Source organism: Dipodomys spectabilis, unplaced genomic scaffold (assembly GCF_019054845.1).
Source record: "Dipodomys spectabilis isolate Male_0828 unplaced genomic scaffold, ASM1905484v1 ptg000092l, whole genome shotgun sequence".
NCBI classification, from domain to species: Eukaryota; Metazoa; Chordata; class Mammalia; order Rodentia; family Heteromyidae; genus Dipodomys; species Dipodomys spectabilis.
This window is the reverse complement of record NW_024870769.1, coordinates 8,861,021-9,005,199: the sequence shown is the minus strand read 5'-3', so window position 1 is coordinate 9,005,199 and position 144,179 is coordinate 8,861,021.

Here is a 144,179-nt window from a genome sequence, read left to right as displayed (position 1 = left end):
TAGGATTATCTCTTGAGTGGTAGACAAAACTCCAAGCTAGTTCTAACTAAACAGACGTACCTGTGCAGTGGAACCTTTGCATCTCTAGCCTGCCCTTTCCACTAAATGCTTCATGCATATGCTTTGTATTTCATCCATACTCTTAAAATCTGTGCATATGCACAGATTGCTTGCAAACATCTGCCAAGTCATGATCCCTCATTTCCCTATGATCACTGTCATTACCATGAGCACCTCCCATGCCCTCCAAAGCCTAGAAAACTGAACACTTTAAATAAGTGTTTCTCTTGAGCCATCTAAGGCCTAGCAAAGGCCTGTCATTTCCTTTAGTGGTGTGCTTTCTCTTTATTAAACTCCTTGCTTTGCCATTTTACCTTGTATAGTGTGTGTATGTGTGTGTGTGTGCGTGTGTGTGTGTGTGTGCGCGTGTGTGTGTGTGTGTTCACTGAGTTGTTTGTTAGAGATGCCAAGACTCTAGGACCTTCACCTTCCCGGCCACCTATGAATAACAAGGCCACAGTAGATAAATGATCATCTATTCTCCATCAATGTTATGAGAGAAGTTGATGTTTGCACTGAAATTTGAGGGATGTATGTAAAATCATACAATTAATAATTGGGATATACATTCCATAGGTAAAAATAGTACTGTATGTGTATCAAAAGAGAACATAGATGATTAATTTTTTCAAAGAAGCTAACATAAATGATGTCCTACATTTAAAAGGAAGTGGGGAATAATTACCTTTAAATTCATAGGTCCAATGGTTTCCCTTATTTGCAATATCTAGTATATGTCTGAGTCAAGCAGAAAAGGTCAGATAAGGTGATGTTAGGGAAATGAACCGTAAGATATGTATTCAAATGTTTTTTTTCTTTCATGCGATTGTTTCTAATGCATTTATAAGATTATTTCTTTGTTGCTTTGTATGTCCCTTCCCCACAGTATAACCCCTGCTTTCACTGTATTTGATGTCGGTATAGTTTGTGGAGGGGAAGGGGAAAAACAAATCGTTTAAATAGGGATACAGGTGGACCCATTGCAACAAAGAGATGTACAAGTCGTTATGTCGAAAACGAACTTTACAACTTTGGTGCGGGGGGGGGGGGGGGGGGGGGGGGAGTGGAGAGGATTGGGTGGGGGGCGGGGGGGGGGAGGATGGGAAAGGAAGGGAAGGGGAAACAAAGGAGGAGACTACAATGCTTGATAAGAAATGTACTCATTATCTTGCCCATGTAATTTTAACCCCTCTGTACAGTATTTTCACAATAAAAAAATAAAAAAAATTTATTCCATGATAAAATGAAAGAATAGCACCTATGTGGTAAAGTTATTTAGAAATCCTTGGCATGAAAATGACTGCTGTGGACTTAGGTGTAAGTTGGATATAAGTGTAAGGCTGAGCAATGGGAAAATAATAGCATTTATGAAAGCCATGGTGGAACAGATAGACATAAAGCCAACTCAAAGAGGAATATGGTCATATAGTCAGGCCAAGGTCCATCAGGTGGTACCAGAGAGTCAGCAAGGTTATCTGTAAGAATTCCTTTCTTTCTAGCAACTCACCAAATGTAATCGTTTCTTTGAGAGGCCACTGTGATGTGACATGTATCGTGTTCATAAATTATAAAGAAAATAGTTTACCAGCAATGGAATTTGGAGTGATGAGCAGAGCCCACGCACTTGTGCTCTCCTTCCATGCCATGAAATAAGCAAGAAGATAGTTTAAGGCAACAGCTTTGCTAGAGAGTACTTCCGGGTTTGGTGCTCAAGTCAATCAGTGGCAGGCTGGTGAGATCAATAGTAAGAACAAACTGTCCTCTGTTGAGTTTTCATTGTTACCATTATTTGTTTTGGGTGGCGCTGTCTAGACTGTGATCCTCCATCCTGTGTCCAGGCTCACAGTCTTGGTTGAAATGGGGTCTTACTCACTAAGTTTTTGTGTGTGCTGGCTTTGCACCATGGTCTTCTTAGTTACTGTCTCTTGATGTAAGTGTGAGGCACATATAGTCAGTCCGTTCTGACCATTCTAATAGCATCTTAGGAGCTAAATTCAGGACATCACTTTTGAAGACCTGCCTTTATAACATGTGTGCATTTGCACATGTGTGCATGTACATGCATGTGCACACACACAAACATTCTATTTTACTTTTTAATTAAATTAATTTATTTATTGAAAAGGTGATGACTTGTGGGGTTACAGTTACATAGGTATGGCAGTAAGTATATTTGTTTTTAATCATTGTTACCCTATCCTTCTCTATCTCCCACTTAGCCTTCCCAACCCCCCCCCAAGTTTTAATGTTCCTATCCAACATAGTGTCAAATGAGTATCAATGTTGCCGTGGTTCATCCATTGTTCTGCTGTTTCTGTTATTCCCTTTCCCTTTTACATATTGCATTGTCTATTATGCAAGACCTGAGGTACAAAAAACTAAGAGAAATGAAGAAAGAAAGAAAAAAAACAACAGTAGAATAAAAAGAATGCACTATGTACAGGGTCTAATGAGAACCTCTAGTATCCATAACTTGTAGTTCATGTTAATATGCTTCATTATATATATCCTTTGTACTAAGCACTTGGGTTGTTGACATCCCTGTTAAGAATATCATATTCATATTCTAGCTCTTACAAATGAGGGAAATCTTACAACCTGCTTTCCTTTGGCTCTGGCTTACTTAACTAAATATATTTTTTTTCTAAGTCTTTTCATTTCCTTATGAATGGGACAATGTTACTCTTTCTGATGGAAGCATAGAATTCCATCATGTATATGTACCACATTTTATTGATCCATTCATCTACTAAGGGGCATTTGGGTTGGTTCCATATCTTGGCTATGGTAAATAATGTTGCAATGAACATCATTGTACTGGTGGCTTTAGTGTGGCCTTATTTGTGGTCATTTGGATACATTCCCAGAAATGGGATTGCTGGGTCATAGAGGAGTTCTATGTGTAGTCTTTTGAGGAACCTCCATACTGCTTTCGAGAGCTGGTGAACAAATTTGCACTCCCACCAACAGTGTAGTAACATTCCCCTTTAGTCACATCCTCACCAGCATCTGTTGTTAGATTTCTTGATTATGGCCATTCTAACTGGTGTAAGGTGGAATCTCAATGTTGTTTGATTTGCATTTCTTGTATAGTCAAAGATATTGAGCAATTTTTCATGTGTCTCTTGGGTATTCATATTTCCTTTTCAGAGAGGTCTCTCATAAAGTCTTTAGCCCATTTTTAATGAGGTGTGGTTATTTATTTGGGGGTTTGTTCAGGGGGAATTTAATTTCTTGAGCTGTTGGTATATTTTAGCTATGAGACCCTTGTCTGTTGTATGGGTGGTGAAGATCTTCTCCCAGTCTGTGCGGTTTTGATATATTTTGCTAGCTATGTCCTTTGCCATGCAGAAACTCTGCAGTTTAATGCAGTCCTATTTATTCAGCCTTTCTTTGATTTGATATGTTTCTAAATCTTTATTAAGAAAGTTTCATCCTGTCCCAAGGAGCCCTAGAGTTACTCTTATTTCTTCTTGTAATATTTTCAAGGTACCTGTTATCATCTCAAGGTCTTTGATCCCTTTGGAGTTGATTCTGGTGCAGGGTGATATATAGGGATCTAACTTTAGTTTTCTACATATGATCAGCCAATTCTGCCAGCACCATTTATTGAAGAGGTTGTCTTTCTTCCATCCTACTTTTTTTGGCTCCCTTTTCAAAGATTAGGTGGCCATAGGTCTGCGGGCTCATTTCTGAGTTTTTGAATCTATTCCATTGGTCATCAAGTCTGTTCTTGTGCCAGTACCAAGCTGTTTGAGTACTATGGCTTTGTAATAGAGTTTGAGGTTCCGTAATGAAATTCCTCCAGCATTATTCTGCCTGCTAAGGATTGTTTTTGCTCTTTTGTTATTCCATATGAATTTTTCAACTGCTGATTCTGTTTCATTAAGAAAAGCGTTTGAGATATTGATGGGTATTGTATTGAATTCATAGATAGCCTTTGGCAATATTGATTACCATTTTCACAATTTTAATCCTCCCAATCCAGGAACATCAAAGGTTATTCCACTTCCTGAGGTCTGCTTTAATTTCTTTTTTCAGATTTTTGAAGTTTTCGTTGTAGAGGTCCTTTACTTCTTTCTTTACATTGATCCCTAGGAATTTTTTGAAGATATTGCAAATGGAGTCGCTTTCCTAATTTCAGCCTCTCTGTTCTCATTGTTGTTGTAGAGAATAGCTACTGATTTTTGTGGATTGATTTTATGCCCTGCTACTTTACCAACATTTTCGATCAGCTTGAGTAACTTGGGAGTGGAGTCTATGGGATTCTGTAGATATAGAACCATGTTATCTGCAAAGAGGGTGGGTTTTACTTCTTTTTTTTTTCCTATTTGGATCCCTATTTGTTTGCCTCTTGCCTTATTACTCTAGCTAGGAATTCTAATACATAGACAAGAGGAGAGAGTGGACATCCTTGTCTCATACTGAACTTAGAGGAAATGGCTTTAACTTTTCATCATTGAATATGGTTGTAGGTGTGTGATATATATGGTCGTAGGCTTGTCCTATGTGGCCTTGATTATATTAAGGAATACTTTATGGACTCCTAGTTTCTCCAGAGCTTTCATCATAAAGAGGTGTTGGATCTTGTCAAATTCTTTTTCTGCATCTATGGAGATAATGATGTGGTTCTTGTCCTTGCTTCTTGATCATACACATATTTTAATGTAGATATACTTTTTTTCTTTAACCTCTCTGTATTGGAGCTTGAACACAGGGCTTGCTAGGCAAGCATGCTACTACGTGATGCACACTCCTTCTAGCCCTTTCTCTTGAAGTTATTTTTCAGATACTATCTTTGTTTTTGTTTCTAATCAATTCATTTATCTCCAGATATTAAAACTTCAAATTCATAGCCAAAATCAAGTGAGGTTTTTACTGCCACGTAAAATAAAAGTCAGTCTGCAGTAAATGAGAATAAAGCTAATGACCATAAAGAAGAAGTAAAAATCATTGTTCTTGGGCATCATTTCTTAGTCACAGCTGCATCCCTGTGCTTTTATCTATAGTTTAGTTGTTTTACTCTTTTTTGGATTCTGTCAGGAAACAAATTTTGCATTTTCCAAAACACATTCAAGTTAACTTTCTGTCATTTGACTTTAAATAAACAATGAAGGAGAGTGATCATCTCTACTTGCAAGCAATTTCTTTGGTATTTTATTATTGTAGTTTCCCTTTATCTCCTTTTTTAAAAAATATTTTATTGTAGAGATGCTGTATAGAGAGTTACATGAGTAAGGCAATGAGTACATTTCTTGTTGAGCATTATTATCCCCTCCCTTGTTGTTCTCCAACTATCCCTTCCCTCTCCCAACTCCCTTACTCCACCCCCACCCCGAAGTTGTAAAGTTCATTTCCAATATACTGCCTTGTGGGTATCATTGTTTCAATGGGTCATCCTGTGTCCTTGTTTCAGAGTTTTGTTATTCCCCTTCCCCTCCCCAAATTAGACAAAAGTGTATATACAAGAGGCAGGGTACCAAAATCAAGTACAGTGACAACAGAGAATATACCATAAGGGAAAGAACAACAAAGGAAACAAAAAAAAATCTCAGAGTACATTAAAAACAACAACCAAGAAAGACCTCTTGGGTCCATATCTTGGGGCTTATTTCACTTAGCATCATCTTGTATGGTCATATGTACATAACTTTTGAATTTTTCTGCTGATAAAAGTATCCTTGACATATACTAATTAGTGCAAATGAGGGAAACCATAGGACCTATATTTCTTTGGGTCTGGCTTACTTCACTTAATATGATTTTTTCCAATTCTTTCCATTTCCTAACAAATGGAGCAGTGTCATTCTTTCTGATGGAGGCATAGAATTCTATATATATATATCACATTTTCTTGTGTCCTGTGCTTTATACTCAGTGTGGCCTCACAGTGAAATCCTTCCTACATATGCCTCAAACATCACAATGATTACATGCATATACAACTATGCACAATATATTTTTGTGTAGCATCTTACTCTTTCTTTTTTTAAGTCTTGGCTGGCTCAACTCACAATACAGCCATATCTACCTTCCAAGAAACTGGCATTACAGGTGTGATTCACTTTTCTCAGTCCATAGAACATTTTGTTAAATATTTCCTTTAGTTTCTCCAATTTCTCCAAGAAATTCTTCTACTATTCATGTTCTAAATTAACTATGATTTCCTTTTTCCTTATCTCATGAATTACCTAATCATGCATCTGGTGAAATGAGGACTTGTAACCACAGTGGCAGCTGGAAGTCTAGTTTTTATCTGTGTCATCTTACTCCAGCCTAAGGAAGATAAAACAGCCATCCCCTGGGGGGGGGGGGGGGATGGAAATGAGAAAAATGTGTGTATTTGGAATACTTTAGTTTTAGTTTTTCCATTTCTTAGTTTAAAAATATTATCTTTCTTAACCTGTGTGGCTAGATGTTGAAATAAAAATGTGATCTTTTATGTACAATAAGAGTATTTTGTCTCGTATATTAATGATATTTTTCTAGAAAGAAAAAGTAAAGACTTAAAATAGGCTTTACATTCTTGTGAAGAAACAAACAGCTTACTTTTCAGATAACTCAGGAATACTTTTTCCTTCCCTCCACCTTCACCCTGTCTCCCCAGAGATCACCTTTATGGCAGGGGATTCAAAGAGTGAAATCTTGCCCTTTGTGTCACAAATGTCTTTTGGGCATACATCATTCATATATACAGTTGTGCATTATCATCTGCCTCTTTGGCTTCAGTGCCATGACATCCAGAGTCTACTGATCACTTTCCCGATTTATTTTGAAACACGATAAATCATTCCTGTCTATGTATGAATTCTTCCCAGGTAACAAGATAGTTGCTCCCCATTTTCTCACTACTCTCCTTCAAAGCACAAGCTTCATTGTACCATATTGATTGATTGATTGATTGATTGAGTCATTTATTTATTTTTGCTGGTCATGGGACTTGAACTCAGTGCCTGAGCACTGTCTCTGAGCTCTTTTTACTCAAAGCTAGCACAGCATTATTTTGAGCCAGAGCTCTATTTCTGCTTTTCTGGTAATTAATCAGAAGTAGGAGCGTCAAGACTTTCTTGCCTAGGCTAGCTTTGAACAGTGATCCTCAGCTCTCAGTCTCCTAAGTAGCTAAGATTATAGGTGTGAGCCACCAGTGCTCAGCTCCTTTGTACTTTTTTTTCAAATACAGGAGCTAAGTCTTGGACAAAATGAGGTGCCAGATGCAGCTCAGGAAGTGGCACAGACAGGGACCCTCAAAATGAATCTTTTCATTTCTCAATTCCCAGTCATCTGAGTAGCACTGACAGAGATTTACAACCAGATTTACAACCAGAAAACAAGGAGATTTGAAGATAGATCCTCTGGGGGTGAGTTATACATCTTTTCTGTTGGAAAAAAATCATAATTCAATATGTCAATCTTTTTCCTGTTTTATTGTGCTTTTGTTTTTGTAAAGGGATAGTAATACCTTTTCCTCAGGGAGTAAGAATTTAATGAGATTTAAATAATAACATTGAATGATGAATATCTAGCACAGCATGTATTACATTAAAAAATGTAAAAAAAAAAGCAGGTCACTAATCCTAACTACTTATCAGATAGAGAGCTGCAGAGCAAAGCCAGCCCAGGCTGGCTGAGGTATGTAATCCATGACTAATTGATGTTGGTAAATTATATGAGGTTTGCAGGACTTGGATGACAAAGTGAACAATCAGTTCTTTCCAGCTGCATCTAAAACCACTGGATGGTTAGAAGGGATAGAATACATGCCTTGAAGAAGTGAGTGTTGTGGAATTTTCTAGAGAGGCTGTGTGTGGCTCCTTTCAGTGATAACCATTAATGAAAGGAAAACAAACAATTAAATGAGATGACGATGTGTTGTGTCTTCACTGCTGTGACATTGATACACATATCCATTATTTGCAGGTGTTTACCTATTTGCATATGTTATTTCCTTCCACAGATGAGATGCATGACTTTCAGAAGAAACCACACAATAAGATAGCTCAAGAAAAGAAGCCAAAATAGAAAAAGAAGGGAATCTAAACAATTTCTTCTTTTGAAAAACTGGTTCAAAATGTCTCCCAATTTAATACATAATTTTATGCCATTAGTTAACAGTCTTTCTGCTGCTATAAAGTGTGTTGAACATTTTCTGCTTTAATATCACCTTTGATTTTCTAGACATGGTTTGTTTTCTTCTGTCTTCAAGTTACTTTTGACATCTATCATCATGCTGTGAGAACCTGTGAGACTAACTCACCTAAGCATGACTTCAAAATTCAGCTTTCAAATGTCTCTGCTTCTATTCTCCTTGTTGAGTACCAATGGTATCAGGATGGGTCTATTATTTATTTTTTCAAAGTACTGCAGTTCCTTTATTTGAGACAACAAATCAAACTTTTCTCCATCTTGTACCACGCAGGATTCCAGAAAATTGTTTTCATAGTGGAAGGAGAATAGTTTATAACACCATGCAATGTCATAAAATTTCATCTCTGAAATGTCTGCCAAATGCTAGACAAGAGTATTGGGTACCACAATGATTTTTGGAGCAATGGCACAGAAGATAATACAGTCTTTCTAAATTCTTGCCTTTGGGTGATCTGTCTTTATAAGGACCTACAGGAGGGTGGGAATAGTTAAAAATGTAATAGTTGTGGCTGATCATCACAAATGACAAAATTAATTCAACAACTGTGGAGAAACAGAGGTAAAGGCTACTTTTGATGGCCATCAAAATATAATTTGCTTCTTATTCTTGCATAACGTTACCATCCTACAAAGAGTGTAGTTGTCTTATGATCCAAAGCAATGATCACTTGTTTCTTGGTGCTAATAATGAAAGTTTCAATGGAGCCTAAGCCAACAGTGATTCCTGGCTTTTTCTGAATTTCTTCATGCTAATTTCTGTGTTACTTGAGATTGCATTTATGCTAATAATATTCTAAATCTAATAACCATATGTTTATAGAGTAGCAAGAATGAATACAATGTGAGTTAATAGCATAAAACAATCCCCTAGAAAATTGCTGACACAATATAAAATAACAGCTTAGCATAATTTCCCCAAACTTCCCTCGACTACATTAAGGATCCAGATGCTGTCATGAGCAAAGCTATCTCAGAGCTGCATCTTGAAGGTCAAATGATTATTCATTGCCTCTTTGTGTCTCAGATTCTTCCTCTTAAACCTTGATAATAATCCTTACATTAACCTTCACTGAAATTTTTGCAGTAGGATGTTGAGTTGAAAGTGGTTTTGAGAATGGACATCACATGTGTGTGAATTTGCCAGGGCATAAACTTGGATTTCTCTCTTTGGAAAATTCCATAGAATTGGCTTAGTGAAGCCACTGAAGGTAAATAAATATCCTGTGTGACCTCTTTATGACGTGATCCAAAGCCAATAAAGAATTATTCCTCATCATAAGGCTAGAGTCAGAATCCTTAGTTACTTGTGGAGACCTTAATTGAAAAAAAAACTAAACAAGCACCACCTCTTTCCAGATCCCTAAATTATGGGCAAACTGGGAGGCAGGTAAGCAATCATCAAAGCAGCCAATGGTTGCTTAAGAATGGTGAACATGGGTCCTATGGTTTCCCTTATTTGCAATAACTAATATAGTCTGGGACAAGCAGAAAAGGTCAAAAGCTATGTACATATGACCAGATAAGATGATAAGTGAAATGAACCCCAAGATAGGGAGACAAGTGGTTTTTCCTTTCTTGCTATTGTTCCTAATGTATTTATAATGTACTATGTGATTTTTTTTTGTTTCTTTGTATGTTCTTCCTCCATGCTATAACTCCTGTTTTTACTGTATTTGATATTGGTGCCCTGCATCTTGTATATACACTTCTCTAGCTTGGGGAGGGGAAGGGAAAGTAGGGATACAGGTTGACCTGTATAACACACTGTTGAAAAACGAACTTTACAATTTAGGTGGGGGGGAGGGTAGTTGTGGAGGTGGGAGGGAAGAGAGGATAGTGGAAAAACAAAGGAGGAGGTAACAATGCTTGATAGGAAATGTACTCCTTACCTTGCTCATGTAACTGTAACCCCTCTGTACAGTATTTTTACAATAAAAAACGTATTTTTAAAAATAAAGAAAGAAAAAAGAAAAAAAGAATAGCTACATGGAAAACAAAATTTAGGGGATGAGGAGATCAAAGACTTTTCTGAAGAGGAAGGAAAGAAAACTGTGATTATCATATATTTAAATAATGGCTGAGTGAAGCTTGCATTTGATCATGAAGAGGAGATATTCCAGGCTGTTTAAGGCACCCACCCTCTTCTTAGACCTTAGGGCTAAGAGAGGATGGCTTTGTAGGAGACCACAGATCTAACAAAGACAAGATTCTGTTGGGTTCTACTGTGCTCACAATTTACTTCAGATGTTACTGAAAGCAATACATAGAGATGCTAGTGGCTCAGACCTGTAATCCTAGCTACTCAGGAGGTTTACATCTAAGTATCACAACTGGAAGCCAGCCTTGACTGGAAAGTCTATGAGACTTCTATCTCTAATTATCTATCAACAGGCCACAAATGGAGCTGTGGCTCAAGTGACAGAATGCCAGCCTTGAGTTAAGAAAACAAGTTCAACAAGAAATGTACTCAGTACCTTACATATGTAACTGTAACCCCTCTGTATATCACCTTGACAACAAAATTAAATTAAAAACAGGAAGAAAAGAAAAAAAAAGAAAGTTAAAGCACAGAGTTTACAATCTAAGGGACAGAGTCTAAACCCTGAATTCATGCCCTATTACCAGCACATACACATACACAAAATCTGTACTTGGATATATTGAGCTGAGGAATGATACAAAAGATCTATAAACTTCACAATTATAGGAGCCAAAGGTAAGTATAGAGTAAATATAGTAGCCATGCCAGGGCTAGAGAAGGAGATGAGTTCAATATTGGTTCTTCTCTTTAATTAGAATATACAGTCAGATAGAGCAAAGACAAGGAGATAATACATATGGTAGTCTCATAGTTAAGAAAATGCTTTTCCAGGTGCCAGGGCTCATGCCTGTAATGAGCTACTCAGGAGGCTAAGATCTAAAGATCCTGGATAGAAGCCATCCAACTCAGGAAAGTCCAAGTGACGCTATCTCCAAATAACCATGGAAAGGCCAATGGTGGAGTTGTGACTCTAATGGTAGAGGACTAGCCTTGAGCAAAAAATGCTTAGAGACAGTATGCCTGAGTTCAAACCCCAGGACCAGGAGGCTGAGTTCTGTGGATTGAGGTTTATAGCCAGCTCAGGAATACTAAAGCCAGAGGTGGAGGTATGGCTCAGAACACCAGCCTTGAGCTAAAAAGCCAAGCAAGAGAGCAAGGCTCTAAGTTCAAACTCCAATGCTTGCAGGAAGGAAAAAAAAGAACCAAAACAATAATATGCTTTGCTCCAAAAGTGAATAATGAGACATTTTCAATGTAGAACAATAAACTAATTTAACTTGTAACTTCACACACTATGAGAAAGACTCACAGAACTGTACCCAGTATCTATAGATATGTATTCAAACTACTGTGTAAAAATTATAAATTACTACCTCCAAGCACTCTTGGCCTCTGTGTGCATTTGTGCACACAGCAATGCATTCTGTGCATGTGTTTTATAATGAAAGTAAATACTGGTTGGCAGCTTGGTGAAGGAAATCTTCTGGGACCATGTGCTCATTGTGTGTGTAAAGTACAGATAAAATGTACTGTTGGGCATAAACATTTTATAATTTGAAAATTCTTCCAAGGTAACAGCTGGACAGTGGAACTGAATATTTTATAATCATAATAGTTTGGGTTTCCTAGAAGGTAGTGGGACAAAGATGTATAAACAAAGTCTGGAAAATGTGTCTTAATCTGGAGAAAGAAAAAGAAGGCATGTGAGCTTATTCTGGCTTCCTGGAAAGAGCTGTTGTATATAACTGTGATTTTGTGGTCATTATTCAGTTTTCATTTGGGGACATTTTGTATCCATTATACCTTAACATTCCTTCTTCACAGTTGGTTGGAAATTGTTTCCCTTTCGGTTACCTCAGTGCTCAATCATTTTATAATAAGAGCATTACAATCCAATTCATGAAATGTATCTTTTTTATTAAAAGAAAACCATGTTCATTTTTCTGTTAAAAAAAGAGCATGCACTATAATGAGGATTTTTAACCTTATTAAACATGTCTTTAAAGTTCTCTTAAACTCTTTTCAAAACACTGTTTAGTACAACTTCTGATTCTCTTCTCTCTGATCAGCCTGAGGACTGCTGAGGATGGAGACTTTAGCTTGCAGGGAAGGGTCCCTTGGATCTTAGGGTACCCAAATGGATAAGTTGGGAGTTCTATTTCTGTCCCCCTTCCCTCTTTTACCATTTCTTTTTAGTTTTTTGGGCTTTTTAAATCTTTAAGTAGTTGTAGAAAAGAGTTTTAATTCAATGTGTCCATTTATAAACACAATTTCTCTTGATCAATGTTATGCCTTGCAACAATCTCCCATCTACTGACTGATTTCTTCAGGGCATTTAGAGCTGGCATTGACTTCTGAACCAAAGACAAGTTGTGAACACCTACGGGACACAGTGAAGTGACTTCCACTCCTCCTTAGCCCCCCATCTCTTTTGTGTATGTTTCAGTGCAGGGACTTGAACTCCGGGCTTCACATTATCAGCTTGCTTTGTTCACAGCTGGCCCTCTACCAGTTGATCCATGACTCCATCCCTTCTTTCTGCCGATTAATTGGAGAGGAAGTCTTGAGGACTTTTCTGCCTGAGCTGGCTTCAAACCTTTGGGTCTCAGCCACCTGAATGGCTACGATGACTGATATGCCCACACAGGGCTTGGCTATGGCCTTCTGATTTCCATCTCTGACACACATTTTCTTGATCCCTTTCTGACTGTGGGAATATGGGAAGGAACAATTCTGGGAAGGTTTCTATCCATTCACTCCCACATGATCTTTTCTCAAGTCTATAGCACTTCTTCACCCTTCTTGCCTCTGTCTGGCTCCTTTCATTAACATAAACCTCTGTCGGCTGGCAAAATGCCCTGGGATCAATATTCAACAATACCATCAGTTAAATAATACCAGTATAGGCTGTGACCCATGCACACATGTAAGAAAGGGCTGACTTGACCCATCCATGTACTGAGGGGCATTTAGTTTGTGTGGTATGTATGCATAAAGGAATTCTATGTGTCCATCCGAAAGAATGATACCATTCATAAGGAAATGGAAAGACTTAGAAAACAAATAATAGTAAGTGAAACAAACCAGACCCAGAGCAACACAGGTTGCATAATTTCCCTCATTTGTAGTAACTAGAAAGTGCCTATAAATCTACAATAAGCACACTGGATCATAAAAGAAAAAATATGCTGGGGCATGGTAAATTATACAGATCCCTAGGCATTTACACAGAGTGAGACCAAAGGAGGATATTCCTAGGAGAAGTTCAATAAGTGCAATAGCTATGTGCATCTGATCATATAAAATAATATTTTTTGAAATGAACTCCAGAAAATGGAATTAAGAGGTTTCTATTTTTTTTCTTCGTTGCTGTTTTTTTAATTTTCTTTTGTCTTGTTTATCTGTCTTTGACAGCGTACCGAGGGCACAGAAATGGAGGGACAAAGGGGGAACAAATGCAGCAATGATACTTGACACTATGTTGAAAATGAACTACAGGACTTGTGGGTGGGGACCGGAAGGAAAAACTGGGAGAGAGTGAGGGAAGGGGTGCCATTATTCAAAAGGAAATGCACTCTTTATCTGACTTATGTAACCACAGCATCACCTTTACAATAAGAATAAATATAATTTTTTTAAAAAGAGAGGGCTGACTGACATCACATGTTTTTGTTGCTTATTTTCTGCACATGTGAAAAGAAAAGCCTGACTCAGGACAGACCCTTGACTGGCTCCTTGGAGACACACTGGATTCTTGGGATATGCCTAATAAGAATTTATCTTTACACTTAAGGCAAAGGACCCCAGTACAGAAATGTGGCTACATAAGTTCAACTTAGTGATCAAATTTGTGGAACATGCTTATTTTTACTTTGGATGAATAGTTGAGGCCAATCATAAGAATGATGCAAGCCTAGAAGTAATTAGAGTACCATTAAAAACCTGATCGGTTAGTTCCTCAGTCACTTTCCCTCATTAGCAACACTTTGAATGCTTTATCACACATCATAGGAAAATTAATTACAGTCCATGCAGTGCCACTTGGAAAATAATACTTGGTTTCTCCTGGATTTTTTTCCTTTCCCTTTGGCTTATTTGTTTATTTTTGGCTGGTCCTAGGACTTGAATTCAAGGCCTGAGTGTTCTCTCTGAGTTATTTTGCTCAAGGCTAGTACTCTACCACTTGAGCCACAGCTCCACTTCCAGCTTTTTGGTGATTATTTGGAGATATGTATACCATTACATTTTTCCCATTTTAACTATAAACAGAATTCTCAGATCTCAGTCTCCTCAATAGCTAGAATTATAGGCCTTTTGGGTTATAGGATTAAAGGCAATCCATTGCTACTTTTAACCTTGAACCTTTGAATGTCATAAACTATAACCAACCAATATCATTTAAAAAAAAACTTTCTTTTTCTCAGTGTTTTTCTGTCTTAGCCAATCATCAAGTCAAGGGTAGGTGGACATCTGCAGGACTTAGAACTACTATTGGCTTGCAAATTGTCTCAGGAGCCACTGTCTCTGCCTGTCTCCCACTTGAAAGCATCCAGTCTCCTAGAGGCTTGTACTGCTAGACACAGCGATGGCATCCATGTGGGAACAACATAAGCAAGAATTTATAGCCTTGTCTTCCGAGATGTAGAAAATGCACAGTTATAACTATCCACGTGCGGTATAATGTCCTCTATCTTTACAATGGTTAAGGCTAGAATTTGCGATATGACAAGCGGACTTGGCTCATGTCATTTTAAGTTCCCCCAATTCTGTCCTCACATTTGCCAGAAAAGGCCTTTCATTTTTCTACTTAAGTTCTACCAAGAATCCCAGGGATATTTCTGCTGAGCTTCAACTCTGACTTGCTTGCTCCTAATCATTTTGCATTATTCAAGGTAATAGAGTAGCAGGCAAATAACAGAGAATTTAGCTAGTAGAAGTAATTGACCAAGATTATCATTGAAAACTTGTGAAGTGATGTAGGTTCATAGGTGACAATGGAATCATATATTAGCAACCAATAGTTGAAAGTACAAGATAATAAGGTCCTAATGTCTTCCTCAAGCAAGATTGAAGGAAAATAATTTTGGCCCACTGAAATGTTAATTAAGGATGATGACAAATTAGATTAAAGGGTGAAGGAAGTATGTAATAATTAATAGTTATCACAAGAATATTTTGGTATATATAATATATAAATATAATGTGTGTATGAGTGTGTGTATGCATGGCCAGTACTGAGGCTTTTTCCAACTCCAGGCTGGTGCTTTACCACTTTCACCATATTTTGAGTGCCACTTCCAGCTTTTTGGTGGCTAATTGGATATAAGAATCTTAGGGACTCAAAACCTGGGCTGGCTTTGAACTGAGATCCTCATATTTCAGTCTTCAATGTAGTTAGGACTGTAGGGGAGATCTGCCAGCAGCCAGCATGTAGCCTACAGCTAGCTACTGTCTGATATTTAGTTAGTAGGGTAGACTTGTTTTATATCATGTGATGGTCTTCTATCAGATTATGTGAGGATCTATAAATATGTTCATTGGTCATAGATAAGCTCACTGCTTACATATCACACATCTATCTCACATATATATTGTATAACTGTTAAAGGAATATATGAACACACCACGTAATGATATCTTAGCTAATACAATTCATTTAGCAATTTAAAAATTTCCACAAGGAAACAAAGATTATTTTTATACAGCATCAATTTTGAATTATTGCTGTGTCACTTGGTAAGTGTAAAATTGAAACTAAAGAAATTACTAGGAAAAGCTAACAAAATATGCTAATATAAAATGTAGTTTGCATTTTTCACTATGTAAAGATTCATGGTGATTAAAGTCCAAAATCTAGTGTGTAATGCTAAGTAGCAAAATAACTTACAAAGTAAGCAAGATTTGTTTATAAGGCTCTATCAAATAATTATGGGGTTCAGAAGAAATTTCTCCAAGAACAGCAAAGATCACTTAGTAATTAAAGCAGCAATATATTACTCAAATAATGCATATTTAAAAAATAATAATATATATTGCTTATGATGTGCTTAAATATGCTAGTTTACTGAAGTTTGTTATTTTTAGAGCTTTCACTTATAATTAAATTAAGAGATATTTTAAAATAGTATATCCAAAGTTAAAATAATTGAACATGATAGCAGTGAGATTCTCAAAAATTAAATCTATCAACAGGTTAGTTTACTCAAATAGAATATTTAATGTATTATGTAGGGTAGAATCCCTAGTATAGCATGGCAAACCCAAAAACACATCACTTCTTATACCCACATGTTGTACCACAACCAATGCATGCTAGTGGATTCATTTGTGGACATATGTTCAACTTTCTTTCTATGATGTACTTTATTACTACTGATATTATGTCTGAAGCCTCCATAATATAACAAAATTCCTAAGTCTCAACCCAGAGGTAAGGAAGAAATAAAAAAAAAGTACAATCTGTTGTTGGATGTACCTTGATACATGACCAAAAGCTGCAATGTTGGGAGCCCTTGGAAATAAGATTTAGTTCAAGTACTTCTTGCTCTACCAGATGTAATATTAGCTTTATTTCAGGTCTTTGTTTTGTTTATTAATGTTTGTCTTATAACAGAAAATGTAAATAGAGTTCAGCTCCCATTGCACTGTAAATTTAACAGCAGAAAATTGCTTCATAAAACTTGGTGATTTATCCAATTAAGGAAAGAATACTTTCAGAGTTGTGCAAAGATTTATTGACTTTTGCTATTTGAGATATTCATGCAAACAACCTTCAAAAATACCTATGTGTAAACATTTTAATCAAAAGATCTGTGCTATCACTCAGTGGTGAACCATAGGAGGAATATTAAGTTACTAGACACTAAATCATCCTTAATGGCTAAACACCATATTTAGCTTTATATCTTCAGAGGCAATTTCCTTGCATTACATTTGTAGGAAGAGAGCAATAGAAGGAAATGCTGAGAATTTATAGCATGAACTAATTTAACCTTACAGAAGTGTTTTAATGGTTCCAAAGTTATAAAGTATAATCTACAAAAAATATGGCAAAATTCAATTAACTACTTATTGCTGTTTCTTTCCCCATTTTACAATTCTGGAGACATCAGCCAAAGAATCTGAAGAAATGTTTTAATGAGGAATATGGTAAAAGCAACAGAATGATTGTGTGTTTCCTTAAGTGGTCGTGTAATTGACTAATGAGCAAAGCAAAAATGTTTAATGTTCCTTAAGGAAAATAATAGTGAATAAATTAAGCATACAAAGAGCATTTTAAATAAAAATAAAAAGAGAGCTAGGCAATGGTGGTTTAGTCTATAAACCCAGTTACTCAAGAGCCTGAGATCTGTGGATCATTGTTCGAAGTAAGTCCAGACAGAAAAGTCCAATAAGACTCGCACCTTCCATTAAGCACCAGAAATCCAGAAGTGAAGCTGTGGCTCAAGTGGTAGAGTACTATCCATGAACAACAAAGCTCAGGACAGTGCACAGGCCCTGAGAGCAAACCCGAGCACTGGGAGAAAAGAAAGAATATATAGAAGTGTCATACTGAAGGGAAGGCAAAATTTAAGACTTCATGATGAAATATGTTTCTATTTTGTTTTGAGGAACAAAACATATTTTAATATATATTTTATTGTAAAGATACTGTACAGAGGGGTTACACTTACATGAGCAAGGTAATGGGTATATTTCCTATGGAGCATTATTACCCCCTCCATTGTTTTTCCCCTATCATCCCTTCACACCCCACCTCCCAACTCCTCCCTCCCCATCACCTAAGTTGTAAAGTTCATTTTTAACATAGTGCCTTGTACATCTCACTGTTACAGTGGGTCAACCTGTATCCTTGTTTCAGCATTTTGTATTTCCCTTCCCCTCCCCAAATTAGAAAAATGTATATATAAGATGCAAGACACCGAAATAAAATACAGTGAAAACAGGGGTTATACCATGGGGAAAGAACATACAAAGAAACAAAATAATCACATAGTACATTACAACAAGTACATTAAAAAGAACAGCAAGAAAAAAGACTCAATTAAAAAGAACAGCAAGAAAGATAAAACCTCTTGTGTTCCTATCTTGGGGTTCATTTCACTTAACATCACCTTATATCATCATATATTCATAGCTTTTGACCTCTTCTGCTTGTCCTAGACATATACTAGTTATTGAAGATAAGGGAAACTGTGGGACCTTTGTTTCCTTTGGGTTTGGATTACTTCACTTAATATAATTTTTTTCCAAGTCTTTCCTTTTCCTAACAACTGGGGTGGAGTCATTCTTTCTGATGAAGGCAGAGAATTCCATTATACAATGGAATACACACACACACACACACACACACACACACACCATTTATACCACATTTTCTTGATCCAGTAATCAACGAAGGGGCATCTGGGTTGGTTCCATATCTTAGTTATGGTGAATAATGCTGTGATAAATATAGTTGTGTGGGCAGCTTTAGTATGGCCTTGTTTGTGATCAGTTGGGTAAATGCCTAAAAGTGGGATTGCTGGGTCATAGGGGAGCTCTATGTGGAGTCTTTTGAGGAACCTCCATACTGCTTTCCAAAGTGGTTGAACAAGTTTACACTCCCACCAACAATGCAAAAGGGTTCCCTTTTGACCACATCCCCTCCAGCATCTATTGTTATTAGATTTCTTGAATATAGCCATTCTAACTGGGGTGAGGTGGAATTTCAATGTTGTCTTGATTTGCATTTCTTTTATGGCTAGAGAGGCTGAGCATTTCTTCATGTGTCTACTGGCCATCTTATTTCCTCTTCAGAGAAGACCCTCTTTAAGTCTTTTAGCCCACTTATTAATTGGGCGGTTGTTTCCTTAAGGATTTGTTGATAGGGGATTTAATACTTTGAGTTCTAAGTATATTTTAGATATGAGACCCTTGTCTGTTGTATGACTAGTGAAGATCTCCCAATCCATGGGCTTTCTATTAATCTTGCTTGCTATTAGCCATGCAGAAGCTCTGCTGCTTCATACAATCCCATTTGTCCAAGCTTAATTTGATTTGTTGTGTTTCTGGGTCTTTAAAATTACAGCCTGTGCCAAGCAGCCCTATAGTTTCTCCTATTCCTTCCTGTAATGTTTTCAGAGTGTCTGCTTTGACTTTGAGGTCTTTGATCTATTTGCAGTTGATTCTGGTGCAGGGTGATATATGGGGTATCATGCTTTATTTTTCTACAGGTGTTTAGCCAGTTTTAGCAGCACCAGTTACTGAAGAGGCTGTCTTTCTTCCATTCTATTTTTTTTAGCTCCCTTGTTGATTAGGTGGCTATAGGTCTGTGGATTCATTTCTGGGTCTTCAGTTCAATTCCATTGGTCCTCAGGTCTGTTCTTATGCCTGTATCAAGCTGTTTTGATTACTATGTCTTTTTAGTAGAGTTTGAAATTTGGTATTGTTATTTCTCCAGTGCTGTTCTTTCTGCTAAGGATTGTTTTTGGTATTCAGGGTCTTTTATTGTTCCATATAAATTTTTGGATTGCTTCTTCTATTTCTTTAAAGAATGAGGTTGGGAAATTTATAGGTATCACATTGAATTTGTAGATAGCCTTTGGGAATACTGCCATTTTCACCATTTTAATCCTCCTGATCCAGGAGTTTAGGCGTTTTTCCGACTTTCTAAGTTCTGCTTTAATTTCCTTTTTCAGGTTTTTTTTTTTTGTTTGTTTGTTTTGTTTTTTAGGGTCTGGTCGTGGGGCCTGAACTCTGGGCCTGGGCGCTGTCCCTCAGCTCTTCAGCTCAAGGCTAGCACTCTACCACTTGAGCCACAGCGCCACTTCCAGCTTTGTTTTTTTTTTTGCTTATGTGGTGCTGAGGAATCGAACCCAGAGCCTCAGGCATGCAAGGCAAGCGCTCTACCACTGAGCCACCTTCTCAGCCCCTTTTTCAGGTTTTTAAAGTCATCATAGAGATTCTTCACTTTTTTAGTTAACTCCTCGGCATTTTAATTTTTGTGGAGCTATTACAAAAGGAGTTGCTTTCCTGATTTCAGCTGCCCTCTTCTCATTATTGACATACAGAAAAGCAATTGATTTTTGAGAGTTAATTTTATACCCTTCTACTTTGCCAAAGATTCAATTTAGCTCCAGTGACTTGGAAGTGGATTCCATGTGGTGCTTTAAATATAAGACCATGCCATCTGCAAAGAAGGAGAGTTTTACTTCATCTTTTCCTATTTGGATCCCCCTAATGTTTGCATCTTGTTTTATTGTTCTTGCTAGGCATTGTAACACTAAATTGTCTCATTCCTGAATTTATGGCTTTAGCTTTTCACCATTAAGTATAATGCTTGCTGTAGTTTTATCGTACATAGCATGTATTATATTGAGGAATGTTCCATGGATTGCTAGTTTTTCCAGACCTTTCATCATAAAGGGGTGTTGGATCTTGTCAAATGCTTTTTCTTGCATCTATTGAGATAATCATATGGTTTTTATCTTTGCTCTTATCGATGTGATGAAATGTATTAATTGATTTCTGTATATTGAACCATCTTTGCATCCCTGAAATCAATCCCATCTGATCATGGTGTATGCTCGTTTTGATGAGTTGTTGCAGTCGATTGGCCAAAATTTTGTTGAGAAGTTTTGCATGGATATTCATCAAATAAATGGGTTTATAGTTCTCTTTCTTTGATGAATCCCTGCTTGTTTTTTTGATGAGGCTTATGATGGCATCATAGAAAGAGTTTGTTAGTAAACTTTCATTTTCAATTTCATTGAAGGGTTGTAGGAGTATTGATGTGAGCTTTGCTTTGAAGGCCTTGTAAAATTCTGCTGAAAATCCATCCGGTTCTGGGCTTTTCTTGGGTGGGAGGTCTTTTATTGCTTTTTCTAGTTTGATGCTTGATATAGGTCTGTTAAGTTGGTTTAAATCATCTTGGTTTAATTTGGGCATGTCAATATTTGCTAGAAATTAGTCCATTTCTTCCAGATTCTCAAGTTTATTAGCATAAAGGATTGAGAAATATTCCCTTAATATGCTCTGAATCTTGGCTGTTTCTGTGGTGATGTTACCATTCTCATCTCTGAGTTTGTTTATTTGGGTGTGTTCTCTTCTTTTTCTAATAAGATTTGCTAAGTATCAGTCAATTTTGTTAATTTTTTTGGAAGAACCAACTGTTTGTTTTATTGATTTTTTCTATATTTTTTTACTCTAATTCATTTAATTCTGATTTAATTTTAATTATTTGTTTCTGTCTAGTTGATTGGGGCTTAGCTTGTTGCTCTTTTTCATGGAGCTTCAGGTGCCTAGTGAAATTACTGGATTCAGATCTCTCCAATTTGTTTATGTAGGAACTCAGAGATATAAACTTGCCTCGGTGTACTGACTTTGATGTGTTCCAAAAATGCTGGTGATTTGTGTGTTCCTTTAAACATTTCAATTTCCTTTCTAATCTAGTCTATGACCCATGGTGGTTCAACAGTGTGTTTTTCAGCCTCCTTTTGTTACAGGATTTTCTTTGGTGGCTTTTGTTCTTAAATTTTAATTTTCTTCCCTTGTGGTCTGAGAGAATACTGGGCATAATTTCAGTGTTTCTGAATTTGGACAAGTTTGCTTTGTGACCTAAAATATGGTCTAATTTGGAGAATGTTCCATGTGCTGCTGAGCAGAATGTGTATTCTGATGCTGCTGGGTAAAATATTCATTAGATGTCTGTGAAGTCTAGTTGAACTATGCAATTGTTTAGGTCTGAGTTTTCTCTGTTGAGTTTTTGCCAGGTTGATCTATCTAGTGGGGATAGTGGTGTGATTAAAGTTCCCAACAAGTAATGTCTTTGGATCTATGTGAGATTTTTAGGGAAAGTTGTGTTTCTTGAATAAATATGGTTGCTCCATTATTTGGTGAATAGATATTTAGAATTTTAATAGCCTTCTCAAGGAGAGATCCCTTAATTAGTATGTAATGACCTTCTTCATCCCTTCTTGTTAATTTTAATTTGAAGTCTATTTTATCTGATATTGGGATTGCAACTCCTATTTATAGGGGCCGTTTGCTTCGTGTATTTTATTCCAGCCTTTCTCTTTCAGAATGTGTTGGTTTTTATGGGCAAGATGTGTCTCTTGAAGGCAGTAGATAGAAGGATCTTGCTTTTTGATCCAACTAGACAGTCTATGTGGCTTAATTGGGGAGTTAAGTTCATTAATATTGACAGGAGTGAGAGTTGTTACTTCTTGCCATGTTATTCTCCTTCTTAGGGGCTGTGACAACTAGGTTCTTCCTATGATTCTTGGATTCTCTATTTGGGGGCTATTTCTTGGTCATTATTGTGCTCTTGTTGGTTTTCTGTGTAAGACATCTTTATGTATTTTTTGTAGAGATGATTTGGTGGAGATATATTGTTTCAGTTTTTATTTGCTTTGGAAGGTTTTTATTTGACCTTCCACTATGAAGTAGAGTTTAGATGGATACAGTATTCTTGGTTGATTGTTGTTTAAGGTGTGACATCATTCCATTATCTCTTTCATTATCTCTGCTGAGAAATCTGAAGTTATTCTGATTGATTTCCCTTTATAGGTGATTGATCTTTTCTCCTTGACAGCTTTAAGGATCTTTTCCTTGGTCTGAATTGATCCTGTGTGGATTATAGTGTGATGGTGGGATGTCCTGTTATGGTCTGGTCTATTTGGGGTTCTATAGGCTTTTTGTACCTGAAGAGACCTATATTTTTGCATTTTGGGAAAGTTCTCTGCTAGGTTCTTGTTAAATAAATTTCCTAGTCCATTAACTTCTGTCTCTAGTTGCTCCTCTACACCCATTATCCTAAATTAGGCCTTCTGATTGTGTCTCCCAAATGTTGAATAGATCTAGCATATTTCTTGGATTTGTCTTCAATAGTCTGCACTTTTTCTATAATATCTAGGCTGTCTTCAATCCCAGAGATTTGATCTTCTGCCTGTTTTATCTTATTGTTTCTATTTTGGTTTTTATTTCCTTTCCTTCTAATTGGTTAGATTTGATGGCTTTAAATTCTTTGTTGGAGCTTTGTTTAGATCTTGTATGGACTTCTTTACTTCCTTAATTTGGTTTTCAGTGTTCCTTCTCAAATCTGTTAGTTGATTGCTATGGTTTTATTGCACTCCATTTGCTTATGTTGGGCTTCATTCAGCATTCCATTTGTGGCCCCCCTGTATTCCTTCAGCTGTCTGTTTATGGATTCCATGATAGCCTCCATTGATCTTTGTGTATTCTCATCCCACTCACACAATTCCTGTATTAATCTTTGATTAGCTTCCTCATGCTCATGCAATTCCTGTATTAATCTTTGGTTAACCTCATCATGCTCACACTTTTCCCTATCGCACTCACACAGAAACTTTTGCAGGCTTTCAATCTTTTCATTCAGCAAGTTTACCAGTAGTGTTTTAGAGCATTTTGGATCTCTCCTCTGGATTATTCATTGACTACCCTGTCACCTGATTATCATGAGTGGGAGTTGAGATACCTGGACTTGCCATTTTTCTTGTGTTTCTCTGGCTTGTTCTGCCCATTTTGTATGAAAGCAAATCCAATTTTGCACTACAATATTATTTTAAGTTGCAGAGCTTGAATGCTGCAGACAAAATGAGTACAGATACAATTTAGTTCAACACATACAATCTAGTTCAACAGCAAACAACTATGGAATGTCAAGGAGAGAGTCAGCAAACCAGAAATAAATAGGTTTAGTAAGAATTGTGGGTAGAAAATAATATGAGAGGAGTGTGGAGAGGGAAAAGGAGAGAGGAAATTTAACCAAGCCCTAATTTCAGAGAGAAAACAGAAGTAAATGGGGAGAGAGATAAAATACAAAGAAAAATGAAACAAAATTAATCAATTAAAAATTAAAACTGAAAGACTTAAAAGTTCTATAAGTATTAAGAAATAATACTGAGAGAGGAAAAGAATAGAAGGAAAGGAAGAGAGTGATAAAGAAAAAAGGAAAAATTTAAAAAATTTAAAATTTATGAATTAAAAATGAAACACTTAAAAATATATAAGTATAAAGAATACTACTATTAAAGGTGTTAAGGCTCAGAATTTGTAAATTGAGTAAGCAATTTCTGAATTAAGTATCCATGAAAGATAAGGTCCATTAATCAATGATGGGTATATATCTGGACATGAGTACAATAGAAATTATATCCTGCAAAGAAAAAAGACCAAAAGGGAAAAGATAAAAGTTTAACACACACACACACACACACACACACACACACAATCACACACACACACACACACACACACACACACACACACACACACAGCTAAAATAAAGCAAAAAGAAAACCCTTTAAATTTTTTTAAAAAATTAGGTAGAAAAAAAGTTCTTTATTTGGGGGAGAAGGGGAATCTCTTTTTTTTATTTATGGTGGAAATACCATACAGAGGTGTTCATAACCAATCTCTTGGTGGAGTCTCTTGTTTGCTTGTGGTTTTGGTTTTCCTGTGTCTTAATTGGTTTCTTAAGTCAGTTTGTTTGAGCAGGCAGAAAGAAGCTCTGCCTTACCTGGGACTTTATGACCGCCCTCCCAGGCTAATTCTGTTTGAAGGAGATCTACTTTGAGTATCACAAAAGAAGGAACTGGGTGTTTCCTCTAGCTTGGAGTTGCTATGATGAGTCTAGGTTGTGGGTAAGGCTGAAGCCTGTCAGCAATCACTAGCTTTTCCCTGAGTGGCTAGCTCCTGAGACACTCACAGAGCCCAGCCTGGAGCCATTCTCAGGATTTATGTTTACTGAGTTTCAATTGTTTTTCTTTTACTGCTTCCTCTGGTTCTGCTGCTTAGGCTACAATGGGGAGGGGCAGTCTCTGTTTACCAAGTGAAGAAAATCACTCCTCCATGGGCAGAATATTCTCTATCTAGGAAAGGCAACTTTCCCTCTGGGTTTAGCTGAGCCAGGCTGGTCAAGTTCCTGTGACCTCTTGAATGGTTCCTATTGTCTTCTTCCAAGGCCTGCATTACACGCTACCTGCTCTGGCTGGGTCTTTGTCATTATCAATGATGGAGTTCTTGTCCAGTGGTGGGGGAGGGACTACCTTCCCACTGCTGCTCCGAGAGAAGGAGTGAGGATCTTGAGGTACTCATGCCTATCTCTTGGTTTCTGGGCCATCCAGGTCCATTGTCTGCAGCTGTCTGTGGTCAGCAAGATGAACATTTCCTCTCCTTATCAGTTCTTGCTGGAGGTGAGTAGAATCCAGTTCCATAACACCTCTGGTGCCTTTATCCTGGACTCTCTCCATTGATACGGCAGTCATCAATGGAGAGAGAGGCTGTAGCCTCTGCTGCAAACACTGGCAAGTGCTCAAATCTGCCTCCTTAACCAAGCTGCCTGGATTTTTCCTCTCTGGCCAAACTCTTTGACCTATGATGGCACACTTGGTGTCCCTCATTGGCCTGGGACTTTTCACTGGAACACTAAAACTGCTTTCTATGAGAGAGCTTCTTTAGCTCCCAGCTTCTTCTTTGCCATCTTCATCCAGACTCACTGGGAACATTTATATTGTGACATACTGAACAATTTTATATTAAGCCAGCATAAGTCAGAGACTGTCCATATATAGAAATGAGATAGATTAGCCTGGCAGCCATAGCTCAAGCCTGTAATCCTAGCTAGTCAGGAGGCTGAGACCTGAGGATCACAGTTTGAAGCCAGTTCAGGCAGCATAGACAGTGTGACTCTTATCTGCAATGAACTACTCAAAAAGAGCTAGAAGTGTGGCTCTTCCTCAGGTGGTATAGTGAAAAGATCCAGCATCAGAGTTTAAGCCTCAGGACCAAGAAAATTAAAAAATAAAGAATAAAAGGAAGGAAGGAAGAAAGGAAGGGAGGGAGGAAGGGAAGGAGGGACAAAAAAAGAAAGAAAAAGAATGAGATAGATTATCACATGGCTTACTAAATTCACCTATTGGGCTTAGTTTGTTTTTGTTAGTTGCTTGAGATATTTCATATTCTGAAAGGAGACTATTTTATTTCTTTTCTTCTGAACTACATGTTTTTTATTTCTTGCTGGTTTATTAAAGTGACCAGGATTTAAGGTACTATGTTAAACAAGGATAGAAACAGCGTTTCTCTACTTCTGGTCCTTCAGAGAAAAGACTCAGTCTTTTGCAATTAAGTGCAAACAAAGTTAATAATATGATTTTATAGATATTTTTTATGAAGGTAAGAAAGTTCTAGACTACAAATTAGTGAATTTTGTGAAATGCTTTCTCTGCTTCAATTTATATAATGTAAACCAATACAGCAGAGTTTAATATAATAAAATCATTTTCTTCAGTTTCTTACTGACATTGTGAATAGTAGTGATTCAGGCTCTAAATAATAAAATAGCTTTGGATAATTGAAAAAAACCTTCACAATTAATTGTGCTGTACCTCTTTATACAACGTTGAACTGTGTTTGCTAGAATAAAAATATTTTATATTGTTTGTGTGAATGATCTTTCTCATAACAACTTTTACTATCTGAATAATTTTTTATTGTAAAAATATTGTACACAGGGGTTACAGTTACATTAGTAGGGTAATGAGTACATTTCATAGCGAGCATTGTTACCTCCTCCTTTATTTGCCCCCTACCATCACTTCCCTCCCCACCTCCCCAACTTGTCCCACCCCCCCCAACATTGTAATGTTCATTTTCAATATAGTGTCGTGTACATCTCATTGTCACAATGGGTCAGCCTGCATCCACATTTAAGTGTACTGCAATATCCCTTCCCCTCTCCAAATTACAAAAATGTAACAAAACCGACAAAAAAATCCCCAAAACGAAAAACAAAAATGTATATACAGATACAGAACACCAGCATCAAATCCAGTGAAAACAGGGGGTTTACCATGGAGAAGAACATACAATAGAAACAAAAGAATCACATAGTGCATTGTAAGTACATTAAAAACACTAGCAAGAAAGAAAAACAAAAACTCTTGTGTCCCTGACTTGGGGTACATTTTGCTTAACATTATCTCATGTGGTTGTATGTACATAGCCTTTGACCTACTCTGCTTGTCCTAGACATGTACTAGTCATTGCAAACAAAGGAAACCATGGGACTTGTATTTCTTTGGGCCTGGCTTACTTCACTTAATATAATTTTTTCCAAGTCTTTCCATTTCCTAACGAATAGGGCAATGCCATTCTTTCTGACAGAGGCATAGAATTCCATTGTGTATATATATATATATATATATATATATATACACATATATATGTATATATACACATATACATATATATATGTATATATATATATATATATATATATATATATATATATATATATATATATATATACAACATTTTCTTGATCCATTCATCTACCAAGGGACATCTGGGTTGATTCCATATCTTAGCTATGGTAAATAATGCTGCGATAAACATGATTGTTCTGGTAGCTTTGATATGACCTTGTTTGTGATCGTTTGGCTAAATGCCCAAAAGTGGGATTGCTAGGTTATAAGGGAGCTCTACGTGGAATCTTTTGAGGAACTTCCATACTGCTTTCCAAAGTGGTTGAACAAGTTTACACTCCCACCAACAATGCAGTAGGGTTCCCTTTTAGCCACATCCCCTCCAGCATCTGTTGTTACTAGATTTCTTGATTACAGCCATTCTAACTGGGATGAGGTGGAATCTCAGCGTTGTTTTGAGTTGCATTTCTTTTTTCTTCTTTTTTATTGTGAAAATACCTTACAGAGGGGTTACAATTACATGAGCAAGATAATGAGTACATTTCTTATCAAGCATTGTTGCCTCCCCCTTGTTTCCCCTTCCCATCCCTTCCTATTCCCCCTCCACGCCCGTGCCCCCTCCCCCAGTGCCAAAGTTGTAAAGTTTGTTTTTCAACATAACATCTTGTACATCTCATTGTTGCAATGGGTCCACCTGCATCCCTATTTAAACATTTTTTTCCCTTCCCCTCCACAAATTATACCAACATCAAATACAGTGAAAACAGGGGTCATACCATGGGGGAGGTACAAAGCAACAAAAAAATCATCTTATAAATATGTTAGAAACAATAGCAAGAAAGAAAAAAAAAACATTAAGTCCTTTTATAGCTAGAGAAGCTGAGCATTTCTTCATGTGTCTATTGGCCATTTTTATTTCCTCTTCAGAAAAGTCTCTCTCTAAGACTTTAGCCCATTTATTAATCAGGCAGTTATTTCCTTGAGGATTTGTTGTTGGGGGATTTAATTTAAATTTTAAATAAGTTTTTTTGAATACAGATGAATCATGGTTGTAATATTAGAATTTCAGGAGCCTGATATCTGATGATTATGGTTTAATGTCAGCCCAAGAAATGTCTGTAAGCTTCTTGTCTCCAATCTACTAGCAAAATCTGGAAGTGGAGAAGTGGTAAAATAATAGAGGACCTGTCTAAGCAGTAAAGAAGATGAGAGTGTGAGACCCTGAGTTCAACTCCTACTATGGCACACAAAAATAAGCAATCTATTAAACAATTTATATATATTAAAATAATTGATTGATTTTTATTAAAATTATGTGAAAGTTGTACTTTTAGTGATTGTTCTAACAGTTGTTTCTTTGTTTCATTGATTTTTTTCTCCTGTTTTACCATTTTTAATTTCATTAGTTTTATTTTTCTCTTTCTTTCCTTCCTCTATCACTTGGTATTTTCTTAGATCTTCATTCTATGAAATAGTAGGCTATGTTAACTGATATTAAATAGTTTCTTATTTGAAATGTTTGTACTTGTTGCTATGAAATTCCTCAGCACTGGGTTAAGCTGAATCTCACACACTTTAGTTAAACGTTTGACTGGGATCTGAAGTGGGTTTTGGCCTTGCTTTGGCTGTTTATAGTCTTCCAGTGCCTAATTTCCCTATGTGAATGTGGCCAGGGTAGCCCTTGTTGCTCCCTTCACCAACTTCAAATGTACTGAACAAACCCCTCCCAGGGGCAGAGGTGTGTGTGTGTGTGTGTGTGTGTGTGTGTGTGTGTGTGTGTGTGTGTGTGTGTGTGTGTGTGTGTGTGTGTGTGTGTGTGTGTGTCTTGTGCATGAAAGTGAAATGTCAAACCACTTGCAGTTTACACAAACAGAGCTCATGAGAAACAAGTCTACACTTTTTTCCCCTATTGATTCAATAAAACAATCCCAATAAAACAATACCTGATTGGTATACTTTTATATTTTCAGATATGGAACCTGGTGTTTAAGCTTCAGTTAATTTCTGTCACAGTGTTCTGCATGGGTGATATTACAATGATGTGATTTGTTGTGATGTCCATTTTCTTATTTTCATTGAGTTCAGTGTATATTCTTTAATACCTTTCCATGATATGTGAGCTGACATGATTCTGACCATTGAAGACATTATGTGGAAAGTTCCCTGTTTAACACATGGATAAGTTAACATGGATTGGTGATCATTAATTATCAGATTTAATAAACTACTGTCTTTGCCCTCTCTTCTTGAGATAGCCAGAGTATTTAGAATTCGTGCTAAATAGTTTAGACAACAAATGAGGTTTCGTGTGTGTTCGTGTGTGTGTGTGTGTGTGTGTGTGTGTGTGTGTGTGTGTGTGTGTGTGTATCTTTGCATTATAGCAGGAAGCTAATATGGAATGAGCCACAATTTATTGCCAAAAGTCTTCCTCAGAGACAACCAGTAAAAAAGAGGGATATTAGAGCTCTAATGAAGTAAGGCATGCTGTAGCCAGTGGGTGAGGTTCAGATGACACAGATAGAAGTAATGGATGGTGTCATGACAGAACACTGAAGAGGCTTCCTGCCAGAAGTTGAACAATAATGAATATTTAATTCAAAGCCTAAAAGTTTTCCTCTTTTTTCATAGTAGATATATGATTTTCTTGTTTTCAGCTGGCAATGGACAGGTTCTATGCTGGTTGCTTTCTGAAAAGGTAATGGCTTTGAGATAAGCTGAAAGGCTATGAAAATTCATTCCATTACCACAGCTGCCCAGGCAGGGCTAAGAGCCAGCCTCCCTCCAAGGAATACTCATTTTTCTGCTCAAAGAAAACCTAACACTTTAAATAGAAGAACAGGTCTCTGTTCCCACATTGGAACTCGGGTACCCAGGTAAAGATTGATTTCAAATTAGACAGGAAAAACAGGAGCCAAGTTGCTGTCAAGGTTGGGTGGTCCTTGCTGGCAGGTTCTGGAAGCACAGTGCCTGGTGACTTCCCTGCATGAGAACGCAGAACACAAGCATGGCCCCTTAGCTCTCATGAACACTTTGTGACTGTCTCTACTCACAGCCTTCTTCTGTGGTGTGTATGAATGCTTTTGCAAACTGTTCAAAACATGATATTGCATCTCTTTCAAGCTTCACGAATATGTGCATATTTGACATTAATTTATAATAAAATATGCAATGTATCTAGAACAATATCAAAACATTACATTAAAGAGACTCCCTGGAACTGATGGGTTCTGTGAGTGACATAAAGACTTGCATGTCAATCAATGTGGGAATTCCCACCCACCACCCCCTCAAAGTGAGCTCTTGTTTGCATTTGGGAAGTTACTATATTGTATGATAGAGCGATTATATTTGAAGCACTTCTGTTTTTAGCATATAATTATCTGAAAATAATCAGTTCAACATATGCAAAGCAAATGTAGTAGGAAAATACAATGCAATCCACTAATCAAGAAACAAACAGGTTCAGACACTAGTGGCTCATATCTGAATTCTAACTACTCAGGAAGTTGAGATCTGAGGATTACATTTCAAAGCCAACTCAGCCAGAAAAGTCTGTAAGACTCTTATTTTTAATTTAACACAGAAATATGGAAGTGGAGCTTACTGTCCAAGAGCAAAAAAGCTAAGAGGCCATGCTCAGGCCCTGAGATTAAGCCCCAGTTCTGGCACAAAAAAACAAAAATTTTTAAAAGAAACAAATATATTGTTAACATAATTCTTAGAATATTGTCATGAAATATAAACATAAGTTTGTAGTAATGTGTAAGTTACTATAACTATCTAGAACATGAGTGTGTTTCTTTATTATACACAATTAAGGATATTCTTCAGCTTTAAATTTTACATAGATAAACAATGTGAATAACTGAAGAATGTTTTTATTTAAATGTACAGAGCTAAATTTTATTTTCAGAAGTATAAATCAACTTGATAATTAATCTAGAAATACACTTTACCATGCCATTGCAATAAACTTCTGGATCTTCAATTTGCAATTCTAATTCTACCTAATTTTAAAAATTGTTAGTACATTAATAAGTATAAAATTGACATATGACATGGTATTTAACTGTTCTTTAAGTGATACAAGGGACTGTAGTTTTTAAATTATAATGACTGAGTATGAATATGCTGATACTAATGTCAATTATCATGATTATCTATATAAACATTTAACACTAATATATAGTTTCATATTAGTGATACTCTCCCTCAGATATAATTGTTTGTGAATTGATTGCTAAGGTATTTTGCTGATCCCTTTCTATTGAGGTGACTGGTTTTAAACAATATGGCAAGTCAACATCATCAGGATTATGATGTTTATTTTCATTTTTTCTTTTCTTGTTTGCTTGTTTGTTTTTGTCTGTTGTGAGGCCTGAACACTGGCCCTAGATGCTGTCCCTAGCTCTTTAGCTCAAGGCTAGTACTCTACCACTTGAGCCACAGCACCACTTCTGGCTTTTTCTGCTTATGTGGTGCTGAGGAATGGAAACCAGGGCCTCATGCATGCAAGGCAAGCACTCTGCCACTGAGCCACCTTCCCAGCCCCTTTTTCTTTGCTTTTTTGCTTCTTTTGTAGATTTTGAGACTTCAACTCAGGGCCTGGGCTGAACTCTCTTCAACTCTCTTTTAACTCTCCCAGAGCTGCTTTGTTTAACTAGAACTCTACCACTTTGAGCATGGCTTCACTTCTGGTTTTCTGGTGGTTTATTGAGATAAGAGTCTCGTGTACTTTCCTGCCCAAGCTAGCTTTAAACTTGGATCTTCAGATGTCAGCCTCCTGAGTACAGATGTGAGCCATCAGTGCCTAGCTGCTTTCCATTTTAAAATTGTGCTTGATGATTTTTATAGCTGGGTTGGTTTTTTTTTGAGATTTAAAATATTTATTTGGTTCACTCTGTCACTTTTACATTTTAACTTTAGCTTTTGCAAGCATTTCAATAAAGTTTTCTCAAATCACATTTTCATTTAATTTATAACATGCTAGCATTCAGAGTCCTCATCCAGAATTAATTTTGGAATTAAAGATGTGAGTAGTAAGCATAGTCTTTCACCAATGAATTCTCTTGATAAAATGTTTATATAGTAATGCACTATTTTATCCTTTTGCTGGAAATGTTAAAATTATCACATGGGTGTTCTTCATATACATCTCTTCTTAATTTCTACTGCAAGAAATATTTGAGTGATGTCTCTAAGTATTATATTTCTAATCCTTTTTAAAAGGAATTTTTCTTTGGGACAATTTGGTTTTTGAGCCTTCCAAGACTTTGTCACCTATTTATTCCTCCAGGGAAAGTATATAAGCAGAGAACAAGGAGATGATGTTGCAATTCATGTCTTCAGGGCTGAGATTCCCTGCTCAGTCCACAGTTGATTACTGTAGACAGACTGTAGAAAGGGAAACAGCCACAGATTCTTCCTGAAAGAATTCAGAGGGCACTACCCTTCCTTCCACTTTAATTTTTAGATCCATAATCCCCATTTCAGACCTTTGTTTACTGTCAAGGTGATATACAGAAGGGTTATAGTTTCATAAGTAATAAGTATATTTTTGTCAAACTTGTGACCCCTCATTTTTCTCATACTTTCCCTCCCCATCCCCACCCCCAAGTTGCACAGATCATGTCCAACATACTGTCTTGTGTATATCGCTGTTGCATTGGTTCTCCCTTGTCCTTTGTCTCACCATTCTGTTGTTCCCCTTCCCTTCCCTAATTCAAATAAACATATATATGTATATATTTATGTATGTATCAGGATACCAGAATCAAATACAGTGGCAACAAGGGATTTACCTTTGGGGGAAGAACATATGATAGATATATATATATATATATATCATATGATATATATATATATCATATGATATATCATATATATATATATCATATGATATATATATGTATATATATATGTATACACACACATATATATATGCATATAGGAATTATATGCTTCCATGAGAAAGAATGATACCACCCCATTTGTAAGGAAATGGAAAGACTTGGAAAAAAATCATATTAAATGAAGTAAGCCAGGCCCAAAGAAACTCAGATCCTAAGGTTTCCCTTATTGGCAATAATTAGTATACATCTAGGATAATCTTAGCAGATGAACAGAATAGCTCAAGAGCTATGTATATCTGACCATATAAGATAACACTAAGCAAAATGAACTTCATTTCAGACCTTTGACTGCCAGAACTCTAAGATAATAAATCTGAGTTAGTCTCTTGGGTGTTCATAAGTTTACTGGAACAGCAAAAAAGAAATGAATGAAATCACATGGCTTTTCCATGAAAAGACACTGCTAAAAGAATAAATTCTTTGCAAGACTTAGGAAGAAAGAAATAGTAAAGACATAGGGAGAAATATACATTTTCAATATCAGGAATAAAAAATGATGATAAATATAGTTCAAGAAAGTATAAAGTGCCATGAATGAACTTCTGTCAATCAGTAAGATAGAAAGGACATCACCTTATAAAAACCCAGCATTCCAGAAATGAATCAAAATGGCAAATCATAGTATTTCTATTCCTAATACAAAAATTCAAACTTTTTAATTGCAAACTATACTACATGTTGAGGAGATGCCACAGGAATGATGGAGTGAGCCCTTCCGAACATTTGCCCTTTGATACAACCAATTGAAAATTGTCAGAATTACCTTTTACACATCTCTGGAAATTAATCAAAGGCTTGCAGCAAACAGGAGAGCATTTAATCAAGAAAAATGGCTGATTCTTGGTAAGTACATTGACCTTTCTGCTGTTGTGGTTCCCTGATCCTGAGCTTCACAGAAAGGCTATTGAATAATAGGCTACAGTACTCTTACCAAGAGGAGCAGGAGGGGAGCTGGAGCTATTGAAAACTGCCTTGGCTAGGGATTATTATTTGACCTGCCTGGTGGTTTCAAACAGCATTCACTTGAAAGATTTATTTCAAATCACTCAAATCATCCAGGTGCAAAAAAAAAGCCTTCATGGGCCTTTGTGAAATGTTTTAATGCCACAGCAACCTAAGCAATTAGCAAAAGTAATCATCTACCTAAAAATTTCAAATAGAAAAGCTAAGAAATAAGATAACTTTAACAACTCTGAAAGATGCACAGCTTTTCATGGGTTCAGGAAACAACTGAGGAGGAACTTGCTAGTTGACTGTCATGCCCGCTAACAACTTTCTTCAGTTTCCATTGGTAAGAGTATTGTAGTTGACAGAGCCTAACTAAACTGTGTCTCTGTTGTTTGGGATATTTTTATTATCTTTAAGGAGTTGTGCAAAGGAGTTGCCATCCAACAAAGCATTTTATGAACACAGTGCATCTTGATCAACGTACCCTTTCAACGTTCTCAGCCACCACCTCAACCCATCCTTTCCCTTACTTAGTTATGTATTGAATTTTCTACCATGTAACAAAACAATTTATGTGTACAATGCATCATGATTTGTGTATCACCATTCCAACACTACCCCTCTCTGGCTCACCCCTTCCCTTGTATTTCTCAATTCTGTGGATAGATACAATGAGTTTTTGCCTGCATTCTTCCCCTCTTCCCATTTCATCCTGCTATCCCTCCCCCCTTTGCCCTACCTTACCCTCTTGCAAGTACCCATTTCCTGGTATTTTGTTGGGCTTTGACTTAATCTTTTTAAAGAATTATACTATTTGTACTCTACATAGAGTCTATTAAGTTGTTAATTCATTTATAACCCCTTGCTTATCATAAATTGTGTCTCTTAAGATGGGGTTTAGCAAAAATGCACCATATACCGGCGTCTTCTTATCCTCTACAACTTAATCAGACACCAGAACTATTTCAAATACCTATGTCTATATTGTTGTCTGGAGGAATAATTTGACTTCTTTGGTGATAAGGTTAGTACTTGTTTTGAGAATGTGAAATAATCACATTATTATCAAAATCAATATTTCCTGAACTTTAAGCCATGTGGTGATGGCTCAAGCCTACAATTCTAATTAGTCAGAAGACAGACATGAGTATCATGGTTCAAAGCCAGTCATTGCAGAAATGTCTGATTTTTTTTTTTTGGTTGTGGGGCTTGAACTCTGGGATTTTGGGTGCTGTCCCTCAGCTATTCAGCTCAAGGCTACCACTTGAATCATAGCACCACTTCTGGTTTTCTGGTGGATAATTGGAGATAATAATAATAAATGCTGATACTTTAATGCTTTCATATAAGGTAATTAGTTCAGTCACTAGAAGACTCTACAGCCATTGGTCTCCCCAATCACCCTTCAGGTCCCAGTCAAACATTTAACTAAAATGTGTAAGATGCAACTAAGCCAGTGCTGAAGGAATTTCAACAAGTGCAAACACATCAAATAAGTAACAACTGACATTCAGTAACATAACCTCCAAGTTCACAGACTAAAGAACCTAATAAATACCAAGGTACAAATTGCTAATATTGAGAATGAAACAATGGGCATTAGAAACTACTCATCCTGAGAATATCAATGTGATAAAAATAGTAAAGATACCCAGGAGGCTAAGATCTGAGGATCATGGTTCAAAACCAAGCTGGGCAGGAAACACCATGAGACTTTTATCTCAGACTAACCACCAGAAAACTGGAAGTGGAACAGTGGCTCAAGTGGTAGAGTGCTAGCCATAAACAATAAGAATCCCTCAGGAACAGTGCCCATGTCCTGAGTTCAAGCACCAGGACCAGTACACACACACACACACACACACACACACACACACACACACACACACACACACACACACACACAGAACCACCTTTGAAGAAAAAAATTAAGATACGAGAAATGGAAGCCACCTCTAATTCTGTCAAGCCAGAATTAGTATCAGGAAAATTACCAGAAGGCCAAATTCAAAGAAGTACCTATCAAAACATCATTGTTACTCTTCTTAGACTAGAGAAACAATCCTTAAATTCTAGAAGCTGAGGTGCAGGGAAGAGTCACCCACCACTGAGCCCAGGCTGGAACCAGGCATGGTTAACATCTGATGCCCACCTTGACTTTGTTTAGCATTTTGGCCACAACAATATCTTGTATCTGTTATACATTTATTTGTTTTCATATGTTTTTTAAGGTCCCATAAGCATCTGAAAGCTTCCCTTCTTTTCCTTTTCCTGAAGAATTTCTCTTTCATACTTGGTGTCTTGGTGAAATAGGTCCTCCATTTTGGCCAACAATCCCAGACCCTTTGTTGAATTACTCAGAAGGGGCCTGAAGTGGTAGCTCTAATGTCATAGTACATTTCTTTTGTTTGTACCAGTAGTGGGGCTTAAACTCAGGGTCTTGTGCTTTCTTGGCTTCTGTTGTTCAAGACTGATATTCATCATTTGAGCCTCATCCTCACTTACAGGCTTTCTGCAGAATAATTGGAGTGTCACAAACTTTTCTACCTGGCCTGACTTTGAACCACAGTCACCAGATTTATAGGCATGAGCCATCAGTACCTGTCTGTAAAGTGGTTTCCTACCTTGCATGAAGCTGTAGCTCTGACTGCTAGTACTGTTCCATTTCCTGGAGCTCTAAGGGCTTTCTTGAGTTCCTGCTTATGTAATATTTGTTGCTGGTCAACAAAGCAGTGAAATTAGAGTTGTGAGGGTATTTATGTATGTGTTCCTGTTTCTTGACTTTACCATGGTATTACAGACTCTAGGGAAAAGTTAAGATACTTGTGTCCACCTAGTAGACTGTTTATTCTTCTAAAAATAATAAATATAGCTGGGTGTCTGTGGCTTACACCTGTAATCCTAGCTACTCAGGAGGCTTAGATCTGAGGATCACAGTTCAAAACTAGCCCAGGCAGAAAATTCTGTGACACTCAATTAACCACTAAAAAAGCCAGAGGTAGAGCTGTGGCTCAGGTAGTAAAGCTCTAGCCTTGAGTAAAAGAGTTTAGGGACAGCATAAAAGGTCTGAGTTCAAGCTATAAGGTTGGCACATTAAAAACCAGATAAGATGATGTTAAGTGAAATGAACCTCAAGATAGGGACACAAGTGGTTTTTTTTCTCTCTTGCTATTGTTCCTAACTTATTTATAATGTACCGTGTGATTTTTTTTGTTTGTTTGTATGTTCCTCCCCCATGGTATAACCCATTTTTCATTGTATTTGATGTCTGTGCCCTGCATCTTGTATATACACTTCTCTAGGTTGGGGAAGGGAAGGGAGCAAACAAAATGCTTAAATAGGTATACAAGTTGGCCTGCTGTAACAATGAGATGTACAAGACACTATGCTGAAAAACAAAGTTTACAATTTAGTGGGGAAAGAGGGAAAGAGGAGGGAGTGTAGTTGTGGAGGTGAGCAGGAAGAGAGGTTAGGGGAAAAACAGAGGAGGAGGTAACAATGCTTGATAGGAAATGTACTCATTTCCTTGCTCATGTAATTGTAACCTTTCTGTACAGTATTTTTACAATAGAAAACACATTTTTTTTTTAAAAAGCGAAACATACCAGAAGGGCTTTCTCTGTGTGTGTGTGTGTGTGTGTGTGTGTGTGTGTGTGTGTGTGTGTGTGTGTGTGTGTGTGTTGTACCTGAGCCTTTTTGCTCAAGGATGCCACTCTAGCACTTGAGCACATCTCCATTTACAGCTTTTTGGTGGTCGATTGGAGATAAAAGTCTCAAGGACACTCCTGCCTGGGCTGGCTTTGAACTTTTGATCCTCAGATCTCAGCTTCCTGAGTAGCTAGGATCACGGGTTTGTGATCCACCAGTGCCTGTCCAGATCTTTGTCTCTTGAAAATCATGTTTAATTACTTGCTGCTGATGGGACTCAAGTTACTTTGTCCCCTTTTTTATTTTGGTCGGTCATGGGGCTTGAACTCTGGGCCTGGGCACTGTCCCTCAGCTCTTCAGCTCAAGGGCAGCACTCTAACACGTGAGCCACAGCGCCACTTCGAGATTTCTGAGTGGTTCATTGGAAATGAGAGTCTCACAGACTTTCCTGCCCCTGCTGGCTTTGAATGACCATCCTCAGATCTCAGCCTCCTGAGTAGCTACAGGCATGATTACAGGCATGAGCTACCAATGCCCGGCTACCTGATCCTTTCTTTTATTGTGGTTTGAACTCAAGACCTTGAAGTTTAATCAGCTTACCAACTCCTGCCTGAGCTACTCCTGCAGCCCTCCTGTGGGCTGAAAATATTTGAGGCAGGATTTCTGTGCTGGTTCACTTTGAACTCCAATCCTCCAAGGTTTCAGTCTTCTGAATACCTAGGACTATAGATAGGCAGGAGCCACACACTTGTGCTCCATTAGGCTTTTGAACTAACTCCCAGGCTTTTGAACTAACTCCCAGGCCAACATTTGTTCTCATGGGGAAAACAACATTCAGAGTACATGTGATCATCACTCAGGCTTATTAAGTTTGCTGAAAAAATGTAATAGGAACTTTATTAGAAACCATAGATAATGTCCTCAACTCCCCAAAACATAATATCTGTGATGCTTGCTCCAAGTAGGAGCAGAGGGACCCTTCTCTCCAGGCATCCTAAGGCTGCACAGGACACCTTCCAGGTCAGTATTGTTTGTGGTGATATCTACTTCTCTCCTTCTCCACTTCCTTGTTAGGAAAAAAGGAAACTCAGAGACTGAACTTCTCAGGACAACGTCTGTTACTATGTTACCCAGCTGACATGACCTGTTATAATTCCTTCCTTCTGCATCTCTGTCCCTTTGGACACCCTTCCATCCTCCCACCCCACCCCCACAGTAACCATATAAAAGAGTTAATCAGCCGAAAATAACGTCATTAAAGCAAGATTAAACACAGCTCCATGCTTTCTTCCTAGGCTATTGATGCTGCTCTATTCTCTAGGAGGACTCACGTTATTGGAGATTTGATTCCTGCAGCAGCAGCAGCAGCAGCAGGAACTGAGGAATTTGGTGATCCTTCTGGATCCAGGGAAGGAGGCTTGCTGCCCTTTGTCTGCACCTCTGTGCCTCTCTGCAGAGGGCAGATGCAGACCAGGCGTGGTGGTCCATTTCCTGCCACCCTCCTGCCTCCCATGCTAGGCGAGGGGCAGGCAGGTGGCAGGATGACAAGCAGGAGCACTTCCTGTCTTCAGTGAAGCAGTGTAGAAGGACGGATCTGCAGAAGAGGGGCAATGGGGAGGCCCAGGAAGCAGGTGCCTCGCCTTCCGGGTGAGGGGATGCCCCAGGTCCCTCTGGGGCCGCAGGCATTCAAAGTCCTGCCTGACAGGACTGCCCGCACCTCCCCTGGGTTGTAGTCCAGGTGGCACCTTATGTCCAGGGTGATGGGGTCCGTCTGTTTTGGGGGACTTGTGCCAGGACTTGGTGATGCTGGCTCAGTTGGCCTGGGCTGGGGGTGCCCGGGCACTTACCCCAGCGAGGGCCTCTGCTCAGGAGCAGCAATCATGAAGTAAGCAGAGAAGCTTCCTATCTCTTCGGAGAAGGGTTTCCCAATCCTGCGCCTGTGGCTCAGGACCTGCCTCGTCAAAGGGTCCCCGCTGGCTCTCCCCTCTATTGGCCCCTCATCCACCCACCCTACAGCGCAGCACCACGCCCAGGCTCCAAATGCCCACCTGGGCGCCATCATATGTTTGGTGCTGAAGAAGATCTGGGGCCCCAAGGGCTAAAGCGCCGCACTCACGGTCCGGCTCCTCCCGGGTGTGAACCTCGCGCTGAGCCTGAGTTGCAGGCTGGGCGTCGCCCCTGGTACCCAGCAGGATGGTCTCCGGCCTCAGGCCCCGTGGCGATGGCACTCTCGTGGCAGGAGCGCTCACCATGGGCCTCGAGAGAGGCCGGCCTCCCCCCATCCCACTCTGCCTCCCTCATGAATTGTCCACCAGGTCTCCCCCACCTGGCCTCTCCCTCTCCTGTGGCCACGCCCCTCTTTCCATCACCTGAAACAGTGCTCCACGGACTCCATATGTCCACTTCACTGGTGAAGAAGGGCTCGTCTCTTTTCTCTAGGACTTCCACAGCCACCACGGTGTCCGTGTGGAGGTGCTCTGCCAATGCGACCTGGCCAAAGCCCCCCACACCGATGGTCCTCAGGACGCTGTACTGAGCCATGGGTACCTCCTCCTCTAGGAAGTGGCCCCAAGGCCAATACAAGGCCCTCTCCTGACTTTGACTAACCATTGTAGGAAGCCTCACTAACGATGCTAAGAAAAATTAATTAATTAATTAACTATAAAATATAATGTCTAATAATATACCAATATATGCTGAAAACAAATATATAAATATAAAATAGTATATAAATATAATAAAGAGCATAATGATATATATATAAGAAAGTAATATAAAATATATAAATATGAAATATAAATATATAAACTAATAAAGAAGCCATCAAGATAAAAAAAAGTAAAAGCAGGAAGAAAAGAAAAACTTAGAAAAAACAATAAGTAAAACAAAAAAGCAGGGTAAATAAGCTAAGGTGAAGAAAACTCAAATGCCAAATTGATTAACCAAAATCACAACCCTCCAACCAAATCTGAAATCCTGACAATATATATGGATCCAACAGGTTACCAACCAAGAGCTTCCTTCTACTCTTATTGTTTGTGATTCCATCATGGTGGCTTTTATGAAGTCACAGCCACAAAGGGCTCGATTCTAGCCAGGTGTCACCTGCTTATCTTATTTCCTTTGTGTGCCTGTAACTGGGGCTTGAACTCAGGGCCTGGGCACTGTTCCTTAGCCTTTTCACTTGAAGTTGACACTCTACCAGTTCAACCACAGTTTCACTCCTATCTTTTAGGTGATTAATTAGAAGGAAAGTCACAAGGTCTTTTCTGCCTGGGCTGGCTTCATACCACCAATCGTCAGCTCTCAGCTCTCTGACTACTTAAGATTATAGGCATGAACCACCAGCCACACCTAAAGCACAATTTTAACAATTAAAAAATTATTCATATGTTCCTTAGTTCTGTCATGTAGCATAAATTCAGTATTTTTATTGATTACAGTTTGATCTGGGTGCCATTGCTCCTATGGAGTTCTAGCTGATTGGCAAGACATTTGATGTTTATGAAGCTTGAAGGTTGACCTAAACTAGGCAAGGAGGTCGCAAGCCTTGGAGCTATTTCATGCAGAATCTGTCAGTAATTGGCTCTCTCTGAGGATGGGTGCTGTGCACAATACCAGGTTCCTTAACAATACCCTTGTGATAACTCTCTTGCATGATATAGGGGACTTGATATGGAGCATCGTCATCCAGTACTTACAGTGATCCTATACTAAGTTTTATTCACATTTCCTCCTCTCTCCTTGCCCTGAAAAATCTCTCCAGAGCATGCTAGAGCTGTAAGTTCCTTTGTTAAGACTGGGTCCTGGGAGGCCTAAGTGAGCTGCTGTCATACTTCATGGGTATGAGGATGCTCATATTGGACATGGAGGATGTTTCTGATCAGGGGAACAAATGGGCTCAGCACTATGGAAGTTGTTTTTAGAGTAGACTATATTGAGATAGCTCAAAGCCCCCCTGAGTGCTCTGTAGACTGAAAGGCCCATGGTCCCTATGCCTATCGGATACAGACATGGACTAGAAAGAAGCATCAAATATCTCTGAAGATCTATTTGAGTGAAGCTGAAGGAGAAAAGGCACAGTGCAGGACTTCTCCTGCATACTGATCTTTGCTAGAGCACTGAGAGACCCCCTGCCCTCTGCCATACTGAAGGTCCCAAAGCCCCAGAATCAGTTCCCAACCTCCTTCCACAACAATGACCTGGGCAAATAAGGCCTTCCTGAAAGCAGTCAGGTTGATCATGTCACCATGAAGCATTTAGAAATACTTAAGGCTCTTTGATGTAAGGTTTTCCCACCTCAGTCCTTAGGAAACAGGGCTAGGGCATGAATCTCATTATGTGTTGGTCAAGGGATTGAGGCTGTACACCAGAGAAGATGTCAGACCTGGAAGGCCTTCATTACAAATGCAGAGTGCTCAAAGGAGTGGAAGGAAGGCTGGGCAGCCACCCAGGACCACACAGTTGCAAGCGCCAACCCTCAAGCTGACCACCATTCTCCAGGGTTTATTCTCTCTTACCAAGAACTCTGATTTTGAAACTGGAGCTACAGGCTCCCAGGAATCTCTCTGGACCAAACCACATGCTCCTATCCTGTTACCTGTTCTTACAGGTTTCTTCTCAGTCAGTCCCTACTGCACCATGACAGAAGAGCTTGTATCAACGTCTGCCTTAGATGGGGTCTAAATTGGATTATATCACTACCTGGGGGTTCTTTTCAGTTAACCGGCTGCCTTCATAGACATTCTGAGATCCCTTGGTTGGGTGTGGCTTTCAGAGGAACAGAGGAGCAGAGGACTTCAGCCATGTATCCTTGGATTTGGATTCAAGGTCCTCATCTTCAAGATAGTGTCAGTCACTTGCTCTCCCTTCTCACATGGAGTGTGAAATCCTGGGGAGTGAGGGGAGAAAGAGAGGTATGGTAGAAGGAAGAAGGGAAGGAAGGAAGGAAGGAAGGAAGGAAGGAGGGAGGGAGGGAGGAAGGGAGGAAGGAAGGAAGGAAGGAAGGAAGGAAGGAAGGAAGGAAGGAAGGAAGGAAGGAAGGAAGCTATCCTCTTTACTACACTTGTCTAAAGCTCTTGGATTCCCTGGTTTTATAACCCCTAGCAAGCTTAACTATGGTTTGCCCTGCCACATCTGCTGGCTTTTGAAAGTCTGTGATAAATGTGTAAGAAGTAGTTATCAGGCTGTAGGTATTTTATTTGTTCTCATAGTTTGTGACTATCACTTTGGAGTGTGTTATTTTGATAGTTAACACCACCTTATTCACCAAATAATAGAGAAGAGATAAGCTTCTAAAAATTCTAGCAGTCAAAAAATACCACAAAAAGCCACTTCTTTGCTGATTGTTGAAAATGTTTCCTGAGTGTTGGACATCATATGTTCTATCTGAAAAGCTATATCATTCTCCCCTACTTTCCACAAGTACTTTTAAAGGATGAACTTTAGCTGTCAATCTTGCCATTTCTTGTCTCTCCACTTTGGTATAACTGAGGACAGTTTAGTTATACAAGACGACAGCAATCACAATAGAAGCTGTGATTGATCTTTGAACATACATCAATTTGCTTTAAAAAAAGAATTGTTCACTTTTTAGGGAGGGGCTTACATTAAGATGAATTAAATTTAGCAAAATGTGATACCATTGTCAAATTCAGACATTAAAACAACACATTATTTTCCTGCTTCAAGGTTGAGATGGTTAGCCTCTCTGCCACTTCCAGAGATAGAATGACTTCACAAAGTTCCCTAATGGGAATAAGTCTAAACATCTATTTCTCTTTCATATAATGTCACTGTACTATATTAGAACATACTATTCTGAGCCTAAAGCAGACAGAGGATAATAAAAAGCCCTGAATATGTAAGTAGGAGAAACAAGATTTATTTCCATTTCAATAACAAAGAAACTATTTCATTGATTGTTTACATCAGTGTGATTCAGGATTGTAGACCTGAAGTTAAAAATGTGATTCTCTTCACCGTTCCTCAGCCTCATTGCCATGGGGCCATGAAATAATATTAAAAAGAGAACAAACCTTTCATGGTACAACTGACACCTGGAACAGTTCTTCCAACCAAGGACTCAAGAGTACCTAGCTGAAGAGTGAGGTAAAGGACAGCAAAGTATTCTCCCAGGTAGCTTGTGCCATTTTGTCAGCATTGTATTGTATATGCAAATAGTCCTCACTCAGCTTTAGTTTTGAGAAATACAAGGACTTGCTGTTAAATCTGGTTTGTAGTTGGTGCTTTGCTGAATTTCTGGATTGCACAAAAATAAATGAGCAGAGTTTGGGTGCATAACATAGGAGGAGTGATTTGAAACATGTTCATTTATTTAACCCACCGCTTTGGGGAATAGATAAAATCACTTATTACATTCATACTAATTTATATTGTACAGTATTCTTCATGCTAAATTAACCTGATAAAAATACAGAGGGAGTTTTTTTTCTCTCTACCAGATAGAATCAGTCTCAATTTACCAGCAAATGGCAACAGTGAAAATGTAAGCACATTTGTCTGCTGATCCTTCATGTTAAGATCAAAGGATGTAGATAAATGCCAGATATTCTAAATGTCTGATAACATGTGGGAAGCAAACACTAACCTCTTAGAGTAAGTTTGATGCTCTATAGAACAGATGCTGGCTGACAGGGAAATCCTGGCACCTCCATACCTATGAGGCTGTCCCAATCCAAGCAGGAGTAGACCAACACCTGACTCACCACAGGAAGTTCTGCATCCACCCAGACCCACCTAAAGATGAATATAGAAAAACAAATATACATCTTCCACTTAATTGGAGAACAGTCTAAACTCAGAATGTACAAGAAGATGATGTTAAGAAAAAATGGAAATAAGGACGGTAATAAATGATTGCACAATATTGAAGAAAGTGAAATGCCATGTGAGTCAACGATAAACACTCTAGTAAGGGAACATCTTAATATTCACAGTTGGTTATTTAAGTTGAAAATAGAATGGAATAAATGTTATTTATATGAGATCAAAGTTCAGGTATCTTTTGTGTAGGTGTGTACCAGTATTGGGTCTTGAACTCATGGCCTTACACTCTTCCTTGGTTGTTTTATCTCATGATTGGCATTCTACCTTTTCAGATATAGCTCCATTTCTCACTTTCATTGGTTAATTGGAGATGAGTCTCCTCAATTTGTGTTCTCAGACTGGCTTCAAACTATGATCCTCAGATCTTAGCCTGTTGAGTTGCTATGATTATAGGTATGACCCTCCTATGCACTGATGATTATTTTACCATGCCTCCTAAGCCCATTTCCTACCATTATTTATATTTGTGAAATTCAATGCATTTTCCCTGTCCCTTCCACTGCAGCACTCATGGGACGTTGGTATTCATACTGTCACCTTCTTTATGCTGCCCTGGAAAGTCTGACTTCAGCAGCCTCCTCCCCTGAGCTGTACAAACACACCTTTCCCTCAAATTACCACTTTTATGAGGTCTTCCTCAATTTCCAAGGCAATAAATTCCACTGCATGAGGTACCACTGTGGCTCGCAGCTTGTCACATCTTTGAGGGGGAAAAAAAAGATGGTGATATTTTGCTTCATAATATCGTGATTTGTACCTTTCCTATTTCATGGACTAGCAAGCAGTCATTTAACAGCAAGAACTTGTTCGTACTTCTGTGAATAGTCTCTTCTATTAGTGAACACAGCAATAAGAAATTTATGCCCTATGTAATATTCTAAGAAAAGGCATGCAAAATTGAACTAGGAAAATTGAAAACTCCAACTCTTATCTATTATTTAATAGTCAAATTCTAGTTTTCAGGGGGTAATTGCCTTCTCTTTTTCATTTCTTATTTTCCTCTCCTTGTTTTCTCCTTAAAAACTTGCAGGTCATTTATCTGTTTGAATGCAGGTCATTTATCTGTTTGAATAAGACAGACTTTTAGCTTGCATCTCTGGTTTCCATGGTTGATTTCACACATCCAATAATAAAATTAGGCATTCTTTGAAAGTAGTAGTGTTTAATAAACTTCATTTCTCATCTTATTTTTCATCTTCATAGTTCAAAATTAGTAAATGAGGTTAACTTTAGTTTTCATAAAATCTAGATCACATGACAAAGTAATATGGTTTCTCTCTTGGTTTTTGGCAGTACTAGGATTTGAACCCTGAGCCTGGAAGTTGCTATGCAGGGTGCTGTACCACTTGAGCTATGCCCTAGCCCTTATTTCCTTTTATAGGTATTTTTCAGGTATGGTCTTAGGTTGTGTTCAAAGGTTAGACTCCAATCCTATTTGCCTCCCATGTATCTGTCTGGAACCACCATACTGTTTTATGTGGCTTATTGAATGAGACAGGGTCTCAGTTGGTAATCTTACCATACAATTATTCTCAAATAAATCTAAGCAGTGTCAATACTAGTGATAAGAAAGAATTGGCATAAATACTTTCCTTAAGTACATGCATATATGTATAAACATACAGAGAATACATACATACATACATATGGATAGATATGCATAGTATATATGCTAGGATATATCACATATATAACATAGATACCATAATATATATGGCATCATATCATGCACACTGATTTTAAACTATATATTGCATACTATTTTATGATATTCTACAATTTGTATGTTTTATTTTAATATAATACATCTTATGAAACTCTACCTAAAATAATACTTTTATTTGCATTTAAGTTTATATGTTTATATATGCATACATAAACATATACATATCAGTAGATATGTGTGTGAATATATATTTAATATATTAATGTATGTATGTGTCTATATATTTGCATGTTTGTTGGTTTATTTGTTTACTTATCTAGTTGCATGAGTAAAAGTGTTTTCTTAAGAGCACTGCACCCTCATTCCACTCTTGAAGTAAGTTTAGCCTTCGAGGAGTTGCTGTGCACTCTACGGTTGTTGTATTTGGAGTTATTATCCCACTCTGAATTCTTCATTTGGGTTTGAAATTAGTTCCAGAAATACTCTCAGGCTCTGGAGATTCACCTGACAGTAGGGCGGGTAGTGGTAGCTCATAGCAAGTTTTGATAAAGGGGTGATGCTATGGTTTTGTTTAGAGTCCTCCCCAAAGTGTGTGTGTTAAGGCCCTGGTCCCCATTTCATGGTAAGATAAGTTGGTAGAACCTTTAGTGGGTGGAGTGTGGAAGAAGAAAGATATCTCCTTGAGTGTGTGCCCTTGAAGTTAATATTGTGTTCCCACCCTTTTCTCTGACTCTTTTAGATTCATGTCCACCATAGAATAAGCAGGCTTTCTTCTTTAGGTACCATGATGTCCTGTGACACCGTAGGCCCAAGGAAACAGAGCCAAGCAACCATGAAACAAACCATGTGCCAAAAAAGAAAACATTTCATCTTTGTAAGTAAATTGTCTCAGGCATTTCAGTAGAGTAAGCAGTGCTAACAAAGACAGAAAACTGGTTTTTGAAAAGTATTGATGCTAATTCGAAGAGTTCCCTTCATGGGTCAGAAATCTTATTCAAAACAGGTTTGACAGAGGTTTTTTCTAAAGTCTCACTAAACTTTACCAATAGACATGTGGTGAAAAATTAAAGCAGTTTCAACCCATAGAAAAGAGTTTGAACAACCATTTTAGAACAGAAATATTACCTGGTTTTTAATCTGGAAATAATATTTCAAAATAATTGCATATGAGGAAAGGGTATGTTATTAAAAGAGAAAAATATCAATTGAGTAGTTTATTAGTAGAAATGTTAGGATATTTATCTGGATTTTTTTGTTTCACTCATTCATGGACATGCAATGCAACAGTATTTTTTTGCCTCTTCAAAACTGTCAATGGTTTTGATCATGACATTTTTATATGTGTATATTCACTTCCAATTACCCTCTCTTATTCCCACTCTTCCCCAACAGCACCATGAAACATGACTCAAATCATGTGGCATTAAATTTTTGAGTCTGCATTTTTTCACTTAACATTATACTCTTCAGTTCCATCCATTTGCTAGAAAAGGACATCATTTTTTTCTTCTTTACCCATGAATACAACTCCATTGTGTAAATGCTACATGTTCATCAAGTGCCAGTAACTCACACCTGAAATCCTAGCTACACAGGAAGCTGAGATCTGAGGATCATGATTTAAAAACAGCCCAAGTAGACAAATCTGTGAGACTCTTATCTCCAAATAATCATCAAAAAGCTACAAAAGTGTGGTCTGTATACATATGTATATTTACATATATATAATGGAATTCTAGTCTATACTATTCTATTCTCCATCAGGAAGAATGATATCGCCCCATCTGTTAGGAAATAGAAAGACTTGGAAAAAATATATTAAGTGACGCAAGCCAGGCCCAGGGAAACATAGGTCCCATGGTTTCTCTTATTTTCAATAACTATTATATGTCTAGGACAAGCAGAAGATGTCAAAAGCTATGTACATATGACCATATAAGATGATGTTAAGCAAAATGAGCCCCAAGATAGGGACACAAGTGTTTTTTTTTTTTTCTTGCTATTGTTTTTAGCATATTTATAAGTGTACTATGTGATTTTTTTTGTTTCTTTGGTATGTTCTTCCCTCACAGTATAACCCCTATTTTCACTGTATTTGATTCTGGTGTCCTGAATCTTGTATATACATTTTTCTAATTTAGGGATGGGAAGGGAAATAACAAAATGCTGAAATAAGGATATAGGTTCACCCATTGTTACAATGAGATGTACAAGATACGATGTTGAAAATGAACTTTACAACTTTGGCAGGCGGTGGGGAGGGAGAAGGGAGTTTGGGAGGTGGAGAGGGAAGGGATGGTAGGGGAAAAACAAAGGAGGAGGCAACAATGCTCAATAAGAAATGTACTCATTACCTTACTCATGTAACTGTAACCCGTCTGTACAGTATTTTTACAATAAAAACATATATAAAAATTTTTTTAAGAAAAAGCTACAAGCGGAAATGAGGCTCAGGTAGTAACAGAAAAAGACAAGCAAGAGTTCAGGCCTCAGAACCAGTATATACATAACACACAGACATACACACATACAGACAGACAGACAGACATGCATACATACATATATATCATGTTTTTATTACCCATATTTATTTGGATGGACCCATAGTCTGATTCCCTAGCTTGGCTCTCGTGAATAGTGCTGCCGTATGTCTGGATAAGCAGGTGTCTCTAGTGTTTGAGATCTAACTAATTTATCAATAGTTTCTTTAGGGTATATACCTGAGTGTCATAGCTGGATTACATGGAAGTTTTATTTTTAGTATTTTGAGCATGCCTATACTAATTTCCATAATGCTTGTACTAATTTACACAGATTTTGTTAACTTTGAAGCAGTCGTCATATTTTGTGATATTCTTTCTCAGTCTACATTCATATTTTTTCTGCCAGTATTGAGGTTTGAACTCATGGCCTGGGCACTGTCCCTTAGTTTTTTTTTCATTCAATGCTGTCTCTGTACTAGTTGAGCCACAACTCCACTTCTAGCATTTTGCTGGTAAATTGGAGCTAATGATTATGGGAGAACTCCGTAAAGTTGCCCAAGATGCCATATGAATGATGAGTGGATTTTCAGTTAAGGGAGTAGAAATAGGAACACTCTTTCCTCACCATAGTGGGCAGAGATGTAGATCTCAAATAATGCATGCTGTCATCCATAGGGCAAATTAACACAGAGAGTGTGGGAGCTGGGCATCCTGGGAACGAAGAAGTGAGGGGAAGGTGCTGTCATCTAGTAAGAGAGAGAATAAATGATGATCAAGATTTAACATAGTCTTGAATACTCTGAGAAAATAAAGAAGGACTTTGCATGCTCACAATAAGATGTCTTCAAACAATTTGTTTGCTTGTTTTTGGTTTTTGCTGGTCTTGTGGCTTGAACTCAGGACCTAAGCATTGTCCCTGAGCCTCTTTGTACTCAAGGCTAGTACTCTACCAGTTGGGCCACAGGACTGCTTCCAGCTTTTGCTGAGTATTATTGGAGATAATACGGGTCTCATGGACTTCCCTGCAGGGCTGGTTTCAAACACAATCCTCAGATCTCAGCCTCTTGCATAGCTAGAATTACAGGCCTGACCCAACAGCACCCAGCTGCCTTCAAACATTTTTGAGGGAGCTATGAGGTTACCTGACCTCTGGAATAAATCAAATGTGCTCTGCAGTGCTACTCATTATATTTTAAACATTTATGCTTGCTCATTCCACTGCACGTGAGTAAATTCTAAAGGAGTTATATCAGTTTAAAAAGTAAGAAAATCCAACAGCTTTAAAACTTACATGTTGAGTTGAAAATGCTTTATAAAGCTACTACATAAAAAAATATGAAGTTAAACGGAAACCAGACACACTGAAGATTATTTTCCAGCTTCTTCCATAAATTCTAAAAAAGATTATTACCTCTAACTAACTAGACCTCTACTGCATTTAACAAGTTGAGATGGAGAATGAACTCTTTCTCTTCTACATTTTTTTGCTTTTGGCTCCAGCTTAACTGAGTTCATTCCCAATGTTTATTTCCTTGGATGTTCTCAATAATAAATGTCACTTGGGTCTCTCAGGTATTATTTGTACAAACAAAACTTGACATAGCTTTCATAAAACAATGTCAGGACTGTATCAGATTTCTCCCAATGTAAGTGAATGAGAGAGTGAGAAAAAATCTACCATCAACCATAATTTATAAAATAAAAAACAGAGGGTAATGCTCTCCTTAAAAACATCCTGGATGTCTTATAAACAAGATGAGTATTGCATTGGATTTGGAGCTAGCCTTTGGCAGTATTGCCATTTTCGTGATGATAATCTTCCCAATCCAGGAGCACGGAAGGTTTTCCCACTTCCTTAGTTCTACTTTAATTTCACTTTACAGGTTTTTAAAGTTTTCATCATAGAGGTCCTTTACTTCTTTGGTTACATTAAAACCTAGGTATTTTATTTTGGGGGCTATTACAAAAGAAATTGCTTTCTTAATTTCAGCTGCATTCTCATTATTGACATATAGAAAAGCCATTAATTTTTTTTGTTTCAATTTTATTGTCAAGGTGATGTACAGAGGGGTTACAATTACGTAAGTAAGGTAGTGATTACATTTCTTGTCTAGCTTGTTACCCACTCCCTCATTTTTCTCCCTCTCTTCCTCCCCCCCCCCAAGTTGTACAGATTATTTCCAACATATTGTCTTATGAGTATCACTGTTGCATAGGTTCCCACTTTTTCCTTTGTCTCACCTGGCTTAGTGTTAGAGTGCTTGTCTAGCGTGCATGATGCCCTGGGTTCAATTCCTTAGTACTACATAAACTGAAAAAGCTGGAAGTGGCACTGGGGCTCAAGGGGTAGAGTGATACCTTGAACAAAAAGCAGCTCAGGGACAGTGCCCAGGACCTCAGTTCAAGACATTGATTTTTGAGGGTTAATTTTATACCCTGCTACTTTGCCAGGGTTTCAAATCAACTGAAGCAACTTGGGCGTGGAAGTCTATGGGATTCTTTAAATACAAGATCATGTCATCTGCAAAGAGGGAGAGTTCATGGCTGGGAAGGTGGCTCATTGGTAGGTTCCCACTTTTTCCTTTGTCTTACCTGGCTTAGTGTTAGAGTGCTTGCCTCGCATGCATGGGGCCCTGGATTTGATTCCTCATTACCACATAAGCAGAAAAAGCCAGAAGTGGCGCTGTGGCTCAAGTGGTAGAGTGCTAGCCTTGAGCTGAAGAGCTGAGGGACAGCGTCCAGGCCCAGAGTTCAGGCCTCATGACCAACAAAAAAAGAGGGAGAGTTTTACTTCATCTTTCTTATTTGGATCCCCTTTGTGTTTGCATCTTGCCTTAATGCTCTAGCTAGTCATTCTAATACTATATTGAAGAGGAGTGGAGAGATCAGACATCCTTGTTTCATTTCTGAATTTGAAGGAAAAGGCTTCAGCTTTTCAGCATAATGCCTGCTGTAGGTTTGTCATACACAGCCTTTATTGAGGAATGTTCCATGGATTCCTAGTTTTCCAGAGCTTTCATCATAAAAGGGTGTTGGCTCTTGCCAAATGTTTTTTCTGCATCTATTGAGATAAAGAAAGGTTGGACAAATGGGATTGCATGAAACTGCAGAGCTTCTGCATGGTAAAGGATATAGCTACAAGATCAATAGAGCCTACATATTTGGAGATGAACTTCACTAGCCATACAACAGACAAGGGACTCATATCTAAAATATACTTAGAACTCAAAAAAATTAAACCCTCCAAAACAAATCCTCAAAGAAACAACTACCACATTAACAAGTGGGCTAAAGACTTAAAGAGAAACTTTTCTGAAGAGGAAATAAGAATGGCCAATAGACACATGAAGAAATGCTCAACATCTTGACCATAAAAGAAATGTAAATCAAAGCAACATTGAGATTCTACCTCACCCAGTTAGAATGGCTATAATCAAGAAATCTAATGACAACAGATGCTGGAGGGGATGTGGACATAAGGGAACCTTATACTACATTGTTTGTGGGAATGTAAGCTTGTTCAACCACTTTGGAAAGCAGTATGGAAGCTCCTCAAAAGACTCCACATAGAGCTCCCCTATGACCCAGCAATATCCCACTTCTGGTCATCTACCCAAATGACCACAAACAAGGCCACAGTAAAACTACCAGCACAACTATGTTTATTGCAGCCTTATTTACCATAGCTAAGATAGGGAACCAACCCAGATTCTCCTTTGTAGATGAATGGATCAAAAATATGATACACACACGTATGTGTGTGTGTGTGTGTGTATATACACACACACACACACACACACACACACACACACACACACACACATATATACACACACATATATGTATATATACATATATACACATATATATAAACACACACACACACACACACACACACACACACACACACACACACACACACATATATATATATATATATATATAAAATGGAATTCTATGCTTCTATCAGAAAGAATGACACTGCCCCAATGGAAGGACTTGGAAAAATCATACTAAGTGAAGTAAGCCAGACCCAAAGAAACATAGGTCCCATGGTTTCCCTTATTTGTAATAATTAGTATGCATTTAGGATAATCTTAGCAGATGAGTAAACTAGCTCAATAGCTATATACTTATGACCATATAAGATGATGCTAAACAAAATGAACTCTAAGACATGGACAAAGAGGTTTTCCTTTGTTGTTGTTGTTCTCAATGTACTATGTGATTTCTTTGTTCTTCGGTGTTTTTCCCCTTATGGTTTAATCCCCTGTTGTCACTGTATTCTATTTTGGTACCCTGGGTATTGCATATGTTTATCTGAACTAGGGAAAGGAAGGGGAACAACAAAATGGTGAGACAAAGGACAAAGGTGAAAACTATGCAACAGTGATAATCACATGACAATAGAAATGATCTGTACAACTTGGGGAGGGATTGGAGGGAAGGAAAGAGAGAAAAATGAGGGAAGGGGTAACAAGTTAGACAAGAAACATAATCACTACCTTAGTTATATAACTGTAACCCTTCTGTATACCACCTTTAGAATAAAATTAAAATTCAAAAAAAAAAATGAGCCACTGGTGCATTCTAACCCTTACTGTCAGTATGACAACATGATGAGAAATGAATACACATCTTAAAATACGAACTTGTTTGTCAGAACCGACATTAAAGGATATGGAGAAGTAGATTTAAGCCTAAGTTAACCCCATTTAGGAGTTGGAATGCACCAGAGAATTAGCCACTTCAGAATAGCAAGTTCAAGAAGTTGTCCAGTAATTTACTTGCTAGAACACTGCTCTTCTTTTCTGATAACTTTACTATAGAAACAAAAGTAGAAAATGTTGGATAGAACAAGTTAAACAAGATTTCCTTCTGCAAGAAAATATCAGTGTCTTTAATACATTAGTAGGCTTTCTGACTTTCCAAATTAACATACAATTTGCACAAGGCTCTTTGACTACAGAGCTCCCCACACAAACACACACACACACACACACACACACACACACACACACACACACACACACACACATACTCTTCTACACCAATCCTGAGGCTTGAATTCAGGGCCTACCCTGAATTATTTTGCTCAAGGCTAGTGCTCTATCACTAGAAGCACAGCAACACTTCTGGATTTTTTGTGGTTAATTGGAAATAAAAGTCTCATGAATTTTCCTGCCCAGGCTAGCTTTTAACCATGATCCTCAAATCTCAACCTCCTGAGTAGTTAGGATTATAGGGATGAGCCACTGGAGCCTGCTACAGAGCCACTTTTTACAAATATGTCAGAAAACCTTCTAGAACTATCAGTCCATAACATATAATTTGAAAAAATCTGGGCTTATGGGTCTATAATAGGTCCCAATTATTATAGGGCTTATGGAAGAATTTTGAAAAAGGAAAGCAAATTGAGCTACAGTAGAAACTGTAAAGTAGAACTAAGTGAAACCCCATAAAGACCCTCAGGTAAAAGATTGTTGTGACCAGCCTACTGGAAATATATTTTCTTTTCAAGGGACAGAATTTGTCTGAAAGTTAAGAGTTGCTAAGGAAAGGTCAATCTCAACTTGAGAACTAAATTAAAAGTGGAATAACTCTAATTATTAAGGGTCTCATCCAAGATGAACAGTATTCCTGGCAGATTGACAACCTAAGGAGATGGCTCCTGATTTCTTTAAGTGCCAACATAAAGCCACACATGTAATATTAACTACTCAGGAGGCTGCATTGTGTGGTTTGAGGCTAGTTGGAGCAGGAAAGTCTATGAGACTCTTATCTCCAATTAACCACCAGAAAACTGTGAGCGGAGCTGTGATTCAAATGCAAAGCACTGACCTTGAGCAAAAAAACTCAGGGACAAGTGTCCAGACCCTGAGCTCAAGCCTCATGATACACCAAAAAAAAAAAATAACAGAGTAAGGGATGAAGAAAGGGAAGATATATAGAAAGAGGCACCTGAAAGGTTCCAAGGTCTTCAGAGGTTGTGATTTTAGTGGATTTTAATGGGTTTTTCTGTCTGTGTCATTATGACAGTGAGCAAGAATGACTCTTGGCCTGGCTGCTTGAAGAGAAATGGGATGGGGAAAAAGGGCAATGACAGAAAGTTAAGATTTAGAAAAAGTCATTTAATGTCTTCATGTGTACCTTCTTCTGTACCTAGTTCAGCGCTAGCAACAATGATATGATTTTTATAAACACCTTCTTATAAATAATGCAACATTTATGCTTGGCAGAATAATAGCATTATCTCATTGTTTCTGGAATACTAATGAATGTAAATACCTTAGCACTAATTTGTATGCTGACTCACAGGTTTATGCTATGTCTCCTTCCTTTAACTTTTTAAAAATATTTTTGTAATTACCATTCTCTTCATTAAGCAGTCTTACTACTAAGAAGACAAGTCTTATCTTAGTAAAATGTAGGAGCTGAATCCTTCCTTATGGTGGTCTAAGAAGCTGAGTCTTCGTTAATAAAATGCACCAACAATACGTCCAAAAGAGTCAACTTTTTAATTGGGTTTGGAATATAGATAGTAATAATGACACTAACTCTGGAATATAACAATAAAAAAAATTAATGATGGCAAAGGCTACCAAATAATGGTGTTTGTGAATCTTAAAGCTTAAGTATTGTGAAGCAGAAAAATACTGTTGGAGTTGTTTGTCTGGAGTTTCATTTTCAGCTCATAGATCTGTCAAAGAAAGAGAATGTGAGAAAATACAAAGAAAGAATGTGAAAATGATTCAGCTCAGTGGCCTAGCCTGCAAGGCGAAGTCAGAATTTGATGCAAGGTTTAGGAACATGATGTATGCAAGACTTTATTGTCTCTAAATGTCATCAACTATATGTAATATAATTATGGATAATATAATTCATTAAATTACTTCAAGGAGAAGTACAATACAAAGATAGGATTACCTAGTTTTGCAGGTCTTAATTATGATTCCAGGCATCAATCTTGACCCAAGTTATTTCATATTATTCCATTTCCATCATTTGGTCAAGTGGTATTTTAGTCATAGCAAGAAAGAAAGGATATCATGTACAGAAAATTGAAATGAGGCATGGAGACATCCTGATGGGTCATAGCTCACATCTGTCTGTTTTGAGTCATAACAATTTGCTACTTGTGATTGGCTGAGACTTAGCTACTTGATATCCGGGTAGGTTACAATCTGCACAGTGGAGTTGTGACACTATCTAATGAGAAACCATTAAGTCAAATTTAAAAGATGGTAAGGCACCATTAGACCAAAGGTAATAGCACAAAATGTTCCCTCCGTTTTTCCAAATATTTTTTATGAACATTTTTAATTTGAAGGAAATAAACCCAAAGTTCACATGGGGCATTATTTTTGGGTCTGTGTCCTGAAGTATTTTTCAAATGACTAATGTTTAGCCCATCTGGAAGGTTTGATAGCTTTGGGATCACAGGCTGCCTTTGAATATCAAATATTTAGTACTGAGATTGGCACTAGTAGGTAAGATTGTAATTCTAGCTACAGGAGGCTGAAATATGAGGATTGGAAGCGGAAACCAGCTATGACAGAAAAATCCCACAAGACGCACATGCAACTCTGTGTTGAATGTGACAGGCCAGCTACTCTCCAAGGTAGGGGTGAGGAGCGCATGCTCTCTAGGGCTACATAGAAACTTACCTAGCCGCCAAAAGACACTGGTGTAGAGATGCTCTGGAACAAGTAGGTTCTTCCTCCACTAAAGTTTGGACTTACACAGGTAGCAAGTCATAGTGATGCTTCTCTGCAAGGTAGTTCCTTGGGCCATGTTCCTATAGGATGAATTCAAAAGCAAAGTTTTCCTTCAGGTCTCTACTGCATAGGATTTGCTCATTTTTCCATTGGCTCACATAGCCATGCCCTGTCAGGGAGGGAGGGAGAAGGGCTATCATGTGGGCATGTCCCTGCAATACTATGAGGAAATCTTTGTAGGTATTTCTCCAACGAGGAAAACAAGACTTTATGACCCCTGGCCCCTCTCCTGCCACTCACACTAGCTTCTCTGGGATTACATGAGTACAGGATCATTTGCTGCATGTCAAGGACCCTAGAGAGAGGCCTGAGTGGTTTTTGTCACATGGATGACAGGTAACCCCCCTCTTTGGCCTTACTCTGTGTGTCCATTCAAGTTTACCTTCACCAAGTCTTTAAACATGGATTGCACAAGCTTTGCTAATGAAATATGCTTTACTTCCTATAGTCTTCATTTTTGTGGTGAGAAGCATTTAGTGTCATAGCATTTTCAAGAATATAATATAGTAACTATGCTGAAATATATATATATGTGTATATATTTATGAAATATATATGTGTATGTATACTAAGAAAATAGCAGGCATTGCCAGTTACATATATATACGCATATTTTCTACTTCTAAATATAATATTATGTATGCTTCTGAGTGACAATGAGGATATATTCTGATATATATACAATAATATGATTCTAAATATTATATATAAATGCTTCTAACATGACCATAAGATATCCTTATAAACCCACTGTAAGTCATCACAAGGCAAAAAAACATTTTATGAACATAACTTACTGAACATCCTAGCTGTGTAATTTGGCGCAGTGTAGCGTATTAACACAGCTCTGTGGGTGACTCGGCTGGGGCTCACTGCAAATGACCTGCATCACAAGAGAGCATACTGTAGCATCATGTACTATAGCCTGGGGGAGATTGAGATGTCAGTCAGTCTTCTCACTAAGAAATAATGGGAATAGATATAGGATATAAAATATAAGGGGAGAAAGAAAGTGTTCTCAAGTATTGTGCGTGTGTGTGTGTGTGTGTGTGTGTGTGTGTGTGTGTGTGTGCATGTTATGTGTCTTACCTATATATTGTGTATGTGTTGGTACTGGAGCTTAAACTCTGGGCCCAGAACTAACTCATAGCTTTTTCAATCATAGCTAGCACTCTTACTTGAGCCACAACTCTACTTAGGACTTTTGCTGGTTAATTGGATACAAGAGTCTTAAGGTCTTTTCTGCTTGGGCTGGCTTTGATCCACAATCCACAGCTCTCAGGCTTCTGAGTAACTAGGATTCCTGGCATGAGCCACCAGTACCCAGAAGATATTTTATTTGCAAATGCAAATCTTGAAGCCCAAGGAATTTGTAAATGTTTTCCCTATACAAGACTTAAACAAGATCAAAATGAATAGGATAAAGCTCCAAGTCAAGTCTTTATTGCTAAACACTTTTCTATATTTCTTTCTCTGTGTGTAGGTTGCATACATCATATGGTGGGTGGGTGGGTGAAGTGTGGTTTTAATGCAAGTACATTTTCCGATGTGCATTTGACCATTACTGTTTTTAATTGGCAGTGCCTGTTATTTCTTTCTAATTAACATGCCTCATTTATAAGAGTACATTTTCCTTCACTGTAATAATTTTATGAATGCTCAGTTCCTTCTCTTTTTAAAAAAGGTGATTGGCATTATGCATATATTTATAGTCACCAAGTTTTCTGAACTATGAAATTACAAAAAATGTGCTAAAGTGCTTGCATATTTCAAATATCAATACCTATTAAGAATTTTCTGCCGAATGGTTTCACTATTCTCTGTTCTTCTGAAAGTGGATTGTATCTTGTATCTTGTTGTTCTCATCCTCACCACTGCTCTGCCCTTTCCACTATGAAGTCAACAAAAGCTGTTGGAGAGAGAGACTCAGTGCCAAATTGTAAACCCCACTCAGAGTTTAATTTTCTCTCAGATTGTTGAGTATATGATACTTTGGTAGTCTTCTCAGAAGTAATTTCTAAGTATATCTGATCTAGTTTATATATTTGCTGTCAGAAGATTAGTACAAAGCAAATAATCAACTGTAGTCAGAAGTAGATACTTTATAAAACAAGAAAGAAAAGAAATCCTATAAGCCTTCCTATACTAAATCTGTGAAAGAAGCGACATATATTGTAAATATATGTATATATAAATATATGTATATATAATTATGTACATATAAATATATACATAATATATAAAATATAAACATGAATAGATTTTATATATATATGTATATATATATATATATATAAATTAGCCAACTACATATACTATAATACCAGGAAAAATGTAATACACATCCAATCCTTAATCTCCTCTGTGATATCCTGTGTAATATGTGGTTATGAAATCATGGGGGAAATGACATGAATAAAAGAAAATTGTTTAGAAAAAAAGGTTCTGTTAATTGATAAAGAACTGTTATAAAACTATAGACATATCTTCTCTTAAGTATGCAGGAGTGTGTGAAGTAAGTTTAATAGAGATGTTTCACTTATATCTTTTGAGACTGGAGGACAGAATTTTCACAGGCCCAAAAGGGATGTCTGATAAAAATAAAGAAATCATTGGTTTGAAGTCAGTGGAGAGTTGTGGAAGAAATCAGAATTGGACAGCTAATTCCCTGGAGAGGAGAGGAGAAGTTGAGCAGGATGAAACAATGAAATGACTTCTGAGTTGTCCTTACCCTGGGGCCTCTGTTGATCCTGAGCAACAGGCAGTTTGGCTGAAAGGTCTTACACAGGCTGTAGGGAGATATTACATTCGGAAGAGATTTAGATATTTGTGAGTAGGCTGCAGGGCCTGAGGAGATGATTTCTTTAATTTAAAATTTTTTATCTCTGGGATCCTATAACATGGAGAGATTAAAACCCAGCGTAAAGTCACTGAGAAAAAGAATATACCTATCAGAAATAATGTGAAACAGATATTGAAGTTCCTGACCTACCAGGAGCAGCAAGAAGGTTGTATTTTAGACATATGTGACAGAATCTAACAATGGTTCAATGTAAAAACTCTTAGCAAAAGAAATTAGATGGTACTTTCTGCAGGCTGGTCACTTTGTGGGAAAATAGAGACTGCCAGGACAACAGTGATGATCCTGCCATCATGGGATACAGCAATGGTCCCAGCCATTGTCAGAGTAGGGAGAGATGATGGAAAGATTACATAAGGAGAAACAGCCAGGTGCTAGTCTCTCATGCCTGTAACCCTAGCTGTTGAGGAACCAGAGACCTGAGGTCGGAGGATGATAGTTAAAAGTCAGCCTAAGGCAGAAAAATCCACAAGAATCTTATCTCCAATTAAACACCAAAAAACCCCAGAAGTGATAGAGTGCCAGCCTTGAGCAAAAAAAGCAAAAGGACAGCACCCAGGCACTGAATTCAAACCAATTAATGTAACAAAGGAAAAAAGAAAGAAAGAAAATTATTATTTACAGATAACTTGGCTACACATGAAGAAGATGCAGAAGATCCCATGAATTAATCATTATGAAAACTCAAGGATCTGACTTCAGCACAATATCAGTACGGCAAAATCTAGCTTTATAATCAACGAATACAAAATGGAATTTACAAAGTATTGTTTCATATAACTAAAGATGATTTCAGATCTAGAGGTTGATTAAGAAATATGTAAAAAAAACTATGAATTGAAAAAACCCACAAAACATAATGTAGGGCAATTAAAACTTGATAAAGGAAATGTCACATTGAAACTCCAAGAGCTTTTCAACTTTAAGAATATTAAATTTTTGGAGCTCCAGTGGCGCAATCGGTTAGCACGTGGTACTTATAAGAATATTAAATTTTAGTGCTGGGCGCTGGTGGCTCACGCCTGTAATCCTAGCTACTCAGGAGGCTGAGATCTGAGGATCGCGGTTCAAAGCCAGCCCAGGCAGGAAAGACTGTGAGACTCCTATCTCCAATAAAACCACCAGAAAACCGGAAGTGGCACTGTAGCTCAAGTAGTAGAGCACTCACCTTGAGCTGAAGAGCTGAGGGACAGCGCCCAGGCCCAGAGTTCAAGCCCTACGACCGACAAAAAAAAAAAAAAGAATATTAAATTTTTATGTTTTTTTTTTTTGCTTCTTTTATATGTGCTTCACCCATAGTATATCCCCTGTTTTTACTGTATTTGATGTAGGTGCCCTGCATCTTGTATATACATTTTACTAATTTGGGGAGGAGAAGGGAGATAATAAAATACTGAAATAAGGATACAGGTTGACCCATTGTAACAATGAGATATACAAGACACTATGTTGAAAATGAACTTTACAACTTGGGGTGGGGGGAGGGAAGGAATTGGGGAGGTGGGAAGGTAAGGGACCATAGGGGATAAACAAAGGAGGAGGTAAGACATTTGATAGGAAATGTACTCATTACCTTATTCACGTAACTGCTCTGTATACTTTTTTTTTTTACAATAAAAACATTAAAAGAAGAAAAAAAAATGACAGATACAAAGAAACTCCACTTAACATCTACTAGCTGTTGTTGTTTGTGTGCTTGTTTGCTTATGCAATGCTGCAGCTGGAATCCATGCCCTTGTGTGCGAAGCACAGGCTCTACCACTGAACTAGGTCCCCAATCCAAAGTGTATTTAATTTTAATCTGAGGTTTATTTGATATGTAATGAAATGTATTTCATTGTATTGATATGTATTTAAGCTAATGAAAAATTGCAAAACCTGTCCAGAGCAATTGTGTACAAGGATAAACAAAATAGTAGGAGTAGGAGTTTGGAGGCAAAACAGGGTACAATAAGAAATGAAGAGAGAAAATATTTCAGGATTCACAAAATCAGATATTAAATGTTATATATGCACAGTTACTAAAAGCACAGCATTAATACACGGATTGATATGTTGTACACTGCATACAGTATAATCCAAAACAAAGTCTCAACTGTACATAAAGTCAACAGATTAATGACTATAATGATACAATTACCATTGTGTAAAGGTTGCCACTAGGTGAATTTCACTGGGCTAGTTGGATGTCTGTACAGTGACAGAAAATGATCCTGAACCTTCTCCATGCACACTACCTGTAAAAATCAATTTCAGGGCACTATAAATCTATGTTCAAAAGAAAAAAACTTTATAAAATGTAAGAGAATATAGTTATGACTTTCATATATATTTTCTCCCTACATATATGTATATTAGATAGAAAATAAAATACATTTTAGTAGGCTACAAATAACATTCTCCATAAAAGTTTTAAAAAATATGTTTCTCTTAGTAAAAATTCTCTTAATCAAAAGATCTTATTAAGAAAGTAAAAATCCAAACAGATTGTGGGACTATTTCAGAAGAAGACTCACTTCTAATTAAGCAAAGTATTCATGCTGTATAAAGCCACTACAAACACACACACACACACACACACACACACACACACAATTAGCTAATCCCAAAGCTAAACTCCAACTAGCAAGTACCACTTCATTTTATGTAGTAGAATGTGAGGTTCAGAAGTATTATGTGACTTTGTTGAAGTAACTTCTCTAGTAGTAGTCATAATAAAGATTCTAGCCGGGTGCCGGTGGCTCACGCCTGTAATCCTAGCTACTGAGGAGGCTGAGATCTGAGGATCATGGTTCAAAGCCAGCCGGGGCAGAAAGGTCCGTGAGACTCTTATCTCCAATTAACCACCAGAAAACCGGAAGTGGTGCTGTGGCTCAAGTGGTAGAGCTCTTGCCTTAAGCTGAAGAGTTCTGGGATAGCGCCCAAGCCCAGAGTTCAAGCCCTATGACCGACATAAATAAATAAAGATTCTGTCAAACTCATCCTTGTCAAAAGCTGCTTCCACAATGTTTCACCTGCTCTCCTTCCAGTGTGAGGCTGAGACAAGAAATCAGAATACAGTTTTTCAAATTCCTCTGTGAATATATCAGAGAACTATTGAGCTTTTCACCACTGGATAAATATACATATATGTATATATACTCACAAAAGTACTATACATGTTGACTATTGAGCTATCAAATAAGCATTAGGAATTAACTGGATATACAAATATCAAATCTATGAATAGTAATAAAAAAACTGAATTTATGCCCTATATAGTAATCATCCAAAGTACATGAAGATCTCCTCCACATCAGAAAGGAAAATAATTTAACCCTGTTATACAAAACATTAGGTGACATGGTGGCATTGTTGGACTTCCAAGTAACAAAGATCAAACCAAAGTTCATAGATTCAAATCTCACCAGAATTGGCTATCGGGATATGATTGTATATACCAGTAATCCCAGAAATTATGAGGCTGAGGAAAGAGGATCTTAAGTTCAAGTTCATCCTGTGCTAGGTAATAAGATGTCTCATAATATAGCAATAATACAAAGACTAAAACAAATAAGGTCATTATTGTTTATACCAGTATTTCACTACAGCAATTCCAGAGTTTCTAGTAAGCACAATTTTCAGTTTTATCAGGCCTTAGGAAAATGCAAGCCAGAACCACAAAGAATAGATGGTATAATTTTTGAACAGTGGGAATCACACATGAACAACATTCCAGGAATGTGAACTAGCACAAATACATGGATATTGTGTCAGTGTCTACTCCTTTTGAATTCATTCATATTCTCTAGCTCAAATTTTCCTTGCCTATGCAGGATTTGTCAACCCAAAGTATCATACAGACATTTGCAGTGACGTGGCTAGAAATAGCCAAAATGTAAAAGAAAACAGATGCCAACCATAGAATGATCAATAGTCTATGGTATATTTATGTTGTGCAATGCTATAAACTAACAAGAATGAAAAAAAATGCAACTACTGATTTAGCTGATTTAACTACTTATTTAACATGTTTAAGAGTATGGATCTTTAGGAGTAGGATAGAAGCTATTTAAGAGTAGGATAAAATCTTAATCCAGTCTGACTGGTGTCTCCTGATAAGAGAGGGGACCCAGAAAAACATACACATGCAGGAACAGTGCCAGTCATGGTAGAAGCATGGCCTTGCTCAGGGCCAATGGCAAGGAACTATAAGAATTGTTAGCAAAACAGCAGTAGAGAACTAGGTGAAGGTGGTTGATTTTTCCCCCTATAGGTCTCAGAGGAAACACAGTCCCCTCCACACCTTGAATATGGACTATTAGTGCCCCAATCCATAAGAAAATATATGACCATTAACAGAAAAGTCTTTCGTACTGTAAGTTGCTCTGTGTGAACAATCAGAGAGATATAACTACAAGTTGCTTTTAAGAATCTACACCAAGAATGTCACCCCTAAATACTAATAAAGTGATGTAAACTATTGTTAAGTTTTAGGTACAGTTTCAATTAATAGAAACTTCTGTGGCCCTGACACTAGATAGCTTTGTCTAGCATTTTCTCCAGAAGCAGCATGTTAAATGTAGCTCATTTCATACCCATTGTTCACTGGCTGTCAAATCCACAGGAGTTCATCTAAGAAACAGCCCACTGAGTGAGGATATGGAAATCATCTAATAAATTTATTATTTTCTTTTCAAAATGACCATCATAGGAAGTAAAGATTTTACAGAATTTTAAGAAGCAACTTCGTACCAATAAACATCTCTATTACAAAAGAAAAATTCATATAAAGAACCCAGTGTTATACCTCAGGGAACTAAGAAACAAGAGCAAACCAAACCCTGAAAGAAAGAATAAAAACCTGTGAAGAAATGCATAGAATCTAAAAAGCAATTCTAATAGCCAAACAAAGAGCTGCTGTTTTGAGCTTGGTGCTGGTGGGTCACATCTGTAATCCTAGATACTCAGGGACTGAGATCTGAGGATTATGAGGATTATGGTTTGAATTCAGCCTGGTGAGGAAAGTTTGTGAGACTGATCTCCAATTAACCACCAAAAAGCCTGAAGTATAGCGGTGACTCAAGAAGTAGAGTGCTAGCCTGGAGCAAAAAATCTCAGAGGTAGTGTCTAGTCCCTGAACGCAAGCCCCAAGACCAGCACAAAATTGAAAAGAAGGTGAAAGAACTTGTTTTTAAAAGATATACAATTATCTGCCAGATGAATTAAGAAAAAAACTGAACGAAGTCAGAAAAATTAAATATCTCAGCTATTCTGATGAAGTATAAATGATTATAATAGGTCATTATGGGCAATTGCATATTACAAAATCAGAAAAGCTAAAAGACATGAATAAAATCCTTGACTATACAAAATACCAAGAATAAATTATGAAAAAATAGAAAGGGATTCCTACTGTCATTGCTTTTATCAACATAGCTTGGCAAGCTTTAGCATAAGAAACTGAACGAAAGTAGGAAAGGAAAGGCATTTACATGTATGCTTTGTAGTACATAAAAATTTAAACTCTCCTTTCTTGAATATAGTATGATCTTAAATAGAGTGAAGCCTAGATCTGCCCCCCCCCTCTCTCTCTCTCTCTCTCTCTCACACACACACACACACACACACACAGAAGCAAAACAAAACTGTTAGGACTAACAAATTCAGTGAAGTTTCAAAATACAAAATCATGAAAGACATGATTATACGCTATCAGTTTACTATCTGGAAGAGAAATTAAGAAAAAGTTATGCAGGAGGAATATACTTAAAAAATCTACTATACAGCAAGGTAACTACAGTTTATGGCCTGATATTATAGTTAGGAAAAATGAACCTAGGGTAAATAAGGAATAATAATAATAGCATCACAAAATGATAACTATGTGATGTAGTACTTCACAGCACCATAAAATAATAATTCTGTGCTATAACAAACATATTAATTAGCTTTTGTTTAAATATTTTATGTGTATGCATACGCATCTATAGTTCCACAAGATGAAAACATATGATAATATTTGTCATTTTAAAACTGAAGCATTTTTTGTAAATTCAATTATCCTGACTCTGGATCACTTCTTTCTAGAAAATCTCTCGAGAGGAACAGAGCTCTAGCTCATTTGTTACCTGTTGTCCTCGAGTTCTCAATCAACAGGTGAACAGTCAGAGAAAGATGATCCATGGAAATTATCTAAAAGCTCCATTTTTTCTCAAGCACATCAGCTTCATCTGTAAGTTTATTAATTTTAGATTTTCTGGCTCCAAATTAAATAATAGTCAGATCCCATAGTGTGTTAGACAGTTTCAATGTTAATGTGTATTCTCATCTTCATATAGAAAAAAAACCTCACTCCATCTAACACCAAAACTCTAGTACCTCTTCTGTTTCAAAGCTCTGCCTCTTCCCTAAACTCAAGTCGCACAAAGCCTTGAAACTTCCAACTGAAGGTGTAGCTGTTTGTCTTTTCAGTCTCTCACACCCCAACAGTAAGATGAATATTATATAGTTTGCAGTAACTATTTGAGGTCTACAGTCTTTAAGGAAAATATATGTATATTTAAACCTCTGACAATGAACTAACAGAGATAACCACTGACATGTTTGGTCCAATAAAAATCAAAAAAACAAACAAAGAAGAAGAAGAAGGAAGAAAGAAAAGAAAGAGAAAGAAAGAAAGAAAAAATAATCAAAATAAAAAGCAATTAAATTAAAACAAATACATGAATTAAGGGCTGATTCTATCAGCCACCTCCATCTGTATAAAAACATTGCTTGGGAGCTCTGAAAAGTATTTATAGGCATATTAGGAAGCAAGAAAAAACCTGTGTGTGTAACATGTTGTACGCAATGGAACCTGTTAGAAAACTAATCAAGATGCATTGTACTCACAAACTGACATGTTAAATTAAAACCCCTTTGTACAACTATTTAAGGATAATTAAAACCAACTTAAAATAACTAAATAAATGGATCTGTATTCTAGCAGAAATATTGTTATATCAATTATATAAAACCAGGTGCCGGCGGCTCACGCCTGTAATCCTAGCTACTCAGGAGACTGAGATCTGACAATCGTCATTCAAAACCAGTCTGGGCAGGAAAGTCGGTGAGACTCTCATCTCTAATAAACCACTCAGAAAACCGGAAGTGGCACTGTGGCTCAAGTGGAAAAGTACTCACCTTGAGCTGATGAAGTGAGGGACAGTGCTCAGGCCCAGAGTTCAAGCCCCACAACCAACAAAACAAAAACAAAACAAAAAACTAAATGAATTTAATACACAAACAAGTCAAATAACAACAAAAGCGGAAACTTAAGAAAACATGAAGTATAAGAAAATATAGGCAGGGACAATTTACTCTGATGAGGGAGTAATGAGAAAAGAAGTAAGATAAAGCAAAAAGATATGGATAAGAAATTATATTACAATTAATTAAAAATGATATATAGTGCTCAAAAATGATGCCTCATGAAAGAAGTCAAAATGAAAATGCTCACCAAATTATGGAGCTAAAGGATAATATCCATAAAAACTACTGCAAAAATAAAGTCAATGAAACAAACTTTAATTGATACTTGACACCTTTTAGATAAACAAATGAGTGTCTATGTCTTAAAGTTTTTTTTGTATTTTGAGTTTATTGTTTAATTATCCAAAGCACCCTGAAATAAAGGGATATAAATAAAATTTATTTTCAAATGAGAGGAGAAAATATATGTTGTGTCAAAATTATCATCAGCTAATCTATTTTTTAAATATTTTTATTGTAAAGATACTGTACTGAGGGGTTAACGTTACATGAGTAAGGAAATGAGTAGCATTCTTATCCCCTCCTTTGTTTTCCCCCTACTATCCCTTCCCTCCCCATCTCCCCAACTCTTCTCTCCCCCCACCACCCGACCCCCACCCCACCCTGAAGTTGTAAAGTACATTTTCTTATCTATCTATCTATATATGACATATATAAGATATGTATCATATATATATTCTTGTAAAGATAGTGTACTAGGGGTTACAGTTAAACGGGAAATGGCGCTGTGGCTCAAGCGGTAGAGCGCTTGCCTTGAGCTGAAGAGTGCAGGGAAAACGCCAAAGTCCAGAGTTCAAACCCCACTACCAACAACAACAACAAAAAAGAAATTACTATAAAGTTTATGACAAAATCCATTCATCTACTGAGGGACATCTGGGTTGCTTCCATATCACCATAGCTATGGTAAATAATGATGCAATAAACATGGTTGTGCTGATAGCTTTGGAATGACCTTGTTTGTGATCGTTTGGCTAAATGCCCAAAAGTGGGATTGCTATGTCATAGGGGAGCTCTATGTGGAGCCGTTTGAGGGACCTCCCTACTGCTTTCCAAAGTGGTTGAACAAGTTTACACTCCCACCAACAATGCAGTAGGGCTCCCTTTTTGCCATATCCCCTCCAGCATCTGTTGTTACTAGATTTCTTGATTACAGTCATTCTAACTGGGATGAGGTGGAATCTCAACATTGTTGTTTTTTTTTTTTTTAATTGTGAAAATACTGTACGGAGAGAGGGGTTACAATTACATGGGCAAGATAGTGAGTACATTTTTTATCAAACATTGTAGCCTCATCCTTTGTTTACCTTTCCCATCCCTTCACAGCCTCTCCCCCCTCCCCCACTCAATCCTCCCTGCCCCCACCAAAGTTGTAAAGTTCGTTTTCGACATGACAACTTGTACTTCTCATTGTTGCAACGGGTCCACTTGTATCCTTATTTAAACGATTTGTTTTTCCCCTTTTCCTCCACAAATTATACCGACATCAAATACAGTGAAAGCAGGGGTTATACTGTGGGGGAGGGACATACAAAGCAACAAAGAAATAATCTTATAAATGCGTTAGAAACAAATGCATGAAAGAAAAAAAAACATTTAAATACATATCTTAACGTTCATTTTTCCTAACTTCACCTTATCTGACCTTTTCTGGTTGACTCATACATATACTAGATATTGCAAGTAAGGGAAACCATGGGACCTATGTTTCTTTGGGCTTGGCTTACTTCACTTAATATAATTGTTCAACCACTTTGGAAAGTAGTATAGAGGTTCCTCAAAAGACTCCACATAGAGCTCCCCTATGACTCATCAATCCCACTTTTGGGCATTTACCCAAATGTTTACAAACAAGACCACACTAAAGCTACCAGCACAATTATGTTTATTGCAGCATTATTTACCATAGCTAAGATATGGAACCAACCCTGATGCTCCTCAGTAGATGAATGGATCAAGAAAATGTGGTATATATACACAATGGAATTCTATGCCTCCTTCAGAAAGAATGACATTGCCCCATTTGTTAGGAAATGGAAAGACTTGGAAAAAATTATGTTAAGTAAGTCAACATTGTTTTGATTTGCACTTCTTTTATGGTTAGAGAAGTTGAGCTTTTCTTCATGTGTCTAATGCTCATTCTTATTTCTTCTTCAGAGAAGTTTCTCTTTAAGTCTTTAGCCCATTTATTTATGGGGCAGTTGTTTCTTTGAGGATTTGTTGTAGGGGGATTTAATTTTTTGAGTTCTAAGTATATTTTAGCTATGACGCCCTTGTCTGTTGTATGGCTAGTGAAGATCTCCAAGTCCATTGGCTTTCTATTGATCTTGCTAGCTATGTCCTTTGCCATGAAGAAGCTCTGCACTTTCATTCAATCCCATTTGTCCACCTTTTCTTTGATTTGTTGTGTTTCTGCATTCTATTAAAATTTTCGCCTGTGCTAAGGAATCTTAGAGTTTCTGCTATTCCTTCCTGTAATGTTCTCAGGGTGTCTGCTTTTATTTTGAGGTCTTTGATCCATTCGGAGTTGATTCTGGTGCAGGGTGATATATAAGGATCTAGCTTTAGTTTTCCACAAGTGTTAACCATAGGATCTAGCTTTAGTTTTCTACAAGTGTTTAACCAATTTTGCCAGCACCATTTACTGAAAAGCCTGTCTTTCTTCCATTCTATTTTTTAGCTCTCTTGTCAAAGATTAGGTGGCTATCGGTCTGTGGGTTCATTTCTGGGTCTTCAGTCCTATTCCATTGGTCCTCAGGTCTTTTCATGTGGCAGTATTAAGTTGTTTTTATTACTATGGTTTGTTGTATAATAGACATAGTCTTATCAGTGATCTCATACTGTAGTGACAAAGAAATGATTAATTCATTATTTACTATCATTTCTGCATTTCTTGAGAAAATTGCAAGGTGTGACAATCTTACACAATACTTTTACTTATAGTTTATCACTTGAAGTAAATATTTTATCTTCATATTGTATAAAGCCACACTTTGTTTGCTAATGTTACAAATAGATTTTTGATAATTGTTGCTGTCATTCCTTTAAGGAACGTATTAATTCACTTGGATCTTTGATGATAGTATTTATACTTTTCAGTACTTGACAAAGAAGCATTTTATCTTAAATGTGCAGAGCAAAAATGTTTTCATAACATCATGGTTATAATTTATTTGAAGTAGAAATGCAGAAACATCACAAAGTTTAATTTAAAAAACTAATTGGAATTGGGTACTTTGTTTATAAGCATGATACAAAATATTTCTTAGAAATCAATAAAGGTTCATCATAAGGATACTCATAAAGAAATACTGAGCAATTAATTGCATTGAAGTAAGTAGAAAAATAGGACTTGCATCCTATTAAGTATCTAGAACTGTATCAAAATTAGGTCTCAAATATTATAATAGAGTCTCTGTTTTTTAACTACTGAAGTATTTGCCAAACTGAGTAATGCATGTATATTTGAAGAATTGTGTCTTGAAATGTCACTTCATATTTTATTTCATTGGGAACTTTAAGATCCTACAAAGTAGGTTTTTATCTTTGATACTAATCTGTGTGATTTTGTTATCTATTAAGTGTTTTAGGACTAGTCTATCACTAGTAGAGCATGTATTGTCTCAAATCCTGTTATGCAATATTTTGTCTGTCATATTTTGATAGCTAGAATGAAAACGATAAATTTTGGTAATGTTACAAGTTGAGAGCAGAAATTTGTTGGACATCTATTTGATGAAGATGGTGGAAATAAATCTTTTCAATCAAATACATTTGGCTTTAAACAAGTTTATATATTGGAGTCATAGGTTTGATTTAAAGATACTATAATCTAGTTTTTATTTAAAGACACTATAATCTAGTAACCCAACACAGAAGACTTAAACAATTGAGTCTTAACCAATCCCAGCAGCCTAAAACCATCAAATCACATGCTGAAAGCTGCCTACACATGGCCATATTATCTAACTGGATTGTTTCTGCATGTCACATCCTTTATTTTATTATAAAATATAACTTAAACACATTGTAAAGATGGATAATGTAAGCTATCTAAAATTTGGAATGGTGCCTAGTTCTTGCTCAAGAAAATGTAAAATTTAACTAGTCTAACAGGAAACTAGTTGGGTTTATTATCATTGTGCATTCTTTAGTGTGTGTACTCTGGTTCTAGGGCTTGAACTCAGGAACTGGGTGCTGCCCCTTAGCTTTTTCATTCAAAGTTGGTGTTTTACTGCTTAAGCCACAGCTCTATTCCTGGCTTTTTAGGGGCTAATTGGAGATGAGTCTCACAGACATTTTTGCTTGGGCTTGTCTAAAGCCAGGATCCTCAGATCTCATCCTGCTGGGTAGCTAGGAACACAAGCATGAGCAACCATCACTTGATTTGTATTTTGTTTTGTTCATTCACTTCATAGCAAACTTATTTGGAAAACGGATGCAAAATACTGCGTTTGGCAAGATTTATTATCAACTATGGTATCAAATTGACTATCACCAGAAAATGAATAAAGAAGATGTGGTATATATACACAATGGAGCATTAAACATAAGAATGAAATTTTGTTGTTTGTAAGGTAATGAGTTTAAATGGAGATCCTCAGGTCAATAAGCCAAACTCAGAAAGACAGATATGACATGTTTTCTTCTGAATACACAATCTCATGTATGTGCATGTAATGAAACTTGTTAACATTACATAAAAATATAGAAAAAGTAAAGTAAAAATAAAATAAATAGCAAAGGAAATGGACTTGAATTCAGATCTTGCAGAGTTTTCACTTTTATGGGTTTGTTATCTCCACACATGTCCAAGCATTAGTGAATTTGATGTGGTGCCAGGTAGTGGCCCAGGGCTCTGTTATGAATCCAGGATAGTGTGAGGGAGGTGAACTTGTAGTAGTGTTCCTGAAAATTTCTGTGTAATTATAAATAAATCCATTTTCTTTCTGTTCCAACTGACAAGTCAGGACAATATTGATGTTTACTTCATTAGTTAGGATGGATTTAGAACTTAATCCTCACAAAGTGCTCTTGTTATTTTAATTTTAATTTATTGATCTTCCAAATTTACTAAGTCATGTATAGAAAGAGCAAACACAGCAACAATATTGCTTATCACCAACATCAGTAGCTGCTGTATTTCCCAGAAAAATTAAAAACATTTGCTGTCTGCACATCAATTGTACCATAATGCTTTTGTAACAATTGTAGAGACTGATGCCCACTCATGAGAAACTGGGCTCTTTGTATCAAATATGGTCAAGTTATACAAGCCAGCTGTGTTTCTAAAGGAGGGCAATAGTTCAGTCAATAGACAGGCTACCTCAAATGTGAATTATGACTTTTTTATATTATGACATGAGCAGTAATGAAATCATCACTGTGAGGGGGGGAAAGGTGAAGAGTACGTATTTACTGCTTAGCTTACTCTGTTCAGCTCATGACATAATTGTCTGTGTGGAGGGGAAGCACAAACTAGTGGAGGGTTTTCTCTAAGTGGAAGCACCAGAGTCTACCAAGCAAGAATTGCAAAAGCCAGTGGCTCACACTTGTAATACTTGTTACTCAGAAGGCTGAGATCTGAGGATCTTGGTGTAAGGCATGTAAATCCAAGAGATTAAGCAGCAAAGATCTGTAAGTAGAGGTGTGGTTCAAGTGGTAGAGCACCAGCTATGAGGGGCAACGTTAAGCAAAGGCACGAGTCCTTGGGTTCAAACCTCATACTGACATAAACAGAAAATTATATTTCAGATTGTTCTTACTATTATGGCTCCGCTGAGTGTCTTCAATATTGTGGCAAGTGGTTTTTTCTTTCGTGCTATTGTTTCTAACGTACTTATAAGGTACCATGTGATTTTTTTTTTGTTGCTTTGTGTGTCCCTCCCCCCACGGTATAACCCCTGTTTTCACTGTATTTGATGTCGGTATAATTTGAGGAGGGGGAAGGGAAGAAACAAATTGTTTAAATAGGAATATGGGTTGACCCATTGCAACAATGAGATGTACAAGACAATATGGTGGAAATGAACTTTACAAGTTTGGCAGGGGGTAGGGGGGTCGAGGGGAAGTAGTTGTGGAGGTGGGAGGGAAGGGATGGTAGGGGAAAAACAAAGGAGGAGGCAACAATGCTTCATAAGAAATACACTCACTACCTTGTTCATGTAACTGTAAGCCCTCTGTACAGTAATTTCATAATAAAAAACTTATTTAAAATATTGTGGCTGTGGGCTGGGAAGGTGGCTCAGTAGTAGAGCGCTTGCCTTGCATGCCTGAGGCCCTGGGTTCGATTCCTCAGCACCACATAAGCAAAAAGAAAAAAGCTGGAAGTGGCGCTGTAGCTCAAGTGGTAGAGCACTAGCCTTGAGCTGAAGAGCTGAGGGCCAGCGCCCAGGCCCAGAGTTCAGGCCCCATGACCAGACCCCCCCCAAAAAAAAATTGTGGCTGTTTAGTTTGTGGTTTGCATGCATTTGAGGCAGAAGGAAAACCACAGGATATCACTGGAGGTTAGTGGAGATAAGAATCTGTCTTATTATTGCATTCATTTTGTAAAGCTATTTTAATATTCAGTTGAAGAATTCATTACTAGGACTGTGATAAATGAGAACAATGAAGTCTTAGGTTCTGAATAGTGGCTGAGGCTTTTTATCACATTTGATGAATAGGAAGCACTCTTCTTGTGCTTCTGCTCAGCTCTGTGATATCCTGGATAGAGAATTGTTTGGAAAAGATGTAATCTCAAGTATTGACTAGGTGTCTTCTACCACTATTCATAATTAGATAGAATTATTTATCCCAGGACTGAGGTTTTCTTATCTACCTATATTTAACATAAGCTTTGGTGATATACCTCTTTATGTGGGTTTTACTTGGTTTTCTTAACCTTGCTATAGAGAAGGAGGGAGTAGTAAGAAAAGAGACAAGGACAGATGTATGATTTTAGTCACTTCTTTTTTCTTTGGCATTTATTAAATTTAATTTTTTAAATTTTCTTTAAATATTTGTGCAAAATGGCCCCATTTGATGTGTTATTGGAACAACACATCCTGATCAGGACTGGCATTTTTCCACTATCTCTCCCAGACCCATCCATCCCATCAAGTTATTCAGTCCATTTTCCCCTATGTACATTGAGTACTATGATTGCATTCTAAAGAGCGTATTTCAATACAGCGATCAATAGAGATAAAACTGCTCTATGAATGCAGATGTAAATTAGTTGGTATGATGCTTACCTAGCATGTATATGGCTTTGCGTGCAATCCCTACGTAAGAACTAAGAAAAAAAGTAAATAAACTGGTGTATATAAGGGGTCTTCTGAACAGTTGTCAAAGAAAACTTTAAGCACAGGATTTTCTTTCAGATAAAAACAAGAATAAAAGTAATTATTTTAATACTAGCTACTCAGAAGGCTGAGATCTGAGGATCAAGGTTCAAAGCCAGCCCAGGCGGAAAAAGTCCATGAGACTCTTATCTCCAATAAACTACTCAGAAAACTGGAAGTGCCACCGAGGTTCAAGTGGTAGGGCGCTAGCCTTGAGCTGAAGAGCTGAGAGACAGCACCCAGGCCCAGAGTTCAATCCCTATGACTTACAAAAAAAAAAAAAAGTATTTTAGTTGACTTTATTGTGTGTGTGTGTGTGTGTGTGTGCACATACACACAAATGTCAGTATTGGGCCTCTCACGCTTTCTTGGCTTTTTCACTTCAAATTGACACCATCATTTGAGCCATACCTCCATTTCTGACTTTTTGCAGCTTAATTGGAGATAAGGGTCTCAAGAATATGTCTGCCCAGGCTGGCTTTGAAACTTGATCCTCAGATCTCAGCCTCCTGAGTAGCTAGGATTATAAACATTAGTGCTACCACCACCTGGTAGTTGGCTGATGGTATTAATTTGAATTTAGTTAGAAATTGATACTTATCTATAAACACTAATGTCTTGTCATAGCCTCCCACATATAGGAAGGAAATTCTTTTGGGAAAAGTGAGTGGAAAACAGAGATGATGGGAATTTCCACTCAGTATATTTCACTGAAAATATTGAAATGTTAGTGCAAATCTAATACCTCATTTAAAATAATGCCATGCAAACAGCATCCAGAAATACAATGTGGCTCTTACTTCATGACATACACTAAAACAGATAAAAGTTTTAATGAAAAATACCATGAAATATGGTCCCTATTTTACTATACGTTTTACATGTGGATATAAGTGAGATGTTTGTTTTAATAAAGAGTAGCACAAGAAACTATTTACTTGTTCAGAAGCTGAGAAGTGCCAACTTTAAAGGCCATGGCTTGAGTCTCTACATTGCAAATATTCAAGTTAAGCAAACTTCTCAGAGGAGAAAAAAATAACAAGATTAGGGCCATGGAGCTAAAAAATGAAAACTAGAAGGAGCAGTAACCTATAGTGTTGCAGAAAGAATCATTAGTTTTACTTTTAAAGGAAACAGAAAGTATCCAACTCAAAATACTTGCCATTATTACCTTACAATAGCCTACCATACATAGTACTTACTGTGTTAGTGAAAACCAAGGTAGTTATTTTGTTGCTCTAAATGCCAAAGCAAAGCTGAGTATATGGTAAAATACTTGCCATGTAGAATGACAGAAAACACTGCCAGTTGAATTTCTCACTTTTGCTCTTTTGATCTTTTTGTGAGTTTAAGCACCAATTATAGCTTGGGATGCAAAGATCTTTTCAGTAATGACACAAAATGTACTAACTCTTAAAGGCAGGGTGGTAAATGGAACTTCAAAATTAAAATAATGTGCTCTCAAGTACACTATTAAGAAAATGGAAAGCTCAGACACTGACTAGAAGAAAACATTTGCAATACATAACAAATATATAAAGCTTACAATTAAGGAGTAAGGAAAATAATTCACTTAGGAAAAGATAAATAAATCTTTCAAGGACATTTTTAAAAAAGATTTGAAAAGATCCAACATACACATGGAAAAACACTGTCATTGAACATCAGATATATTTAATTAGAATTAGTACATTAGGACATATTGACTAGAAGAGGCGAAGTTGAAAAAATTGACAGTATAAACTTCATAAGAATGTAGAGTCCAGACGCCCCTCAGTAGATGAATGGATCAGAATATGTGGTATATAGACACAATGGAATTCAGTGCTCCATCAGAAAGAATGACATTGCCCCATTTGTTAGGAAATGTTAAGACTTGGAAAAAATTATATTAAGTGAAGTAAGCCAGACCCAAAGAAACATAGGTCCCATGGTTTCCCTTAATTGCAATTACTAGTATATGTCTGAGACAAGCAGAAAAGGTCAGATAAGGTAATGTTAGGGAAATGAACCCGAAGATAAGTATTCAAATGTTTTTTTCTTTCTTGTGATTGTTTCTAACATATTTATAAGATGATTTCTTTGTTGCTTTGTATGTCCCTCCCCCAAGGTATAACCCCTGCTTTCACTGTATTTGATGTTGGTATAATTTGTTGAAGGGAAGGGAAAAAACAAACCGTTTAAATAGGGATACAGGTGGACCCATTGCAACAATGGGATGTACAAGTTGTTATGTTGAAAAACGAACTTTACAACTTTGGACCGGGGCACTAACGGGGGAGGGGGGGAGAGGGGCGGGGGGAGGGGTGGGGGGAGGAGCGGGGGGAGGGGTGGGGATGGGAAGGGATGGGAAGGGTAAACAAAGGAGGAGGCAGCAATGCTTGATAAGAAATGTACTCATTACCTTGCCCATGTAATTGTAACCCCTCTGTAGGGTATTTTCACAATAAAAAATTTAAAAAAAAAAGAATGTAGTGTCCATTAAACTTTATTGTTACCTTGGTAATATAGACTAATACAATCATCTGAGGAAATGATTTAGAAATTTCTGAAACACACCTTTAACACAAGAACAAACAATTCCACTTCTAGATAGATTTTTCCAAGAAAAGATTTTGTCATCAAAGAAATATCTATCTCTCTCAAAAAGAGTGGTACATGGATTTTTATTTCAGACTCATTGATAATAGCCAAAAGCTGGAAACAAATATGTCCAGAAACCATTAAATGAATAAAAATCCACTGATAAGTTCATACAGTATTTTAATAAGAATTATAACTGGATTTAATTACAAATTCACCAAACTACATGAACTGACTGAAAATGAATAGTAGAAATGAAAGCCGCTAGTCATAAAATATGTCAATAATATATGATTTTTTATTGTTACTGTAAAGGTGATATACAGAGGATATACAGAGGAGTTACAGTTACATAAGTCAGGTAAACAGCCCATTTCTTTTTGAACTATGTCATCCTTCTGTTAGCCTCTCTCAGTTCTTCCATTCTGTCCCCACCTAGGAGTTCATAGGTCATTTTTAACATAGTGCTTAGTATCACTTCTGCATTTGTTCACCCTTTGTGCAACCATTTTTTTTTGGGGGGGGGGGGGGTCCAGTCGTGAGGCCTGAACTCTGGGCCTGGGCTCTGTCCCTCAGCTCTTCAGTTCAAGGCGAGCGCTCTACCACTTGAGCTGCAGCGCCACTTCCGGATTTTTTCTTTTTGCTTATGTGGTGCTGAGGAATTGAACCCAGGGCCTCATGCATTCAAGGCAAGCGCTCTACCACTGAGCCACCTTCCCAGCCCTGTGCAACCATTTTTGTGCCCCCACTTGCCTTCCCAAAAGGAGATAAACATACAAACAAGACAAAAGGAAAAGAAAATAAAAACAGCAACAAAGAAACAAAAACCTCACGTGAATATGTGATTTTTAAAGTGAACTTTAGCCAATGGGAAACAAAGGGAGGGAGGAAAGAGAAGAACAATTTCTCTTTTTTTAAATATATGTTTTTATTGCAAAGATACTGTCCAGAGGAGTTACAGTTACATGAGTAAGGTAATGAGTACATTTCCTATCCAGCATTGTTACCCCTCCTTTGTTTTTCCCCTACTATCCCTTCCCTCCCCACCTCCCCAACACCTCCCTCACCACCCCCAAGTTATAAAGTTTGTCTTGTGCATAGTGTCTTGTGCATCTTATTGTTACAATGGGTCAACCTGGATCCTTGCTTCAGCATTTTGTTATTTCCCTTCCCCTCCCCAAATTAGAAAATTGTATTACAAGATGAAGGCCACCAAAATCAAATACAGTGAAAATGGGTTATACCATGGGGGAAGAACATACAAAAGAAACAAAAAATCATATAGTACATTATAAGTACATTAAAAACAACAGCAAGAAAGATAAACCTCTTGTGTCCCTATCTTGAGGTTCATTTCACTTAGCAGCATCATATATGGTCATATGTATATAGCTTTTGACCTTTTCTGCTTGTCATATACTAACTAGTTTTGGCAAATAAGGGAAACCATGGGACCTATCTTTCTTTGGGCCTGGCTTACTTCACTTAATATAATTTTTTCCAAGGCTTTCCATTTCCTAACAAATTTCTTGACTGGCTCTTTCTTCAATGGAATGGTTGCAAGCACAGTTTCTGCTTTAACTTGCCTGAAGACATACGTAGGCCTAATCAAGAGTCCGGCTGTGTTATTGCACACATCACTGTGAAGCAGTGCAAGCAAAGAAGTATATTAATTTGTATTGATTCATATCTTTACATTTCAAAGCCGTATGCTCACTGTCATGTTCAAAGATTGTATCTTCCGAATACTAATTAGCATATAATCTTTGGTATAGTTCTTTCTTAGGTAAACCAGACAACAAAGGAATAGTATAGTGTTACAAAGGATTGTGGATTGAGTTTGCAGACCTGCCTCAGAGCAATTAAAAGCCTTTAACTGAAAATAGGCAGAGTAGTAATAAACCCCGGCATGCAGTTAGTTGTTATACAAGTATTCAAATTTTATTCTGTGGATAATTGAAATTCAGTACAAGTGGAAGGCAAAGGATTGGAAGATGAGTAGTTACCTCTCTTTTTCAGCAATTACAATGCTAGCATCTTGAAAAGATAAAAATTGTCTTAACAGCACTACAATTTTAGAGATCTAAATTAATTGACAACTTAAGGCCTGCTATCAGAGCCAAACACATTTAAGACAGCTACAAAGAAACTTATTCTTTGTGTCTGTGCTGAGATCAGATCAAACATGTGCAGGTAGGAATATCAAAAAGCAGACACATAGTCTTCTGTGCTTAAAAAAGGCCCGTTATTAGAAATGAATGGGCCCCAGGGTCCTCTCTGGGTGAATGACCCTAAAAAGCTGCTGCCCACACATATTCATGGTCCTTCTTGGACAGCAGAAGCGATCCCTTTTGCCTTGAAAGAGAATGTCTTCCCACTATTTGGAGAGAGTCTGCTCCTGAACAGATAGCTTGTAAGACACAGCTTGTGCTCTTGCGGTAAGGTCTGACCTTCAACAGAGCAAAGAATCAGCAGGGCTTGAGTCCCCCAATGATCCTCTAGAAAAATGAACTTTAAGACTTGGCTATTCTGTACCAGAAAGAAATAGGCCTTATATGATAGAGTACTTCTGAAGCTGTTTTTTGGGAGAAAGGCAAAATATATTAGTTCAGAATGAAAATCAGGCAAAACATATTGACATTAGAGGTTTATTCAGTAACACTAGGATATTTGTTGTGTCATTTGCTGAGATGGCTCAGGTACAAACACAAAATAGGGTACTGTGAATTAAGTTGTGATACCAAAACTTCCCCTGACCTGTAGAGAGTAAAATGTTAACATAGGTGAGTATATTACATTTATCTGTGTATGTGCATATATGGCTGTGATGTATAACAAATGTTATAATGCATATATCTACATCTGTATGTTATATATATGTCATATACATGTGTATATTTTTATATGTATATATGTCATACATGTGCATATATTTATATGTGTGTATATGTATATATGTATATGTGTGCATATGTGTATATATATATGTCTATATGATGGATGATCTACTATGTTTTGCTCAATGTGTACCATAGTAAGAATCTGAGAGATGACAAGGAAAGACTTCAGTTGCCACAACAGAACTTTTGGGCCATTGTGTAATTTCCAAATAGAAATGATGTCGTGTAATATTTACAAATTCACTGATTCAAACATAGTTGAGACTCTCTCTACTAAGAGCTTAATGCCACCATGACAAGTTTGTGCTATTATAACTCCTCTAATATTTCCTATGCCCTAACTAAATGTAAATGCTTCCACATTTCCAAAAGAAATTAACTATGTAACTGAAGTTGAAATTTATATCAGATGATATGAAAGCCCATTGTAGTCTTCTTGTTAGTTAATAGAGGTCCTTTGCTAAATGGATTGCCTTTGTTTTGTTTTGTTGAGGTTACTCTTTCATAATCCATCTTAATATGTTAATGATACAATATTAACTTGGAGGTTGGCCCAAATCTTGCACATTTTCTATTCTGATTAGAAGCCTCTATCTCATTAGGTGTTTGTTTCTAAGACATGGTTTGCTCTGTAGTTCAGGTTGGCTTGGCACTTGCTATGTTGATCCAAACTAATGATCCTCCTAACTCAACCTTCTGAATTCTGGGATTTTAGGCATGTTCCACTAGACCTAGCTTTTTATTACTAATTAGAATTATTAGCACAAAAGAGTGCTATTCAATTAACAGTTTGAAAAAGTCCCACAGATCTATTTCAAATTTTAAATCAATCCTTCTTGCCTGCCTTCCTGCCTTCCTCCCTCCCTCCCTCGCTCCTTCTCTCCCTCCCTCCCTTCCTTCTTTTGTTCCTTCGTTCCTTCGTTCCTTCGTTCCTTCGTTCCTTTGTTCCTTCCTTCCTTCCTTCCTTCCTTCCTTTCTTCTTATTGTTTGGGCATGAAAACAGGGGCCTTATCCTTGCTGAATCCTTATCCAGCTTCAGCCATGATATCTTTACAATCCTGTCAGTTACACTTCTGTCTATGGGTTCTATTTGCTTCTCTTTTACATGTTCTTATTTTCCCTCACATAGTTTTAGAACTCATGTCTACTGAAGAACAGAATGAACAGAGATAGATGCTGATCCTGCTGATAGCTTAATAGATTTCTTCTCTGTACCATCACTCTGCGTTCCGTTCCTGATGTTCCTCCTGCAAGTATTTTATACCACATCTTCATGTTCAACAGCCACAGTAACATTGTTGCTTTTGAAAGTTTTATAGATGTAAAAGATGGTATCTGTATGTTTACAGCTGGCTTTCTTTCATTCCCTCAATATTTTTGGAGTGTATCTTCCTACCATGTACACCTATAAATCATTCACTGTCATTTTATGAACTTGATCACAGTTTATATATGCATATTGGCATACAGGTTTTCGACATGCGTATGAGATGTATATGATTGGGCTTTACCAGGTATAACTCTTCCAAGAAAGGTTATACCTGTCATTATTATAGGTCTTGTTTATAAATGGAGATTCTTTTGGCCTACATAGGATCAGAAGAACTTCTACTTTAGATTATTTCCCTCCACTGCTGATATACTTTCTTTCTAAATACTCAGCAAATAATGTTTAAGTTGGGATAATTTCCACCTGGGCTGCCTGGAACACAAATTATTTCAGATTCTACATAGTTTCAGTGTTATTCTTTATAATAATTGAAGGTGTTTCTTTCCCTGGCCTCCATTTTCAGTTCTGCCTATGCTGAGGATGGTTATACTAGTTGAATACTAAAAGGATGGCCTTGTTCATCTCCAGTGCTCTCACACGGTGCTCTATTTGCAGACCACAACCATCTCAGCATCATCAGACTTCAGCTCCACTCTGCATGTCAAAACTTCCATACTTCTTCTGGGCTCCCTTGCCCTGTTCTGTAGCCTGACAAGCTGAGGCTTTGGCAATGCTGAGTCTCACCTTGATTTTCCTCTGTCAATGAACACTGTCCTCCATTGGCTAATGACCAGTGCCCAAGAGGAAAAAAATCTTAGATTATTTTCAGTCTAACAAAAGAGGTTCGATCTGGACCCACCTGCTCCCTCTTTGACAGTAATAGCAGTAGATATTAGTTTATTTTTCAAATACTTATTTATTATGGATGAATTACATTTATAAGCAAAATATTTTATATTGTGGATTAGAATTTCTAAAGGATCAGTAGAACCTTTTGGAATATACTTTAAATAATTTCCTACAAAGCCAGGTACAGTGGCTTATGCCTGTAACCCTAGCTACTCAGGAGGCTGAGATCTGGGGATCCCTGTTCAGTGCTAGCCCGGGCAAGAAAATCCATGAGACTCTGTCTCCAGTTCATCACAGAAAAAGACCAAAGTAGTGCTGTGACTCAGGTGGTATTGGGCTAACCTTGAGCAAAAGGAGCCCAGGAACAGTGCCCATACCCAAAGTTCAAGTCCCAGGACTGACAGAAAGGAAAAAAATCATATAAAAATGATCTTATTTATTTTTCTAACACACTGGCTAAGATTTTCAGAATATTATAGAAAATATTACAAGTAACAATTTGTTAGTATATATCTCCGTCAATTTTTCATACTGAATTTTGTGTTTGCTGTGGAATATTCTATATCTAGCCATCTTCAATAAATGGCATTTTTCTGCTCACAATTTGCCATTTACTTCTCTTAATTTGAATTATTATTGAGATTCTCAAATGCCTGTAGTATGGTGAATTGTGTTATTATATTTTTTTAATGCCTAGTCATGTCCTTAAGACATTCAGTATTATAGTTTTCCATGATTTAAAACTATCAAGTTATTTTCTTGTCTGTGTCTTTATTCTAATCATCTTAATATTTTTAATTTTAGGTAAATAGAGCACATTTGAGGTTTCTCACTGTATTTACTATCACACAGATTCACTTTAGCTCTTCAATGTAAGAACAATTTTTATTATTTTATTTTTTATTATTTATTTTTACTCTGGTAGCTCCACTAAACATACTATTTTACACAATTTTCTTTAAGTCTTTGTATCCAAATAGATATATTTCAGACTTTTACCTACTATCATTGCTATATCTAGCATGAATACATTTAATTTTTAAATTTAAAAATAAATATAAATAATATGTAGTATGAGATTTGTGTGTATGTGCTCAAGGCTAGCACCCTACCGCTTAGAGCCATAGCTCCACTTCCAACTCTTTGGTGGTTGGAGATAAGGGTTTCTGGGACTTTTTGCCCAGGTTGGCTTCAAATCACACTCACCAGACCTGTCTTCTGTATAGTAAGGATTACAGACATGAGTCCCCAGAGCTAGTTGTTGTGCTTTTTAAAAAGATTAATCTATGACCTGATCTCTATAATTTTCTTTCTTCTGAATTTTACTCATCACCAATCTTTACCTTGTCATTTTTTCCCCTTCTTTTTAGTGCATGTTTCAGAACTGGGGCTTGACTTTTCCATTCAAAGCTGGTGCTCCACCACATGAGCCATACCTCCACTTCTCATCTATTTTCTTTTCAATTTAGCTATCATTCTTTGCTAACTCACTTTCAGTGGAGTGTGTGTGTGTGTGTGTGTGTGTGTGTGTGTGTGTGTGTGTGTGTGTGTGTGAAAGACAGATCTAGAGAAAGAGAGATACCTTAGACTAAGTGTGGGAAATTCTCCTTTGGGAAATCTTAGTTTTGTCTCTCTCATGTCAGTAATTTTTATATCCAAATAAACTCACCTCTTCTAGATCATTCTGCGATGTAATATAAGTTTAAAGTGCTCATATATGGCTGGAGTGATTTTCACGATTTTATTTTCTGCTTGACATTTTTTTTCTTGTTCCTATTCTTAAAACAGAGAGAGAGAGAGAGAGAGAGAGAGATTTGATGTCTACCTATAATTAATAGTAGAAATCATTATTTAATGTTTGTTTTTCTTTTGCAAATGGCATAAAGGCAAAGGGAAATTTGAAATTTTGCTTAAGGTATGTTTATGAATAAATAGTGGACAAAAATCACTAGTACTTTTATAAAGCAATCAATTGTGCTGCTTGATTAAGAAAAACCCTGAAAGCCACATCCACTTTGTGCAGAAAGACTCTTAAGAACAGACTAGCATACTTCAAGACAGCTCACTCCCATTATTTTTATTTCAAATCATTTGTCTATTTTAAGTAAATCAGAAAATTCTGAGAAAAATAAGAAAGCTAAGTGACTTTAACTTCAAATTTCCCCAATACCATCAGTATATATTTTCTGGCTGCAGATCTATCAGGTTTAAAACTTCCATCTGTAATCAAAATAAACTATAATAGAAAGTTACATAAATTCTGCCTGAAGAATGAAAAAGATTTCATTAACCAAGATGTGTTAAGGGAATTACAAAAAAAGTTGTGTTCATAAGTAAAATACAGTTAAAATGAATTTTCTTGACAAAAAGAATAAATTGTATTATTTGCATGAATGCCATGAGTGATATCATCTCATTAGTTAAGAAGACATTCCATGTATGCAAATTGCATTTTCATAATTTACAAGCCAGATGCTGCTGAATTTGTGCTGCTTTAATTTATATTTTTAATAGTTGTATACAGGGGCTTCAATTCCATGAGTCAGATTATTAATACAATGCATCTTGATCAACATCACACCTTACATCATTCTATCTCATCTTACCTTATCAATAAAAGTATCAAATAGCCACGTATGGTGGGGTATGCTTATAATACTAGCTTAGGAAGTAGAGATAGGAGGACCTCGGTTTGAGGTCAATCTTGGATAAAATTAGTGAGACCCAATGAAGCAGAAACAAAATGAAGCAGAAACAAAAGGACTGAGGACATGGCTTATACTAGCATGGGGGAGATGCTCAATGAACAGTACTGCAAAACAGAAACAACTAAGCCAAACTACAAAACAAGTGTTTCATTCCTCAATCTTTAGCCATACAAAGAAACATTTCATTCAGTCCTGAGACCATAGAGATCCATATAATGCACCAGAAATTTGCCCAATCAGGATTAATCACTTTAGTACAATCCACTCCAAGAAGTACTTGTTCAAATTCAGTTGACCAATATGAAGCAAGGTGCGTATGTTTATAAAACAGAGCCACATACATTTTATAGAGATTATACTGTTCTCAGTAAAACAGAACTCACTTTCCCAATGACAATAGTGTTAATGTGTAGTTGAGAGTTTAAATAATTTCTTTTTCTAATTTGCCTCTTTAAAATTGGATCAAATGGGGCTGGGAAGGTGGCTCAGTGGTAGAATGCTTGCCTTGCATGCCTGAGGCCCTGGGTTCGATTCCTCAGCACCATATAAGCAAAAAGAAAAAAAGCCAGAAGTGGCGCTGTGGCTCAAGTGGTAGAGCACTAGCCTTGAGCTAAAGAGCTGAGGAATAGTACCCAGGACCAGAGTTTAGGCCCCACGACTGGACCCCTCCAAAAAAAAATTGGATCAAAATATTTCTCTGATGCTAGTTTCCAGTTAGATTTCACTGGGGTTTCTGTAATTGGTAATTAGTCATTGGCATCTACTGATAGAAGGTAATAATATGTCCAATAATGTAGATAAACAAATCAGTTGGTAGACAAACTACAATCATCAGTAAGTACTAGGTACTATGCCTCACTGGAAAAATAAGTGTGCCAATATGAGGGGTTTTATTTTTTTGCAATTTTTCTTTTTTCTTTTTTCTTTTTTTTCCAGTCATGGGGCTTGAACTCTGGGCCTGGGCGCTGTCCCTCAGCTCTTCAGCTCAAGGCTATCACTCTACCACTTGAGCCACAGCGCCACTTCTAGCTTTTTTTGCTTATGTGGTGCTGAGGAATAGAACCCACGGCCTCATGCATGCAAGGCAGGCTCTTTGTCACTGAGCCACCTTCCCAGCCCCTACAATTTTTCTTACTGTAAAAATGATGTACAGAGGAGTTAGTTACATTTGTCAGATAAAGAGTACATTTCCTTTTGAACAGTGTCACTCCTTTCCTCAATCTCTCCCAGTGTTTCCCTCCCATTGCCACCCACAAGTTGTATAGTTCACTTTTCACAGTGTCTACTGAGTACCATTGCTGTATTTGCTCACTCTTTGACCTACCATTTTTGTGTCCCCCCCCTTATCGTCCAAAAGACAGATAAGAAAATACACAAGACAAAAGAAAAAGACAAACAACAACAAAGGAAAAACTTCTTGTTTCCATCTCTTGCAGTTCATTTAGAAAACTATTATTTCATATGATCAGAGGCACGTAGATTTCGTGCCTTTGTGACCCTCTCCTAAGAATAATCTCCTTAGGTCTTAACTCTGTGTGAATGCCTAGAGACCTGTATAGTTTATCATGTCCCAGTATATTATTTTTTTTTACCATCCAATGTGTTTACTTGTATATTTATAGAAATATTCTAGTAACCACAAATGAGGGAAACCATGCAACATATGTTTCTTTGGGTGTTTTGCTTAATATAATTTTTCAAAGTCTTTCCATTTCATTATGAATGGTATGATATCATTCTTTCTGATGGATGAGTGGAATTCCATTGTGTATAGGAAGCCAGAGGAAACTCTCATTAATGCACACATGATGACAGTTTGTTCTGCATTTCTGTAAATTTCTGATACAGCACCTTGAGTTTTATTTATTGAAGATGAAAAAGACTCAGAAATTTTAGCTAATTACATCCTGTAGTAAAATGTAACTAAGTCATAAATTGGTTGTAAGGATGACATTATTTTCCCCTTTAAATATTGTTTCCTGGAGATACCCAAATAAAATAATAATTTCTCAAAAGTGTACATTTCCTTCTGAATAAATAGCATAGATGATGCATGTGCCACTCACCAATTTCCTTTTAAAAACCAATGATTGAAAGTGTAGCAATAAGAGCTAGCATTTTTTTGGCTGTTTGTAAATGCTCACTGCATAACAAATCTTCTTTGAGTTGTATTGCACCAGGTAAGTCTTGGAATCAGCAGTGCCATCCTGTGAGTTTGACACTAATACTATGCCTTGTTGGATAAAGTAACAATCTGGAATTATCTATAAGGCAGAGATTGAGACATGAACTCAAGAGTTTTGATGTGGCTTCCATTGTTTTATTTATATAATGCTCCATAAAGAGATTTAACATATAAATTGGTTATCAGGTGATTTCTGAGAAATTCTGAATGGCTGCCTGCAGATCTGCTCAGGTATGATGACTCCATCTTTCCTACTAACTTGTGGCTGTGATTAGAAACCAGGATGAACAACAGTGAGAGATGGCTCCATGTCTACCTGAAGATAAGGGAGTCAGAATAAATTCATATCTCTATAATAAGAGAAAAAACTGAGAGAGAATACAGTTATAAGCATGACATTCTCTAATAGTTGATATAATTGGTAGATAATGTTTGCATAATGTTTTAATTTTTGTGCTTGAAAAAATTAAATCCTTTGAAGCTTGCTCGTGCACAAGCAGGTGTAAACAATACAGGTCCCAGTCAACTCAGGAAGGTTGAGCTTTATATGGTTTCTCAGTCTTGTCATTGAATTGCTTCCCTATAAGCAAACAGGAAGAGCTTGGGGGAAATCCAGTAGTTGATTGAAGAGGGATAAGGGAGGTGGATGAGAAGAATGAGAACATAAATAATAGATTAAAGTTTTCTGAACTGAGAAAGATTTACCTTCATATTAAAAGTTCTAATCATTGTTTATAACAACAAAAGCTAATATGTGGAACATATAAATCTTTTGCAGAAAGTTTGATCTCTGAGGAGGGAGAAAAATAATTAAAATTTTAAGAGTGAAAAAGGTAATGTATCACTTTCCTTCAAATAAAATTATCAGGCTGAACAGAAGTCATGGAGAAAACATTGATCTTGTGAGCATTAAAAATGCAAAATACTTGCCTAAAATTGAAATATGTTCCTGGTTTTCATGTTTAATAAATCCTTACATTTTTTAATAACTTGACTACAAATGTTTGTTTCCCTAGAATGTGGTGCATGGTGTGAATTTTTTTTTAACATTACACAGATGGAATCATTCCTTGAGGAATTCTTTATAAGTTAATTTTTTAATTCAAAATACACTTAGGAAACTAGTTATATTTATGTTCTGGAGTGAACATACATTAAATTTTCCTCCTTTGAACATAATTGCCTTTTGTGACTATGAGACAGTTTGTTATTGAGCAAGGTTTGGCTCACTCCCTGAGCTGCAGAGAAGCCAGTATTGCTGTTGCTGAGCGTTGCAAAACATTAGGTTTTGGCTTAAGGTAAAAGATTTAGCCAACTGTGATGAGTGGCAACACCCTTGTATTCTCAGCATTTAGGAGTCTTAAATTAGGAGTATCATGAATTCAAGGCCAGACAGGAATTCACAAAGAGAGATTATGACTTTAAAACAACAACAACAACAACAACAACAACAACACACACACACACACACGCACACCAACCAACCAACCAACCAACAAAAATCAGGTAATATGTGCTCAACTGGTTATCAGTCCAGAAAGTATATGCGCATGAAATGTTGGGTTCAAATCATAATAATTATTAGCAAAGGTAAGTATAGTGACTCATTTCTGCCTTTAATCCCAGCACTCAGAAAACACAGACACGGTTATATAAGACCCTGGAATAAAAAAGAGAGAGGAAGGGGAGAGGAAAGAGAGGAGGGAGGAGAAACAAAGAGGGGAGAGAGGAGGGGGGAGGAGGCAGAGAGGAAGTAAGAGAGGAAAAGGGGAAAAGGAGGGACCTGGAAGTTTTTCCTGAAAGACAACATAAATACTCTTATTTAAAGAATGTAAACCATGTATGGTGGTTCAAGCTTGCTATCCTACCCAATCAGGAATCCATTAGGTCATAGTTCAGGATCAGCTAGAGCTGGAGAGAAGTTTGTGAGAGTCTGTATCAAGCCAATGGCTGGGTGTTGTCATCTCAGGTGACAAACGGAGGCCTTGGAGCACTGGCAGGTATAGACTTACATGACATATTGGAGGTATGGCTTAAGTTGTAGAGTGTCTGCCTGGCAAGAACAAGGTCCTGAGTTCAGTTCGTACTTTTATATGTATATGTATATTTATTTATATATTATATTGTGTATATAATGTAAAATGGACTGACCTGAGTATGTATAGTAATTATTATACATATGCTTTACTTGGCTTTAATCAGAGTCTATATCTTAGCTGGCTTTAGATTGACCTACCAATTCATCATTGACTTATGGATTCAAATTGAGTTACCAAGTCTCCATTTCAGGAAATATTAATGTCATTACTCCAGTTCTCTTTTGGTAATCATTTACGTGGTATATGTGTCTAAGTTTAGTCTTAATTCTTATGTGTTTTGTTTATTATCTGTAGTTTGTAGAAAATTGCCTTTTCCTTTTTAATCCAGATCAACCATCTCTGCCTCTGCCTTTTGTGGAAATTTTAGCCCACACTTGAATGAAAATTTTGATGCATCTGACTTTTTTTTTGTAGGTCCTGAGGCTTGAACTCTGGGCCTGAGTGCTGTTCCTGAGCTCTGCAGCTCAAGGTCAGCCACAGCTGGTTAATTGAAGATAAAGAGTCTCATGGACTTTCCTGCCTGGGCTGGCTTTGAACCACAATCCTCAGATCTCAGTCTCTTGACCACCTAGGATTATAGGTGTGAGCCATCAGTGCCAGGCCCATTTGACTTTTTGTCTTTCTACATCACCAGGTCTTGGTTGCTCTGATTTTTCTTTGCTCTCTAGATTTGCAAATACTTGTAATAGATTGTTTTATTTCCTGTGTTGCTATTTTAGTTATATTTTTAGTCAAATTTAGTGATTTCGTTAGGGAGCATATTGAGCATCTTTGACTTAAAACAAGTAACTATTTTTTTAAATATTTATGATTGTATTATTTATTAGTTATTTAATCATACTGAGAATTGAACTCAAGGCCTACGGTTACTAGGAAAATTTTCCTTGTAAGGCTTAACATAAGACTTTAACTTGGTACTTAAAATTTTGTTTTGTCTTATGGTGTTATTATAATGTGTATTTTAATTATATATAATGGGAATCCAGATTTGCTTCATTGTAGGTATGTAAGTATGTAACATGAGTATGTAATCAAAATTTTCTTCAATTTTTGTTTATAGAGAAATATCTTGTTAAAGATATTCTGAAGAGAGCTTCATTGAATATGAAATTCTTAGTTACAGATTCAAAAAATCTGCACTTAACATTTTACTCCATATCCTCTAGTCTGGGGAGCTTCCAGTGGAAAACCACCTACATAAATATTATTTCTTCCTGTATTTCAGGTAAGTATACATTTGCTGCTTTTAGAATGTTCTTTGTCATTTGCTTTTTAGCATTTTGTCTATAATAGGTTGGGGCTTGTTTCTCTTGGTATTTATTGTGTTTGAAGTTTATTCAACTTCTGTGTCTATTTAAATATTCAATTAAATGTGGGACATTTTCTGCCTTTATATTTTCTATCCATTTTTCTATTCATTTTTCTTTCTACTTTACTTTAAAATTTTCCTATTATATGTATGTAGAAACATTTGACTTTGTCTCATAGGTCTCCACAGCTCTGTTCATTTTCATTCAGTTTTTCTCTTTATTCAAATTAGTAGAGTTTTAGCCTGATTTTTTTTTACTATCTATCTATACACACACACACACACACACAGACACACACACACACACACACACATACACACACACACACATATATATACATACATATATATATGTGTGTGTGTGTGTGCATATATATATATTTGCCAGTCCTGTGGCTTGAACTCAAGGCCTGGGCTTTGTCCCTGATCTTCTTTGTGCTCAAGGGTAGCACTCTACCACTTGAGCCACAACACCACTTCTAGCTTTTATCTGTTTATGTGGTACTGAGTAATCAAACCCAGGGCTTCACTGCATGCTAGGCAAGCACTCTACCACTAAGCCTATATGAATATATTCAGTCCTATTTGTATGTAATTTTACAAGCTTATTTAGGGGAACTGTGTTGAAGTCTTTGTTGAATTCTACACATGAACACACTCAGATACACATCCTATGGGAAAATATTTTCTTGTGTATACATTGAACTTTCTTGTTTCTTCACAGTTGAGTATTTTTGGAGGAATAAGTGAATATTGTAGATAAAATATCATAACAACTACTGCTCCATTTCTTTTTCCCGAGAGATGGTTTTTATGTTGTTATTCATGTTATTTGTTTACTTAAATAATGTGCTTTGCTTATGCTTTTAAACATGTGTATTGTGGTTATTGAGATTTTTTTCCCTTACATTTTAGCTCATCTTTCCTGGGAAGTTGACTCTGGATATGAATAGTCCAGTGGCCAGCCATTCATCTGAATATCAATTTTATTCAGTACTGTTGAGGGTACAGTAGTGTACCCTCCAAAATTCGTAGACTGAAGTTTTTCCTAACTCCAACATTTCCAAATGTGACCATACTTGGAGATAGATTTTAGTGAGGTAATAGGAGGAAAAGGAGTTTGTGTGGTTGGGCTTCAATCCAATAAAAATAATGATGTGAAGACTAGGGATTCCTAAGAACCATTTAAGACTTTGCAGTGGCTGGTGAACCCTGGACACAGAGCAGATATAGGAGTTAGGTTTTCCTAGGGATGGATCTGGGGTTCAAAGTCAACTGCACCTCCTATGAAACCAGAGTGAGCAGGGCTCTAGACCTTTTTCCAGCTCTCAGGGCACCACTGGAGGAGGGAAAGATCAGAATACTAAACCAGACAGGTGAACAGGCTGTAGATGAGGGCAACATCAGCTATGTGGATTGTGCAACTGTAACACTTTGAGCTTAGTACCTAGTAAAGTACTAAGCTGTGTGGCATACTCCTGCATAAATCCCAAAACACTAGAACAATAAGAGGAGACAAAGATCCAGTTACACACCAAAGACAATCATGTGAAGATGATGGAGAAGGCAGGTATAAGCTGTCAGCTTGATGAGAGGCCAGAGTCAGGATGAAATGGAGGAAGGTTACAGATTCCTAAAATTCTACAGGAGCCATCTGGCTGAGAACAAGCATCAATCTTTAAGGAAATGGATGAGCATCCTGAAGGTAGTTCAGCGGTCATCAGGTCTGCTACCCACAGCATAGGCCCAGAAGTCACAGAGGGTGTAAGGGTTTGTCCTTCTGTGGTTCCTGAGAGATCACCTGTTAAATAGTGCCAAGAGATCAAGAGCCCTGTCCTTGCAGGTCCCAAAGACAGAGCCAATTCAATGGGTCCAGAAAACAAAGCATGAAGACAAAGAGATTGTTCTGGAGGCTTAAAGCTAATGGTTTTTAAAAAATTATTTATTGTGAGAATACCATACAGAGGGGTTACAATTGCATGAGAAAGGTACCCTACTGCATTGTTAGTGGGAGTGTAAACTTGTTCAACCACTTTGGAAAGTAGTGTGGAGATTCCTCAAAAGACTCCACATAGAGCTCCCCTATGACCCAGCAATCCCACTTTTGGGCATTTACCTGATTGATCACAAACAAGACCATACTAAAGCTACCAGCATGACTATGTTTATTGCAGCATTATTTACTATAGCTAAGATATGGAACCAACCCAGATGCCCCTCAGTAGATGAATGGATCAAGAAAATGTTGTATATATACACAATGGAATTCTATGCCTCCATCAGAAAGAGTGACATTTCTAATGGGTTTTTCTTACCTAGGTTTCCTACTGCTTGGGACCCTACACTCTTTATTCTTATTTTTTCAAAATGGAATATTGATCCTATGCTTGTCTCACTCCTGTATTTTGAGACTATAATAACTTACTAGGTTTCATGGTCCATGGTCTGAGAGGATTTTGTCTTAGAATAAATCATTACTGAGTCTTTCCCAATACTTATTTAAATATTTAAATGGAATTTTAGACATAGATTCTTTTTTTAATTTTTATTTTTTATTGTGAAAATACTGTACAGAGGGGTTACAATTACATGGGCAAGATAATGAGTACATTTCTTATCAAGCATTGTAGCCTCCTCCTTTGTTTCCCCTTCCCATCCCTTCCCATCCTTCCCCCCCACCCCCCCCCCACTCAATCCTCCCCACCCCACCCCCAAAGTTGAAAAGTTCATTTTCGACATAACTACTTGTACATCTCATTGTTGCAATGGGTCCACCTGTATCCCTATTTAAATGATTTGTTTTTCCCCTTCCCCTCCACAGATTATACCAACATCAAATACAGTGAAAGCAGGGGTTATACTGTGAGGGAGGGACATAAAAAGCAACAAAGAAATAATCTTATAAATGTGTTAGAAACAATCACATGAAAGAAAAAAAAACATTTGAATACATATCTTAGGGTTCATTTCCCTAACATCACCTTATCTGACCTTTTCTGCTTGATTCAGACATATAATAGATATTGCAAATAAGGGAAACCTTATGTGGGACCTATGTATCTTTGGGCCTGGCTTACTTCACTTAATATAAATTTTTCCAAGCCTTTCCATTTCCTAACGAATGGGGCAATGCCATTCTTTCTGATGGAGGCATAGAATTCCATTGTGTATATATACCACATTTGCTTGATCCATTCATGTACTGAGGGGCATCTGGGTTGGTTCCATATCTTAGCTATGGTAAATAATGCTGCAATAAACGTAGTCGTGCTGGTAGATTTAGTGTGGTCTTGTTTGTAAACATTTAGATTCTTAAACTTTTGGGTCTGTTTGTTTGTTTAGTGCCAGTGTTGGGGCTTGAACTCTGGGCCTTGTACTCCTACCTGTATTTTTCACTAAAGGCCAGTGTTTTACCACTGGAGTCATATCTCCATTACTGAAGTTTTGCTGGTTAATTAGAGGTAAGAGTGTCATGGATTTTTCTTCTCAAACTGCCTTTGAACCATGATCCTCAGATCTCAGTCTCCCAAGTGGATAGGATTACAAATGTGAGCTACTAGTGACTCACATAGCTCTATATTGCATCTGAAAGGTGCATGGATTGCAGAATTATTAAAGGCAGTGTTCCAGGTTGAATAATAAATGTCTACACAAAATCCTCATGTTGGAAAGTTAACTTTAATAACTCAAAATATGACTGTATTGGGGATATAGAGCTTTTATATAGGTCCTTACATTATTACAAGGGATCCTGCTCCAATGTGGTGGTGTCCTTAGGAGAGATTCAGAACTATATATAGAAATAATGGCCATATGAAAACACAAGATGACAGGTACCTGAACCTTCCCTGTACCTTGATGTCAGAATTCTAGCAGCTAAAGTTGTGAAAAATAAATTCCACTATTGCATTTACCAATCAGTGATACTTTCTTATGGCAGCCTAATATTAATAAAAGTACCTTGAGCTTGGAGGTTGCTGTCCTCTGCCCGCTGACCTGTGTACAGACTGCAGAGTACATTCAAAACTACTAGCTCAAGTCCATTTCTCATTCTTCCTTCTATAGACTCAGAGATTCTTGCTCCTCCAGTTTGCATCCTTTAGCTAGTAACCATTCATTTTCAGTAAGAATATCTCAAGGCAACTATGGCTTTATAATTTTGTGTTAAAGTTTCTAGCTATTTAAAGCTAGATCAGGCCTGCAAAACTTGTGCTTACATACCTATGGATTTTTCCTATCTCTTTTAAGTCTACTCATTTTAGAATTTTCTCTCGCACTCTCTTCAAAGGAGTCCATCACCTCTTGCTGCATAAAGTATGTGTGTGTGTGTGTGTGTGTGTGTGTGTGTGTGTGTGTCTGTGTGTGTGTGTGTGTGTGTGTGTATGTGCTGGTCTTGGAGCTTGAACTCAGGGCGTGGGCACTGCTGGGCTCCAGGCTAGCATACTACCATTTGACTATTTGAGCCATGGTTCCACTTCCAGTTTTTTGGTGGTTAATAGGAGATAATAGTTGTATGGGCCTTCCTGCCTGGGCTGGCTCTAAACTGCAATCCTCAGATCTCAGCCTCCTGAATAGCTAAAATTACATATACGCATAAGCTACTGATGCCATCTTGGATGCTTGTTTTTGCTTCCAGCCTGTAATGGGCAGGTCTACACAGTGTCTTTGTAAGCCAATGAGCAGGTCCTGATAAGAGATCCACAGAATGGCTCCCGCTATGCTTACCCAAATAAGAATCAGCCTCTGTCAGTTTCTCCTTGTGGACCAATTTCTTGTGTTACACATGAAATGCTTGTTGCTGTTGCAGAGAAATCTGTCTGCTTTTCCACTTATTTGAAACGAACCACCCAATGTCCTCATGACTTCTTTAGAGGTTCTCACTTAACTCTGAATTCTGATCAGAATCTCAAAGTCATGCCATTTTTCGGGGAAAATCAATGGCATTCATCACAATTAATATCATGCATGCTCTTGGAGTCAGCAGTTTCATAGAATGTATAGTTAACCATGTAGCTAGACATAGTTTCATAGATACAAGAAGCAAAAATATTTACTGTATACATATACAAATACAGAAATATAGAAACTACTTCAATTTTGTAAATATAATAGAAGTAATTTCATAGTGGATATTAGCTTGATTAAATTATTTACCATAAATAATTTATATGAAACATCTGTAATATTAACATACATATTCAATCACCCTTTCAGCAATAAAGGTATATGTATACATATATGTGTCTGTACATAAACACATGCACATGACAGTGTCATATTAAATAGGGAGAAAAGGTCTAATTATGAGTTATTTTCAATCTAAATATTTCTTAAATGTTTCAAGTTTTAGGAGTAGAATAAAATACATTGATTTTCTGTAATTAAATAATCAAATAAATAAAATCAAGTTCCTACATTTGTCTAAAAAATGGGAGAAATCTAGCTGGGCATTGGTGACTCACACCTATAATCCTAGCTACTCAGGAGACTGAGATCTGAAGATCGCAGTTCAAAGCCAGCCTGGGCAGGAAAGGCCAAAAGACTCTTATCTCCAATAAGCCACTCAAAAAACCAGAAGTGGCCCTGTGGCTCAAGTGGTAGAGCACTAGCCTTGTGCTGAAGAGCTGAGGGACAGCACCCAGGCCCAGAGTTCAAACCCCATGACCAACAAAAAATAAAATAAAATAAAGGGAGAAATCAATTTCTCAGCTTAAAATGTTAAAGCCCACTCACCTCCAACTTTCTGTACATCCTGATAAGATCTTTTCTGCTAAAATAACTGGCACAGACTTTTCTTTGATATCACAGTTTAATGCTGAGATTGAGTCTGCACATTCAAAACATTAGCTGACAGCCCTTGAGAGGTCATAAGTTAGACTTCTGAGTTTCTCCTAATGGATTCTGGTTGGCTTGATTCTCCATTCTCTCCCATTAAATTCGTTTTTGCTTTAATCTGTGTGATTTTTCACATTAGCAAAATGCTTGGGGACAGGTGAACCTAAATATTGAGATGCTTTGGCAGTTGGATATTAATACTTTGTTGACTTGGTACTATAGAGAAGGGAGAGAGAGAGAGAGAGAGAGAGAGAGAGAGAGAGTGAGTGTGTGTGTGTGTGTGTGTGTGTGTGTGTGTGTGTGTATGCATTCTTTGCTCAGATGCAGCAGGAAATCTGCAGATAGACTAGTCCATCTGGGACTCTCACTTGCATTTCTCCTTGATACAATTCTGTTTGCACTGACATCTTTATTCCCTCATCAAAACTGATTGCTTTCAGGTATCTCTTTTTAGAGGTTTTTATCCAATCATGTTTGTTTTACTTATAAGCAGTGGAATGCTTTCTATGAACTGAGTCATCACCTAATTTATTCAAATATGTTTCAAAACTATCTAATAATGAATTTTAAATGTGGAAAGGAAAGTTGCTCAAAAGAGATGGACATATAATATTTTAGATACTAAATCGAGAAACTAAGCCATATGCTATCCTCTAAACACTTAATAATTTTGTGGGGGTGCAGGTACTGGGCTTGAAATCAAGGCTTGAACACTGGGAATGCTGTCCTTAGTGCTCTACACTTGATTCATACCTCGGCTTTCAGCTTTTTTTGTGGATTATTGCAGATAACAGTGTCACAAACTATCCTTCCTAGGTTGGCATCTATTGTGATCTTCAGATCTCAACCTCTTGAGTAGCTAGGATTATAGCTATGAGTCTCTAGCACCTAGCTTCCAAATTAATTGTACACTTCTGACAAAAAAATCTTGATCTTAAGCATGGCATTTATCTGTATTACTAAAGATTATTTCTTTCAATGTGACTATAAAATAAATTGCATCAATTATGAAAATCTTCTGTTCTCTTAGCATGTAGACAGAACTCTGCTGTGTAATTTCATGCCAACAAGTTGGCAGACTCCAGTTATCTGCAGTTATCATCAAAGTTCAACTTGTGTGGGCTTCATGCTGCCAAGATATCTCATTTATTCAAATGCAGGCATCTTGCTTTAGCTCAGTGAACAGCAAAAGTTTCTGTCATAGAATATAAACTTCATTCTATAGCTATGTAATATTTTTTTGGGGGGGTCCGGTCGTGGGGCCTGAACTCTGGGCCTGGGAGCTTTCCCTCAGCTCTTCAGCTCAAGGCTAGCGCTCTACCACTTGAGCCACAGCGCCACTTCCGGCTTTTTTTTCTTTTTGCTTATGTGGTGCTGAGGAATCGAACCCAGGGCCTTAAGCATGCAAGGCAAGCGCTCTACCACTGAGCCACCTTCCCAGCCCAGCTATGTAATATTTTATTCCTCTTTTGTCCATAAACTTCTGAATAAGAGCATAATCTGGTAGCGTGTGATGTAGCTCGAGTTAGTGTGTGACCCTATGGCTGGGAGTACATGGTCTTAATTGTGAGCAACTGATAAAGCCTCCACAGAGAATAAGGGAAGCACTTAGATTGTCCAGCTCCCATAATCTACAAAGGGTCATACTTGGGCCCAGAGACACACCTACAGGAAACAAAACCCATCTCATTTTGAATGTTAAAGTAATCCAAGAGTGTGGAAACATCCAGTTCCAGGTGATTCCCAGGCCTGGGGAACAAAGATGGACTACACAGAAATTAACCTATTAACCTGAGCATTAGCTTATTTCCTTCTGAAGCACTTTAAGAAGTATTCATGCCAAGGATACTAATATTAAGCAGAGATTCTGTTAAGCCTCTGCAGATTAGTTTTATCCTTCCAAGTCCTAAACACCAGGGGGAAGTGTAGAAGTACTGTCAAGGTTTTCCAACAAGATCAAGTCTGTCCTTTTACTTTAGGAATGTAATTATTGGTTTTTATTAGCAACTGGATTTCAGACACAAATGTAAACTCTTTCAGGACACCAATGGTTTCCACCTATAATCATAGCTACTCACGTGGCTGAGACCTGAGGATCCTGGTTCAAAGTTATCTGGGGCAGGAAAGTCTGTGAGATTCTTTCCTCCTCTTAACCACCCTCCCCCAAAAGCCAGATATAGACTTGTGGCTTAAGTGGTAAAGTGCTAGCCTTGAGTAAAACAAGCTCAAGGATAGATAGAACCCAGGTTCTGAGTTTAAGCCCTAGAACCAGCACAAAAAATTTTGTAAACTTCTACTACTCTCTATCTAGGAAATATGTTATTCTTGTCCTTGATTTTTTTTTTCAAAAATGCTTATACAAGCTGGGTGCCGGTGGCTCACGCCTATAATCCTAGCTATTCAGAAGGCTGAGATTTAAGGATCAAGGTTCAAAGCCCGGGCCAAAACTCCTTGAGACTCTTATCTCCAATAAACCACTCAGAAACCTGGAAGTGGAGCTGTGGCTTGTGTGGTGGAGCACTAACCTTGCTCTGAAGAGCTGAGGGACATTGCCCAGGCCCAGAGTTCAAGCCCTATGACCAAAAACAACAAAAAAAATACTTACGCATAAAATATCTTTCCTAAAAGTGGCTCTTTGTAAAAATCTAAATAATGAGTCAGCCAAATCATATTCATCTAGGTTTTCCTAGAGTCATTAAATCCTCAATTTGTCTGTTTTAAAGTGATGCAAATTATGTGTGTGTGTGTGTGTGTGTGTGTGTGTGTGTGTGTGTGTGTGTGTAGGGACTGGGGGTTTAGCTCAGTGGAAGAGTGCCTGTCTGGCGAGCACAAGGCCCTGAGTTCGGTCCTCAGCTCTGGGGTAAAGAAAGCTATAAAAGACTCCCCCCAAAAATAAGGCAACTAGAAATACTTATATATATATATTAATAGGTGTAAGGTGTATACATTTATATAAATATATTTATTTATTTATATATTTCTGCCATATATAGCCATGTCATGTCAGGCTACTTGAAAAGAATAGTGGACCAGTTCAATTTGAAGCCCTTTAAAAATCAGATGTTAATCCTATCTTTTAACAGAAATATTTATATATTTCCATACATATGAGACATAGGATAAACTCAGCATCAATCTTGTTCAATTTCTTCTTAGACTAAGAAAGAGGACTATTAAGTGAAGGGATCTTTAAAATATGCAAACTTAGAGATACATATTTCAAGGTAAAAAATAAGGAAAATTCATATACTTTTAAAATAACATTGTAGTATGTTATTCACAAAGAAATATATTCTTTATCTCATTTATGTAAGTATAACTACTCAGTACATCATGTTCACCATAACAATAAATAAATTAAAAATAATAATATTGTAGGTTTATGGTAGAGGTCAATGGGAGAGTAGTTCATGCTTTGCATACACAAGGCCCTGGGATTGATCTTAGCATGTCAACTAAACAAGAGGAGGAGGAGGAAGAGGAGGAGGAGGAGGAGGAGGAGGGAGGAGGGAGGAGGGAGGAGAAGAAGGAGAAGGAGAAGGAGAAGGAGAAGGAGAAGAAGAAGAAGAAGAAGAAGAAGAAGAAGAAGAAGAAGAAGAAGAAGAAGAAGAAGAAGAAGAAGAAGAAGAAGAAGAAGAAGAAGAAAAGAAGAAAGAAGAAGAAGAAGAAGAAGAAGGGGGTGGGGAAGAAAAACCATTATCAATGAAGCCAGAGGCATGGCTCAATTGGTAACAAAAAAGATGTGAGTGAAAAAGCTGAGCAAGAGCACTATGCCTGAGTTCAAAACCTTGTACAGGCAAACATATTTAACTAATTACCTAGTTAATTTAAAAGCAACAATAAAAATTTAAATGGACAATAAACAAACAATGTTGCAATATGCTTGTCACTTACCCTATGGAAAAATCCATTAGAACTGTACTCAGACAATCAGAAAAGATTTGGTAAATTGTATTACTTGCCCATTGGCTCTCACTGCGAACCAAATTCAGACCAAAATGGATGGGGACAATCAGAAGACTAGACTGGGTGAGATGAACTAAAGAATCCTATTATATCTTTAGCACATGCATGATGTAATTACTATTACTATTTTTAAGTGCATGACACACACACAATGACACTATATCTAGTTGTCAGATATTGAGAGATCATAAATATGCCAAATCTTGTCTTGCTAGCTGTGAGTCTAGGGATAGAAGCAACTTTGTCATCCATATGTCTTCAAAGTTTAGGGTATATCATAGGGATGTGTTGGAGAGCAAACCATGGGCCTCAAGTCAGTCATTCAAATATGCAGCAAATTATATCCTCTTCTGTTGCAGATCCTGAGGTGCCAGGAGGTGGCATCATGTGAGCAAAGTCTCCATGGCCACTGACTCCAACCCTCAGGGCTGCAAGTACTTGCCCTTTTGTTTGAGAAAGTGTTCCTTTCAGCGTCTGGGCCTGGGGCTTATCTGAGGTAGTATGGTGGACAAAGTTTGATTGAAATAGAATACTGTCCGCACTTGGGTCCTGCAATGGGTCCTAGAGCAATGGGATGCAAGCATTTGACAAATATAGAAAGTCTATATAGCTGAAGCTTTTGTGGAAATAAACAGAGTAGTGCCTTCAGCCTTCTCTCTGTCCCCTTCATCAATCTCCTTGCCCCTTGGGAGCCCCTGTTCATGCTGCGACTGGGCTGCAACTCTCCTCGGTTCAAAAAGAAGAGTAGAAAATTAAATATCCACTGAGAATTCTTATTTAGTAGTGACCTTAGGAAAATAGAAAAAGTAATTGACAGTTACTCAGTTAAATATATGTTTCTTGTAACACATATGTATGTTTTCAATGTTTTCTTTACACTCTCTAAATGAATGACATTAAAAGAAGTAATGTAATTTTGCTCGGAGGACATTTGATTTGTGGCAAGACTTCCGATCAAATAAATTTCCTGTAATCCTGCTCAAAATCACATCTTCCCCCAAGAGTGAAGCTGCGTATGTTATCCAGGTATGGAGACTTAGCATAACTTGCTTTCAGAGATGAAAAAGCAACGACTGCTGGTTACTAGAAATGTGAGGGTGAGGACACCAGACAGGAGAATGGTACTGGGATGAACAGGATGTGCTCTTTTGGCTCCATAATTTCTTTGCTTTACTGTCTCTCATATTTCTTCTTAGTCTTCTTCATTAAAAGGAAAATGACATGTCCTTTTGCTTTATTAATACATTCTTTTATTTTAATTGTGAAAATACCGTACAGAGGGGTTACAATTACATGGGCAAGGTAATGAGTACATTTCTTATCAAGCACTGTTGCCTCCTCCTTTGTTTCCCCTTCCCATCCCTTCCCATCCCCCTCCCGCCCCCACTACCTAATCCCTCCACCCACCAAAGTTGTAAAGTTCGTTTTTCAACTTAACAACTTGTACATCTCATTGTTGCAATGGGTCCACCTGTATCTCTAGTTAAACGATTTGTTTTTTCCCTTCCTTTCCACAAATTATACCAACATCAAATACAGTGAAAGCAGGGTTATACCGTGGGGGAGGGACACATACAAAGCAACAAAGAAATCATCTTATAAATACTTTAGAAACAATCGCATGAAAGAAAAAAAGCATTTGAATACTTATCTTGGGGTTCATTCCCCTATTAATACATTATTTATCTGTCTTTGTCCATTTTACCTTCTTTTCCTTCCCTATCCCTAGTTTTCCTTTTTTTTTAAAAAAACTTTTTGAGTTTTTTTAATAGATATAGAATATTTAGGGGATATTCTTGGCCTGAATAGCTTGCCATTGTTTTACTAAATATTAATATGCTATACAAAATAGCTGCCTGACATTTGTTTAAAAATATCATATTTGACAGTACCTATAGTATTTATACTCTTTTAGTACCATAACATAAACATAAATCATTTCAATTATGAACAGTCTGTGAAATCATAGTAAAAATCAAGCTAAGAATACTTATTTATACATGGGAAGAGTCAAAAGCCAGATGCTGTAATAATTTATGTCTCCTCATTCTCCAAGCTTTATTTTAACCTAGTGTTACATCAATAAAAAAAAAAAACCACAGTTATTGCAAATAAGGGAAAGTATGGGACCTATGTTTCTTTTGGCCTGGCTTGTTGATGTTAGGCAAAATGAACCCCAAGATAAGGAGTCAAATAGTTTCTCTTTCTTGCGATTGTTTCTAACGTATTTATAACATGATTTCTTTGTTGCTTTGTATGTCCCTCCCCCATGGTATAACCCCTGCTTTCACTGTATTTGATGTTGGTATAATTTGTGGAGGGGAATTGAAAAAACAAACCGTTTAAATAGGGATACAGATGGACCCATTGAAACAATGAGATGTACAAGTTGTTATGTCGAAAAACGAACTTTACAACTTTGGCAAGAGGGGGCGGGATGGGAAGGGATGGGAAGGGATGGGAAGGGGAAACAAAGGAGGAGGCTACAATGTTTGATAAGAAATGTACCCATTATCTTGCCCATGTAATTGTAACCCCTCTGTACAGTATTTTCACAATAAAAAAAGAAAAACTAAAATAAATAAAAAAATAAAAAACCCCATACATTTATATGACAGTACAGAAATTTACTTCACAATTCAGTATTTACAAGTTATCAATTTATTTGTTAAAAATACTCCAATTGCTTACATAAAACAATGGAAGTTTTATAAATTTATCTTTGCCTGGAGGGTGTTGTTAGAATGTCTTTCTATAGGGTCATTTTACAGATCGATAATTCTTTTCCTGTATCTATTTATAGGTCTTTTACTTTAATTAGTGTTTAACAACCTAACATTCTTTGTATCTTTTTTTTTTAATTTATTTACTGTGAAAATACCCTACAGAGGGGTTACAATTACATGAGCAAGGTAATGAGTACATTTCTTATCAAGCATTGTAGCCTCCTCCTTTGTTTCTCCTTCCCATTGCTTCCCATCTCCCCATTACCCCCCACCCATGTCCTGTGGCCCCCTCCAGCCCTTCCCTCCCTCCTGCCATGTTAGGCGAAATGAACCCCAAGATAAGGAGTCAAATGTATTTTTCTTTCATGTGATTGCTTCTAACATATTTATGATGATATTTTTATTTTTATTTTTTGTGAACATACTGTACAGAGGGGTTACAATTACATGGGCAAGATAATGAGTACATTTCTTATCAAGTATTGCAGCCTCCTTCTTTGTTTACCCTTCACATCCCTTCCCAGGCTCCCCCCCGCCCCCTCACCCAGTCTCCCCCCCCCCCCCCCCCCCACCAAAGTTGTAAAGTTCGTTTTCGTTTTCGACATGACCACTTGTACATCTCATTGTTGCAACGGGTCCACGTGTATCCTTATTTAAAGGACTTGTTTTTCCCCATCTCCTCCACAAATTATACGGACATCAAATATAGTGAAAGCGGGTTATACTGTGGGGGAGGGACATACAAAGCAACAAAGAAATAATCTTATAAATGTGTTAGAAACAAATGCATGAAAGAAAAAATAACATTTGAATACATATCTAAGGGTTCATTTTCCTGACATCACATTATCTGACCTTTTCTGCTTGAGTCATACATATACTAGATACTGCAAATAATGGAAACCATGGGACCTATGTTTCTTTGGGCTTGGCTTACTTCACTTAATATAATTTTTTCCAAGCCTTTCCATTTCCTAACAAATGGGGCAATGTCATTCTTTCTGATGGAGGCATAGAATTCCATTGTGTATATATACCACATTTTCTTGATCCATTCATGTACTGAGGGGCATCTGGGTTGGTTCCATATCTTAGCTATGGTAAATAATGCTACAATAAACATAGTTGTGCTGGTAGCTTTAGTGTGGTCTTGTTTGTAAACATTTGGGTAAATGCCCAAAAGTGATGATTTCTTTGTTGCTTTGTATGTCCCTCCCCCACAGTATAACCCCTGTTTTCACTGTATCTGATGTTGGTATAATTTGGGCAGGGGAAGGGAAAAAACATATCGTTTAAATAGGGATGCAGGTGGACCCATTGCAACAATGAGATGTATCGTTTATTTATGTATTTATTTTTATTGTTGTGCTAATCTTGAGGCTTGGATTCAGGACCTGTTTCTTCTCCATGAGCTTTCTGCTGTAACTATCTATTAATTTAAGCCAGAGCTCCGCTTTGAGCTTTTTGGTATCTCTCTCCTTCCTTTCTTCCTTCCTTCCTGCCAGTCAGTCTTGGGGGCTGGAACTCCGGTCTCGGCACCGTCCCTGAGCTTCTTTTGTTCAAGGCTAGCACTCAACCACTTGAACCCAGTGCCACTAATGGCTTTTTCTGAGTAGTTTATTGGAGATAAGTCTCACAAGCTTTCCTGCCCTGCCCTGGCTGTCTTTGAACTAGGATCCTCAGATCTCAGATTCCAGAGTAGCTAGCATTATAGGCATGTGCCACTGGCTCTCCACTCTCAACCTTCTTTTTAAGAAGAAAAAAAAGTCAAGCATTTAAATAGTTTAAAGGACATTTTTTAGTATCTATTTAGAAGACTTGGAAGAACTATTAGTTGTCAAAATTATCATCATGATGTGTGATTATATCAACCTTCATTTTTTGCTTTCAGTGAACTTTTTCTGTATCTGTGCCTCATCTGTATTTTAGTCCTCTAGAAACATTTCCCTAACTAAAATTCTTATCCCCTAAATATTACTTTTATGTTCTAGTTGACTTTGTGACTTAATGAAAGACTGGAATATTAATTTTATTAATAATTGTACAAAGTCTTTATGATGAATCTAAGTGCTATTTTTTGTAGCAGAGTTCTAGCCCTCAGTGTGTGGTGATATTACATCATCTATAAAGGTTCTTAGGCATTGAGAATCTTTGGTCCTTCAAACATGTTTTACATGCTAAAATCTGAGTTTGTGACCCCAGATTTACTTGCTTATAATTAGCAATGAGTTATTTAAGACATTATGTGAATTTTAATCAGGTTTGTGTCCTCAGTCCCTTACATATTTCCATGTGCTCTAAACACATGGCATCTTTATTTTCTTAATCTGTATTTCCCCCCTCCCATGCCCCCAGGCTCTCAAGACAGGAATTGGGCACATGCGTGCACACACACACACACACACACACACACACACACACACACGCATAACAGTTCTGTAATTCTACTGATTTCCTATCATCAATCAGGAAGGCATTCAACTAAGAAATCGACTGACAACTTAGAGGAAAATATCATGCTACCCTTCCCCATTTTTCAGTGACTTAAATCTATATACACAGAGAATATTTCACTCTTATTCAATACCTATTTGTTGAGCTTCTATTTTATTATAAAGTAGATATATTGACATTAATATATTTATTTATAATAAATTATTTAATTATAACAATAAATTATCAATTATTTATAACTTATTTGTCTAACATATTTATTATTTGTTGTTTTTTATTAAAATAAGTGACTAATTGCTTTTTTATATTTCTACTTTATAATAAAGTCTATAATTACTTTATAAAGTAATCATTATTTTTATTATAAAGTTTATTACAGTTTTATCTTTTTAATATTTATTTTCCACAATAAATTTATTTCCTAAAAAGGTAACCCTACTACTAATGAAGGTGGTATTTAATTTCTGATTTATATTTTAAACATTTTATTAGCATCTGAAATACTTTCAGGGAACTTACAAGAGCTTCAGTTTTGTTGTTCTAAACCAAACAAGGCAGATATAATATATATCTCAAGGAGCCAAGAATCTTTTATTTCAGACCTGGCCCTGGACTTCCATCCTAGATAATTTTTTTAAACACAATACTGTTATTATAAAAGATGCAATGAATTCATTGCTTTTCTGTAACTATTTGTATGGATTTATTACTTAATTAGTTTTTTACCTTCACTTGACAGGGGTTTTTGAATGCAGCTTATACCTCTATAAAACCAAAACAAAAAAATTAAAGTAATCTTTTATAGAGTCTACATTAAAATGCCATATAACCCGACAGTAAAATGTATTAACACACCTCAGAGAGTTTTCAGTTCCTTATATCTTTCAAGCAGTTGGAAAGATGTGTGTTCAAGACATGATTTATTTACTGTAACAGAAAACAAACCACTCAACACAAAGCTAAATTAATTATTTTATCCAATTGAAAATTAGTAGCACCTGTACAATACCATCTTAAATTGTACTGAATCCAGAGGAGCTTTATGAGCAAGCAAAAATGGAGATCAGACCAATTTGAGGAAGTAATCCTAACCAAAACAGGGTGAGTGCTATACATCATTTGTCTCGAAGACTTGCATGAAGTCAAACCCACATTAAAGCTAACATTTGAAATTGTTGATACTGGAATAATCATTGTCTTTATATTTTTCTTTATCCTCTATTGCTAATTAGCATGACAGGAATCTGTTGGTTAACATGATAAAAGCAGACATAAAAGCAGACACAACCAAAAATTATTTATGCAAATCTGATCATGAATATAAACACAACAATTTATAGAGCATAAAATAGATTCTATATGCTGCACAACCATCCAATATTTTTTAAGTTCATTGACTGGCTCAAAGAAGTAGCACATATCTCACTTGGCAATTGTTCCTTGATCTTGGGTATGAACAACTCAATTACCCCTTCCTCCTTCTGAAGTCATATGAACTATGTGGTTATTGATACTTTGTACATTTAATCCTAAATGTTGTTGGAAATAGTCACAGCCTAATTTTATTTCCCCCTTGCTTGTTTTGTCTGGTTTCCTGAAGGATCTCCAAGATTTAAAAATCATTCTTCTTAAACAACAGATCTGCATAAGGTTGAAACAAAGCATACTCTCCCAACTTCAATGGAATTTAATTAGGAATCAAAACCAGAAAATTTGGGAAATCTCAAGTATCTGCAAATTACAGAACATTTTCCTTATGACTAGGTCAAAGAGAAGATGTGTTTGTTTGAATTGCTATCAAATTACATTCAAATATCTATTCAAGTATAATTTGATGTCAATGAAAACAAAATAAAACAACATGCCACAATATATTAGCAACAATTAACACAATATTTTGAAAGACTAAGGGAAAGCATTTCACTGTAAATATCTATTTTGAAAAATTATCAAGCTGTGGACAAACATTGAAGGTGATAAAAGAGAAAAAAAGAGAGAGAGAATCCCATCACTTGAAGAATAGTAAATATAAACCAAGTGCTACTGGCTCACATTGGTAATCTTAGATAATCTGGAAGCTGAGATCTGAGGATTTCAGTTGGAAGCCAGCCCCAGCAGGAAAGTCATGAGACTCTTATCTCCAATTAACCACAAAATACCAGAAGTGGAGCTGTGGCCAAGTGGTAGAGTGCTAGCCTTGAGTATAAAAGTTCAGAAGTAGTACCTAGACTTTGAGTTGAAGGAAAATAAGTAAGCCACTCCCCCAGTTACATTTGACATTACAATTCAGTAACACTGATATTTGATTCAAGTAACAATAGAATTGATATAAATTAAGATAAAATGACTTTTTGAAAGTGTTATGGATAAGAATCAGAAATTGATATGGAAGAAAGGGCTTCAGATTGTAATACGAATAAAATATGTTGTGGATAAGAGAAATTATAATCCCAAAGACACTGATTATCTCTAAGTAAACCTACAAAATTAATACAATTCTAATAAAATATCAAAATGTGAATTTATGGAGAGGGGTTTGATATTTATATTGAAAAACAAAGGACGAAGAATATGTATTAAAAAATTGATCTTGGGAGCTTGCTTTACAATAACTTATGCTTTCTTATAACACCTTAGTATCAGTACAATATTGGTATAAGAACACAGAGAAATGGAGCCTATAAAGAGAGTCATGAGGTAAATGCCCAGGTGGCTTAAGACCTGAGACATTTTAGAAGCAGCATCACACACTAGTGGAGAAATAGTGAACAAACACGTTCTTTTGAGCATGTTCTTCCCAAATGATTTCTCAGGGTAGAGCTGACAGTGTTAGGTTGTATCTTAGTAATTTAGACAAGCTGCCTTCAGCTGTGAATTGGACATAAAAATCTTATTCTTTGATATTTTGTAGGCATACCCATCACCTTACCACGAGAACATTGCTGCTTCTTTGTTCTCCTTTGTGCCAGTCCTGGAGCTTGAACTCAGGGCCTATGTGTTGCTCCTGAGCTTTTTTTGCCCAAGACTAGCATTCTACCAACTTGAACCACAGCACCACTTTTGGCTTTTTTGGTACTTAAGTGGAGATAAGAGTCTCATGGACTTTCCTGCTTGATCTGGCTTCAAATGTGATCCTGAGTAGGCATGATTACAAGCTTGAGCCACTGACACCGGGCATATATCTCTTTATTTTGAACATTAAAAAGGACAGAAGCCAATGTGTGGGCAATAGAAGACTATTCCATTATATGCCTTTCCTTAATCCTCTGGCTTTTGTTTTTTATCCTTAATATGATGTCACCGTGCATTTGTGAACATTTTCAGTATGAATGCACACATAAAATATATGTAAGCAATTCAGTGCAATTAGTGTACAGTTAGAATTACAGTTTTCTTATTTCCACTTCATAGTCATTTTTAATAGACAATATATTAGTTAGCTTTCTATAATTGTGGTAAAAATACCTGAGAAAAGAACTAAGATGGATGAACAATGTATTTTGACTCATACTTTCAAGATTTTAGTCTATAGTTTTGGGTTCTATTGATTCTGGATTCCCAAGGGAGCAGAATGTCTAGTGGTGAGAGGTAGCGGGAAGAGACAGACCAACAAAGAAGAGAGGAAAAAGAGAGATACTAAGAGAGAAAGAGAGGGCCGAGCAAAAGGTAAAATCTTCAGTGACCTACTTTATCCAGCTAAACTCCACTTCTTAACAATGCTCAACAAGAAATGTACCTTGCTCATGTAACTGTAACCCCTCTGTACAGCATCTTTACAATAAAATAAAATTTAAAAAAAATTCAGAATCTCCAAAAATTATGCCACCAATTGGGGACCGTTACTATATGAGCCCGAAAGAGCTACTTCATACTCAAATCAGAGCAAATGTCTATTGACACTTAGGGAAGTTTCAATTTCATTTGGAGAACTGGTGATATTAAAGTATTTCAGATTGTGTCCCTGAGGACACTTGGCTCTGTCTGACAAACCTCAATTCTCTTGTTAACCTAGAGGTGAAAGATTTTTCAGGAATCAGGTTTACTCTATGCTCCTCTCATTCTTGGGCATCTTTAAATTTCTAGAACTGATATTATTATTATTATTAAGTAGCTTTGTTAAGGGGGTTACAGTTCCATAAGTCAAATTACCAGTCCAATGCTTCTTGATAATATTAACCCTTCATTCTCCTCCATTTTCCCCTTCCTATCCCCACCCACAATTTACATAGTTCATTTTGTGCATAATGTATATTGAATATAATAGAAATTTTTATTGCAGAACAAAGAAGACTAACAGGAAATAACACTATGTGCATAGAGTGTGCGTTTCAAGTTCTTTTCTGTGATTATCTTTCACTCTTTTGTCACTTTCTTCAATAAGTAGCAAAAGTTTTATTAAACCATTAAATGAATTAGATACCCAGGATATATTTTACTATTAATTCAAAGTAGAAATGAAAGAGCACAAATTTCTATGTAATATATCAATTATTTTACAAGTAGAATCAAAAATAGCATTTTCTGCAGGGCAGAGATGGCATCATTCTTCCACAACTCAGAAGTAGTTTGGATGATAAAATTTAGACAAATTATTCACTAGTAATCATTTTTGCTTCTTCAGAGTCTTGCATTTTCCTGAAGAAAACCATATGCTAACATTATTAACCATGTGTTAATATTCTGGTAGATTCTTTTGGCTTTTGGTTGCAAATAAAATCTTTATGTTGTCTCATTATTTTTCTGTTTTTGACACTTTCTATATTTAATTGTTTCTTCCTCCGATAGATACATTTTTTGAGACAGGGTCTTATCATGTGTCCAGTCTGGTCTCAGACTCACTTAAAGTTGTGATCCTCATGTCTCAGTGTCTAGTGTGCCTTCCAGAAATACACCATTAATGCCTGGCTCTTTGAGCAATTTTTAACGTTACTATTTCTCTGAATCTAATTTCTATATTTTTCTTAACTGAACATTTGTATTCTCAGTGCAAATATTTATGTTTTAGCCAGCAAGCAATAAAAGAGCATTGCATATTTTGTATGCAAATTAAATATCCATTTAGAACTGATAATGCTATGCAGATGGGTGAGAACTGGAAGCTTGAGCTTCAGGTGTATAAATGAATGGATGCAGTTAGTGCAGGTAAGATGATTTACTCCCTTAGGTACTGTTTACCTCTAGAATCAATCTGAGACATTTCTGATGACAAACATATATTTGCATTTTCCTCCTGAGCTGCTCAAGAAAGTCTTTGGTGGCTAACTATATGTTGTGAGTGAAAATGATCTATAAATTGAATTTTGGGGGCTGGGAATATAGCTAGTGGCAGAGTTTGCCTAGCATGCATGAAGCCCTGGGTTTGATTCCTCAGGACCACATAAACAGAAAAAGCTGGAAGTGGCTCTGTGGTTCAAGTACTAGCCTTGAACAAAAGAAGCTCAGGGACAATGCCCAGGACCTGAGTTCAAGCTCCATGACTGGCAAAAAAAAAATTGAACAAACATAACTTTTTTTTCCCATGAAAGAGAATGTTGCACCCATGTCTTTGTTTGGAGATTTGTTTTCCTCAACACATAACTGAATATCAGCTTATGTGAGTACTTGGTTTCCTTAGGGAACATATGTTTCTTCGATACATGATATTTAATTTGAAAGCCTTGCTAATTTTAGAAGAGTTTCTACAGTAGAAACCATTTTAATAGCAGCTACACTGATTCCAATAGGAAAGCCTTCTCTATATTTTTCCCAGTATAATTCTTCATCTTTCTTGTCTGCTCTGCATTCCCAATGTTCTGATCATAGCTCAGGCTTTGCTATTAGGTTGAACTAGACAGCAGTAGTGATGGCTGAAGGATCCATAGACATAGAAGTGTCATACAACATCATCTTCCCCAGTCTACATTTTATATTGCATCTATAACTACTAGGCACAGTTATTGAGTTTGTGGTTCAGCTCTCATGTTATCATGACATCATGGCCAAGTGCGAGGCAACTCCTTCCACAGGCCTGTCTAGCTTCCTCCTTATCTCTTGAAGTGACTCATGGATGCATGGTGCTACTCCTCCAACAGATGGGGATCTGTGACATTCAGGATAATGTTTTCTTGTTGATTCTTGCTTCTTCAAACCTAAGAATCAAATAGAAAAAGCTAAGTACCATATAAAACTTCAAGGTCTAGAAGAAAGTTTTAGCCCATAGGCAACCAAGATATATGGTTGTTAAGGGAGGGCTCCCAGTAAGAAAAACAGAACATTTTACTTTTACATATCAGGAACTTTCCATTGTTTCATGATATATGAATACCATCCAAATGCATTTTACAAAATTAATTGTTGCAATTTCAAATACTGTGAGACATTGTAATGAGGGATGAATCTATAATTTGACAGATGCATCATTACATGGGCTCATATTCCTGAACATGGAAGGAAATCTAGGAGAGAACTAGGCTCATCTCCTTAATCAGAATATTCAGTTTGGAAAACAAGAGCAATAACTATAGTAAGATAAAGTAATACTAGGAAAGAGATAGAAATAACATATTCCAGGTTTACAGGAGTGATCAGTAATTGTAATAAAAATTGTCATAGACTTGAATTTATTTAATTTTTTAATTATCTTTCAGTATCTTTACAAAGGGGTTTCTATATAACATGTCAGTTTTTTAATACATCTTGATCAATATCATTTCTTTCATCATACCTATCTGTCCTAACCATACCCTTCCTGTTAATTTCAGCAATAAACTTGAATCAATATTCAAGATAAGGGAACTCAAAATTTTAAAGGGTTTGGCTTGGCAAGTGAGTTTTAAACATTACATTGAAATATCATGTGCACCTGAATCTCTTATTAAAATATTTAAAATAATATACAGCAGTTCACTGTGAGTCTGATCTGCTGTAATCTACCCTGGGGTGAGTCAAAACATTCTCGTATTCTAGAGAAAATGAAATATGAAATAAAGAACCCCATGACACCAATGTTAACATAACTGTGAAAGAATTCCAGAGGTAATTTTGAGTTACTTGAGGTGAGTGAAAATTAGCTGCTCCATAGGGGACTTAAAGCTCAGAGAGAAAATGTCTGGTGCAGAAAATTGTTATGAATGAATGCCATTGCTTTGTCCCCATTTAAAGAGAGCTGGACACTAGCACTTTGTCCAATATTCTTGTGGGCAAAGACTCTTGTGCTAGAGGTTTTGTGTATTTGTCAGGTGATTTATATAGAGAGACTGAGGTAGAAAATTTTCCCAGATTTGCTTTTGTCTCTATTCTTCTGTAAGTTGGTAAGAGATCTTTGAGTACACAGAATAAAGAAACAATAAAACATACCAGTAAAAGTATAAACATCTGTGACAGGTAATGTTATATGTCACTGTTACTGGACCATGAGATGCCCAAATATATAGTTAATCATTATCATGGTGTGTCTGTAAGGATGTTTTAAATGAGAGCTATATCTGAATCAGAACACGGAGTAAAGCCATTGACCCCTCATATGTGGGTAGTCAGGAACCTAACTAGAACAAAAAGAAGGAGGAAAGAATTCACAGTCTTGGACTAACACACTTCTTCAATATTGGACATAGGTCTTTTAATTTTAGATTAAAATTTATACTGTGTTCTGGCTTTCAGACCTTCCAAATGCAGGTGTTGGAGATAGAATAGTTCATCAGCTATACTCATACAGCTCAATTTCTTATTCTTTCCCTCTCTTTATCTCTCCACTTTCTTCCTCACCTCTTTTTTCCCTTACTAAAACCAATATGTAATAAAAGGCTCGACATTGCAAAATAGCTAAGGGAAAAACAAGAGAAAGAGGATATTTTAATAGGATATATATCTGAGAACCTTGATGAATAGAAAAGTAATCATTTAATGAACAGTTTATTGTCAGGCACAATCTTATTATACTATTCACATCTCAAGGATTTGATTATTCACCTTCTGAAGAGCATACTTTTTTCACATCTTACTGGTGGATTGTATAATACACATATCAACCAAGAGTTTTAACAAGAGCTAAATTTAGTATCCAGTATAGCAAGGAAAGAGGTGAAGTTAACATTGTGATTACTATAGTGGCAGAAGGAAAACAAGTTTTGCTTCTAGATGGATAAACAATGGAGGGACAATTACCTACTTTCCCAGAAATGATAGGCTATTTTAGTAAAGGTCTTCTTAAATAGTTGTATGTTGCACACCAGCACTCAGCCAAATTAAAATTTCCAGCAGAAAGACTTCGGGTATAGTAATGGATACCAGAGCATTCATGCACTGATCTGAAATCTGAGAAAAGAAGTTTCAGGATCTTAGAAATTTTGTAACCCTGGGCCTTTTCTATATATTGGTTTCAGCAAGATTAAAGAGACTGCTACAAAGAAAAGGTGAGCAGAAACATAGGAAATCTGTAGATGAATTGCAGAACTAAGTGGTTAGAAGGGGACATTTTAGCTGAAGAGCAATGTGTACAAAAGAAAAGATTGAGGACTGACAGGACAAGAACAAGGGGTTCACAAAATCCTTAAGTAGAAAACTCAGGATAAGAAACTGGTTGGCAGCTATGCGGAGTGATTTATGTGCTATAATGCCATCCTTCCAAATGTTTGCCCAGAAGTTGCAAACATGTGGAACTTAGATAAGAAAATCAAAACCCATAAAAATTAAATAAATTCTTCATGATAATTAAGCACTCTGGCTGTGTGAATGTAAGAAAACTACCCTTTATTACTCAGAATAATAGATTTTTTTATGAACAGCATTTCGACTGCTTAAATTGGATTATCAATAATGAGATGGTTTCTCTCTTAAGACAAAGCCTGGAAGAAAAGGCAGGTTCCAGGCATGGTAACAAGGACTTTTTTTTCCTTATTTAAAGGCAAATTGTCATTATCATGGTCTATAAAGTTTGTGAATTCTAAGAGCTTTGATGATAAAACTACTTCTTCTACATTAGGTGATATTTACATTTATTTCCTTTTGCCTAGTGTAAGCTGTTCCCTCTTTCCCTTTCATTCCCTCCCTCCAATTGCTGCCTTCAAATTGCTTAATTTATTTTCATCTATGTCCAGTGCAGCTGATGGGCCCCTCTGTTGCATGTTTTCCCATTTCCCTCTGATTCTGTGTCCTCCTCCTACCTTCCCTCAGATGCGTGCATATACATACCATATATATGGTCAAGAACATGGAGTCATTTAGCAATAATACGACAAAATGAATGGAAGTCCTTTGTTTCTACTTTGTCATATCTCCTTGCATTTTGGCTTTAGCATCCACATATCAGGGAGACCATGTGCCATTTGCCTCTTTGCTCTTAGCTTACCTTGTTCAAAATGATTTGCTCTAATTCCATCCATTTCCCTGGAAATGTCATTTTTTTATCCTTTCTAATGACTGCATAATATTCCATTGTATATAGGTACCACAATTTTTTGATCCACTCATCTGTGGTGGGACATCTGTAACCAGGACTCTTAACTCCAGTATTCTGCTATTGTTTTGGTTCTTCCCTCCTTTATTGTACTCTTCATCTTCAGAAAAGTAGCCATGCCTGGTTCCTTAAAGTGGTCCTCAAGAATCCTCAGAATGCAGAAAAAGAAAAGATAGCATTGCATCCCTATATCTCATAAAGAGCACAAACTTCCCAGAAGGCACCAGCAGATGCATGTTCTCAAGAAGACTCGACTTCCTCTTAGGCAGAGCTGGACCACAATCTCTTTCCTAAATCCATCATCAAAAAGATAGTTGTTAGGAAATGGAAAGGCTTGGAAAAAATTGTATTAAGTGAAGTAAGCCAGGCCCAAAGAAACATAGGTCCCATGGTTTCCCTTATTTGCAATATCTAGTATATGTATGAGTCAAGCGGAAAAGGTCAGATAATGTGATGTCAGGAAAATGAACCCTTATATATGTATTTTAATGTTTTTTTTCTTTCATGCATGTGTTTCTAATGCATTTATAAGATTATTTCTTTGTTGCTTTGTATGTTCCTCCCCCACAGTATAACCCCTGCTTTCACTATATTTGATGTCAGTATAACTTGTGGAGGAGATGGGGACAAACAAGTCGTTTAAGGATTCAGGTGGACCTGTTGCAACAATGAGAAGTACAAAATGTCATGTCAAAAATGAGCTTTACAATGTTGGTGTGGGGGGTTACGGGGGGAAGGATTGGGGGGTGAGGCTGGGAAGGGAGGTGAAGGGTAAACAAAGGAGGAGGCTGCAATGCTTGGTAAGAAATGTATGCATTCTCCTGCCCATGTAATTGTAACCCCTCTGTACAGTATGTTCTCAAATAAAATAAAATTAAATTAAAAAAAAAAAGATAGTATGACTTTCATGATAGCTTTGCAAGCCGTCCTCTACTAAGATTATCTTCCCGTGATGAAACACAGAAAGAAGAATTATAATAAAGTCAGAGTTTGGAAATGAAGGAGCCAGAAAATATATAGTAAAGGGATAGAACTTCTTATTGTCTACAATGGTTGAGGAGCTGAAACCACATGATATGTTTTAAAAGTTAAACCAGCTTGTGCACATAAAAGTTTCCTAATGTATATGACCTACTACAATTGGCTTATGTTTAACACTGAGACAAAAGTAACCACAATTTAACATTTGTAAGATAATTTTTTCTCCTTTACTTTGCCCATGAAAAATACAGAGATTTACAAAGATTATGGGATTTTTCTCAAAGTCACAATGTAATCACAAAAATGATTGTCTAAGTGCAGAACACATGAGTTTCAATGCTTTTGTCCAGTGGCCTCATCAAAATGAAAGAATAACTAAATGTTACCATGGTATGAAGTATTAAAAGTCCTCTCACCAACAGTTTATACTCAGTATTGCTAGAAAGGAAGAGCCAGCTAGCATGGGTTCAGAATTGCTGTGACAGTCTTGTTTCTACATTTCCTACACAGACCATACTTCACTAATGCATTTCCTACACAGTCATTTTTATTTTGAAGAACAAGGCACAGGAGACAGTAATTATCTGTCTGCTTCTAATGAATGAGTCAAAAGAAATTTTCCATTTTCTTTCCTCTTCTAATGAAAATAATGGTTCTTCCATTTTGCATTTAAACACTAGAAGTGGGTGATGCACTGATAGAAATGGACTGGCTCATAACAAAGAAATGGGGATAGTCTATGTTCATTTGAAGTTATTTTCTGGAGAGAACTTGAAAATCTCTGTAATTTTCCATCTGTTAAAAATTTAGGAGATTTAAAAGGTCAATCATGCATCTGCACAAGAAAAGTATTGCAATTATTTTGCAGTCTGAGAAATATTGCTGGATTTTAAGGTTCATTCACTCCTTGATAAGCTTTAATTTTACTTATTCAATAAGCGAAGACAGTGACACATCTGGAATATCAATATAGAAGACCCAAAGGGAACAGATTCACCTTTATGAAAGACTTAATCACAAATAATATTCCCATGGGTCAGATTCAGTGACTAAAGAAACTTCCACACAAAAAATTTAACTTCCCTTTTATGAAGTATTCTAACAACAGTTGAATAATTTGAAATTTTTCTTGCTGGTACTGTGGCTTGAATTCAGGACGTGAGTGCTGATTTTTAGTTTTGAGCTCAAGGCTGACACTGTACCACTTGAACCACAGCTCTTCTTTTGGATAATTGGAGATAAGAGTCTCATAGACATTACTGCCGATGATAGAATGTCATCCACAGAATTCAGCCTCCACAGTAGCTAGAATTAGAGGTATGAGCCACAAGTGCGTGGATATAATTTGAGTTTTTGTATATTTTTCATTGTAAAGATACTATTCAGAGAGATTACAGTTACATGAGCAAGGTAATGAGTACATTTCCTATCCAGCATTGTTACCCCTCCTTTGTTTTCCTCCTACCATCCCTTTTTTCCCCACCTTCTCAACTCCTCTCTCCCCTTCCCACAAGTTGTAAAGTTTGTTTTTAAAATAGTTTCTTGTATATTTTGTTGTTATAATGTGTTCTCCTGTATCCATATTTCAGCATTTTGTTATTTCCCTTACCCTTCCCAAATTAGAAAAATGTATAGACAAGATGCAGAACATCTGAATCAAATACAGTGACAACAGGGGTGATACCATGGGGGAAGAACATACAATGAAACAAAAAAAAATCACATAGTACATTTACATTAACAAGAACAGCAAGAAAGATAAAATCCTTGAATCCCTATCTTGGAGTTCATTTTGCTTTGTATCAGCTGAATTGGTCATATCTATATAGCTTTTGACCACTTGTGCTTGTCCTAAACATATACTAATTATTGTAGATAAGGGAAACCATGGGGCCTATGTTTCTTTGGGTCTGGCTTCCTTCACTTAATATGTTTTTTCAAGTCTTTCCATTTCCTAACAAATAGGGCAGTGTCATTCTTTCTGATGGAGGCATAGATTCCTATATATACATATGTGTGTATGTGTGTGTGTATATATATATATATATATATATATGTATATATATATATATGTGTATATATATATATATGTATATATATATGTATATATATATCACATTTTCTTGATCCATTCATCTACTGAGGTGCATCTGGGTTGGTACCATATCTTAGCTATAGTGAATACTGCTGTAATATACATAGTTATGCATGGAGCAGCCTTGTTGGTGATCATTTGGGTAAATGCCTAAAAGTAGTATTGATGAGTCATAAGGGAGCTCTATGTGGAGTCTTTTGAGGAACCTCTTTCCAAAGTGTTTGAACGAGTTTACATTCCCAACAAAAATGCAGTAGGGTTCCCTTTTGTCCATACCCTTCCAGCATCTGTTGTTATTAGATTTCTTGATTAAAGCCATTCTAACAGGAGTAAGGTGGAATCTCAATGTAGTTTTGGTTTGCATTTCTTTTATGGCTAGCGAAGTTGAGCATTTCTTCATGTGTCTATTGGCCATTCTTATTTCCTCTTCAGAGAAGTCTCTCTTTAAATCTTTAGCCCACTTAATTGGGCAGTTTTTCTTTGAAGATTTGTTGGGGGATTTAATTTTTTGAGTTCTAACTATATTTTAGATATGAGATCCTTGTCTGTTGTAGGGCTGGTGAAAATCTTTTCCCAATCCATGGGCTTTTTATTGCTATTGCTTGCTATGTCCTTTGCCATTCAGAAGCTCTGCAGTTTCATACAATCCCATTTGCCCAACCTTTCTTTGATTTATTGTGTTACTGGGTCTTTATTAAGAAAATTTCAGCCTGTTCCAAGGAGCCCTAGAGTTTCTTCTATTACTTCCTGTAATTTTTTCAAGGTGTCTGCTTTGAGGTCTTTGATCCATTTGGAGTTGATTCTGGTGCAGGGTGATATATAAGGATCTAGTTTTAGTTTTCTACAGATGTTGAACCAATTTTGCCATCACCATTTACTGAAGAGGCTGTCTTTCTTCCATTCTATTTTTTTAGCTCCCTTTTCGAAGATCAGGTAGGTCTGTGGGTTCATTTCTGGGTTTTCAGTTCAATTCCATTGGTCCTCAGGTTTGTTCTGACAGTACCAAGCTGTATTGATTACTACGGCTTGCAGTAGTAGTTTGAAGTAGAGTTTGAAGTTTTGTACTGACATTCCTCCAGCACTGTTCTGTCTGCTAAGGATTGTTTTTGCTGTTTAGTGTTCCATATGAAATTTGGATTGCTTCTTCTATTTCATTGAAGAATGTGGTTGGGGTATTGATGGTATCACATTGAATTTGTAGATAGCCTTTGGCAGTATTGCCATTTTCACGATGTTAATCCTCCCAATCCAGGAGAATGGGAGGTTTTTACACTTCCTCAGTTCTGCTTTAATTTCCTTTTTCAGGCTTTTGAAGTTTTCATGATAGAGGTTCTTCACTAATTTGGTTACCTCCTAGGCATTTTATTTTTTGTGGGACTATTACAAAAGGAGTTGCTTTCCTGATTTCAGCTGCACTCTTCTCATTATTGGCATACAGAAAAGCCATTGATTTCTGAGAGTTAATTTTGTAGCCTCCTACTTTGCCAGTTTCAAATCAGCATGAGTAACTTGGAGGTGAGTGGAATCTATGTGGTTCTTTAAAAACAAGATGACATCATCTGCAAAGAGGGAAAGTTTTAATCAGCTGTAAATTAATCTGGTCCTGGACTTTTCTTCATTGGAAGGTCTCTTATTGTTGTTTCTAGTTTGATGCTTGATATGGGCCTGTTAAGTTGGTTTAAATCATCTTGGTTTAATTTGGGCATGTCAATATTTGCTAGAAATTAGTCCATTTCTTCCATATTCTCAAGTTTATTAGCATACAGGTTTGAGAAATATTTCCTTATAATGCTCTGAATCTTGGCTGTTTCTGTGGTGATGTTACCATTCATCTCTGAGTTTGTTTATATTGGTGTGCTCTCTCCTTTTTCCAATAAGATTTGCTAAGGGTCAGTCAATTTTGTTAATTTTGTTGGAGAACCCACTCTTTCTTTTGTTGATTCTATGTTTTTTTGGACTCTCATTCACTTAATTCTGATTTAATTTTAATTATTTTCTTCCATCTACTGGATTGGGGTTTAGCCTGTTGCTCTTTTTCAAGGAGCTCCAGTGCCTCATTAAATGGTTGGTTTCAGATCTCTCCACATAGGAACTTAGAGCTATTAATTTGTCTCTGAGTACTGCATTTGCGGTGTCCCAGAGGAGCTGGTGATTTGTGTGTAAATTTTTATTAATTTCATCTACATTTGAATTTTCTTTCTAATCTTTTCAATGACCCATCGTGGTTCAACAGTGTGTTGTTCAGGCTCTATGTGTTATAGGACTTTAGTTGGTGGCTTTTGGTGTTGAGTTCTAATTTGATTCCCTTGTGGTCTGAGATAATGCAAGACATAACTTCAATGATTCTTAATTTGGGCAAGTTTGCTTTGTGACCTAAAATGTGGTCTATTTGGAAAATGTACTCAGAGACAAATTAATGGCTCTAAGTTCCTACTTGGAGAGATCTGAAACCAACCATTTAATGAGGCACTGGAGCTCCTTGAAAAAGAGCAACAGGCTAAATCCCAATCCAGTAGATGGAAGAAAATAATTAAAATTAAATCAGAATTAAGTGAATTAGAGTCCAAAAAAACATAGAATCAACAAAAGAAAGAGTGGGTTCTCCAACAAAATTAACAAAATTGACTGACCCTTAGCAAATCTTATTGGAATGTGCTGCTGAGAAAAAAATGTGTATTCTGATGCTGCTGGATGAAATATTTGGTAGATATCTGTTAAATCTAGTTGATCTATACAGTTGTTTACATGTGCGGTTTCTCTGTTGAGTTTTTGCTGAGTTGATCTATCTAGTGGGGAAAGTGATGTGTTAAAGTCCCCAACAATTAATGTCTTTGTATCTCTGTGAGATTTGAGGGAAAGTAGTATTTCTTCGATAAATGTGGTTGCTTTGTTGTTTGGCAAATAGATATTTAGAATTGTAATATCCTCCTAAAGGAGAGATTCCTTAATTATTGTGTAGTGACCGTCTTTGTCTCTTCTCACTAATTTTAATTTGAAGTCTATTTTATCTGATATTAGGATTGCAACTCCCACCTGTTTATGGGGCCGTTTGCTTGGTAGATTTTATTCCAGTCTTTCAATTTCAAAATATGTTTGATTTTATGGGCAAAGTGTGACTCTTGAAGGCAGCAGATAGAAGGATTTTGCTTAATCCAACTAGACAGTCTATGTCGCTTAATTGGAGAGTTACGTCCATTAATATTGAAAGTTAGGACTGTGAGGTTTTTGGTAGTTCCTGCCATGTTATCCACCTTCCTGGGGGCTGTGACCACTGTGTTCTTCCTGTGGTTCTTTGATTTTCAGTTTGGGTGTGGTTTCTTGGCCTTTATTGTGGTCTTGTTGGTTTTCTATGTGTAGGACATCTTTAAGTATCTTTTGTAGGGCTGGTTTGGTGGAGATATAATTTTTCTTTGTTATGGAAGGTTTTATTCGACCTTCGGTTATAAAGGAGAATTTAGCTGGGTACAGTATTCTTGGGTGATAGTTGTTTTTTTTTTTTGTCTTTAGGGTGTGGCATACATCATTCTAGGCTCTTCTTGCTTTCATTGTCTCTGTTGAAAAATCTGAGGTGATTCTAATTGGTTTCCCTTTATAGGTGATTGATCTTTTCTCCTTGGCAGCTTTAAGGATCCTTTCCTTGGTCTGAATTGATCCTGTGTGGATTATAATGTGATGATGGGATGTCCTGTTCTGTTCTGGTCTATTTAGGGCTCTAAAAGCTTCTTATATCTTAATAGGCATATCTTTTTGCATGTTTGGGAAATTCTCTGCTAGGATCCTGTTAAATAAATTTCCTAGACCATTAACTTTGTCTCTATTTGCTCCTCTGCACCCATTATCCTCAGATTAGGCCTTCTGATTATGTCTTCCAAATGTTGAATAGATCTATCATTTCTTGGATTTGTCTTGGATAGCTGTATGTTCTTTCTCTATATTATCTTTAATCCTAGAGTTTCGATCTTCTGCATGGTCTAACCTACTGTCAAAGCTTTCTACTTTGTTTTTTATTTCCTTTCCTTCTAATTGGTCGACTTTGATAGCTTCAAATTCTTTTTTGAGCTTTCTTTTTGCTCTTGTATGAATTTCTTTACTTCCTTAATTTGGTGTTCAGTGTTTATACTCAAATCACTTAGTTGATTGGTTATGGTTTCCTTGAACTCCCTTTCCTTCTGACAGGCTCCATCCGCATTCCCTTTGTGGTCTCCCTGGATTCCATCAGCTGTCTGTTTATGGATTCCATGAATTCCTCTGTTGATGTTTGTCTATTCTCATCGTGCTCAGGAAATTCCTGTATTACTCTTTGATTAGCTTCCTCATGCACACACAATTTCTGTATTTTTCTTAGACTATTCTCAGCCTGCTCATGCAATTCCTGTATTAATCTTTGATTAGCTTCCTCACAGTCACAAGATCCCTGTTTTAATTTTTGGTTCACCTCATCATCCTCGTGAAGTTCCTATATTAATCTTTGGTTAGCCTTGTCTCCCTCCCTATCTAGGTCACACTGAGTCCTTGGCAAGTTTTCAATCTTTTCATTCACCATGTTTACCAGTAGTGTTTGTAGAGCTTTATAGGAATTCTCCTCTGGATTATTCATTAACTGTTCTGTCACCTGATTATCATAAGTGGGAGTTGAGATATCCAGACTTGACATTTTTCTTGTGTTTCTCCAGCTTGTTCTGTCCATTTGGTATGAAAACCAAACCAATTCCGAGCCAGAATATTATTTTAAGGCAAGCATCAATCAGAGCCCTGTAGTTGCACAGATTGTTTAACTCAGTCAAAATGAGTACAAATATAATCTAGTTCAACAGATAAAATCTAGTTCAACAACATAACTAGGACTCAATGAACTAAGAAAAATCAAAGAGTCAGCAGACCAGAAATTAATAAGTTTAGGGAGAACTGTGAGGGCAAAATAAGATTGGAGGAATGTAGGGAGGGAATGGGAGAGAGTGATTCAGAGAGATAGAAGGGATAGAAGGAAAAGAGAAGAGATAAAAAGGAAAAATGAAAAATAAAACATTTAAAATGAAACACTTAAAATTATATGAGTATAAAGAAATAATTCTACAATTAGAAGAATTAGGGCTGAGTTTGTGGATTGAGTTATCAATATCTGAATTAAGTATGCACACAATGAAGGATTAGGTCTAATAATTGAAGACTGGTATATATCTGGGGATGGACAGAACAGTAATTAAGGCAAAAAAAAAATGTCCATAAGGGAAAAGAATTTAAAGAGAATATATAAAAAAGAAATGAACACAAAAACAACAAAAAACAAAACTAAAATAATAATAATAACAGTATACAACAGTTTTTTTTTAATTAGGTAGAAAAAAGTTTTTCAATTTTTTTTTTGGGGGGGGGGCATGGATCTTGTGTCTCTCCTGTGTCCATAACCAGTCTCTTAGTGAAGTCTCTGATATGCTTGTGGTGTTTGGTTTTCCTGTGGCTTCATTGTTTTCTTAAATTGGTTTGTTTGAGCAGGCTGAAAGAAGCTCTGCCTTACCCAGACTTTATGTCCCTCCTCCCAGGCTAGTTCAGTGGGAGGGCATTTACTTTGAGTATCACAAAAGAGGGAGGTGGCTGTTTCCTCTTGCTTGGAGTTGCTGTGAGAGAGCTAGGTTGTAGGTAGGGCTGTGGCCTGTCAGAAATCAGTAGCATTACCTTGATGGGCTAGCTCCTGAGAGACTCAAACAGCCCAGGCTGGAGCCAATTTCATTATTTATGTGTAACAAGTTTCCAATTACTCTAGGGATGGAGTTGCTGCCTGTGCTGTAGTGTAGCCTGTGGCTCTGTTAACCCACTAAGGAGAGTCTCCCCTGCCTATGGGAAGCTGCCTCTGCTTGGGAGGGGCAACTTTCCTCAGGGAAGGAGCTGAGCCCCTCCACAGGTCAGGTTCCTTTGACTCTTGAATGGTTCCTACTGTCTTCTTCCAAGGCTTGAGTTACTCTTTAGCTGCTCTGGCCTGTTCTGTGTCAGTATCAAAGATGGAGTTCTTCTCTGGTGGTGGCAGAGCAAGGGGTTGGGGGGCTATATTCCCCTTGCTGTTCTGTGAAAAGGGATGAGGATGTCTTGGGTATACTCACACATTTCCTTTGGTTTGGGGGCCATTGCATCCACAGTCTATGACTGTCTGTGGTCAGGAGGATGAAGATTTCTGATCCTTGTCAGTTCTTACTGGCAGTTCTGCTTGCACACCACCTCTGGTGCCTTTGTCCCAGGCTCTCTCTGTTGATACGGTGGCTGGCAGTGGCTGCTGCCACTGCTGACCAGGAGTACTTAAATTTGTTTTAACCTAGCTTCCTGAGTTTTTCCTCTCTGGCCAAACTCTCTGTACTATGACACACTTGGTGTGTCTCTCTAGCCTTAGATATTCCAATGGTTTCTAAGCAAGAGCTTAGAAAACTGGTTTCTAAGCAAGAGCTTGTTTAGCCCTCAACTCCTCCTCCACCATCTTCCTCTGGCTCCATAATTTGAATTTTTAACCTGATAAGACCCATTTAATAGAGCTGGGCTTTCAAATACAGCCTGACCCATTGGCTTTCTTAACTATACACTGAGTTTTCTCAGGCAAAAGAAGTCACAGAAAGATGAAATAGAATCTTAGTGTAGTTTTTATTTGCATTTACTTTATGGTTAGGGATATATTTATTAGCTATTTGAATTTGGTTCTCCTGAGAACTGTCTCTTCAAATTGTTTGCGCATGTGCTAATTAGATTATTTGTTCTTTTGTTATTTAAGTTTTTCAGATCTTTATTTAAACTGGATACTAATCCTTTATTTTTGAGTAAAAATATTCTCCCTTACTGTGGGTTTTCTCTTGATTCTGATAGTTGTCTCTTTTGTTGAGTAGAACATTTTTAATTTGATGTGATTTAATTCATCCATTGTTGTTTTTGTTTGCTGGAAGCCTATTAAGAAAATAATTTCCAGTGTTAGCTGTTTCCTGATAGTAGGCTTAAGATGTGTTAGGTCTCACAAAGATCTTTGATCTACCTGGACTTGGTTTTTGTAGAAGGTGAGTGATAGAAAAATAGTTTCAGTCTTCTGCATACAGAAAACCAGTTTTCCCAGCACCATTTGTTCAACAAGCCATCTTTCTCCTTCTTGTCTCTTTGTCAAACCAGATGTTTGTACCTGAGTGGTTTTATTTGTGGGTCTTTTATTCTATTTCATTTTTCTTCATGTTTGCCATAGGTCAGTAGTATAACTTGAAGTATATATTTTGCATCACTCCTTTTGCTCAGGATTGCTTTTGCTGTTGATGGTCTTTTATACCTTCATATTAATTTTAGGATTCACTTTTCTATATCAGTCATCAAGAAAACAATGAATGCTTTTAAGGATGCAGAGACAAATGAACAATTCTACATTATTAGTGAGTTGTATGTACAATAGTACCAATCAGTACAGAAATCAGTACAGAGGCTCTTCAAAATACTAAAAGTTGCTCTTCATTATAACCATCCTATACCACTCTTTTACATCTATCTGAAGGAAAGTAACTCATAAAATATTATGCAGCCATGAAGAGAATTAAAATTATGATATTTATCAGGAAATAAATGGAATGGGAGATGATCATATTGAATGAAATTAGTCAGCTCAATAAGGCAAATATCACATATTCTTGCTTTTTTGTGCACTTTAAATCTAGACTGAAAATGATTATGACAATGATACTAATAATGGTAATTGGACATGGATTTGAAGGAGAGGGAGTATCTAGGAAGGAATAATTAGGAGACAGGATATGGGAAAGATTGACTGGTAAAGCAGATAAAAGGATATTAAAAATTTGTCTCCTCTCTCTCTATATATATGCATGTATATGCACACTATATATAAAAACATATACATGTAAATATGTCATATATCATACTCAAACCCACAAACTGCAGTTTGAAATGGAAACAGTGGAGCAATAGAAATATGCTATTTGGAGTAGGGAATGAATTAGATCGAAGTATACAGCATACATGTACGGATACAGCCTAATAAACTTCACTCCCCTATTATAAATGAATCTTAACTCAAAAGAAAAATCAGAAAAAGAAAAGATTTCCTCTATAGTGTAAAAATAAACATATATTAAATAAATAAGCAAGCAAATTATAATGACCTAATTATAATAGTAGTAAACCAAACATGGGTTGATCTGTCCCAAACATTGTTTAATTTCTTCATGCTTACTAATGGTTTTAGTGTTCAATTAATAATTGAGGTAGTTTGGGTCAGGCATGTTTGTATTAGTGAAAAGAGTTGGGCGAATATGGTCACAATATTTGATGCATGTGTGTGAAAGTTGAAGTGAAAGCTTATTGAGATTGGTTAGGGAAGAGGGTGGGGTTAAGCGAGAATGACAGAGGGAGGAGTCTGATCAAGGTTCATGATATGGATCTATGGAAATGCCAAAGTGAAATCTCCTTGTACAATTAATTGATGCTAATGAAAATAGCTGCACAATAAATATAACTTGAGCAATTGCTTGAGAAGGATTGTTGAAAGTTTAAACATATGGCTTCATATATAATTGTTGATGTGCTAACAGAGAGCTTAAGATACCATACCACAAATATAACAGAGACCTTAAGATACCATACCACAAATATATAATTGGTGAAAGACCAAAACATGAAGTAACGGAAGTCTGTAAATAGTGGATAAAGAAGATTTTTTACTTAATTGATCAAGAATAAGTATGCACACACTGAAAGACAAAGGAAAATACCACCTTAGAATGGCAATAAGAATAGCATGGGTGAATGGAAGGGAATTGAAGGTTCTCCCTGTCAGGAATTAGGCTCTGCAGAGACATGTAAGAGGTCACTGAAAGAGGAGCTTTCCTCAACCTGTTTAAATGGAACACAAAATTCTGCCTAGTTCCTTTACAGGACTCAACTTGTTCCTCAGCCAGAAATTAAGCACATTCCAAAACTGCAAAGTGTTCAGGTGCTTTTTTATTTTTATTTTTTGCTAGTAGCAGGAAATAAAATTGATCTATTCAAAATGCTCTTTCACAAATACACAGAATGTTGCAACCAGCATTCATTGAGATTATGGAATGATTTCTTCTTCCCTGAAACATTTTTTCTTAAACTTCTGCTGCTAAATCTTCCCTTGTTATGTATATCTTGGCTCTGGGTGAGAACTGATGAACTGCTTTTGTTTTATTTTCTCAGGATGTCATATAAATGGGATTGTTCATTATGTTTTTCTATCAGGAATGTAGTGTGATTGGGATAATACTAAAATTATAATTGTGTATATAAATATACATTATGTATATTGCTATATGTCAGTCATCAAGAAAACAATGAATTTTTTGAGGATGCATACACAGACACACACAAACACACACACACACACAGACACACAGACAGATACACACATATATGTATATATATGCATATGTATGTATATGTATATATGGATATGGTACTGGGACTTGAACTCAGAACCTGGGCTCTGTCCCTCAGCTTTTTTGTTCAAATCATAACTGCACTTCTGGCTTCTTGGTGCTTAACTTATAATAAGAATCTCATTGTCTTACTGCCTTAACAGGCTTCAAACCTCAATCCTCAGATCTCAGCTTCTGAAGTGGCTAGGAATACAGGTGTGACCAACCAGTGCCTAGCAGATTTGTGTTTCTTAACCAATTAATTTTTTTAAAAAATCCTTAAATAGTTTAACAAAAGAGTTTCAGCTCATAATGTTCATTTATAAGTACAATGCATCTTGCTCAGTGTCACCCCTTCTACCATTCTTCCCCATCTATTTCCATTTTCACAAATGTACGTTGAGTGTTATGTCTGTACTTGCCTACTATTCCTTTCTCCATTCTTTTAATTTAATCTTCAAATAATTCTACAAGAGGGGTTCAATTTAACATATTCTTTTATATGTACATGTATTTTTATGAGAATCTCTGCTTCCATCATCCCTGACTCCCTCCTCATTTCATCTTTCCTCCTCATTGCATTTTCATGTTATGTATCTTGATAGCATACCCATATTTGTCCACAACTACTTTGTCTACTTACTTGATCCCCTTCATGAAGCACCTCATCCCCCAAATCAAGACATGTTTCAGTTTCCTGATATTCATTTTGCTTGTGATCCTGTATGTGTACATGTCTATATTTTAGGTCAAATTTCTGCACATCAGAGGGAATATACATCCTTTCTCTTTGTCAGTTTGACTGACTTCACTCAATATAATTTCTTAACTAGCTAAAACATGAATATTAAGAAGAAGGGGACATAAGGCTGATAGCTCAAACTAATTTGAGATATTTGAGGGAGGTACGAAAGGTATAATTATCTTACAGTCTCACAGAGAAAGGTACTTATGCAGATTTATAAACATGATTAAAATTTTAAGTTATAAAATACTTCAAAGTGTTCTTTTCTAAATATTTCACGTTTCCCTCATATTGGTACGAAATTGATTTTGCTAGGTAGCATTTGGTTTTGATGGTTTTGAGCCAAATGGAAACCTACTGGCAGACTTTCAAATGAAGAATTGCCATATGAGAGTGTTTGCTGCCCTTATCTGCTTGCAATTTGGTGCTGGCCTTTCCAAGGGGCACCAGGTTATCCATGGCCATGAAAACTGTTCCACCAAAGTGCTGCTTCCATAATAAGATTCCATACAAGTTGACAAAGGAAAATAAGTTTGAGCACATACACCACTCCTGCTCAGGAATTTCAATGAAGTACCAAGCTAGACCCAATGCAACTATGAGAAGTACAAGTCATCATGTCAAAAATGAACTTTACAACTTTGGTGGGGGGGGGGAGAGGGTGGTTGGGGTGCGGGGAGGCTAGATTGGGTGGGGGGCGGGGGGGGGGGAAGTCTGGGAAGGGATGTGAACGGTAAACAAAGGAGGAGGCTGCAATGCTTGATAAGAAATGTACTGATTATCTTGCCCATGTAATTGTAACCCCTCTGTACAGTATGTTCACAAAAAATTAAAATTAAAATTAAAAAAAAAGAAACAAGTCTTCAAATAAAACAAACTCAGGGAGATTCTGTTAAGAAAACAAAAGCTGATACCTGAGAATTCCATAGTTTAACAGCAGTTTCATCTAGATGAGGAGCATGTGAACCCATTTGATTTAAATAGTTTATTTTAACAATAATGCTTTCCCTGGAAATCAGCTGCATATCTGTTTGTTTTGTTCTTTGATTTGTTTTCAAAAGAATATATCTTGTTTCTTTGTATTGACACAGTGGGTGTTTTTTTTCTAGGAATTTTTCCTAGCTTGGCCAACACAGGGTACTCTGTTTTATTTTGTTTTTAAATTTACTTAAAAAATTTTCCGTAAGTAGTTGTACAAAGAGGTTTTAATTCAACTTGTCAGTTGTTTGTTTGTTTGTTTTTGTCAGTTGTGGGGCTTGAACTCTGGGCCTGGGCACTGTCCCTTAGCCCTTCAGCTCAAGATGAGTGCTCTACCTCTTGAGCTACAGTGTCACTTCCGGTTTTTCTGATGGTTTATTGGAGATAAGAGTCTCACAGACTTTCCCGCCCAGGCTGGCTTTGAACTGTAATCCTCAGATCTTAGCCTCCTGAGTAGCTAGGATTACAGGTGTGAAGCACTGGCACCCTTGCTCAGTGTGTCAATTTTTGAGTACAATGCATCTTGATCAATATCTCCCCTTTTGTCATTTTCTGAATGCTATTTTGTAGTTATTTGCTTATTCCATTTAGAGTGTAGGCCTTTCAGATAACAGTAGTATGAAATACTTTACAATGCCACTGAATATTCTAGAAAGTGATGGAAGCATAAGGCTGAGGATGAACCATAGTCCACATCTCTTCATAGATCATACATGGCTCAAGTATCTGCTTTATTCTGATCAAAAACTTTTATTGCTTTGTGATCATGAATTCTGAAGAATGTCATATGGATAATGAGATGATATAGGGAAAGGACTGTGTTAGGCAGGGTCATGTCCCATTCCCAATATAGCCAAATATCAAGCCAGAAACCTGGAGATAGTTTAATTTACATGGCAAAATGGTGTTTGTTTGTGTGATTAAGGACCTTGAGAATTGAAAGTTACCCTAGATTACCAGACTGGGTAAATATGATCATTCCATCCAAGATTCCCTTATAAAGGACCATGAATAGTCCATCCCTTCTAAGTTCATGTCATATTGATGCTCAAATCCCTAAAATGTGTTTTTTGTCAAAATCTTATGGAATGATTATCTGATTTTGAGCAGACTTGTCTTAAAGCTAGCAAAGATGACTATCATGACCAGAGTTAGTTTAAAGTCTTGGATACAGAGAGGGTACTTCTAGAATACCTGGGGTTCTTTCCTGAATGGACATCATTCCTTACCATGTCAATTCCATGAGCCTGTGGAGATATGCTAGCTTTCTGCACCATAGTGTACTGAGTTTTCTGTTGGTCAGAACTTACATTTGCATTTTTAAATTAGATTTATTAATCATAAGTGCATATCTACACACACACACACAGACACAAACACAAAACACATTTTTGAAGTGCTAAGGATCAAACCCAGGGCTTTGGGCATGCTAAGAAAAATGTTCTACCTCTACAACTGGAGATATTGCTCAAGTGATAGAACAACAGCCAAGCCTGCCTAAATCCATGAGTTCAAACACAGGTACCACAAACAAAAAGTTCTGTCACTAAACTATACCCTAAGATCATATATATATATATACACACATATATATGTATATATACACATATATATGTATATTTAGTCAAATATAAGTACTTACATATGTATGTAAGTACATATTTCAATTGGAAAATGCTCTCTGATTTTCATGCAGCTTACTTATACATAGACTTTTAGATTCAACTAATTGATGAACATAAAACAGTAATATATTTGAGCAGATAGTTTTCTTGTTACATTCAACCAGTTGTTACTCATTTTTAAGCCCTAATATATTATGGATAAAAAATATTATTTTATTATTCTAAAGCAGTTGTATAAAGGGTTTTATTCAACATGTCAGTCTATGAACACAATGCATCTTGATCAGTGTTACCCTTCCATCATTTTTCCCCTCACTGGGATTACTATTGAAACATGAAGATCTTTCATTCTGTGGCCTATATGAACTGGAGACAATTTGTGATTCGCATATTAATCACTAGATTACCTTAATAAGTAGTCACAAAACTTTTTTAAAAGCCCCATCATTTCTTAAGCCCACATTAAACATCTTCTAAATCTAATCAAATTATACTTTCAAAGTGCTGTCATTTTTCCTGTTAAGTGGACATTTCCACTATTTGATGTCTTTAGATATATAATAGATTTGCATTTCTAGCCTTATGGTTATGTCTGCCACATAATACACTCTTTCATGTGAAAGCCCATTTTTGTATCAATGAAATCAGGCAGAGCAGCATCTGTCTCCACCTGCAGCATTCATTATTAATAGATTAGCCCTTTATCCTGATTCTTTTGCTCTAGATATGTAGTCAAAATATACAAACAATAAACAAATACACAGAAAATAAAAGGCTTTGTGAGTACTTTCCATTCTTTACCAATTGGCCTCTACCTCATTTCCTGATAACCTAGATGAACAAGCTCTCTACTATGCTTTCTGTACTACCTTATCATCCATTCGGCGCATAATGCCACTCATTTACACACACACACACACACACACACACACACACACACACACACACACAAAGCTGCTTTCCAGATGCACTTAACAAAATTTATTTAACCAATGAAAATGGTGTGCTTAGCCCATTATCTTATATGAGACTGTTGGTTTTCATTTTCTTCTTACAACACTCTCCTCCCCTGGATACTGGGAGGCTTTTATCTCCCACTTTTCATTCTACCACGATCACTGCCATAAACTGTGTGTTTACACGTTTCCAGGCCATAGACTCAGTGTTTTATTTGCATGAGCTTGCTAAATTCTCAGCATAAATCTTTGTGGCAGCTGAAATCTTATTTGAAATGGGGAAACTAAGGTGGAGACTTGGTAAATTACATTTTCATGATGCAGCTTGGTAGCGGATTAGGATCTGATATTATCCTCTCTTTCTCTGTCATGTTCCCTTTCTATTTGCAGCCACTTTTCAACATGGCTCTCACCCTAAGTGTTGACTGAGCCCCTTAATCACTCATAATCCTTTTTCATTCACACACATGGCTTCAGGCACTGGCTTTATGCGATTCTGCACTGATCATAAAACTTAAGTCCATTACAAGTACTTTTTGAAAAAACATCCTGAAATGTTTGAGAGAAATCTCAGAACCAATTAGTATACTCATTCCATGAATCATAATCTTAGCATGATCCATTATATATTCTTGATTTATGTTCCTTTGAATACCGAAGAAACCAAATTGATGTTATTTGTCACAATCTCTGTTTCCTCCACATCCCACCAAACTTCAGGTTAATTGTTTGAGTGAGGGTCATCTTAAGAATCCTCCTCATTCTCTCCAGTTTACATTAGATACTCATTATTAATCTCTTCCTCTACTATCAAGATATTATGGTTATATTTTAAGTGAATTTATTGCATATTTATGAGCATACTTCTTAACCTTTTGAGAGCTCCAGTACCTAATCTGTAAGTTGAAAAATGCATAGCTACATTTGATATATGTTTATCAATTATTTTGTCCCCCTTTATTCAAGCCAACTTATCTAACTAAAAAATGAGATGAAACTTTTAGTACAAATAACACAGCAGGCTAAATGAGAGTAACTTCATTTCCCAGGTACACACAGCTTTTTAAAGGTGACTTGGAATTCTATCCAAATTATGTGATCCAAAGCCCTCAATAAGGAATTAGATGATTGCCAAGGTAGAATTCTATGGTTTTGTATCTCTTGTTAGAAGCAGCATAAACTTTAATAGAAAGCATTTACTGGTATATTTTTCTTTTAGGGCTCTCAACTGTAAGCTGTGGAACCTTAGGAAATTACTTTCTGAGTATGAATTCCTTTTACCCCTTAAAAGTAAGGCAATGGTATATAGTTTAGAAGATACTTTGAGGAAATTCTAAATTCTCTTCCCAAATCATTTCCTTCTTTCTTCCCTAGTAACAGAAGTTTTAGAAAGCATAGGTCATGATGTACTCACAAACTGACAAGTTGTACAACTACTTAAGATAAATAAATAAATAAATAAATAAGTAAACAAGGATGGAGGGAGGAAGGAAGGAAGGAAGGAAGGAAGGAAGGAAGGAAGGAAGGAAGGAAGAAAGGAAGGAAGGAAGGAAGGAAGGAAGGAAGGAAGGAAGGAAGGAAGGAAGGAAGGAAGGAAGAAAGGAAGGAAGGAAGGAAGGAAGGAAGGAAGGAAGGAAGGAAGGGCATAAGTCACAAGGAAGGAAGGAAGGGCATAGGCCACAAAAATTTACCTTCATTACTAGACATGTCCATCTGTTTAAATTTATTCAGGAAATAAAGAATATGCATATGTAGTTTCTATAATTATTCCTTTAAAAGTTGCTGTTCCTTTAATATTTGTTTCATTGTTTTCCCTTCTGAGTGACAGATTGTGAAACAATAGCGGGAGTTGCATGCATTCAGTTTTCATGAAGCATGGTTTTGGCCCTGTAAGTGAGGACGACATGCCTGGCAGAAAATATACTGGGCATTGTGTTAACTTGGTCGTTGGTGTTAGAATCACAAGGCAGGCTATCTACCTTTAAGCTTTCACATGAAAAGAATCATCACCTAGTTGTTTAGGCCACTACCAACTAATTGGCTGTTAATCGCAGCACACTAATGTCTTCAGTGAGAGTCAGTTCATTCTAGACTTCCACTAACTATATGGAATTTAGTTATTCATATTTGAAATATCTCTAAGTATTGTAGGTTTTTAAACTGGAATAATTTTGACAGATGCCAGTATCTCATGCCTGTAATCCTCTACTCAGGAAGCTGAGATATGAAGATTGCAGTTCAAAACCAGACCACAGCTGGGTGCCAGTGGCTCTTGGCTGTAATCCTACCTACTCAGGAGGCTGAGATCTGAGGATCACAGTTCAAAGCCAGCCTGGTCAGGAAAATCCTTGAGATTCTTATCTCCAATAAACTACAAAGAAAACTGGAAGTGGTGCTGTGGCTCAAGAGGTAGAGTGCTCGCCTTCAGCTGAAGAGCTGAGGGACAGCGCCCAGGCACAGAGTTCAAGCCCCATGGCTGGCAAAAAAAGAAAGAAAGAAAAAAGAAAGAAAGGAAGGAAGAAAGGAAGAAAGAAAGTAAGAAAGGAAGGAAGGAAGGAAGGAAGGAAAGAAGGAAGGAAGGAAGGAAGGAAGAAAGAAAGAAAAAAAAAGAAAGAAAGAAAGACAAAAAAAAAAAAAACAGCACACAGAAAAACTGATGAGAGTCTTATCTCTAATTAACTACTAAAAGCCAGAGGTAGAGGTATGACCATCCTTCAGAGAAAAAGCTCAGGGACAATGCCCAGTCCCTAAGTTCAAAGCCCAGTATGGGCACACAAAAAAAAGTTTTATTCATTTTCTCTTTCCCTTCCATAAATAAAAATACACAGCTTTATTGTCTGCAGCATTTGAAGTGAGGGTTTGGAAAATTGTCATCAGCATAATACTTAACTTTATGTGTGTACTCACCTTTTAGCTTTTGGAATTTTCATTTTCTATTTCTCCTTATTTTTTACTTATATATATCTCATTTTTAAATAAGGATTTGAAGACAGAGTTTCTGATTTAATACCGAATATTTAATTAAGAGAAGGAATAAGCATTTTTTGTCAAGAAAATTAAGATTTATGCCTAATCTGGACATTCTTTTTAGACCTGCATCAATGTAGCTAGACCATATCAATCCTTTTAAACTACAGACATGAGAACCGAGGTGGTGATATGTGTTCGTTAGGGACTAGTACCAGAAGAGCACTCCATTCGCCTCAGCCCCTCAGGAGGCTAGGATATGTAGGATAACGGTTTAAGGCCAACCTGGGGAAGAAAAGCCCACGAAACTCCATTTTCAATTAACCAGCAAAAAGAAAATCTATTTATCCAAACTTTCTTTGATTTGTTGTGTTTGGAGTGTTTATTAAGAAAATTTCAGCCTGTGCCAAGCAGCCAGAGTTTCTCCTATTCCTTCCTGTAATGTTTTCAGGGTGTCTACTTTGACTTCAAGGTCTTTGACCCATTCGGAGTTGATTCTGGTGCAGGGTGATATATAAGGATCTAGCTTTAGTTTTCTACAGGTGTTTAGCCAATTTTAATCCTCCCTATCCAGGAGCATGCAAAGTTTTCCACTTTAGTTCTGCTTTAATTTCCTTTTTCAAGTTTTAAAATTTTCATCATAGAGGTCCTTCACTTCTTTTTTTTATTGTGAAAATACTGTAGAGAGGGGTTACAATTGCATGGGCAAGATAATGAGTACATTTCTTATCAAGCATGGTAGCCTCCTTCTTTGTCTCCCCTTCCCAACCCTTCCCACCCACCCCTCGCCCCCCCACCCACCCAATCCTCCCCCCTCACCAAAGTTGTAAAGTTCGTTTTCGACATAACGACTTGTACATCTCATTGTTGCACTGGGTCCACCTGTATCCCTATTTAAACGATTTTTTCCCTTAACATTCACAAATTATACCAACATCAAATACAGTGAAAGCAGGGGTTACACCGTGGGGGAGGGACATATAAAGCAACAAAGAAATCATCTTATAAATATGTTAGAAACAATCGCATGAAAGAAAAAACATTTGAATACTTATCTTGGGGTTCATTTCCCTAACATCAACTTATCTGACCTTTTCTGTGGTCCTTCACGTCTTTAGTTAACTACTAGGTGTTTTATTTTTTGTGGAGCTATTACAAAAGGAATTGCTTTCCTGATTTCAGCCACAATCTTCTCATACAGAAAAGCCATTGATTTCTGTATGATGGCATTGATTCTGTATGATGGCATACAGAAAAGCCATTGATTTCTGAGAGTTAATTTTATACCATGCTACTTTGCCAAATTTTCAGATCAGCTCAAGTAACTTAGGAGTGGAGTCCATGGGGTTCTTTAAATACAAAGACCATGTCATCTGCAAAAAGGGAGAGTTTTACTTCATATTTCCTTATTTGGATCTCCTTTATGTTTGCATCTTTTCTTACTGCTCTAGCTAGGCATTCTAATACTAAATTGAAGAGAAGTGGAGAGACTGGACATCCTTGTCTCATTCCTGAATTTAGAGGAAATGGCTTTAGCTTTTTGTCATTAAGTATAATGCTGTAGTTTTGTCATACACAGCCTTTATTATATTGAGGAACGTTGCATGGATTCCTAGTTTTTCCAGAACTTTCATCATAAAGGGGTGTTGGATCTTGTCAAATGTTTTTTTCTGTATTTAGATAACCACATGGTTCTTATCCTTGCTCTTTTTGATGTGATGAATTATATTAATTGATTCATGTATATTAAACCATCTTTGCATCCCTGAAGTGAATCCTGTTTGATCATAGAGTATGATTTTCTTGAAGAGTTGTTGAAGTTGATTGGCCAAAATTTTGTTGAGAAGTTTTGCGTTGATGTTCATTAAAGAAATGGGTCTATAGTTCTCTTAGACCACAGAATGGGACAAGATCTACACTAACCATACAATGGATATGGGCCTCATATCTAAAATATACTTAGAACTCAAAAAATTAAATCCTCCAACAACAAATCCTAAAAGAAACAAACACCTGATTAATAAGTAGCTAAGGACTTAAAGAGAGGCTTTTCTGGAGATGAAATAAGAATGGCCAACAGACACATGAAGAAATACTGAACTTCACTAGCTATAAAAGAACATTAGAGTTCCACCTCACCCCAGTTAAAATGGCTATAATCAGAAGGGAATCCTACTGCATTGTTGGTGGGAGTATGAACTTGTTCAATCACTCTGGAAACCAGTATGGAGGTTCCTCAAAAGACTCCACATAGAGCTCCTCTATGACTCAGAAACCCTATTTTCGGGCATTTACCCAAATGATCACAAACAAGACCATACTAAAGCTACCAGCACAACTATGTTTATCATAGCAGTATTCACTATAGCTAAGATAAGGAACCAATCCAGATGCCCCTCAGTAAATGAAGGTATCAAGAAAATGTGAAATATATATATATATATATAATATATATATATATATATTATATATATTATATATATGAATTCTATGCCTCCATCAGAAAAAATGACACTGCCCCATTTGTTAGGAAATGGAAAGACTTGGAAAAAATATATTTAATGATGTAAGCGAGACCCAGAGAAATATAGGTCTCATGGTTTCCCTAATCTGCAATAGCTAGTATATGTCTAGTACCAGCAGATAAAGGTCAAAAGCTATGTGCATATGACCATATAAGATGATGCTAAGTGAAATGAACCCTGAAAGAGAGACACAAGAGGTTTTATCTTTCTTGCTATTGTTTTTAATGTACTTATACCATGTGATTTTTTTTTCTTTTGTATGTTCTACCCCCCATGGTATAATCCCTATCTGTTTTCACTATATTTGATTCCAGTGTCCTGCATCTCGTATATACATTTTTCTAATTTGGGAGAGGAAGAGAAATAACAAAATACTGAAACAAGGAAATAGGTTGACCCATTGTAACAATCATATGTACAAGACACTATGTTAAAAATGAACTTCACAACTTCATGGGGGAGAGGGAAGATTTGGGGAGGTTGGGAAGGAAGGGATGGTAGGGGAAAAACAAAGGAGGGGTAATAATGCTCTATAGGAAATGTACTCATTACCTTACTCATGTAACTGTAACCCCTCTATGCAGTATCTTTACAATAAAAATGTACATTAAAAAATCTAGAGACATGGTTTATGTTGTTAGAATGCCTCCCAAGAGTATGCAAGACATAGGAGTGTTTGAGTTCCTGAATTGAAGCTTTAGTAATGAAATAAATAAATAAGAAGTACACGAGAAAAATCCATGATTTCCATCATTTCTAAAAATCCATTATTTCCAAAATAACCAGCAAGGAGCTAAGCTTCTCTTTATATAATTTAAGTGGTATATTCATTTTCCTGGTATTGAGTATAGTCAAATGATTCCCAGACATGCCATTTGTTCTTTAACACATAGTCCAAAGTGTTGGTGACTCAGTTTCCCCATGTGCATAGAGGAATAATAATTTGGATGTGTTTTAATATTTTAATAAATATATGAAAAATAAATATAATAACGACACAAATACATCACCATCATCATCATATCATGTATTTCTAAAGTTACTTGAGCCTGGTATATTTTTCCCCTGTACTTTTGAAGTGTTCATCCTCCCAATCCACTCTTGAACATCAACTCAGTGGTAAGAGTAAGAAAAATAGCTCACTGAAAGATGTGCTTTATTTAAATGGTCAGAATGTATGGGTGTGTTTCCCTGTAATAGGAGTATAATTATTTCAAACTCATAATTTATAAAAATTTAAAAAATGACAACATTTTCAGTCATTTAATTTTATATGTTTTTCTTTTTATTGTACTCTACATCATTCATAGCTTGAGAAAAACCATTGTGGGAGTAAATGTGATCATCCTTGTAGTTTCTTTCCTTCGTCTTTTTTCTTTTTGGTACTTTCTTCATTAAGAAATATTCAGACCTAGAGGGGAGCCAGGGGCTCAAGTCTATAATCCTAATTACTCAGGAAACAGATCTGAGAATGGAGGTTTGAAGACAGCAGGGGGAGAAACGTCAGAGAGGCTCCACCTCCAGTTCTACTGAAGGTGCAGCTCATGCGGGAGATAGAGCATCAGCCACAAGAGGAAAAGCACACATGACTTCCAAGTTCAAGTCCCACTACTGACACAAGTTGAAAAAAAAAACAAACTAATAAAAAAATAAAAACTACAATGTGTCACATTTCCAGTGTTCATTTTCTATAGTACTTTTCAAAGACAGTGTTTTCCATCCACCAGGAACCTATGCAGTGGCAATGGAGAAAGGATTATTACCAGAAGCCTGAATTACTTCAGATTTCCACAGCATTTGAAATACACTTGACTCAAAATCACAAACACGGCTGTAGATTCTTGCTTGAAGTTCTCACCATCCATCCTATGATTTCAGTATATATTATTGAACGAAAAGGGTTCAAAGTAAATAATAATGCCAACAAAATTCTTTAGTTCTATGACTCATGAGCTTTGACTTATGCTTCATATAAATAAAAACTAACATTTATATTCTTTTTTTCACAACAGCTTAGATAGACCAAACCTTTCAGATAGTTGATTGCAACTGATCATCATAAATTTTGTTAGGAATATAGTATTCATCTACTCTATTGTATCATTTTTGGTAACTGATGGAATTTAGTTGTATACTTCACTATATTTCAGGATCATGGAGAAGGGAAGCGGGTCCTGAGCCTGTCCTGGCTTTTTGACTTGGCAGGCCTGAAGTCATATTTCAACAAGTTGCCAGTTGCTGGTGCTACAGATCCATGGCCTACACATTGAAAACAACACTGACTTACACTTATAAGATTTATTGAATTTTTTTTCAATTATTTTCCCTGAAAACCTGTGGCAAATTATAACATTAAGTTAAAAAAATTGCTCATATCAGAGTTAAAATTATTGGGTATAATTATGTATATATTTCTTTTTATATCCTAGCCATATTTGGGTATTTTAAGTTTTCATTTGGTCACCCCTTCTCTCTTGATGATCATTTTTTCTTAAGTTCACTTTAGAGATTTTCTTTGTGTCTTTTTTTTTTAAATAGGTCATGGTGCTTGAACTCTGGGCCTGGGTGCTGTCCCTCAGCTCTTCAGCTCAAGGCGAGCACTCTACCACTTGAGCCACAGCACCACTTCTGTTTTTTGGTAGTTTATTGGAGATGAGTCTCATGGACTTTCCTGCCCAGACTGGCTTCGAACCTCTTTCCTCAGATCTCAGCCTCCTGAGTAGCTAGGATTACAGGCGTGAGCCTCTGGTGTCTGGCTACTTCTTTGTCTGGCCATCCTGATCGCCATCTTAGTTGCCTGCAAATTCAGGCCGGTGAGTGTAGTGACCACACATTAGGATGGAGTTATCTCTAGGATCATTTGTTTATGCCACTGGCACTGCAATTTGCAACATTCTACTTCCCTGCTGTTTCCTGGCTATTGATTCACACAGTAGTTGTACTTTGTGCACTATTCTTACCCCAGAAGGGTTAAGAAGATGCAGATTTCTTCTGATAGTAGGCTGTGCTCATCCTCTGGGAGAGAACTGAACTAACAGCAGGAAAAAAAAGTTTATCTTTCTCATATATCAAACCCATGGCACATGCCTCTTATTTTCATAATCGGGAAACTGAGGCAGGAGGATCAATCATGAGTTTGAGGCCAGTCTGGATTCAAGGCTCTGTTTTTAAAAACACAAATAGAAAACATCCAACAAAACCAAACAACGAAAAGCAAACACACAAATAAAAAATCCTAATTTGAAGTGTGGGGAAGGATTGGTTTTGGTCATCTATCTTTTTTATTTGTACTACAATAATTCCTTGTGTCCAGGTTCTAAATCTAAAGAAGTGTTTTCTATATTTTCTGCTACAATATATTTTTCTTAAGGAAAGAAAGGGCATCAAATCTGTCTACCTGAATTGCAGTCTAGGGAAAGGAGTTTTTAAAACTCAGGATAAAAACAAAACTTGTATTTCAATTCAATCTCCCTCATTCCAGTAATCCAGCCTGGGGCCAAGGGTGACCTGTTCACACTGTGCACTGCTCTATCTAATGCACTTTTATTCCTTTTTCAGTGTCTTCATCTTCCAAGTGGGCCAGTTTAGAGCATGTTTGATAAATGCAGAATAAAATTCTCTAACATTTTATGTTAGAGAATATGAGTTTCTTACATATAAGAAACTCAAAAGTTCCTTTTATAAGGAACTATTTCTAATAGAGAAAATGTACAGTAGTCTTAAGGAAAGATAGGATTCAAATTCTGAAGGAGAGGAAAGGATAATTGTTGTGGCAGAAGGATGGGTCAAGTACAACAGAACAGTGCATTGATATAAGGTCTAAGAAAGAGCTGAGGAACTATCAACACTTTTCCTCTATGAGAAAGTAGAAACCTTGGAAAGAGAAGTAGCATTACCCACCTTCTGCCAGTGGCAGAGAGGGGTGAAGGCAAGAATTTAATCCATGTTATCCCCTCCTGCATTTATTTCACCAATCAAGGAAAATGCTGATGAGCATCTGAATCAGGTTCTACGAATGAGGTTAAGTAGGGAAATTCTGGAGAGTCCTATTCAAAAAGAAAAATAGCCATACCTTTGTGGCTCATGCCTACCACCTTAATTCCTCAGGAGGTTGAGATCATGGTTCAAAGACAACTCCATGAGACTCTTTTCTCCAATTAACCAGCAAAAAGCTGGTATGGCTTAAGTGGTAGAGTGTGAGCAATGACCAAAAAAGCAGAGTGAGACTTTTGGAAGCCCTCAGTTCAAATCCCAGCACCATGTAAAACAACAGCAGCAGCAATAATAACAACAATAACAATAACAACAACAGAAAAACCAAAGAGGGAAAACAGAATCTAAAGATGTTCAGAAGTAATTAACAATGGGAGTGGAAGAACTGGAATATCCACATCGTGCAACTCAAATTCCAATGAACTGACAATTCTCTAGACCCCGATAAATCCCAGACACTGGCTGCTTCCTTCCAGTTTTCATGTGAGTCTTTCTCTGAGAAGTACAGTTTGACATCTTTCACAAATATTAAGCACTTTATGGATTAGTATGGGAGAAATGGTGATGGAGAGGGCTATCTCTCATCCAGGCATTCTTTTTTTCTAGTGATGTAACACAGTATTTCTCTTTTGATTTGTTTTTTTTTTCTAACACAATATTTCCAGCACAGTATTTTCCTCTCACTTCCAAAAGACTCTTATTTTACAAAGCACACATGAACATTTTAAGGAAAAATTTTAAAAATGGAAAAAATAAGAAAAAAATCCCTTGTTATTTACAATTTTACTAAATAGAGGTGGTCATTACCAATGTATGGATGCACAATTTTGCAAGTTCTTCCTATTATAATATTTAAGTGTATAAGTACGTATGTGTGCTTGTGCAAATATATGTGTGATTCTGTTTCATGTATGTAGAGATGAACATACAGATACTTTGTTGTTAATATCAATCCATTTGAAGTGAATTTTTATTTTTTCTAATTTCTGCTTCATTCTGAATTACTAGTACTTTCATTAGCAACAGCTTCCAGTTGTATTATTTTTGTTTTATATATTTTTTAAAATGGTTATATAATTTAATGCCTATCCTCTAGAATTTTATAACTTAGAGACTTAGTGAACCATGTTAATTTTAAGATTAACTAAGTAACTGAATATTTTGTGGATTTTGTTTGTTTCTTTTTTTTTGGCTGTTGAAATCCATCATACATTATCCCATTAATTCAATCAACATTGCTTGCTTAATTAACAAAAAAGATACTTGGATACAGTTCAACAGTCACTTTTTATTTTTCTGAAAATTCTGCTGTGAATAGCTGTTGCATGTTTAAAACATTTTTATTACCACCAAGGGATTTTCATTTTGACATGTCCATATATTCATATCTAGATAAGGCTCATTCCTTCCATTGTTCTCCTTTTCTCATCTTCCTTTCTTCCAAATATTTTATTTAAAATAATAAAGCAATTCAACAAATGGAATCAACAGATAATATATGATTCAATATTATTCTTTATATAGCATGAAAAGCAAATACTAGAAGAAAAATCATTTTTACCCTAGGAAAAATCCATCCTATATAGCAAAGCACAATTAAATAGGGCTGAAAAACAAACCCCAAATATGTTCTGCATTTATGTGTGTACAATTTACAAATTATGTTCACACATTATTTGATACTTCCTACTTTGAATGATCGAGGTTGATTTTCTCCATGTGGTTTGGACATTGCCACAGGCATCTCGTGAGCAGATGGAATGGATGTGATTGCCAATATTTTGCTATAAGAAGACTGTGATTCCCATCTGGAGTGAGTTCATATTCTCTCTTAAATCACTCACTCTTGGGAGAAGCCAGCTGCCTGCCACGGTATGAGAATATTTGAAAGCTATTGCAAGAGACCACAGAACAAGTAACTAAAGTCTTTTAGGCAAGAGCTGTCCAGAAAGTCAGACTTCTAAGACCTTATGAGTAATATGAGCAGCTCATTCACCAGTGTAGCCTTCAGAAGAGACTACATCTCTGATGGACAATTAAGAATTTTTCATCAGACATCTTCAGGAAGAAGTGTGAAACTAAACTGCTTTTTAAATTTTTTACTCACATGGAAGTGTGATAGTAAATACTAACTATTTTAAGCAACTGAGCACCAACGCAATTAACCACCACTCATAATTAACTACCACTGATAATTAATAACATCAATTTATCATCAGAATTTCCTTCATGCAAAAATAATTGAAAAATGGTAATCTCTGAGAATAAAGATGATTTGAAAATAAACCTGCTGTGATAGTAAAGACAATTAGGAAATAAAGGAGAATGATGTTCAAAAGGCAGAGTACTCAACAAACTGACATGTTGATTTGAAACCCCTTTGTACAACTACTTAAAGACAATAAAAATTATAAAACCCCAAGTATCATCAAAAATAAAATATTAACCGGTTTAAAAAGAAAATAAACATAAAATTAATTCAAGTCATCATTAATGCAGATTATGTAATAGATTCCCAGGAATTACATTTCCTTATTATGCATCAGGCCTATATTTGTATCCAAGACCCTGGTTTTCTGTGAATGCAGAGTAATACAATTATTTTTAAATGAAACCAGCCAAGCTTCATAAGATTGTATATTCCCTTTTTATTCCAGAGAAATGGCTAGATACGGATGCAAATAAATGGGCACATGCATGCTACAGAGAGAAAGACAGCAACTAAGAGGGAAACTAAGAGACAAGTATAGATATAGACACTGGTGCAGAAATAATTCATAATTTATATGTTAAAAAATTAAAAACTTCCCTCTAAATCAAGGCTGGCTGATGAGGGAAATTAAAGATTGTTAAACATTTCTATGCAACTCGAATGCCTTGTAAATATATTTTGTAAATTAGAATTTTTAAAAACCCACATGGATTAGGTTTCTAAAACAAAATGGGATGGAATAAGTTACAGATTATCATTGAAACTTATGGTAATACATATTTGAACCTATAAATACAGGCTAATTCTTGATTATATCACTTTCAAGGAAAAAGTTTAATTATTTCTATTTTTTATTTAATTTTTATTTTTCTACTGCCTTGTTATATAAGTATCTGAATATCCATTCTCAAGATAATGAGATTGTACATGGGCGGGTGAGCTAATTTGCTAGCAATGGCTTTACAAATGTGAGAGCTAAGCTTTAAATCCAACTCTTACTACTGCTATATGTATTTTTGTTCTATTTTGAAGTTTATCAGGCCTGGTCCAAGAATGAAGGACCTAGGATATGGGCCTGAGAATAGTTCAGTCAGATGACTGTGTGAACTAGCAGATTAAGCTCAAATAGGCTGAAAACAACTGTGGGAATTAGTCCTCAG